The 144,179-nt window shown below is 44.2% G+C and overlaps 1 protein-coding gene across 1 annotated transcript; it reads right to left on the reverse strand.

The window, feature by feature from the left end:
* Positions 1–508: 508 nt before the first annotated feature.
* On the reverse strand, positions 509–98,024 carry Tmem131 (transmembrane protein 131). The gene is made up of 43 exons (XM_032899724.1): positions 97,961–98,024; positions 94,849–94,910; positions 93,618–93,699; positions 91,837–91,896; positions 85,009–85,129; positions 76,529–76,597; positions 62,063–62,186; positions 49,916–50,032; positions 48,694–48,816; positions 46,016–46,096; positions 42,982–43,132; positions 42,830–42,886; positions 41,804–41,865; positions 37,816–37,924; positions 36,521–36,629; positions 35,701–35,854; positions 35,448–35,618; positions 33,905–34,015; positions 33,688–33,822; positions 33,196–33,300; positions 31,520–31,606; positions 27,997–28,149; positions 27,830–27,905; positions 27,612–27,729; positions 24,381–24,519; positions 24,155–24,264; positions 23,719–23,785; positions 20,973–21,124; positions 20,581–20,723; positions 19,837–20,023; positions 18,714–18,899; positions 17,456–17,614; positions 16,523–17,109; positions 12,562–12,740; positions 10,337–10,464; positions 7,267–7,391; positions 6,967–7,116; positions 4,506–4,668; positions 3,641–3,762; positions 3,446–3,542; positions 3,157–3,254; positions 2,463–2,617; positions 509–1,514 (listed from the first exon to the last, which is right to left on the reverse strand). The coding sequence occupies exons 1-43, from the start codon at positions 98,022–98,024 to the stop codon at positions 1,233–1,235; spliced, it is 5,730 nt and encodes a 1,909-aa protein (XP_032755615.1). The 3' UTR covers positions 509–1,232.
* Between the last annotated feature and the right edge of the window lie 46,155 nt (positions 98,025–144,179).

Genomic DNA, 144,179 nt, shown 5'->3' on the forward strand with positions numbered 1-144,179 from the left:
CGAGCCACCCCAGGACTTCCTGTCAGCGGACCCCGGTGTCAGGAAACCTGGCCTCACAAACTCAGCAGTGCGTGAGCTGGCACAGGCCCATTTTTGAGAAGGATGACTGTGGGGTGGACGTGTGATCGGCATCCCTGTGGGTTCTATGTTGTCACAGGTCACTCGGCTGGAAACGCCCCAGCCGATCCAAGGCTGAGTACAGACACCTGGTTTCAGGTGCGTGCTGACACAGCAGCTGGCCAGATGTTAGCAGCTTCTCTCCAAGGCTGCTGTTTAGGTCAGAGGCAGAGGACAGCCACTCCTGGATGAATCCAAACAGGCTTCTGGGTTAGTTCCTATCAGGGGCCTCCATGGACACCAGGAGGACTTTATTAGTCCAGAGCTGGCTGTGGCCCTCACAGGTCAGACACCTCTTTACCTATCAACTCCAGAGGGACACTCAGTGACACCATTGTCCCACCGTGGTGGGAAACGCAGAACCGTGGTGTAAAAAAGCAAAACAAAACAATTAAGGCTTTTGAAAAAAGCATCATTTATTTCAAAGTACAACACAAAGTTGTATTTTAAGAAATACACAATCTTGTAATGCAAGACTTGGCTATGTGCATTTCAGTTCGCTTTAAAATAAGTCAGGTGTACAAATGGTGCACACCTCAACACACAGCACAGAAGCCGCGTGTGGTTCCTTCCCACCGGGCGCTCTACCGTCAGCCACTGCTCTTACGCTGGCTTACATTTCTGTAATCTGCTTTTAACCAAGATAGCCTTACTTTAAAAAAATACTCTGTATTTTCAGCACAAAGTCCTCATACATTTTTAAAATTAGATCTTGGCGCATAATATTGTGAAATTATTAAAAACCAAACTTGGTAAATTTAGTAAAATTGTCACATGCCAGGACTTGTCAATCAGTTCAAATTTCTCCCTTAACTGCAATGCCAAATTTGTGTTCTTATGATAAAGAAGGCAGGAAGAGACGGTGGGGAACTGGAAAGTCAAGATTTCAGATGGACAGGTTGTAGTTTGTGGCTGCGTCCAGACTTTTGTCTACAAGCACAACAGCAAATCTCAGAGTATCATAATTGCGAGAAAGACGTGAGAGAAGCGAGTGGACAAGGCTGCCCTGCCCGCGAGGAGGAGGGCGGCGAGCATAAGGGCCTCCAGAGGACAGACGGTTGGGAAGCTGGCAGATCATGATCTAGAGAGGCCCCCACTTCGATTTTTGCTTAATTTTAATTTTCATGAGGGAAGTGTGAATTAGACCATGGGTCAGAGCTTCTTCTCCCGATCGTAGGACTCCATATCCGCCAGGGGTTGTAGGTCTGTCCCAAATCATCCGCTGGGCCGGAGGCAGGAGCGTGGGCGGGGGTGGAGTTTTCCGTGCCCATGAGGCTGATGCCTGACAGCGTGTTTGTTGGAGTGGAGAACGGAAGGTTGCTGTTGATGTTGCTGGACCAGATTGAGCTGCTGAATGGAGTGGTGGACCACAGGCCACTGGTGTTGCCCAGGATGGACTATGACAAAACAGAAAGAACACAGCATTGAGTGTGGGGTGAGCTGGGCAGGCAGGGGAATGGAGTGGCCCACAGACCTCTCTCGTTTTTATTTATTTTAAAGAATATTCCATATATTTAGCCGTAGCAGGGTGGAGCAGGTGTTCTGCTATTTTTCTGAAGGCCGATGAAGCCTGGCTGGTGGGCCCAGTGCAGTCACCTGCTTCTTGTGCCCGGGTCTCACATCTCACAGATGGCACACGGGTCTCACCTGTGTGGGTCCTGGCTATGGTAACCTGTATCAAGATGCAAAGCTAACCAAGTGGAGTGGAAAATGATTTGCAAAGCCCAGGGTCCGACTGACTACCTGATGTGTATAGAGAATTTGCTGGCCTGCTTTAAGATTGGTCATGGTGCCATGGGATGGAGGCAAAATTGTTACTAAGGGGGACAGGCTCGCCTATGACGCCATCCTCACAGCAGTACCCACTGACCGTGCACGTGTGATTTGGGGTTTTCTGAGGCAAAGCTTCTGCTATTGTCTTAGGAAGAATGAATCCATTATTTTCTTGGGCAGAGGCCCTTCAGGATGCATAATCTTTGCAGAGAACTTAGAGTAGAAGCTAATGTACACGTGAGCTAGGAAAAAGCGACTCAGAAGCAAAGCCATGCAGCTCCCGGCATGCCGTGGGAGGAGTGGGGCGTCCCCTTGAGATGGGATGGCCAGGGCCAAGCCATGTAAGAGACCAAGCATGGACCTGCCAGGAGGAAGCCAGGGCCTGAACCACAGCCCCTCATTTTCCTCAGTGTCCTGACTCTAAGGCTCTGAAGGGCACTTTGGGCAGCGGACAGAACAGGAGACAAAGCAGCGTCCCCAACAACACAGCCCTCTGACGGTGTCTCTGCTGTGTGACGGGACAGCAGAACCGGTAAAGATGGGGAAGGATGGGGCTTGGCTTGGGCACTCACGGTGGCTGTGTGGGTTGGTGAGCTGGAACTGGCTGGCCAGGAAGGGCTGGGGTCTGTTGCTGGAGAGTCCCAGAGGTAGGAGGGGCCGCTGCTGAACTCATTCCAACTCCTCTGGGATGACTGACTGCAGGATCGCGACAGTTTGCTGAAAACTGCTGAAATACAAGGCAGTGGGTCAAGCCTCCTCGGCCTCTGGGACGAGATGAGTCTCTCAGCGCCACACACCCCGGCGCCATGCACTTGGGCCGACACAGGCCTCCTCAGCTCCCACCACCAAGAACTCGGGCACACGGCCACAATGTGAGCATCTAACAGTCATCACTAGATGGCGCCAGGATGCAAGCACAGTGCCCAGCAGGTGCAGCAGTCCCTCTTGGAAGCGCTTCAGCATGCACTGTGGAGCACCAGCCGGCCAGCGTGCACCTCTCAGTGTCCTGCTGCGCCCAGGCAATGGAGTAGGGAGGACTCCCACATGGCTGCCTGGCTGTGTGCAGGGTTCCCAGAAGCCCTCCAGGACAGGAGAAATACAACCTTCCCTCCCTAGACCTCCACATAACCTGTCACCAGCTGTTGCACTGAAAAAGATACCCCCTGCTCAGATGGCAGCCATGTCCCCTGTACTGTGTCCCTAACCTGTCACATGCTTTTTCCTGTTATCGGCTTCCTACTCACAGACCCAGAGCTGAATACTTACCACCTGTTAGATTAAAGGAATTCCCAAAGGCTGAGAACGAATTGAGGGGGGTGAAGTCAGGGCTGCTGGGGTTGCTGACAGGACTCCACAAACCCGAGCTGAATGTTGCAAGGGAAAATACACAAAATGGTGGTTAGTGAACCAGCCCCATCTACAGCTTCACATGGAGAAGCTGCTTCAATTGGGGGCTTGGTTATGAAAGCACCGAGAGGGGAATCTACCACACGGTGCTAAAAGATGCCACCTGCCCTGGGAGTCTCAACCTCACGCTGGCCAAGGGTGAGCATACCTGTCAGAGCCATCACTGTCCACAGGAATGTGTGAAATGCCAAGGCTGCTGGAAAACTCTGATTTGTTTGACGAGATCTTAGCAAATCCATTCCCACCTGCAACAAGGATTGTCAGTCAGTGCTGAGGCCCAGTGGACAGAGCCCCGCGCCATGCCCACTTCCAAGGTGGCAGGCCTTGGGCACAGGCCACTCACCCGGGCTCTTGTCATAGCCTGCGGCGACAGCAGCGAAGGTGGGGTTGCCGTTCTTTCCCGGGAGAGAGGCCGCCTTTGTCAGCTTGCTCTTGCTACTGTTTGGCTGCTTTGCTTTTGTGTCACTGGAGTGAGAAGGGAAGAGTTCCCCTCACTGGTGTTGCCGACAAGTGTGCTCCACTGTGTCGGGCACCGGGGGTGACAGACAGCCCAGGATGGTTCAGAGCACAGAGAAGCCCTGTGAAAGTGCTCTGGGTCCTAGAGAGCTTAACCATATGGAAACTAGGGGTGTCTGGGAAATCGAGGACAGAGGCCAAGGTGGGTGTCACAATTCGGGGCCTGGGAAAGGTAGAGGTCAAATTTTGAGGCCCCTGGCAAAGAAACTTGTAGGGTATCAGCCAACTAGTGGGGCTGATAGGACTGGTCCACCCATAAGGGCCCCTTCCCATGGACACGGTACAGTGGAGGCCCCAGTAGTAAGCCCCGCTCACCCCCCAAGGTTATGCTTCTGCTGACTACTCTTCAAGGAGCCTGTCTGGAGGAGATGACGCCTGTGTGACACAGCCTGTTGGCACAGAGGGAGACCACCTGACATGGAGCCAAAGTGCCCTGATGGAGCCTGCTTGTGCACTCCACATCTATACTGCAGGTGAAGCGCTGTCATGGGATGCTTGCCTACAGCAGAACACAGTAACAGATGTGTTCATGGACAGGATAAGGTCACCGCTGGGGTCAGGTACCTGGACCACAGAAGAGCTAATCCCTGAGAAAGAACCTAGTAATGAAAAGTGGGTTCATGTGCAGCAGGACCAAGAGTGTGGTGTCTAAGTGTCACTGTGACAGCTGTGACACTGTGTGAGCAGCCTACCTGCCGGAGCTGTTGACAACGCTGCTGTAGCTGCCACGGGATGTGAAAGGGCAGGGAGCAGTGGGCAGAGGAGGAGAGGCCGGTGTTGGCGAGGTCTGACGTTGTTTTAAGAAAATGTCTGCATTGAGTGTTTGCAGAGACAGTTTATAAAGACTGTCAGTAGCTGGAAATTAACAAAAGGTCCCATTAATATGACAGTTTATCGGAACTCTTCAAAACCAGTTATTTTTGATGTGAAATTCAAGAGTTTCTACAAAGGAAACGAATGAAGATGTCTGCATTCCACTTAAAGGTCCAAGAAGAAAGGGGAAATGTGAATCTCTCAGTGCCCTTCAGGGAATACAAGTACTTGCTCCATAAATGCAGGGCAGGGTAGCTGACCTCTTCCCTGCTACCCAGGAGGAGCTGAAGCCACTGTCTGAGGACCAGAGGGAGGCTGTGTCTCCTTCCAGAGCTAAGCTTGCAGTAGATGAAGTGCACGGGCTGAATACCCTCAAGTCCAACAAGATTCCTTCCCTGCCTCAGCCTCAGGGCTGTGGCTCTCAGTATCACGCAAACACCTACACAGCTGCTTTAAAATCTCTAGAATATGTCTGCACCCAAACCGGAGCAGCAACAGAAGATGTGTCACTCACACAGCTGCTGTGTGTCCCTGGGTGCTGCTCATGACAGGGCTTTGCCCAGATGTGCAGGACACACTGCAGCCTGGGGCTCCCCCGCCCCCCGCCCCCGCCTGCCCTGGACGCCTGTGCTGATCTTATGCGTCTGCTCAAGCTGTCTAGCACCTGCTGCTGCTCTCTAAGCCCCCAGGGGGTGTCAGGACCCCAGTGACATCAGTGCTAAGCATAGCTCCTTTCTCCTGAAGCCCGCGGTCCCCATTCCCTATGGTGAGGGTCACCTTCTCTCTCTGACGCCCCCAGCGGCACCGTGCGATAAGCTTTATCACTGTTTGGCCTGCAGCCTGCCCACTCATGACCACAAAGGTGACCTCTATAGCTGCTCCACTGTTGCTCATCACAAGTGCTGTGCGTGTGAGATTTCTTGCCTGAGTTGCTCATAAGCTTCCTGGACGTCTCCAGAGTACAGTACGCTTATCCAGCATATTGATGTTGAAGGGTGACTTTCTGTACAAATGCCCAGATCCTTCCTTCCCTGCTCATTTCTTGTATGGTACCTTCTCTGACCTGCCCTGGTGAAAGATGAAATACTGGGGGCAGGCCACACTGTGGTTTGGATAGGAACTACACCTCAAGGCTGGTGTGCTGGTTTGCTCCAACTGCAGTGCTGAACAGACTATGAGGAAGCTGCCCTTCACGCTCACATCCTCCCTGTACCCTCTTCCCTGCCTCCAAGCGGCTGAGTTGAGCAGCTGTGCCCCCATCACACCCTTCTGTCATGTTTTCTGCTTTGCTATAGACCTAAAAGCAACAGAGCCAGCTAGCCGCGGGCTGAGAGGCCAAAACTCAACATTGCTTTGTGAAGTTAGAGAACCTTTGGCTTCAGGTACTATACCCTCGGCGTACTGACCTTTCCTTGGCCCTTTCTTGCCTTTTAAGCCATGAAGAACATTCTTGGCTTCCTTTACTGGTACCAGGCGTTTGCTGGCAAGTCTTGACACGAGTTAGGGTCATCTGAGAAAGGGGACCTCCCGCCTAGAGCAGCTTGTCGGTAAGCCTGTGATGCACTTTCTTGATGGACATGGGAGTGGCCAGCTCACTGTGGGCAATGCCACACCTGGTGGTCCTGGTGGCTATGAAATCAGGCTGAGGGAACAAGCCAGTGGGCAGTACTGCTGGCCTCTGCATCGTCCCTCCCTGCCTGAGTTCCTGCCCTGACGTCCATAACGTAGAAGCATCAGCTGACTGAACCCTTTCCTCCTCAGTGGTCACAGTGCCTCACCACAGCAACAGAAAAACCCAAGCAAGGCAAACCTCCAGCTAACCGTGCACACAGGATTCGACAGTCCTCTGGCTAATGCTCTGTCCGACTCAGTGTACAAAACTAAGGCTCTAAGGCCAGCAGTGTCCTGCTAATAAGCACCTGAAGGTGGGGTTTAAGGAAGATGGATGATCAAAGGAAGAGCAGAAAACTGGGCACTGAGGCAGTAGAGGCGTCCACACGGGACAGTGACAGTGTGAACGGGACACTCACTGGCTCCCTCTGCCCACACTGGAGATGGCAGAGCCCTGGCAGAGGTTTCCAGTGGTAAGAGCGGAGGTGAGAACTGACGGTGAGAACAAGGCTTGGGAGCAGGCCAAGGCTGTCTGAGGAGGAAGCACTGAAGGGCTTTCCCCCAGCTGGCTCTGCTGCCTTCTCTACTGTAGGCAGCCCAGTCTCTGACACCTTCCTTGTCCCCAGCCTGACAGAAGCACTTTGGCTGAGGCTGGCTGTAGCAGGCCGCCCACAATGGCCACCCACAATGGCCTGGAGCCGGAGCAGTGGCTTCTAAGCCCAGACTTACAGCTGCTGGGCTTGTGAACCGGCACAGCATCCCACTCTGGTGGAGGAGAGTCTTTCTCGCCCTCTGAGCTGCTGGTACTGCTTAGTTCTTGACCATTGGGGAGGAGCTTTGAGAGGACAGCGGGCCTGCTTCCCACTAACTTATCTGTACCTGCACAGATCAGAAAGGAAAGTGAATGTGGGCAGGTTTCTCTCATGAGCCTGCTCCACTGAACCCTCAACACAGCTACTGAACCACCCCCGGGCACTGGCAGCCATGAAAACAGTGACTCCAAAGTGTCTGTGGTCAACATGGCAATACCTTTTGTTTTCTGGGGATTTCGTGATTTGGATCCGCTTGTTAGTGTAGTTGGAAGAGGAATCTTGGTTGGGAGACTTCTACGCTGTTTATTTTCCAGGGAGGGCGTATATGGTAGTTCAAAGGAACTGGAAGACAAACACGAACAGAGACACCATTGGTCCTGAGGTTTGCAGCCAGGCTGTAAGTCATCAACGTCATGCCCCACAGGTCAGCTGCCTGCCTTGTTTACAGGGTTTCCCAAGACAGTACCTACTCAGTTCTAAACTTGGACTCTGTGCTCTAGACATTCTGGGAGTGTGTGTACACGTGTACCCTTGAGAGTGTGACCTCTGCTGCCCTGAGTGGAGTGCAGTGTCTGCTCCAGGAGATGTGTGCGTGAACTCGCTGCATGGAGCCAGCAAGGGCAGCTGTGCTGCAGGAGCCTTCCCAGGCCTGTGCCGCACTGGACGGCCTCCTGCACCTATTTTCCAACAGCAATTCTGACATGTACGGGAGCCGAGTTCAGGCCCAGCAGAACATCAGCTCAAGTAATGTAGACCCCTTCATGCAAGAGCACACACTGCAAACAGGCTGTGTAGACTGTGTAAGGCTGTCGGTTCGAAGGACACTTGTTTTTTCACAGTTCTCAAAAATTCCCATTCTTTTTTCTTTTTCTTTTTGGAAACGGTCTCACTATGAAGTTCTGGCTGGCCTAGAACTATGTAGACCAGGCTAACCTCCAACTCGCCCAAACTGCCTGCCTCTGCCTCTCAAGGGCTGGGGAATTAAAGGCCTGTGCCACCATGCCAGTCCCTAAGTATTTCTGAGATTAGTTAAAAGAGATAGCCAAATGGTCTCTGTGTTTCCAGATTAGTAAAGTTTTAAGTAGCGTAACAAGCTGGAACAATAACAAAAGAGTTCCTCCCACCCCCAAAAGCAAACTCCAAGAATGCCATTTCTGGACACTGTTACACAATCCTCTATTCTACTCCTGGCTGGTAGGGTTAGTTTAAATTCCATATTCTAAAAATGGCTCCCAAAACACAGACACCCAGCCAGTGGTGGAGGCTGTGTGAGCTATTTTTAGGTAAGTCATCAGTACCCCGGGGGGAGGGGGAGGAGAGGGGTGTCTATTTTACAAAGCTTAACTTTGCCACTGTAAAATTAACTGGTTTTGGGGTTGGGGATTTGGCTCAGTGGTAGAGTGCTTGCCTAGGAAGCGCAAGGCCCTGGGTTCGGTCCCCAGCTCCGAAAAAAAAAATTTAAAAAAAAAAAAAAAAAAAATTAACTGGTTTTAAAGAAAAACAGGTGCCAGACTATTTTATTTTTTGCTAATTCAACATTCCAAATTAAGCCAGATGGTTTCCAGAAAAAAAAGTTTAGGTTTTTAAAGAAAATGGACAACAGCCAACTGACTTGAAATGATTCCGTCATCAAAGGTGAGAGCGGTTCAGATGCCAGCTTGGTCTTTGTTCCTGTCTCACAGTGTGTGGCTCTTTCTGGGGTGCGGGGTAGTGATTGGGGCTTTCCCTGTGCTGGTGAATCCTGGTCTGAGCTGAGCATGACACGCAGATCATGTCTGCTTACTGCAGATTAAGTTGACATGCAGAGTGTTCCTCACAGAACCACAGAGCAGTGGCCGTGTTGGCTAAGCTGGGCCGATCCTCTCCTACTCCTGCAGAAGTCCCCAGTGTCTGAGACCTAAGTCCCATGTCTGCATGCTGACTGACTCACAGGTGTCTGGAGGCCACCATTGTAGCCCCATGCTTCTCCTCCTGGCAGCTATGCTACTGACATTTCTCTAGGGAGTACAGGAGGGTGAAGACAGAGGTGGCCTCTGAGCCATTCCTCTGTGCTATCTCACTTTTAACATGGGCACATTTCCTTCACGCACACAGCAGCACGACTGATGGGAATCTGAGGCAAAGCGACAGCTAGACCTGGTGAGAGTCTTCCTGACAACAGAGCATATGCTACTGCTGCACCTCCGTGGACACATGGGCTCCAGTCTGAGAAGAAACCTTTCGCTACCTGGGAAAAGGAGGCTTTGTTGATTGGCTGATGTACTATGAATTCTGAATGTGAATACTATGAAGCTCACACACAGTCAGTGAGCTTAAAGAGGCTGGAAGATGGCGGTTATATATGGCTTCCTCCAGGTAGAAAGACATCTTACAAAGACAATTCAGAGCACGCTGAATGAATCTTTCTGCACCCCAGGAGAACACAGCTGACGGCTGTAGGGGTCCTTGTTGGGCATGGAGAAGCCTCAAGTCTGTGTATGGAGAGTGGACTCAGTCTTTAATTGAGAGTTTTCAAGATTGAACCTGATAATGGTCTGCTTATTTCATTTGGAGAAATCAGTACACAATAGCAGGCAGTGGAAGAGAGGAGGTGGCAGTCACTAGCTCAAGACAGCAGTAGCCCTAGGACAGCATTTGGAAATGTAGGGCTCAGACTAACAATGACAAGAGAGGCCTCTGTCCTTCCGTCCTATACTTCTTCCTGCCTCACCTCCCGTCTGCCATCAACCATCACAATGTAACACTGACATCAGTTCATTAGGAAGATGCCAGCCCAGCGTTTATGAAAATACAAAGAAACCTTAGTCAACAATTCAGTAGCTTCACACACCCATTTTCTTGGACAGCAGTCCTCAGAAAGCCTCCCTATGGGTCTCCCTGAATTCTGCCTGTGGGTACTCGAGTGCTATGGTAGACTTGTTGGGGATGGCAACCCAGATCATGTTTCAGGCAAGAATAACTCTTCCAAGGTTTACAGCACAGAATTCTAGATCCCAACTGCAGACTCCAAGCTCTTGAGAAGTTAGCTCTGTACCAGCAGGGGACCCTTCAAGGTTACTGCTACGCACATGATGCCTTAGGTATGTATTAAACCAAGCCTCACAACAGACTGCCAACCCCGCCCTCTCCAGTCTGGCATCAGAAGCAGGCGCAAGCCCTAAGCATCCACCCGACCAGTAGTCAGATGCGAGAGGCTGAGAGGAACAGTGCATGGCTTCTGCTGCCCAAGCCCTTAGAGAAGTGACTGAAGCACTGCCCAGCCCCAGCAGCAACCCCACGACACTCACCCGCCTTTCACATCTGTTGGGATTTCTTTCTTGGCATTTAAGAGCTTTTTGCTCTTGGGCTTCCCTTGAGACAGTTCACTTTCCTGTTTTTCAGGCATGGCTGGTCTCCCTTTGTGCTTCTCTGTATCCTGTAAAGACGCAGATGCAAGGTGCTCAGAAGGACTGGTAGGACAACGGGAATGAAAACAAACCCAAGGTACAGCTCTGCATGGCGGACTGCAGAAATGGCGATCCCCTTTCAGTCACAGCTCCTTGCTGGCCTGAATTTCCTATGTAGATCAGGCTTGGCCTTGAAATCAAGGTTCACAGTCTGGGCTTCCTGAATGCTGGGTTTACAGGTGCACAGTACGATGCCTGTCCCTAAACATTCCTTTTTGAAATCTCTTTTATCTCTGTCAATGTTTTAGCCGATTTTAACTTAGTGTAATCATCTTCTGATGAGTCTGAAGTGTAAGTCATTTATGTGTCAACAGGAGGGTGGGCAGTGGTAGCATGAATTAGCTTCTTACTAAAGCACTGGGAGTAAAACCTGGTCTACTTACAAGACAGATCCAGCAGAGAGTACGATACAAAGCTAATGCTGCAGCACCACTTGCCCTTAGGACAAAGCTCAGACTAAGAGAGCAGCAGGAGACACTCGGCATGCTCACTTCAACTGCCTGCTGCCGTGGGCATGTATGTATCAGTAACCCTCCTCACGGTGCTGTGGGACTGTATGGCTCAGTACTCTCCTCACGGTGCTGTGGGTATGTATAGCTCAGTACTTCTTCAAGGTGCTGTGTGTGTATATGGCTCAGTACCTTCTCCACCAGCAGGTGCCCTGTTTCTCTGGTCATTTACTAAAATGGGAACCAAGCCCAGTGCTCTAGCACAAGTTACAACTGAAATGGAAATAGATGGGGCAGTGGCCTACTGCAAGGCAATGCAAAGGGACAGGCAGACAGGGGACAGGCGGATTTGTGCATCCTATGTGAACCATGAAATCACCCAGTGAACAGAGCTGGGACTGCTTCTGAACTGATTCCTTAGGCCAGATTCTGATCCAGTTACGGGCTGCAGGGACCATCTGAGACCTGAACACACCTAAGATGAAAAATGCCGAAGGCGAGGCAGAGCCTGTCTTTGCGCACAGCACAAGTCACACAGTGGGACACGAGCACAGGGGTGGCGTGGTGTGCTAGCTGTTCTGCAGCCTCATTCTGAATGATAGCCACCTGTTGGCTGCTGACTCCATATGCTGATGTGTCCTAGGCTGGGCTCTGGTTCCAGTGACCACTAATGGCCTCTTCAACCTACTTTGTAGTGACATTTTTGAGAATTCTTGAATTTTGGTTTATTTAAAAACCACATAAATAAGACTGTGCTTTCATTTTAATCCCAGGTGTAGGACTGTCCACAGCAGCTGACCATGATTTGCCTCATGCCCTAGCAGAAGCGTGGTTTTGCCAGCTGCAGATAATGTCTGTGATTGGGCGATGTTTGGAACTCCAGGAACTTTTCAGAGGGAACATAAACTCCAAGGCCCCAAGAGGCGGGGTGGGTGGTTGTTGGTTGTTTTAGTGAGGTTTGGTTGAGGTTTGTTAGTGGCCATGTTCAAAGAAGAAACAAAAGGAAAGAAATTAGGTTCAGAGATCTCTTTCTCCTAGGTTCAGAGATCTCTTTCTCCTCAGCCTTGTTTTTCTCCTATCTAGTGTTAGGGGGTGAAGTGGGGTGTGTGTGCAGGGAGGGTGGATAAAGGGTGGAAAAAGAAGAACCCACAAAGTAGCAAGGACCAGCTACAATATTCCCTCTGGGAGAGCCACTGTTGCCCCTAGCTTTGGGGGTGAGCTGTTGCTGAACCATGTTTTTAGCATTATTAGACAACTGAGGGGGAGGTGAGCTGTTACTGAGCCCTGTTCCCTACCTTACAAGACACTGTTACTGAGCCCTGCTCCCAACATTACTAGACATGGTTACTGAGCCCAATGCCCAGCATCACTAGACATGGTTACTGAGCCCTGCTCCCAGCATTACTAGACATTGTTACTGGGCCCTGCTCACAGCCTTACTAGACATGGTTACTGAGCCCTGCTCCCAGCATTACTAGACATGGTTACCGAGCCCAATTCCCAGCATCACTAGACATGGTTACTGAGCCCAACTCCCAGCATTACTAGACATTGTTAGTGAGGCATTCGTTTGTACTGAGCCAGGCGGTCTGAAGTCCCACTGCGACACCCACATACCTCCCTGAGGAGAGGCTCTGTGTCGGGGTTGGAGGTCTCTGTGGTGGTGGAGGAGCTGTCATCGTCAGCCAGCGTGTCCTTCAGCTCCTCCTCCTGAGGCTTCCCCTTTCCCCTCTTCTCCTTCTCCTCCTGCTTCTTGGGAGGCTTGGCCTTGCGTTGCTGGAGAGACTTTCCTTTCCCTGGGGATGACAAACTGGAGTAAAGACATTGCCTGATCAAACAGCTTCAGACACAGAGCTGTTCCCAGTTTTGTTAGGAGCGGCTGGACTCTAGTTTTTCCTTCTTGATTTACAGCTGCCTGTCAGGTTTTTCTTTGAGGGGAGGTTGTTTAAAATACTCTCCTCTTACAAGTACAGTTTGGCAAATTTGTCAGCAGGTCTGGTAAACTGGCTTGAAAATGTTTGCCAGAAGGTGAAGGAGGTTTTAAAGAGTCGCAACAGAGGAAGGCAGAGCTTCTAGTGTGCTGGGGGACAGAATGGTGGTGGTGTGTCACCTGGGGTGCTAACGCCCTGCTGGGTCCAATCCTGGTTTGTCATTTGCAGGGCTAAGTGAGGAATTACAAAAAGCCCTTAGAACAGCAGTGGCCATACAGTGTCACTAAGGACAGAGTAAAACAGAAAGTTTAGTGATTTAAGAGATCGGATGCTCCCAGAACCAACCTCAGCATAGTCTTCATCCTGTTCTAAGAGCAGGGAATACAATACTGAACATGTCAATCCTCGCCTCATGGACCTGACACTCTACAGAGGCGAGAGAAGCAGCACCCAGACCTGCAGAGGCCACACTTGGAAGTGTCTTTGTGGCATCATTTCTAAACACACGAGTGAAAACAGTGACTTCATACTTGACTTAGATCCAGACTTCTGCCGCTCATCTCAAACAGTGCCCTGCTAACCCCTCACCGGGGATGAAAATCTTAGCATCTGTAACGGGCTGGCAAAGTAGAGCTGGGGCTAAATCTGACCTATGCTTGTTTTGTACAGTTTGAAGGTAGAGTAACAACATTTTTAAATAGTTAGAAAGACAAGTCTTGTGTGTGCTTGGTGAGCACTTCCCCACTGAGCGGCACCCCAGTGTCATGGCCTCTGCAGTGCTGTCTGCTGCACTCAAGGTTTCGTAATGGTTTACAGCACTCTCCTCACTGCACAGCCAATGCTCTCCGGCTCCTCCTTCAAACATGGTGCCAGGACATTGCAGGAGTACTCTTCCTCCTCAACCATGCTGCAGCCTACCCGTTACCTTGACAGTCCTCTGGTTTCAAGGGGAGGCTCAGAGCTGTGACAGGCCTGTCCATGCTGTTTTGGGGAAGACTGTGGAGAACTCTGGGGCTCTGGACTAAGAACGTGGTTGAATGCTGTAGGTGGGGCTCAATGAGCCACCCTAGGAGGAGGCAGCAGTGCTGAGAACAGTGTAGACTACGAAGGCCTAGCCTGAGATCAGAGACCACTCTTGGGATGTTTTGGCATAGACTGGCTGCTTTTTGCCCTTGCCTGAAGAATCTGCCTGGGGCTAAACTGAAGAGTTTGGGGCTAGTTGTGTTGACAGAGGAGATTTCCAGACAGCTTAATATTGACTCTTTCTCACGGTTGTTAGTGACCACTTTTATGCAGATCTACAAGAAAGAGCAAGCAGAACAAAAAACAAAGCCATCTGAGGAAAAAGAGAGCAGTAGCAGATTTAATGTCAGAGCCTAGTCCTGTGCTCAAACATAAAAGTCCTGGTGCAAAATAAGTAAGAATAAAGGAAGTGGTGTCCTTGGGCAAGACCTCACTGGGCTGATCTTAGAATTTGTTAAAGGAAAAGACCTAAGGGATTTTTCTGGTCCCTAAGTCCGAAACAAACCCAAGCTCATGCAGATGTGATTGAAGGAGGGGGAGGACCAGGCTCCAACCCCAACAGGCCCAGGCACCACTGAACAGAGGATAGGAGTAAAAGGGAGGCATCTCCTTTGTGGGTAAGGAGAGCCCTTCAGGCAGGGGGCGTGTCAGGGGAATCTTTGCACAGAGGCTGCTGTGTGAAGTGGTGAGGTAAGGCCTGGGGTACATTAGAGACCCCAAGATGCTGAGATGATGGAGCTGTGGGACATTAGCCAAAAAGAGCTGCAACCCAAGTGGAAGCAGCCCCAGGGGAGGACGTGGCCCTTAGCAGAGCTAGAAGGGCAGGAGCACTGTGAGCCCAGACACATAGCACAGGCCTTGTTCAGCTTCAGTCTTGCTTTGGCCTGGTATTTCTCACCATGCCCTCGCCTCCCTTTTGGAATGGCAATGTATATTCTGTGCCATGCATTAGACACACATGCTTTGTGCTTTGATTTCACGGAGACTTGGACTTCTCAACTGTGTTGAAACTGAAGGCTGCAGGGACCTTGGACGATGAACTAAATGCACTCTGCTCCAACCTAAGGGGACAGGGAGTGGGATGTGGTGGTTTGAATAAGAATGCCCCCTAAGGCTTGGTTCCTAGTTGGTGGAACTGTTTGGAAAAGATTGGTGTGTCCTGGGAGTGGGCTTGGAGGTTCGGGCAATCTCCGTTAGCAATGCCCTTCTGCCTCAGGATGTGAGCACTCAGCTCCTGCTGAGAGGTCCATGTGTGCCCCGCCTGCTGCCATGCTCCCTACCTTGATGGTCAGGGAACTCCTGCTGTAAGCACTGCCTTGGCCATGCTGTTTTGTCATAGCAATAGGAAAGCAGCCAAGACACCTGGCCTGGCACTGCTGCAGCCCACACTCTCCTGGTCTCCACAGGAGCACACACCACACTCACAGGGCGCTTTCTCCCTTGGTCTCCTGTGCCCAATCTGTAACTCTGAAATCCAAAACCCCCTCAAAGCTGCTGTCCCCTAACTTGCTTGAAATGAAACGTATGACGGCTGATAACATTGGTTGCACCACCTCAGAGGAACTGATGGAAAGCCTGCTTGTAGTCTTAGGAATCACGTGATCTATGTGCTACGTTTCTTTCCAAGGTTCCGAGTCCGCAGACTCTTGTGATTCTGGATTGCTCTCGTCTTGCCACAGCGTCTGCCATACGCTGTGTTCCCCTTTACTCCAGTACCTTGCGCACAAGGCTGCACACACCCAAGAGCCTGTTCTCACCCCCACTGCTACTCTGAAACATCGCTCATGCTCACTGTTAGACCTCGCTGTCACTTCTTGTCTGGGACTTCCCGTCCTTGACTTGTTCACACTCTTCCTGTTTGTGAGGTTCCTTCTGGCAAAGTTCCTCCCCTAAGCCACTGATCCCACAGATCTGGTACATCCCTCACTCCTCTGTGATGTGTGCACGACCATCACTTTCTGCCCTCTCTGTCCTGCTGGGCCAGCCTCTCTTTGGGCACCTGGTTTCACCAATTATTTTCTCATTAGCTTCTTTTGCACTCCTTTTCCTATTTAGAAAAGAGGTGTCAGTGTGTGGCCTCGCTGACCTCAAGCCTGTGACAAACATCCTGTCTCTACCTCACCGGAACTAGAATTACAGACGTGCGTCACCATGTACCGCTAGAAATCCTACTAGTTTTTAGTTTTAGCCCTGTTTTCAAAATCTTTTTGTTTGTTTTTTGAGACAAGGTTTTTCTGTGCATCCCTGGCTGTCTTAGAACGTGCTCTGTAGACCAGGCAGGTCTTGAACTTAGAGATCCTCCTGCCTCTGCCTTCCAGGTGCTGGGATTAAAGGTGTGCACCAAGTACTGCCTGACCTTAAAACCATTTGAACGTGGAACAGTTATTACCAGCAGCTGAGAGAGTAGCAGGAGGTGCCACCCAACGGATTTCTAATCTGTCGAAGCAAGTGAAGAACACAGCCGTGTCATGACAAGCAGTGCTGTTTGCACCGTGACAGGGAGGCCACTGCTTTACTCAGGAGATGGGTCTGAGCTACTGAACAATGCCAAGCGCTGCTGACACTGCCTCGATCCTGACTGCTCCTCGGTCAGGCCTTGTTCTTCTGAGGGGAGGACAGGTTACCTTTGTTTTTTGACAGTGGTGACGGAGGCTGCTCTGTAAACACGTCTAGGGATGGGGAGTCATGGTGCTCGAAGTCTTTGTCCATGGCTTCTATAAGACTGGTGATGTCGGAGTCCTCTGAGCTGTGCCGTGTGGTGCTGGCTCGCTCGGGGTGGGAAGGGTGTGTGAGGGGGGCAGGAGACAGCCTTTCAGGTGGTGGCTCCTGGTGCTGAGGCACTGGTGGTGGAGGCTGGGAGTGCTGCTCCAGTGGGCTGTGGCTGTGGTGCTGGCTGTTGTGCTGGCCCTGTTTTGCCCCTTTGGACTTCCTGCTTGCTGTGTGACCCTGGGTTGCTGCAGCTGCCTCTGAGACTAGGGGGCTTGTTTTGCTTGTAGACTGTGAGGTGGCTGCTTGTGGAGAAGTCCTGCTCGACATACTGGAGCTGTTTCTGGTTCTGACGTTGTCTACGTCAGCTGAGTTTTTGCTGCCGTGGCTGCTGTGTGGGTGGACTGATGTGCCACACTGCCTGTGGCTGCCTGTACCAGGCCGGGATGATGAGTTACTATAGAAACCCCTACCATGACTGTGTTCGCAGCCGAGTGTGTTCAAGCTGAAAAATGGATCAATTGAAAATCAGTAAGCAGCAACTTCCAACCTAATACTAAGAAAAAAAATGTCATTAGTAAACCCATCACAAAGAGAACAGGAACCAAGCAGGAAGGGGCGAGAGCCGCCAACTTCCACAGGGTATCTCCTCTGACAGTTACGAGTCAGGTTAGTGCTCGGACAATAACCAAGCAGATCTTGTCCCTGATAAGAAATCTCAGGAGTTCTCAGTAACTGAGCACCAGAATAGCCTTTTTGAAAAATCTCGAGTAAAGATACATTTCATTTCTTGTAATTACATCAGCCAAGTCTATGTGTACTAAAAAGTGGATTTCAGTATGTGAACATACTTTCCTTCGGATGAAATACCAACGATTCTCCTGAGATCAAACGGCCTTCCCACATCAAAGGGTGGGTTTGCTGCTTCAAAGGAGAGTCGTCTTCGAAACGGCTCCCAAATTCCTTGAGCTTCCAAATAGGCCGTTCCAATGACCAGAAGAAACAGCGCACTGTGGAGCAGAGGGACAAGTCAGCATTCTTCGCCAAAACAAGAATATCATTTGGTTCTTGCAGGTTTCTTGATAACTGCAGTATGATGTAAAACCCCACACTGACTGTGACACATTTTAAAGGACAGACAAAACTGAAGCATCATAGCTCAGAGTTTATGGACAGATTTTCTATGTACGGTGTTTAGGCTGCACATATGCTGTGTACTACATGCATGCAGTACCAATGGGGCCATAAAGGGGGATCAGCTCTCCTGGACTGGAGTTACAGATGGCTGCTAACTGCCATGCGGATGCTGTGAATTGAGCCCAGGTCCTCTGGGAGATCGCCAGTACCCTTTCTTTTTTTTTTCTTTTTTTTAAAGATTTATTTACTTCACATATGTGAGTACACTGTAGCTGTCTTCAGACACACCAGAAGAGGGCATCAGATCCCATTACAGATGGTTGTGAGCCACCATGTGGTTGGCTGGGAATTGAACTCAGGACCTCTGGAAGAGCAGTTAAGTGCTCTTAACCGCTGAGCCATCTCTCCAGCCCACCAGTACCCTTTCTTAACCACTCACTGAGCCATCCATCTCTCCAGCCTCTGCACACCAACTTTAAAAGTTCACAACCCTATACAGAAGCTGTGTATGAGGACAAAGTGTGTCAGAGGGGACACCTGCAGGCTAATTTCTCCTTGGCGAGAGGAAATGGATGGAGGTTCAATTCTCTTTTTCTTGGGATGTGTAAGCAGCTATAAATAATTCATTATAAATATATTTGAGTCTCTAAAATACATAAAGAAGTAAACTGATATAAGGATGCGAGGACCTTCAGAAATATTTCTGTTGTTTTATGTTGCTTAGGCATATAATGTTAATTACATACACCCAGAGAAGGTGACTATACTTGTACTTTGTGTTTACTTTCTTATGAAATAGCACAGACCTTATTTGTTAAACAACTTTCAAAGGTAGTAAGACTTTACTATCTATGCCACCCAAGAAGGGTTCAGCTGTTTAACTGTTTCCACTAATACAGAGTTGGGGTGTCTGCTGGGACGCCCCCCCCACCCATGGCTCTCGGTGATTGGGTGAGAAGGAGCACCCTGTACCTCATGACCCCTGAGATGATGATGTACAGCGCCAGTTCCCAGTTTGGTCTGGGGAGGGCTTCTGCACAGGCTGCCAACATGTGGTATGGAAGAGAGGCATTCAACACAAACACAAACTCGGAGCCGCTGCTTGTCACAAACTTCAGTTCCCGAATAACTCTGGAGGCTGTGAAATCTGGAGTAAACCTAAGACCCAAGAACAGCAGTGAGATTCACTTTCCAACAGACGCAGAAACTTCTCTGTTCTCTCTATCATTTTTCTTTGTTAAATCTAGGATTTATTCGTACTAATGTTGTTAAAACACAACAAAACACTGTAAGTAGCATCCCTAGTGTGTTCTGTCACCTCCTGTATACTTGTAGTCATTTGTGATTCCTTTGTTCTTAGCTGCACACAGCGTGAGGAACAGAACAGTGCCTCCTTTCTCCCTGGACATTCAGGTGGCTTGAGTTATGCTGGGCATAGAGCAGTACACACAACCGTTCTGACTAACGGCCACAGAAGGCTGTTGTTTAGTCCAGGGGCAGAGGTCATATCAATCACTCCAATAGCTGTGCCTAACCCTGAGGGCACAGAGGTTCTCTGGGAATCCCTCTTGGACACATGGCAGATGGGAGGCACCTCCAGGTCACACTAATACCTTATGCTTTACAACCTTAGAAGTAACACTGAAATCGGTTCCTAAAAAAGTGGTTTCTAACATGATCTGATCCAATATAAGGGCAGAGGAAGTTTTGCAATGCTGGAAACAAAAACATGGAACAAATATTTTCGCCAAAATTAGGTAGGAAAAATTAAAATACATTTGTGATAGACTTTTTAAAAATATTAACTTATTTTCACGCGTGTCTGGGTATTTTGCCTGCATATATGTTTGTATACCCTGCAGTGACCAGAAGAGGACAGATTCCTTCAGGAACTGGAGTTACAAAAGGCCACCATGTGGGTACTGAAAATCAAACCCAGCCCCTCTGGAAGAGCGGCCAGTGTTCCTAAAGAACGCGCCATCTCTGAAGCCCCCGACAGAGGCTTGAGTCTGGAAACGCATCTCTGCACAGCAGTGAAGTGACTCTAGCAGCCGTGGAAAGCTCGACTCTGAGAGCCAGACAAGACGGTACTTACAATATGACTATGTCTCTGGAGGCGTTGGCACTCAGCGCAAACTCTTGACAGTTAACCACTTTAAAGCCATATCCCTCACACGCATATCCACTGATTTCAATGGTTTCTACACGGATCTCGAGGTGTCCTGCATTCTCTACTTTGAATGTTCTTTTCAATGTGAAATTTGGTTCTCGTAGTTTCAAACCTAAAGGGGGAAATCACAAATATGAATAAATCATGCTGTCGTGTGTTCCAGTGTGAACAAGGCACACGGTGTGAGCTTCTGTGTGCCGGACATTATGAATCAACCCCACATGCCAAAAAGGAAAGGACCAGCCACCCTCAGGTTTCATCTGGAAACAGCCCACTGAGATCTGTCATTTTATTTGTAATTAATTGGTTTCATATATTTCTTTTTGGGCTGTAAGGTGTCTGTATGTACTCCTGCCTGAGTCTGAACTCATTACATAGTTGAGGTTGGCCTGGAACTAACGACCCAGAGCTTCAGCCTCCACGCCCTAGGCTTGCAGAGTCTCTTTCCTTGAGAGGCTTTGATCTGCCATGGTAAAAGGGCAGGTTCTCCTCTTCACTCAGAGAGTAAACCTGTGAAAGAGCCAAGCCCCACAACTCTGATGTAAGACACGGGACTCTCTGAGCGCCATGAACACTGATGACCAGAGGCAGGGCACATACATGGAGACACTGCTCTTACTTTTCTGAAAGCACGTGTGAGAGCCGGGCCTTCCTAAGCCGGATACTCACGGTCTATGCAATCCTTTAACAGTGCTTCTGTGATTTTGAAGCGCAAGGAGCTTCCTGGACCTGGAAGCTTGCCTGCCACCCTCAGGTTCTCCGTTGTCCCCTGACCCTGGACCATGACAGCATCCATCACAGTCAGGTTGTTTCTATGACAAATGACAATCATAGATTTTCTCCAATTAATTTTGCATCTTTTGACACACAAGTTCTAACAATGTGTAAACAACCACAAAGAAATTATTAGTATGCTGATTATAATAAGGGTGAAAATTCAAAATACAAAAATGTACAAAGAGCACATTTTTCATTTTAAGTCTCATATTCAAGGTTTTGAGTGACACGAGGACTGTGAGGTAAGCACTGAAAACCAACCCACACTCACATCTAGAACCTACCTGACTATGATCAGGGAAGAAACAGTTCTGTTGTGGAGTGGAGTGAACTTTACTTTGACAGATTTCTTTTCTCCAGGTTTTAAAATGAGGTTTAAAATGAAATGCCGAGAGAGACCCTCTGTAAATCCTGTTGGACTTTGCAGTGGATGAGCCTTGAATTATTATATAAACAAACAGGAGTCATTAATATGGTTTCTGGGAAAACCATTTGTCCCTGAGCCCCGCTAGGCCTAATATATATATAGTGCTTCTCAAATTGATCATAGCAGAGTTTATCCTTCATGCTTTAGACACTGGCACTGAGCTGGGGAGCCAGTAAGGAGCATTCATGGTCTGTGGTAAGTTAAAAAACCAGACTTACAGATATTTTAAACGTGATTGTGTGTGCATGTGTGTAAATTTGGAATACAATTCACATACAGGAAAGGACACAGACCCAAGACAAAGAGCCTGGAACACCACTGTAAAGCCACGCTCATGACTGGAAGGTGGGCAGACCGATGATCAGCAGCCTGAGGCCCACTGACACTGCGGTCTGGGTGGGGGCCCTGTGTGGGAAGGAGAGAACCCCTCCAAAGTGAAGTCAATGTGTGCTGTTGACTTATGCATGACCTGACCAATCTTTAACCCTATTTTGAAAACTAAGCACCTAATTATTGCTTTGTAGACACTTGATTTAAAATAGAACTTAATCTGGAATTTAAAATAAGACTTTATGGCCAGTTTTAAAATGGTTCAGGGTTGTTTTATTTTTGTTAAAAACACTGTTTCAACACAAAGACATACTATTCTGTGTTTTAAAGAGGACTGAGTTTAAACATTCTGGGGGAGGGGTTGTCATGGTCCTAACGCCATGTGGCAAGTGTGAGCTGCGCCCTCTCTACTTCCCTTGGCATGACTGGGTTGCTCCACACAGATCCGTCTGCTTTTGTTTGCATGAGTTGAAAATATATTGTACCACATGGACTCCATGAAGTACACTACTTAACTCCTGCTTATGAAGTAAAATGTTTTCTTTTACAGATCACACTGTTCTTCATCAACAGTGTACTAGGATAACAGAATTGTTCTGATTGTTCCGAAGTGTCTGGTGATCGAGTTCCTTTTTAATAAGCTATTCTTCACCATCCCCTCCACCCACTTTCTAAGACAGGGTCTCACTATGTTGCTTTGGCTGGCCTCACACTCATAGAAATCCATCTGCCTCTGCCTCCCAAGTGCTGGGATTAAGTGTGTGTGCCGTCATGCTGGCCCCATTTATGAGCACAATGTAAAACTGTATGTATTCCAAAACCCTAGCTTATTTAACCTCTGATGGTCTAAGAAGCATGTCGGGATAGTCTGATGTCCTGAAACAGCACCAACAGACTCCATACTTGGGCAGTGGTAGGCTCAAGGGCAGGTAGACTGACCGAGAGAGCCCTGGGTAATCTCAGAAATCCTTTCTGTAGTAATACAGACACATGCATTTGCTTTTCTTAGGATGCCGTTTGCACTATGACCAGTGGGGACGACAGACAGCGGTTAGGTGTGAATTGACACCATGGTGCTAAACCTTCCTGGTAGCCACTGATTTCTCCCGTCTGCATTTACAATGAAAAGAAAATGTCTTTGAACAATAGCAAACATAATTTATTAAATTTCAACACGAACTCATGCCTCTCTAGAACTGGATATGATGGAAAAGGAAGCATGTTTAAAGGACTCCCAACAATTAGTTTCACACTGAGAATTTCTTCTTTGGAAACTTCCTGAGGTGCAGAGGTTTTCCTCATCCATCAGTCCTCTAGAGTCTAGCTCAGTGTCCTCTCTTTCGAATGCTATTGCATGAGATCATCAGCTCACTCACTTCTGTATTTTCCCTATCAAGGCAGAAGAAACCAAGTTCTAGGAACTTCCAGTGCTTGCCACATTGGCACTTTATGGATGGGAGGGGCAAGGCAAGATCCCAAGAGAAGACTGGCAGTCAGGAGTCTAAACTACTGTCTGTGGCCTTCTGACTGCAGCTGTGGCAGACAGGACAAACCTCAAAGCAGCTGCTGGATAAGGCTGGGGAGACTTCCTACTTAGCACTATGTGGTCCAAACTGGACGGACAAACATTCTGATCTGAACAAGGCTTGAGTCTGGTCCTGGCAAAAAGGCAACAAGACCCCAGGCAGCCTGCAGGGTTTGGCTCCTGTAAACCTTCCTAGCAGACCCGCACCCTCCACATCAAGGCCTGATACAATACTGAGCAGTCACTTGCCTGAATAATAGAGACACTTTCATTCCCAGAACAAGTCAACTTACTATGTTTTTAAAGTTAACCTTATCTACTGAGGTAAACGCATGTACGTGTGCACACATGCACATGCATAGCTGTGCCAGGTATGAATAGTGCCAGGTATTGGTGTCAGATTCACAGTCTTTACAATTTTATTAGGAAGCATATAGAAAGAACGTTTAAGTGATTCAGCTGAATCTTTTAACACTTAAAAATAAAATGTCACATTAGCATACTTCACATACAGTCTCAGGCTTTCCAGGTTGCACTATGCTGAGCTGTCACAGGCTGACTGCTGACTATAAGGTTAATGCCCACAAAGAGGAACTGTCTGGCATGCCCTGTGTATCCGTACCCCCCCGCCCCAAGTCAATCCCTGGACTGCAATAGCTGCTTTCAGCTGGGCTTAAGGGCAGCCCATAGGTGTCCTTCCCATCAGCCCTGGTTCTAGCAGAGTAAATGATGTGGAGGCTGTACTTACACTGTTCCTGTAGACTTGGAATTCAAGTGTTCTCAAATCTAGCTTGGCCACCTTACTCAAGTTAAACCTAAAATGAAAAATGCATGTTTATCTTCATAAACATCACAGCTAGGACTGTGGAGGATAACCAAGCTTGGGCTTTTTTTATTTGCAAATTATCTTGTGGCAGGTCTTGGGAACCACATTAATACTATTTAAAAGGCTAAAGGATACTAGTTATAATTAACACCTTGTTTACTTTTAAAAAGGAAATAGTGGAATTGCTTTGTCTATTATCTCTTTACAAATCTGTTAAATGAAAGCTCCCCATTTACATTCTATTGAAAACTTTTCTTGATGATCAGTTCAATACCAACCCAATCCCAGGAAACCTCTGGCAACTTCAGCCACCAAGCCAGACTTAAGTTTACCCTTCAACCATCTAAGGAACGCTTACCTGGACACTAACTTATCTGCAAAGACGGAGGGATTGGAATACAAAGCCAGGGGTATGAACTGCACGTAGACAGGGACATCTGCAGGGTTTTCTACGCTAATCTCTTCTTCCTTAAAGGAAAGCCAGGACGCATTAGTGGAGATCCCTACGGAGGAATTGCAGCATCTTCTTTCTAACCAAGTAGGACGCATCTCTGAGCACGCGCTCACACCCCTTGAATACTTACTGAGGAGCAATTTGTGTTGGTGAGTGGAAACCTCACCAGCCGGGGAGAGCTAAGGACAGACGGCCAGGAGAGCTCTGCACTGACTTTTGATATTATATTTTTTTGAAGATCTGTATTTACTTCGAACATAGCATTCAACCTAGAAAAACAATTTCTATGTCAGTGTAAAAAACAAAACAAGAAATGATACTTAAGATTTTTTTTTTCTGGTTCAGAAAAAAAAATGCTTATTTATTCTATTTTACCAAGATTTTTTTAATCTTTAAAATGTTACTATTGTACAATGATGAGATTAGTTTTACATTCATTCATACACACACACACACACACACACACACACACACACACACACACACACACACTTGATAAATTTCTTCCAATATTCACTCTTTGTTACCCTGTCTTTTCCTGGCCCCTATTTTCTTTCTTTTCTTTTTGTAAGCCAATGAGTCTCATTAGGGTAGTTTACAGGAGTGCAGGAGTGGGCATTTGTCTGTCTACTTTCCTAGGGGCTACCTCACTGGCAGACATGTCTCTCCCCCAACATCACCCATTATTTGTACATAAATCCTCATGGAGCCCCACCCCACTGCACAATAGGGTGCTGATGGGCCTGGTCCTATGGAGATCTTGTACAGGTGATCACAGCCGTGAGCTAAGAGTACACAATTTTGTCAGGTCCACAAGTAGCTCACACTACACCTCTATCTTCCCTGGCATCTATGTTCTTTGCATGTCTTTGGTGATGTCCCTTGAGTCTTAGACGAGGTGACAGAGATGCCATACTTATGACTGGGCATATAGCTTTATTAATCTCTCAATGATATAGCATGTGTCTATTGGCACAGAGAGCTGCCAACATTAGAATGGCCTGTGCTATGGAGTCTGTAAAGGACAACAAGCTTTAGTTCCAGTAGCACAGGAAATGCATGTACATCTTCAAAATGCTTTTCTTGGTGGAAATGCTTCCTAGGGATTGAACCAAACGCCTGTGTGCTAACCAAACTCTCTACCACTGAACTACATTGACAGTTTAGTCCTCAAAGATATTTAAAAGTATTAATTCAATAATGGACACTTAACATTTGGGACAGTTATTCAAGGGTTTTAAGATTCTTCCATGGCTTATATGGGAAGAATGTGGACACCTCAGAGGGCAGTCGGATGAGGGGTGCTGCTTGATATATCCACTGTTTCCCTCTGGATATAAAGCCGAGGTGACATCCTCACACAACGAAGATGTCAGTTCAAGAGGAAATAAACCGAGTAGAGACTGTATCATCACAGTCATGCTCAGGACCTTGTGAACACATCCCTACTGGTGAGTATTCGAGAGGCAGGAGTTCAGGACCTGGAATGTATCTGTAAATGCCAAGCTATCTGGGACCAACCAGCGAAACACACGCAAACCCAGTACTACTAAACTACGGTTCTGGGGCACTGACAAGCATGCATACAAACAAGGTAACACAAGTGAGGCACACAGAGAATGTTACACTCATTATCAACTAGAGAGGGAGGCAGAGGGCAGATGGGAGCCGGTGGCATTGGTGAGGAGCATGTTGGAAGGAAGACACCGGTGGAGACGCTCCCTTGCTGCACTGGGGCAGCACTAATGAGTTAGTTATTCATTAGTACTTGGAGACTGCCCACACTGTCCAAGGTCCACTATGGAGACACAGGCAACAAAGAAGAGTTGTAATCACTGGGCTCTTCTTGAGGTTACTACAATCTCTGTGAACTCAGAGGAACCATTTTTAACGGGAAAACTTTCTTTCCTTTAAGGAAAAATTTCACAATATAGAAACTCGCATTCTCAGTGGTTTGAACCATGTAGTGGACAGACGGACTCATGAGCAGAGCTGAACAGACAGTTCTCAAGGGAAGAAATACCAATGTCCAGAAACATTTTGAAGAAGTCTTCAACATCCTTAGCTGTTATGGGAATGCAAATTAAAACTGCTTTGAGATTCAGAGGGGTGGCTATTGTTGAAGCACACCCCCACACACACACTCATACACACACACACACACCCAGACACACACACACACACCCCTAACTAACCAACCCGACAACAAGCGTTAGTGAAGATGAGCGGGGTGAACCTGTGCTTGCTGCAGGTGGGCACGTAAACTTGTTTTAAGGAAACCAGCGTGGAGGTCCTTGAAAACCAACAGTAGAACTATTATATCCCAGGGACACGGGCTAAGGTGGCTAAGTCAACATACTGTAGAGATACTTGCTCGATCTAAAACAGCCAAGAGAGGGAACCAGGATAGGTCACGAGGAAGGGAAGAGGGATTATGGAAAATACATTATGGGGAAAAGGCAGGGGATTCCTTTAAGGGAAGAAAGGGACCATCGAAGAGGCAGAGGAACAGTAAGAATAAAGTGCACATGAAGATGTCAGTGACACCCATCCTTCCTATGCTAACCAAAGTCAATGCTTAAAACGTCTTAATACACTTATAGTAGGATGTTTTAACTTTGACAAATATGTATTGAGTCAGCCAAGAGACAAGTACTTATTAATTGTCAGTGTCCTGTTTCTGGAACGTTCTTTTCTCAATATGTGTCTTTTTTTTTTTTTTTTTGTTTTTTTTTTCGGAGCTGGGGACCGAACCCAGGACCTTGCTCTTCCTAGGCAAGCGCTCTACCACTGAGCTAAATCCCCAACCCCTGGAACGTTCTTTTCTAATGGGCGTGAAAGGGCCAGGCTACTGGGACACCAACACCACACCTGAGTGTGTGAGTCCAGACACAGCACTGGCTTTCCCGTAACACACTTCCACCGGCCAGAGATGCAGTGGGGAGGCCACTGAAGGGGCCCTGTTTGCCCCTGGCAACAGACCAGCACTTGAAGAAGAAGGGAGTGGTTTTTTCATAAGGAACAAATACATTCGGTCTCCTGTTGGGAGTATGCCTAACTTGCCTTGTGGAGAGGCCAGTGGCAGACAGATCTCTCTTCTCATGCATAACACTGTGTCTAAGGTGGACATGGCAGTCACTATATACAAGGACGATTTCAAGTAGACCTCATGCACTGGAGAAAAGAGGACATGGGAGTGTGTATTTCTTAGCGACGCACACTAACAATGACAATGCGACATTATCGTAACTGTAAAGTAACACAAGCCAATATAAAACGACAGTGAAGCTCATAAGGTAGTAACGGCAGAGATGCCCGGTGGGCTGCACTGCTAATGCTGCAGTAAAGCAGAAGCTCGTACCTATGTCCTGCGTTCTCCTTTATCCCCATCCAAGCTTTGAACAAACTCTGATGGGCCTCCCAGTCGGCATCCCACAAGTCTTCCTGCATGGCCACCCCGGGTTGCACTTTGGGTTCAGCTAAAAGAGGAAGCACATATCAGCCTAAGCCACTTGCCGGTACCCTTCCAGTGAGTTCTACAGTACTGAGGCAGGAGAGTGAAGGTTAGGAGAGACTTACATTTGGATAGGAAAGGCAAGCCAATATAGCAGTGATCCCCACACTGTAGCCCAGGATCAAAATAAATGTTTGCAATCTATAAAGAATCACAGAACAACCATGAGTCCCGAAGGCACAGATGGCCAGTCACGAAGTACCGTCATCAGGGAACTCCCAGTTTAACAAACCTTCGACTTTTTCCCTGGCTCCAAGTCTTCCCTATTACCCCGTAATCGTCTGTAGTAGAATCGAACGTCTTCTGTCAAAGACCTTATTTGCTGGATCTTCACCTTCTGTGAGAAGGAATTCATAACATTTAAGCTCTGATGGACTATTTTCCCCTGAAAGAAGAAAACACAAGGTCAGAATTTTCATCAATTGACACCTTTTAAATTTGTAATTGACCCAAAAATCCATCCCCTCATTCAAATGAAAACACCAAATCTGAAGAACTGAGATCACTGGCCGGCTTCTTCGTTGTTGCTGTTGTATGTGTTACAGAAGCACTGTAATGAATTAACAGGAACTTAATTTGTGTTGACACATTAAGTACCCAAGAAGGCACAGAGGGCGCTTTAAATAACAAGGGGCGTCTTGGTTTGTAATGTAAAGTCTGTTAAAACAACAAGGTAAAGCTGCCCCAAAATAAATGAATTCTAAAATCTAACCAAGTAAGACTGAAACATATTCTTTAAAAGAAAATGTTTTCTTTATAAATACAACAGTAATTTTTGCCACCATAGAGAAAATTAGCTCTCTTTAAATGTAGGCTCTCTGCTGGCGTGGAGGTCCATGCTTGTACTGTCAGCACATCGATGATCAAGGCCAGAGGACAGAGCTGCACAGTCTCTTGTCCCTTGTCTCAGAAAGTAGTAATTAGAAGTAAAAACACACACCATATAAGTTACTGAAGAATCTTACAAAACAGCATACAAATTAGATTCTTCCTAAAAAGATGTGCTTGTCTTTACATATGTGTACGAATGTTCTGGCTGCACGTATGTAACGTGCACTACTGCATGCCTGGCGCCCGAGTGAGCAGAGTTAGGAAGTGGAGTTGTAGACGGCAGCAAGTCTGTTAACACCAAGGTAAGGCTGCCCCAAAATAAATGAATTCTAAAACATGCTGGGAATGGAACTATCCTCCCCACAAAGGCCGTAACTCCTCTCAACTGCTGAGCCATCTCTCCAGCCCCACAGATGAAAGTCTTTCTCAGTGTTCTAACCAGGTACCAGTTTCGTTTTTCTAGAAGGTATTAAATAAGTAAATCTTGAATTTAAAAAAGGCTCAAATTACCCTTAAGAAGCACATTACAAGCTTTCTTTCATAAACTTTATGATGGAATACAGAATATTTTTTTTTGTACATGTGATTCCTATGTACTTAGAAGAATTTTATCACATGAGAAATACGTTTTTCTAATATTTGGTCCCAGAAAACAGATAAATGATGTCCTTCTCCCTGGTAAGATCCCGAGGGTGGCCATGAGGCTGGAGGGAGGAGAGTTACAGCGGTGGCTGCGGCACCATCATGGCAGCTGTGTAGCTTCTACAGCTATCCTAACGCCTGGCCTGACGAAGATCAAAAGATAATAAAATTCCTTTTGCAACTCTTAAGTTTTTGAAATGTTTTCTGACATACTGCTCCCTAGGAGGAAGTGAGGAGATGGGTGTACTAATGGTGAGTGAGAAAGAATGAGGTCTTATGTATGAATGACAAAGCAGGGTGTAATATATAGTCAGGACACAGTGCAGTACAGGAAGGCAAAGGTTTGATTATAGCCCAAACTTAAATACGCTGAACTTACTAAAATCTTATATTGAAAAGGGCACAATCTTGACTTAGGCTTTGTTAAATCTGATGTCCACATCTCAGACCCACTAGACCCCCACCTCAAGAAGATTCCATTTCTACATTCCTACATTTGCCCAATGCATTCTGACTCATCCTCAAAAAGCCAGGGCCTTTCCTATTTCTTCTCTCAAGGCTCAAACTCTGAGGTACAGCTGAGGCCTTTCTCACAGTTGCCTCAATGTGCTGACCTTATTAGGACATTCGAGGAGTTGATCCCTGTGTAATATCTTTTGCCTATGCCCTCTCTCCACCATCTCCCTCACATATATCACCTACTAATATCCTGTTACTAGGGATAAAAGGTGCCTCATTCTTTTCCTAGAGAACCTCAGAAACACCCCAGGGAGATCAACTGTAAGAAACCACCTGCAAACTACAAGAGAATCATTGTTGCGAATGTTCTAGAATCACACATGAAACTACTACTGTCTACAGCAGTCAAGAAATATTTGGATTTTTGTATTTCCTTTACTTAGTAACTTATATACAGACTTTATTCTTTAAAATTAAAAAAAGTTACATTATTTACTTGTGTGTGTGTGGTGGTGGGCTCAGGCACCAGTGTGAGCATACACCATGCAGTGTGTGTAGAGGTCAGGGAATAACTCACACAAGTTGGTTCTCTCCTTCCCTCATGTGAGTCCTGGTAAACTCAGGTTGTCAGCCTTGGTGGCAAGCACCTTTATCTGCAGAGCCACCTACCCAGATCAACTGAAAACATCGCAATCATATTTAGATTTAAAAAATAACTAAAAAGATACTGATTCCATCTAGAAAGATTTATACTTATACTGCATATATCCAGTTTTATATGTAAAATCCCACGATTTGTATATTGTATGCATTTACTAATGTGAATACATATTTATTTATATTTCTATGCAGGAAAACATCCAATTCAGTTGGGCTTTGCTTGAAATCAAGAGAACTCTTCCTTTGAATAAAATCTGTGTGGATTTTTTTCCTAGCATAAAGACTTTTTTAAGCAGCTATAAAGTTTTTGGAGATGATTTTTAAACTGTCTGTTCATGCCTGCCTTGACAATTTCTTACCAAGCAGGAAAAAAAAATTTGATTCTAGCACTTTTTCAGATGGCATAGAGAATCGTTTTGATATTAACTTTTCCTGCGGTGAGAGTGCCTGCTTTTTATTTTATATGAATGTTTGTCTGCTTATGTACACCGTATGTGTGCCTAGATCTCAGAGGCCAGAAGAGGGCGCTGCATCCCCCGGAATAGGAGCTACGGACAGCTGTGAGCCATCGGGTCCTGCAGGAGGGCTCTGCAGTAAGCGCCCTCTCTCCACAGTCATCTCTCTATCTACAGAAGGACTCTAAAAATGGCCCTCTGTCAAAGCCCTCACCCTCCTGGTGCCTGGTGCAGCTGCTTCTCTCTCTGACAGTGGGATGCATCCTCACAAACCTGTTTTCTTAATTGCTAACCTTATTAAACAGTTTCATATGTTTTTTTAAAAAAAGGTCACTGTGCCTGTGCGAGTGCATGTCTGTAACTACAGAGAACATGGCGTTTCCTGAGGCCATTTTCCCCCTTTCAAACAGTGGAGGCTTTGCTGGAAGCAGGAAGGGCTTTGTGGAGTTAGGGGCTGTGAGATGCTTTCTCTCTCAGCCCCATTCACTTTGCAGGGCAATGGCATCCTCTGCTTTACACATCAAGGGCCTGTTTCCACTCTGCATAGGAAATCTCCCTGAGGGAGGGTCTTTCTTACCCCACTTTACATTCCCTTAAGAACCCAGCGGGCGCAGGGCTTCCTGTTACAGTAAATGACAAAGCAGGAAATGTCTTTCCCACTTGCGCTATAAGCAGCAGAAAGCAATGAGCAAGAAGTGTGAGTCTTACTGGGAAGGAAGGGGGAAGAACCATGTGCTTGGGGAAGCACGTCAGCGAGCCCACGGCGATCACAGCTTTCACAGGGATGGTCAGGATCTGTGGAGGGAAGAGGCAGACCACCAGTGCATCAGGAGAAGTCTGGGATGTTTGCTACTGACAATTACTTCATTGTTTTATGAGTTAAAAAAAACAAAACAAAACAAAGCTTATCGTGTGTCATACACTGGCAATAACTCAAAACCAGTATTAAAACCACCCTGGGAGCTTTTTAGTCTGCTCAAGGTTTCTATACAATGAAAACAATGCATTTCCAGTGACTACTCATTTACCTGCTAAAACTAGTTAAGAGCAAACCACAGGGGAGGAATAAAGACAACTTTTCAAAATACAAGTCCTCTAGAGATTAAAAAGGAAAGCCGTACTTATAAAACGACATCTATAAAAATTCAGGGTTTCTACAGCCATATAATTCAGTATTGTTTTGGTAGACAAAAATAGATTTCAACCCAAGTTTTAAAGAAAAGTTGAACATTCTGGAGTTAGAATTCCTAATTAGCATCACAAGTGAGCCATGAATGCAGTGTATGAGGGAATATTTGTGTTTAGTTTTAAAATATCTTATGTTTTATAATTGTCTATGCGTGGACACTTTGCCTGACCACCTACCACGCTCATGCTTGATGCTTGCAGCGACCAGAAGGGGGCACCAGATCCTCTGCAACTGGAACCAGACAGTTATGGGCCACCTTGTAGGTGCTAGGAATTAAACCTGGGTCTTCTAAAAGCACAGCCAGTGCTCCTAACTGCTGAACCATGTCTCCAGCCCCTTGTGTGTAATTTTTATTTTCATCCATTAAAAAAAACAAAAAACAAAAAACAAAAAACAAACTGTCTCAATTCTGAAAGGCACTTACTTCTATACGAATGTTAAGTATGAATTCCTCACTTTTGGAGGTAACTGGATATACTCTAATCATTTATTATTTGAATAGCCAGTTCTGTTTATTTTGCCACTGGACTTGTGTATGCTGAAACCACTCAGGAGGACAAAGATAACTTGTTGAATTTAGAAGTACTCAACCGCCCAAAGATCTGTAAGTGTTAAATTAAAAGTATTTAGGTCTGAGACAGGAAAGCAATCTACACCTGTAATTCTAGCACTTGGGTAGCTCAAGTAGGAGGTCTGCTAGTTCAAGGTTGGTTCAGGCTATACAGTGAGTTCCAGTCCCTTTATCAAAAGAATTGAAAGTATAAAATAAGAAAAAAGATCAGATCTGCCAAATGCAATCAGGATCTTAGTGAATATAATATAAACTCCACAGAATCCTGCAAAACATGAGTGCAGAGTCAGACCTGCAGCTCAAGAAATCCAGTCAGGACCTGTTGTGCGGTAATCTTCTGTAGGCGGGCTTAACAGCGTGATTCCCAGTGTGCTAAGGGCACTTTCCTGAAACTGTTACTTAGGAAATATGAGGAGTTTTAGCAGAAAACTGGGAGACAATGAATACTTGTAATTCTGAAATGGCTCTGAAAAGGTCAGTATTAAAGGCACGAAAGGGGTATACTTTAAATAAATGTAGTTCTCTGCTCCTACAAAAACTGAGAAGCCCTATCAATGTGCACAGCCATTAATAACAGAAAGTCTTAGAAAACCCCACGGGCATGAGCCCCGCTGATGCACTTACTTCATAGTCGGTTGTGATCTGGATGGCCCCATCGTGGACCCCTTCCAGCTTCTTGGCAGTGAGTTTGACTCTGAACACTGCAAAGTGTCCTGAAGCTAATGTTACCTGAAACAGTAAAAATGGTGTCATTTAGTAGCCATGCAGGCAAGGGTCCTACTGAAGTGGGAAGGAGCACTCTGGTAGTGAGCTGTGCCCACACAGATCTATGTGTAGACCCTGTGTATAGCATCAGGTCTACACACCTGATGCACAGAGCCTCACTACAGACACTCTCTCAAGACAGTGTGGTGCAGATCCTTCCAATTCCTCTGTGCCCTCATCATAAACGGAGAGCATGGGAGTTGGACGGTGTCCACGAGGCCCTGCAGTGTCTAGCAGTCACGCTACTGGGAAGCACATCAAGGTGTCTGCCGAGTGGGGCACACAGCACTGCTTTTTCACTCGGGTCTCAAACACTCGTCCCAACCCAAAGCAGCAAGAGGGCTCACTCACCGGGGACTGGTCCGGCAGAGAGGACTTCTCCAGTTCAGGAAGGCTCGCGATCACTGTGCTTCTGTTGCCTCTCTCTGTAGCTACAAGTTCTATTGATAAGCCATCTCCTATGATATGCCAACTTTTTATTGCCAGCTTCAAAGAGAAAACACAAAGTGATCTTGCAACACGAACATGAACTCTTTAGTGTAACTGAGAATAAAAACAGTTTCTTTACCTCAATTGGATTGCTGTTTATAATTGCAAATAAAATACTACTTGCTTCTGTAGCACTCAGTACTCCAAAATCTATGAAGCGTTCTTCTATTTTGGGGGGCAATACAAAGTACTAGAGAGAAAGAAAAAGACTGTATTAAACACCAGATCACGTGTTTAACAATGTTACTCAATAAAATGACCACTAGGAGACGCTAAACTTTCTCTATCTTACATCTCTATATACAGCTGCAGGACATACTGAGACAAGGACAAGGAATCAGAGGAATCGGGGATGGAGAGAGGCCATTTCCTCGCATCTACTTCCCAGAAGTGCTAGGAGAGGCTGAGGAGCGTGGCAATCAGGCAGAAGTCTGTGCCTTGCCTGGTCTGAGCCCTTAGGTCCACAAACCTAGCTGGTATAAGTTCTGGTCCTGTCCAACCTTCCATTCTCCCCGGCAGGTCGGTCACTCAACCAATGTCTTTCAGGGGCCACAGTCACCAAAGCTTTGCGATTTCCCCACTGGTTTGTTTTCTCTGCCATGAACACCTCTACACCTTACTTCTGTGCTGTGTCTATTTTCCTTGCCCCAGTGTGTATCTTTACCATCCAGCCTTCTTCTTCTTCTCTGGTTCTCTGGTTTGTGCTGGTGTTTCCCAACTTTAACCGATCATTGTCACCACTATTCTTCCTAATAGTGTCCCTGCCCCATTATTCTCCATTTATCTTTGTTCTAGACTCTCTGTTATTACAATTTAAAAGTGAACCAAGAGAAAGCAATATAGAAAGAGTTCTGAACAGAGACTAGAATTAAAGGGCTTAAATACATCATGGGGGGACAAGACTGAAGGGAAAGTCCGGAAGTAAATAATTCCTAACTTTGCAGTGGTTTGCTCCTCTGAGCAGTCAGCAAAGCCTGTGCTGGCACCAGGGGTGTAAATTGGTCCTTCCTCCTGTGTATCCTGTCCTGTCTGTGCGACCCACTCATCAATCCTATAGGTCTGTCTCAGAAGGAAACTGGTAGTCACACAGTGCCTGTATTTAAGCAACCCTTACTATGCTTTATAATGTCCCAAGGAGCAAGGGCGGTAAATCCAGGGAGTTCCACATGCCAAAGAAAAGCCTAAGTACTTTCCTTATCGCAAAAGGTGAAAGGAATGGTTTAATTATAGATTAACCTGTGTTCCATTTACTACTACTTATCCTAATTTCTAAATTAGAACAAAACACAGTATGGACAGTCGGCCTTCCCAATCTGTAGGTTCCACATTCATGGACATCACTGTCTGTCGATGGATACTATAGCATCCTCCATAAAGGCTAGGAATAATCATAGATCTGGGCATCTGTAGTAGATTCCAAAATCAATTCCCATTGGACACTGAAGGATAGCAACCCTTAGTTTTAGAATTGTGTGTGTGTATGTGTGTGTGTGTGTGTGTGTTTCTATATCCTGAAAGCACTGACTGGGAAGGAATCAGATCAATGTATAAAGCACAAGGGTGTAGCCAATTGCCTGACAATATCCAGAAGCAGAGAGGTAGGGCTTTGATGACATACTCACATCTAAAAAGCCTGTGTATACCCGCACAGGTAAATGAAACTTAGAGGCATTGGTAACAAGTAAAATGTTGTTGTCTATGTGCATGGATGATGTGGATGGCATAAAAAACAGGGTGAAAATGTATCCCGACTCATTCGGAAGAATCAGAACTGGCTTGCTGAAGTTGTGCACCTGGGAACAAAGCAGAGAAAAGCTAGGTTAGTGTCACTTGGCTGCCACAGCAGCAGAGTATCCAGGGGCGGGTTCAACACACCTGAAACATCGTTCTGGCTTCTTCTGGTAACAACACATCATGAATGAGGATCGCAAAACTGAAAGTGTTAGTCAGGTAAATTGGCCTCTCCACTGGGTCGGCAGGACTGTCCTGGATGTGAAACAGCGTGGCGGCATGATCAAACCCCAAATAACTATTGGAAGAAAACAAAGCAGGATGAACCCTCCTTATTTCCATGTGCTTATTTTATTTAGTTCAGTATACATTTAGCATTTAGGACCACAGCACAGAGTTAGACGATAGCATTTAATGGTTAAGGTTTAGAACTTCGTTCACCACATGACAGCATTTAGCTCGTGAAATACTGAAATGAAACAGAGAGCATGATGGAGTCAAGGGCGCAGTAGCAGGAGGCTAGTGCTGCTGAGGTCACCACACCCTGCACCTACAGACTGTGAGTCAGTACATGGCTCGCTGCTTCCGGTACACAGACAAGAGCTACATCTCAGAGGTCATTAAACATCAGGAGTCTACAAGTACTTAGGAGTTTAGGAAGAACAGAAGAGTTTGCCTCAAGTCTGACATACCTCAAACAGAATGACACTGAGAAAAGGTTCAAATGATTTAAATATTTAAAAAAACACAAGCTGATTACTAAATTATTAAATCTAACACAAACCATAATATTCCATTTTCTTTTTCCACCTTAGAAAGTCAGAAATAAACAGGACACGGAAAGATTTCCTTTACAGCTGTGGTTGTTCTTTTCACAATAACCCATTAGGTTAGGTGAGCTTTTATCAGTTAGCAAAAAATTACAAACAAAAAGTTACAAAGTTTCTTTTAAGACAAAACTCACCCATCTAAAACTTCTGCTTGGTAGGGGATTTCGAGTTTAGAATAACTCTTTTCCTTTGCTTTAACAGTTATTTTCCCAGAAAACTGAGATGGCTTTTTTGCTCTTGAAGCTGCAAGGAAGCATTAAAAAGATCATGTATTTGTGTGTGTGTGTGTGTGTGTGTGTGTGTGTGTGTGTGTGTGTGTGTGTGTGTGTGTGTGTGTGTATGTTTTAAACTTAAAAACTACGTTTACTTCTTGTGTGTCAGTGCGGTTCACATGAGTGTGGTGAGCGGTCCTGGCACACACAGGGACAACTTGTGGGAGTGTCACCTCCTTCCTCCATGTGCTTTCCAGGGGCTGAACACAAGCTGGCAGCCTTGGGGCAGCGAGGCCTGCCCTCTGAGCCCTGTAGGCAGCCGATTACTTTACGGCTTGTAAATCTGACTGACTTTATGCAAACTGAGAGTTTTGCTTTTAAAAAGGAAAGCTTTTACAGTGCCAAAGAGTACATTCCTTCACCTCAGTACAGTGAACCTGTGAGGACTGTGCAGACTGCCCTCGTCTGGTGAGCTGGGCTGTAAGCTGTGGACTTGGCACATGTGGTTGTCGGCACACGAGGTTCAGCTTAATCTCTCAGTGCTTAGATGAGACAGGCGTATCCAGGGCATCAAGACCACAGAAACGACAGGCCCTCTTCAGAGTTTCAGTTCTTATTTAGTTACATATCTAATTAAGCAGCTGTTATGTCATAATTTAAAATTTGCGATAACAAGTTCAATAAAGCACATGGGGGTGGTGTGTGTGCATGCGTGCATGTGTAGATATGAAATAGCTCAAATGATACACATCACTCATCTAACAGTAGCTAATCTGACCATACATGAAGGCTCTTATTTTACCTTAGACAGGACTGTCTGCTCTGCTTAAAAAGTCATATAAAAAAGTCAAAAAGAATATTTTTGCCTGTGAACCAAAATGTGCTTCTGAAAGTTAAATATATTATCACTTAATTAAAACCACCAATGACTTCATAATTAAGGTAAATTATGATAGCTGTGACTAGTTTTCCAACATTAAAGAAATTTCCAGCCCTAATATATCTGCTAATGTTTCTTGATTGTAGATTCTGATTTAGGTTTATGAAGTTGTAATACTTTATGAATTAATAAAGTAAGTTAATGATTTTTTATAGGGGAAAATCAATTGAAGCAGTAGTGTTAAAATAGTCTGGATTTCTATATTAATGTATCAACATAAATGCTTTCTAGTTTATCAAAATAATAACCACTTTAGGAGGAAAAAATGAATATTTACCATCAAAACTAATGCTTGCAACCTTGGTATATTTACTTTCAGAAGCTTTTAATGTAACCGGTTTAAAATGCACCGTTATAGCATCATTTTGTGGTGTTGGTCGAACACTCTGCAAAGAAAAAAAAACTTATCTTAGTCTAGTAGTTTAGCTGGAGAATAAAACATACTCAAAATCAATGCATAATGTCTACAGTATCTGTAAAACGAAATAAGACAAAACCGGACTTTTGCGAAAATACCTTATGAAACAAAGTGATGGTGTGTGAGATTGTGAAGTATGAGACCTCAGGACGAACATGCACATGGAAAACCTAAAGGTCTTACTCTCTACGTGAATGCCTTCTTTGAGACCTTAAGACCCAGGCTTGAAGAAATTTACACACAAAGGTGCCCTGGAACTGTCCCCTAGTAGGAAGGATGAGGACACCTCAGGGCACTGTGACCTCCACTTGGCCTCTGCAGCTGTTTCCCCACGGCCTGGCAGTGTGAGCAAGGTCTGCTGTCAAAGGGCAGGAAAGGGCAGGGTGGCACCGAGGCCAACTACGGAGGAACTTAACCCGGAAGTGAGGCTCGGACACTTACAACTTAGGAAATCAGGTCTACCCATACAAACTTAAAGTTAAAACAAAGCAAAACAAAACACCTCAGTAAATGGTGTCCTTTCAGTGTATATTTAAAAAATGAACACATTATAAGGTCTAGTTTTTTTTTTTTATTATCCTCAATGATAAAAATCATTTGAATTTCAAAGATACCAATTGCACCCACACTGTTCTGATAAAGAGGGCCTCAGAGTATAATGTGATGTTGGACTGAAGCCGGGACCACCTGACCTGGGACAGAGCCCTGTCTGAAACCCTGGTACACAAAAGTGTCTTCATGGAATCACATATTGCACAGTAACCCTAATTCTAAATTAATTATCAAATTATTTGGACTGTATGAACTTGACGTCAAAACCCGTCATTTCCCACAGAAGACAACCTTCCATGTGTGAAGCCCATGCTTGTTCACAGGGCTGGCAAGGCACCAGATTCTTCCCCATTCTAGGCTGACTCTTAGAAGGAGAACCCTATCCAGTCTGAGCATCAAGCGGGAATCCCTGAGGACACAATAAATGTGAGAAGAATATGAAAAGAGACTCTAGCCCTGCAGCGTGGTATCTGCTGTGGCAGGGGACTAAGGAGATTTTAGTGATTTCAGGGCCTGCCAGGGAAGCTCCCTGTCCCATGCACTGCCGTTGCCCTGGGCGGCGAGCAAGTCCTCACAGGCTCGGGGTTGGTCCTGAGGACGGCTCTCGCAGATGCATGTGTCGCAATTCTCAAGCCGTGGCTCTGGCTCTCTCTCCCAGCATTAGATATTCTCATCTGCCTTACTGTGCCCTGAAGACTGGGGCTGGGAACTAGATGATCTGCTTGTAGCAGTATCTTACTTATCAATAAGCTTACTGTTACTGGCAACCATTTGAAATACAGATCTCTTCATTCCCTCAAGGATATGTATTTTTTTTTTTTTTTTGAACACATGGATCTTTTTATTTTTGAAATCAAAGGCAATTCAAAGGGACAGTCACTGAAGCTTCTGTTGAAGATCTACAGAGCTGGCCCGATTCTGAGATTAAATAATATTGCACTTTAAGAGGACCTAATTTCTAGGCTTTTCATCCAAGAAGGAAAGTATTGCTTTGTTTATGCTTTCCTTAGACTAAAAGCTCATTGCAGAAAACTACTTTAAAAATCAATAGTGCAGAGTACAACATAGTAAATAAAGTACCTGCTTGCTTTATAATCTGAGGACATTTTATTGTAAAACTCTTTAGCCCATAATTAGTAGAAAGTGTAGCTGACAGTGCTCATTTCAGTGGTCCAGGATCCGAAGGTTCCCAGATACAATCTTGTTCTCTAACACTGCTCCTGGGGGGATGTCAATTCTGTCGCCATGATTTGCAATGATGATAACTGTTCCCTTTAATGAAACATTTTTTCCAAAGGATATGTATTTTTGAGAGTAAATAAAGAACTGCTAGCTAAGCTACAAATGAAGGAAGTTTCCTTTGCTTTTATTATATATACTATATTACCACTAGCAAGGGAACATAGCAGAGGATACATGGCAGTCTAGCAGGGGTGCAGTGGGAGCCTGGGTATGCTGCCCACATACTCAGGTTCTCTTTCCCCACCCGTAAGAACATCCCAAGACTAGATATTTTCTAGGGTATTATCTGTCTACAGACTCCAGAGATTGTATGAGCTTGTGGCTTGCTAGAGAGTTGGCCTTGTAGGCTGAGGCCTCAGAGGGTTTTCACAGACAGCAACTGCCTTCCCTGGCTACTGTGTGTGGGACAGCAACAATGGAAGCACAGCCAGGTGTGAACAAGCTCATCCGCCGAAACAGTTCATGAGGAACCACTGTGGCATGCTCTGTGCGGTAGCAGCCTATGCAAAGCTGTACCGGAAAGAACAAGTCCTGGTTTTTGCTGAGATACAGTCGTAGTAAGCAGGAAACACTTAAAATACATGTTGAAAAAAATGATTCTTACTTCAAATGCAATACTTTAAGCATTTCCAAACCAGAGGAAAAATTTACAATCATAGCTATCAGCTCAAAACATACTACACTAATAGTAAACAAGTTTACAGTTGGTGAGTCACATTACACTAATAGTCTGAACTGTACACTCATTAAAAATAAACCTGAATCATCAGGTAAAACTCACTTGTCTAAGGAAATAAAAACAACGAAGCAAACCAATAAAGCAGAATAAAATAAAGTTCACTGGTAACCTAAGATAAAAAAGAATACAAATGATCGCCTATCCTAATCATTTTAGTCTTAGTTTCCAACTACTGCTCACTCAAAGACTATGAAGAAGTGGGATATGGCGAGACTGCCAGGAAAGAGAGCTGTGTCTATTCTTAATGTATGTTTAGTCTTTTCTCGTGACACTCAGGTCAGACTACCACTCAGCAATTAAGTCAGCTGTGGTGGTGCAGGCCTTTAATCCCAGCACATGGGAGGCTAAGGGGAGCGCTGTGAGTTCAAAGCCACCTGGTCTACACAGTTACAGGCCAGCCAGAGCTATACAGTGAGACCCTGGTTAAAAAAAACATTCCAAGACACATTGAGCAGTCATAGATGCATGTCAGCAAGCAAAAAACGAAAAACAAGCAAACAAACAAAAAAACCCTGTTTTACATAGCAACTGGATTTCTGCATAAATTCATCTCAGGGGTTGGGGATTTAGCTCAGTGGTAGAGCGCTTGCCTAGGAAGCGCAAGGCCCTGGGTTCGGTCCCCAGCTCCGAAAAAAAGAACCGAAAAAAAAAAAAAAATTCATCTCAGTAGAGCAAATATCAAGCTGACATAAACGGTTCCTACTCATCAACTACCACGGAGAGGCTCATGTAAACCTGCCTCTGAAGACATCTGAGGCACGTGGTGTTCACGATGTCAGGAGGGCTGCTTTCTCAGAGCTCCCTGACAGACAGTGGCCCGCATGTGGGCCTTCTGTCTACATCTGGGTGAGGGACACATTTGGAGCTCCCTGCATGTCACCATGCACCGGGAAGGACTACGGTTTACAAAGAGAATGAGCTCTTGGAAAAAAATGAACAGAACACACGTCAACACTCAGCACTGCCTAACTAGAGGAAAAGGACTTCTCCTAAGACACGCCAGGCTCTATCCCGCTGTAACATGGGAAGGAAATGCTGAAATAAACAGAAAGCAAAACACAGCGCAAAGCTTGGTTCTCAGAAAACTCAGTTTCAGTGAATGTGAGAAGTCATGCCACTGCCACCTCTCCAACTGAGCACCAAGACAGCATATCCCACAAAGAACCAGGAGTCTACAAGCCACCTCAAAACAGCAAGAACGTAACCTCCTGTTAAGTCTCACACACACGCGCACGCGTACACACACACACACACACACACACACACACACACACACACACACACGGCAGCACTCAAAAACTCAAAAAAACTTACTGTTATTGGTACATCCTTTGTTCCTGAATTTAGTAAATGAAGATTTAAAACCTTTGGTAGATCTGTTGAAATGGAAGAAGTGTTTCTTTAAAAGGTTTGCTTCACAGCAAATTAGAATCTTTACCTTATCAGATACGATGCAAATTATCATATTAAAGGCAAATCTAATTTCAAAAATATGGTCTTTAATCCTGGACAAGTCTTAATTACAAATTGTTCAAATCAATCTCAAATTTTGTACTTTTTTCTTTTCTTTTTTTTCCGGAGCTGAGGACCGAACCCAGGGCCTCAAGCACTCTACCACTGAGCTAAATCTCCAACCCCTTGTACTTTTTTCTTAATAATAATCTTAGCTTGGTTGTTTAATTATGCCATTATAATGCAACTGAATAATTACTGTCTTTAAAAAAAATTCTGAGATGTCTTTAACTTCCTTTTTTTACTACTGAAAAAGATATTCATCACAATTGATTATGTGAGGAACTGGATTAAGAAACTTTTTTGCCTCAGTTTTCTACCTGAAGATTCAAGTTATCTCAACCTATTTTCTCACCTAGGAGGCAGGTTTCTCAGAAATACTTTCTACAAGACCACACAACCCACTGAGAAATAACTTTCAAAGCTAAGTTACAAGTAGAGCCATCAGAATGGCATCCCGATTGGATTATTTTAGGCCTTGTGGTGTCTGAATGAGAATGGCCCCCACAGGCTTGGTCCCTAGAGGCAGAACTATTTTGAGAAGGATTAGGAGTTGTGGCTTTGTTGTCGGTTGTCTTTGTGGCCCAGTCCTCCCCACCCCCCACCCCCCCCCCCCCCCCCCCACCCCGCCTCCAACTTGCAGACACCATGTGTGGTCCCAGCTACTGAGCCAGCACCATGTCTGTCTGCCTGCTGCCATGCTCCCTGTGACCACGTTCATGGATTCACCTTTAGAATTCTAAGCAACCCACCCTGCCCCAAACTAAGTATGTCTCCTCACAGCAACCAAAAAGTAAGTCAGACCCATAAAGGCTTCTGTGACTTTACCTTGTGTTCGAAGTGTTCCAAAATCTAACATTTCAGTAGAGGAATAGATTCCAGGAGCTGGGAAAAAAGAACCATGCACAATGATCATTCTCTCGCCAGGACAGCGTGTGCTGAAACAGAACAAACCTGCATTCACTCAGCCCTCCACTGACCTGTTGTAACTTCAACCTCGACTGGGAGAATGATGAACTCGGTGCTGTCCGACGCATTCGTCTTTATCCTTATGAAGGCTGTGTGATTGTCTGCGTCTCTGGAGGAAAAGCTGGCTCTCATCACTCCCTTGGTTTCATATGGAGGGATCTCCTGTGATAAACAGACTATCATGTGGCAAGCTGCAGGGATGCTGTACAGCTACCTCACTTACTCAATTAGGAGACACAGACTCAAGGTGTAGGTTATTTTATACACCCACCAGGAAAGGATAGTACACTACCAATTAAACATATGCTCTGCTGACTGCAGCACATAAAACTTCCAGTCTCGGAATGTTACAATACAAAAACATGAGTGATGTATGCTGTGTCAAGACAAGTAAATCAAGCCAATGCCAATGGTCTGAAAGTATCTATAAGGTGAAAAAACCTCTTAAAAGCCTAACTAGTCTAGGAAATCGGTTGTTTTGTTTTGTTTTTATAACATGTTAGTTGTGTATTCAGTCCTGAAATTATCCAATGGAAATGTCCTATCAGAAGGGAGTATTTTCTAGAAGCGCATAGTGTTCTCCAGATGATAACCAGGTTGGCTTTGGACTCTGATGTCTTCCACTTAAAACCTAACACTTCACCTAGTAAATCTCTTGGTGCTCCCGCATGCACACACACACAGGCACACATGCACGGACCCATAAACTTTCAATCTTCTAAATGAAAACACCTATACACATGCTAAACTAGAAACAACTCATTGGAACATAGCAGGGTGAGTATATAAATTCTTTTCCAGGTTTTAGAATTTATTTGGCTGCCTGAAAAAAAAAAATCACTGGAATTTTCTTGCAAACCACTTCTAGTTTATTTTAGGAAAACCTCATATTCTAGAACTTACTGGTCTTCACCTACCCCTACTTTCTTAACTCTGTAGTCTCAAAGTAGAAAACAGGAAACTGGAAACCTCCTGGGGAAAGCACAGATGTGTTTTCCAACTCTAGGAAGCGGTCTCAGTCCCTGGGACATTCTGATGCATAGTGAAGTGGGCAGGGTGGCATCAGGCAGAAGACAGACAGGACCGGTTTGGAGGCTTTTACAGTTCACCTCTTGTAAAGCCCTGGCTCCAGCGCTCATGATAAAACCTATATATCAACCATGAGACCAGAGCAGCAGGTTATGGGGTAACCACAGGAGTTGCAGCTGTGTCTCCTGCTGTATCTCCTGATGGTTCGAGAGACTCTTCATAGTTAAACTTCCTTGTGGCTGAAGATAGTGTTCTCACTACATCAAAAACCTAAGGTGCAGGGCACGTTTCCCACACACTAGTGAAGGTCTGCATCCTCAGAAGACCCTGCTTCTGTTAGAAAGTCATCTTTATTGTAGTTGGCCACCATCCCCCAGAACTAGGATGAGGATGCAGACTGTTCCTCACCTGAGGAATCATTACTGGTTATTATTAAAAGGTCATGCTGATCTCTGCCAGGTTGGTTATAGCTCTCAGCTATTTACAGGTCCTTTTCTATTCCTTTAGACACTTACTAGGCATTGCCTATCAATTTCACAAGGAAAACAATCTATGACAGGAAGCCAGATCAAAGGCATAAATTCACAGCCCCTATCTGTAAAATCACAGTGGGTCAACAGCCTGCGAAAGAGAAAAATGAGCAAAGAATTGTAGTTGTATCAAAGTTTCAAAGTTGGATGTAAATGTCTCATGCAGTGGATTTCTATAAATGTATGTAACAGGAAGCATGTGATATAAAGTGACTTCTTTAGAGCCCAGCAGGAGCTGTGGAGGCTGGAGTCCATAATCTGAAACGAGCTGTGCTTCTCAGTGCCTCACTGTGTATGTGATCATGTCTGTGTGAATGCACATGAGTGCGCATACCCACTGAGGCCAGAGGTATCAGCTCGCAGGAGCTGACGCTGCAGGCGGAGGTGAGCCACCTCTTGGGGGTACTGAGGACTGGGCCCTCTGGAAGAGCAGAATATGCTAACTGCTGAGTGATCTCTCCAGCCCAGCGGTTCATTCTCAGAGCAGATTTCTAGGCTACACATTTCTACTTCCATTTTTGAAAATAAATACTAGATGAAAAGATTCTCAAAGGGTTCTTTTAGCAATGGCATACAGAATGAGTTTTATTTCTTTTAAAATCAAATCACACAATACACCTTTTCTCCTTCTATTTTAAGCCCTGTTGAATCTAAGGGTGAACTGAAGTGTTCTAATACACTACCAAGTTTAAGTAATTATGGGTAGCAAGCCATTTCAAAATGACTTGTTTACTGTTGGGATGATATGATAGAGGTTTATACTTTGTGTATACACACGCACGTGTGTGTGTGTGTGTTAGGTTGATTTAAAAAGACTTATTTACTTTCACTTTATGTGTATGGGCGTCTTGCCTGCTTGCACGTCTGTGCACCTCACATGCTTCTCTGGTGTATACAAAGGCAGAAGAGGACACTGGATTCCTGGGAGTTAGAGTTAGGGATGGTTGAGAGCCACTGTGTGGGTGCTGGGAACTGAATTCCAGTTAGAGAACTGGTGTTCCTAACTACTTAGCCATCTCTCTAGTTGCTCCTCCCTCACTAAAATAGTTTTTAATGTGTATTTTCTTTAAAATTGTGGGCACATTTTCTGAACGTTTTTTATTTCAAACAGTACATGGATGAACCAGATTAGCTTTAATGTAAAAGTGCCATCTTCTTTGCATACTAAAAGGAATCTGAAAAGGAAGCTAGATCAATTTTCCCTTTATGTTGAATTATTATTACCATACACTTACAGTTAATCTGTTTCTTTCCATTCTGTAAACTATTTCATGTTTATATTGTTTTAATTTATTATGTTCATAATCCATGCATGTTGTATATCAAAACATCGTGTTGGTTTGAAAGACCTCTTTCATAGATTCCCAGAACGTTGTCATAATGTATGTAAGGAATGGTAGGAATGCATTTTCGTGACCCATTTAAATGAAGAAGGAAGCGCCGGACTTCACACGAGCACACAAGAGCAAGCTCTGCTTCCACTCACCCACAGTTTCCTGGTGCCTCCTTGCTGACCTGTTGGGAGCTCTAGGTGAAGGTCACCTCCACTCGAGTACATTTCTACGACCTGGAACAAAGCACACAGCATGGTTATGAGCAAACTACTCTTAAGCACGAGCAGTTTGCTGAGCTGAGGACGCCCGCACCCTCACTTCTCATTGGACAGACACAAAAGTAGATGAGTGTAGGCAGGGCAAGCACCAGCATAAGTGACAGGATCTTTAAATTGAATCAAGGTAACCTTGAAAAGTAAACTTAGAAGCAGTTTAGTTTCAGAAATTAGGTTTTAGGACGCAACAGAACATTAAAAAAAAAATACATGTAAATAATGATGTTTTGGAAATATAAGTTTAAGGCTGGGTGTAGTGCCACACGTCTGTCTTCTCAGCTCTTGGGAGGCTGAGGCAATCTTGGACTAAAGGACATCGCTGCTGCATAATCTGAGGCCATCTTAGGCTACATGAGACCATTTCAGAAAAACAAAACATAAAAACTTTATATGTATATATAAATTATATATACTAGATCCAGTGGTGGATGCAATTACCATCAGAACTGTGACATGAGAAGGTCAACACTCTGAAATACATGTACATTCTAATGAAGACCAAACGCTTGGTTTCTCAGCTGAGAGTGCATATGCCTAGCATGTGCAAAGCCCTGGGTTTGAACCCCAATACCGTAACACATACCACAAAAGTTTCTATGGAAGAGAGAGGCTGGCTAATGTGCAATCAACTCTGCAAGGCTGGACAGGAGCAAAATGTCATGGTCTATGGGGGACTACAGTTGACACAGTTGGCCATTTCAAAGACCTAGAGGATTTCAAGTGTTTTTAATACACAAGAGTAGGAAGTGATGGATAAGCCAACTGCACAGAATGCATTTTCTCTTGCAGAATGTACCGAAATGTCAGCGTGTTCCATAAATATGTGCAGTTACTATGTTTCAGTGCAAACAGAAATACAAAGATATTTAGTTTCAAGGCTTGTGCCTACCATGTTTTTTGAAATGAATATCCCTGGTATGCAATAAACGACAGGTATCTGTCTATACTGTATAATGTGGGAACTGCTGACCTTTGCACACAGGCATGAGGCTATCACGGCAATTTAGATATTAAAGAGAGCCAGGGCTCCAAAAGCTTCCTTATACCCTTTGGAGCTTGTCTGTCTCTCTGTGGCCTCCTTTTCCTAGGCAAATATTCTGTCAGTGCGGATTCCTGTGTGTTTTATAGACGCCTCCTCCTCCTGTGTGGTGCCGGCATGAGGAGGCTGGAGCAGAGTGCTGGACACTGTCCTGTGTTGGCACACTGCTGTGAGACAGTCTCTCACTGAGTTGGAAGCTTGCGGCTTTCAGACTTGGCTGGCTCGTGAGTTGCTGGGACTGGCTTGACGCCATGTCCCCAGTGCTGGGGTTACAGGTAAGTCCCACCATGCCACAGTCTTTAAGAGGGAGCAGGGGATTAGAACTCAGAACTTCATTAGACCTCATGTTGGAAGAACAAGCATTCTTATCCACAGAGACACTTCCCAGCCCCTTTCCTAGAGTTTTCGACAGAGTAAACGGTATGTTCTTTTATGTCTGGCCTGTTTTGTTTTGCCTTTTCCTTTCTATGTAATTACCCTGAGATTTACCATGTTGTATTAACAGTTCATTTCTATCTTTATGGTTGCATTACCTTGCTTTGTTTTGTTTTTTTCATTTACAACATGGCCTTGCTTTAGGTGGTCTGCACTCACAGTCCTTTAGCCTTTCCTTTCCGAGTACTGAGATTACAAGTGCATGCCAACCTGCCTGCTCTTACATCAGTTTCTTATCCATTCACGCACTTGATGGATGGCTAGGCCTTCACCAGCATTTCACCAGCATTGGGTGACAGGAAGCTGTAGTAGGTTCTGACTACAGACACCTGCCTTCCTTTCTTTTAGGTAAAGATTAAGGAAGAGTGGGTAAGATGGTGGGAAACTTTTCTTTAATAGCAGAGAACTTTAGTGCTTACAAAGACCAGATACATTGTACTAGCTTTAGTAAGTTTGGGGCAAAGTGGGGGAACTTAGTTACTTGTTTTATCACAAAGTCATCCAGGAAGAGAGAAGAAGGTAGAAAGGCCCACAAAACTCCAGGATAAGCTGAAAAGGTTCCCTTGCTTGCTTTTTTTTTTTTTTTTTTTTTTTTTTTTTTTTGCTGGGGATGAACCCAGGGCCTTGCGCTTCCTAGGCAAGCGCCTACCACTGAGCTAAATCCCCCAACCCCTGCTTGCTTTTCTTTATGTCTGCTGTGAAGGCCGCACACTGCACGCTCCCCCAGCTATGGTCGTGCTGAATTCTGTAAAGTGCTACTTGGCACATCTGGGCACAGATGAGTAGCAGAATGCTTGTCTAGCAAGTGCGAGACCTGCATGACTCCCCACTTTTAGCCAACAAACTAGGAGTAAGTGGGAAAAGAGTAGAGAAATTAAATCCAAAGATAACTAGGTTACAACAAAGACTGAGAAAAATGGGTAACACTAAACAGCTGTGGACTGACCAACATCTCTTGAGCCTACCTATAAAATCCTACTACTTTATTTTACATAGTCTTGGCAACTCTTACAGCCTTGAGATTTCATGCTAGCATCAAAATGAGGATTAAAGTTGCTCTGTGGAAGAGACAGGGACTCACCTGTAAAGGCTCACTGTGAGGATTGTGGATGTTTATTACAGGTGAAAAGCTGCTGTTTACGGGGACTCTGGCCCCAAGAAATGGCCTTAACCGGTATGGATTTGGAACCCCAACACCAAATACCTGTTTCAAAGGGAAATAAAAAAAGTTTTTAAGTTGCTTTTTAAACTAGCATTTTCATAGTTACAGCTCTATTTTATCTCTGGAAAACAGTTGGTTTAATTTTGACGTGAGAAATGCTAACTCCTGCTTGAGATGACATGGCACAGATCTACTTTATACATGCATACAGAATGATTTCTTTAGTACAGTGGGAACTAAAATGTGAACATCCCTTCAGTAGACCATGGACTACACACAGAGAAGCAAATAGGGAGTTGAAAATTTCCCCACTCCAACTACTAAGAAATGGAGTTGTGGCTCAGACCACGCTCAGTTATGAAGCCCAGACTCCGGTTAACCCCACACTGGGACATCTCACCTTGGCTGACTGATAGGGAAAGGCAGCTAATCAAATGACAAATATCTATTGTCTATGTTGTGCCAGGCACAGCACATACACAGTAGTGAACACGCTAGATAATGAGCTGTGCTCTCGGCACTTACTCTAATGTGCTGTGGTTATAAAGTAAGTCATAGAAGGAGGAGGAATTGGGAACAGTGAGAGGTAGCAGGGAGATACCCTGTAGTGCAAAGGTGGCACTTGAGAAAGAGCAGGGGCAGAGCCAAGAGTAGCAGACAGATGAGGTATATTTAGGACAAATGCTTGGAGGAGCACCAGTTGTGGGAAAGGACAGATGTACCCTGGAGTGCAGCAGGTCACTGACACTCATCAAGAAGAACCTATTTATAACCGGCAGAAACTATAGACTGACTATGACCACCTGTGTTAGTGCCCCAGGAGAGCCAAGTCCTTCATTCTGTAATAGCCTATTCACTGAGTGGACATGGTAGCTAGGAGTGCAGCCAGCTGGTAGAGTGTACATCTAGAATATGTGGGCCTCAGTGCATTTCCTGGTACTACAAACCAGCAAACAACAAAAGCGATACATAAAATGCAGCCCCAGGTCCAGTAAGTTTAAGTGTCCCCCAAGTCTCTCCTAAGTCTCCTGCCCTGGATTTATTTCCTCTTCTCTCTGGGGTTCACACCTTGGGCTCCTAAAGGTCATCAGAGCTGCTGGTTATGTCTCTACTGAAATGGAAGCATAAGCTCTGGTCTTACCTGGTAAGTGAACACCCCATGGTTAGATGTGTTAATAAATAAAGTATTTTCTACATTTCCTACTACTCTTGCAAGAAAAACTACATCAAATGATGTGTTTCCTCCTGGAAGAATTTTCTGAAAAAGAAAAGCAAGAAAATTAAATTGGTTATCAAAAAATAGTCAAAGCATCCTGGTCAACATTAGACAGCTAAAGCTCTACAAAGGAAACAGCTTAGAATCATTGCCATAAATAGCCATTTTTTTTTTTTTTAAAAACATCCAACCTTCAAGTTAGCCACACTGCCATACACTGGAAAATAAGAAAAGATGTCTTCATTACCTATCTTTGTCCTTTACCAGCCTAAAGCTCTGCTCAGAGAGCTCCCGTGAACTCTGTTCATTCAAAAGTCAGCAGACTGGAATAAAGTTCCTGACTATACACTGTTAGCTCCAAGAACAGACAAACAGGCCCGGGGCTGAAGCTAAGCTTTCTCTACACATGCAATGTCAAACTACAAATGAAAGCTTGGGCCTCGATCCTCTGCCCCCTGCCATTTGTCCACACTGAGTATCAATGTCCCAGCAACTGAAGTTAGGACAGAAGGGGGTCACTCCTACTGTCTCCATAGACTGAGAATGTCATCATAATCACCAAAAGGAAACTTTATTACAGCAAAGTAATGGAGTGTATTTGGTGACATTCAAGAGCAAGGCTTTGCCTCAGTACAGCCTTGAGGACTGTGAATATGTAAAGCTGTCAATACCTCCCATTCTGCTTCTATTGTGAGAACTCTAAAACGCTACCCAAATTATAGCTCAAAACATCCGGCCCTGAGACTTTGGCTGAAGAAAGTTAGAAGGAACATTTCTCCTGCATTATCAGCAACAAAACCCAGGGGGGAATCCTAACTCTTTTTAAATCCATCACACAAAATGTATGGATGACGACCAGGTCCAAATAGAGATGGGAGGTAAATGCTGCCTCAGCACAGTGAGAAGGGAAGACAACAGGGCTATCACACAAGGGCACACAGAGAGCTGGTCCACAGCTGTTAGAGGTGGTGTGGTGTCAAGTGGAATACAGCACCCCTCAAAGTATAAACTCTAGAAGGAATTCACACCTGATCCTGAATTTAAGAATGAACTTAAGTCTGGGAACCTTCCCACAATATAATTCTAAATAACCTGAGCATTTGAGTAGTCACATGGTAACATAGATACTCAGAGTTGATTTGAACTGAGACTACAACATATTAAAAAGTACAGGGAGCAGTTAAAACAAGTTAGAAGAAAAGTTATAACAGTATACATTTTGAACATATAGGCCTTAAATTAACAATTTATATTTATGCTTTGAGAAGCTAGAAAAAAAGAGTAAATGAAATCCAAAGTAAGTAAAAAAGGCAAGGCAAAATTTGATGAACTAGAAAGCAGGAAAGTCAGCAAAATAAATAAAACGGAAGCTGGTACTTCAGATCTCTAAAGCTGACGGTCAACTGTATAGAACGTGTGAAGAGAGAAAAGGCATATGGCGCTAAAGCAGTCATGTTTTCTACATGTTTATACTATACACTGTACATCTGTACACTGTGGGAGGGTTAAGGAAATAGAGCGTTCCTCTGAGAAAGAAGGTCAAGTAGTGTCTGCCTCTGTGCAGCCTGGTGAAGGAGAAATATATGGTCAACAAAAAGGAAGAGTCTTCAATACCAAAAGAAGTTAGAAAATCAGTAAAGGGCCATGGGAAGAGAGGCTCTATCACAGGATGGGGATAGAATGCATCAGGGGGACAACAGGAGAAGAGGGTAATGGAGCAGCAAGATTAAATGGAGTGGGGTAGGAGGGAAGATTAGAGGACAGAAAACAGGGAGGGACATCTAACACTAAAAGCCTTTTGAAAAGCCATATGGAAACTTGCTATCATAGAAGTTTCTTAAAACATACACACAGACACACAGACACAGACACACACACAGACACACAGACACACACACACACACACACACACACACACACACACACAGTTTAAATGGTTACCCTATAATGGGGGAACAGCACCCTAAACAGATGCCATCATGCTAGCAAATAAAAACCCTAGTGCCAGGAGTAGGTTACCTCTTTTTGAGACACTGGCCAACAGGATTCCAGAAGTCCCCAAACATTACAAGCTATTACCAATGCTCTTGCTAAGGACACCCCATCCTTGAGTCATAGAATATAGACAAGTATAGCTTGACCTGAAAGCCGCATCCCTATCGGCTAGCCTTTACAATGTTGGAAGGAGCTGTGGATGCTACTCTAAGGCCTGCTCCGACCCATTCCTGGCACTGTACAAGGGGCCAACAACCTGTGACTAGAAAGGTCACTGGCTCTGGTGAGTACCTACTAAGTACCAACTACCATTCTGCTAAATGGAGCCAGTACTGACATAAGTTGCAATGACTCATTAATACACGACCAGACCAGTGCATCTCTCAACCCTCCTCAGATAAGAGTCTCCTTGCAGCAGATGGCAGTTAACAAAGAGACCCTCACCTGGTCAACCTGCAGACAGTTAAGATTAGGATTGCTCAGCTCTAGAGGGGTCATCCAAATACCAAGGCTCATGGTTTTCCAGGAAAGAGAGCAGGGAAAGATTTTAGACAGCAGGGACAGATAACTTCAAGGAAAACAGTTTTCTAGATACAAGAGGACAGTTGTAAATTGAACTCAGCGATTTTAACAGCAAATACAAGACCTATGTAAGCCTGAGACAGACAAATGAAGAGAGAGGAGAGGAGAGAGGGAAGGGGAGGGGAGGGGAGTAGAAGAGAGGGGATGAGCACAAAATCCTATTCTGGGCTGAGGAACTATTTGCGATGTATAGCTACTGGGAAAGGAAGAGTCCATTTTCCCTAATGGTGTGACCCCTGGCAGGTCAACCATTCTTTAAGGAACTCCTCACTCCTAAGAATAGTTGAACAATATAACCAGGATTTGAGGGGTTAAAAACAAAACAAACAAGCCAAGTTAGATGGGTAGGGAGGTGAGGGGAACCTGGGTGGAGTTGGGCTTGTGTTATGAACATACTAGATTGCTAAAAAAGAGAGACCAGAGGACAGTCAGACAAGACAGCTCAAAGTGCAGAGAAAGCGCAGGGTTGCCAGGGAAAGGAAGCAACCAGCTAACAGAGCTGTAGCTGCCCTGTTCGGGGAGGGGACAGAAGAGCATCTGAAAGATAAACAAGGAGCTTTGGGGAAAAGGGGCTGCCAGCCCCACCCACAGGACAAGACCACAGCTTTCACAAGCTCCAATCTATGTATGGGTCCCTGAGACAGTGCCTCCTCCTCTAACAGGATGGGTCAGCAGTGGAGCTCTGCAGTGCCTAGCAGCTATCTGAAGAAGCAAATACCATTTAAAACCTAAGTTTCCATGGAGACAGGAACAGCCAGACTTCATCATGAGAGAACGAGAGAGCGTGCACCCGCTCAGCACCAGCCCTGGAGACTGACAAGTGTGTGTGGACAGACCTCTAGAGCCACCTGCCAGAGTCCAAGACTCTGAGCTCCAGGACACTCCCCAGTGCTCACAGCTGCATTCCTCCAGCAGGGCAATGAATGCAGCGAGAAGACAGTGCTGCTGTCGCTTCCCCTAATGTGGATGCACTCAGGAGACACGTCCCCCTCCCCACCATCCCAGATAGACTATTAGTCTGAGTAAGAACTAGGCATGGGGGTGGGGCTCAGGAGAATGGGAAACTGAGAAGCCAAGTGTGGCTAGTAGGGGCCCCTGGTAATGCAAAGAGAAGGTACTAGACTGAAGACAGCTGGAGACGGTGGACACTTGTGCAATTCAGACTAAGGGCCAGTGTAAGGCACAGGAGGAGGAGGAAGACAGGAGTTCTCAAGTTCACCTGACCTGCACATGCCTGCGGCCTCCAAGTTTCAAAGACCCAGCGGGAAAACACTCTGATGACTTAAAAGCGCCCCAACTGGCTATCCAGTTTCCCTTTCTATACCATTAGGAGTATTTTTTTTTCTCATACAAAAAAACTTTTAGGCTTTAGTTTTTGTTCCCCTTCATACATTTAGCTAATTTTGTTTCATATTCTTTCTTTTCTTTTCTGTACTTGCTCTGGTTTCCCGGTTTTTCGCTCATCTATATTTTTTACTTAATTTGTTCTTTAAAAAGCTTTTACATTTTAATTTTTGTTATTTTCCTTTTATTTATGAGTTTAGCTATGTTTATATGTGTGTGCACATGCATGTATTTGTGTGTATAAATGTGCAGCATGTGTGCCACGGTGTGTATGGCTGTCAGGAGAACACACAGGCACAAGGAAATGTGACTCCTTGGTCTCTGCTGACTACCCAAAGCCTACAGCAGGCTAGCTGGCCTAGGAGCTTGCAGGACCCTCCTGTGGCCACCCCATGTCCCCATAGGAGTGCTAGCATTAGGCCACACCATGTGACCAGCTTTTATTTGGGTGCTGAGGACTTGAACTTGGGTCTTCATCTGCAGTCCACTGTTTCCTTTATTTAGTCTAACTTCTTGCTCTTTTCTTCTCATGTTTCTCTTTTGTTTCCTAACTTTACTTCTGTTTCTCTCTTCCCTGCCTCTTCTTTTACCTCATCCATTTGTTATTTTCATCCTTATCCTAAGTAATTAAAAAAAAAAAAAAAGACTTATTTTTGTGTCCGAGTGCTTTGCCAGCATGTCTGTCTACGCAGCACCCGTGTGTCTGGTGCTGGATGAGGTCAGAAGATGGTGATTTTGGAACTGAAGTTAGAGATGTTCGTTTGCGGTCATGTGGGTGTGAGGAAGAGAACCCAGGTCCTCTGCAAAAGCAACAAGCACTCTAGACCACTGGTCTATCTAGCCACACTCAAAATAATTTTTAACTTCAAAACCAACTCTCCATTAGTTTTGTCAAGTTTTATTAAACAGTGGTATACAGGTGGGTTTACCTTATTTTTGGTCTATTTTTTGTCTTTCAAGATTCAGTGTTACAGGGCTGTAGCTTTTTGCCTTCTCCTTTCTAAGTGGAAAGGAAATTGAGCTCTTGGGCAGGTTGCTCACTAAAATGATAACCAAATAAAACAGGAAGATATAGAAACAAACATGCATAAACTTCAACATGGAAAGAGAGACACACGGCTCCTCCTGCGATCACAATTTCTCAACATAAGAATCAGAAACTGAAGTAGCTAAAACAGGTGATGGATATCTTAAAAGCAGAACTCCCAAGAAGAGCAACCACACAGCTGAATGAGGTAAGGAGAGAACTGAGAGAGAAAACAACAAAGACTCTGAAAACAAAATGCAGTTACTGGGAAAGAAAAGCTCAGTGACTCAGATAAAAATCGGAGTGCCAAGTGTCCCTGACAGACCTGCCCAAGCAGGAGGAGGATGTCAAGGAGGATGTCAGCGGTGAACACAAGGCTGAGGAAATACCTACCACATTTAAACATCCCTAAAGGAACAAGCAAACTCAATGGCAGTGACCAGGACCTCCAGCATTTGACTAAGAGACGGGACCTAAGAATCTCTGAGGTAAAGAACTGGAGATAAAGCAGGGAGGACTTAATAGAATTATGGTCTAAAATAAAATAAAATAAAAAAATAAAACCCCAAACCAAAACCTTCCCAATTATAAAGAACTGGACCGCCGGAGACAAGAGACCTGAAAGTCCAAGTGGACACAAGCAGAGAAGCAGCACGCAGTCAGAGGCAAAGATCCAGTGCATGCTGAAGGGAAGAACCCCATGTTTGCAAAGTGAGACTCACCAGAGCAAGCTCCGGCTCTGGCTTCCGCGACCCTGACTGAGAAAAGCCTGGGCTAGACACCTCAACCTGTAATGTACACAGATGCCAGCCAAGGCCATCGTGTTCTGCACAGCTTTAAAAGCATGGAGATCAGGACAGACGAGGCCATCACCACAGGAGTGCCTCAGAAAGGATGCGCTGCACAGAGAGGGAAAGTAAGTCTGACGCACTGTAATCTAAAGAGAATAAATCCCATGGGGGGAACCAATGAGCAGGGGCGAATGAGGAAGAACTCCTGTGCTATGTCCAGCTAAGTCACTCAGAAAACCCTTAATCCTAACAGGAAGCAAAGAAAACCACGTAACAATCCCTGTGGTACCTCCCAGCGGCAACCTTAGATGTTAGTGGTCTCAATGCATTAATAAAAGGACTCAGATGGGCTGAGTTGAAAAAAATTTGACTATATGTTGTCTCCAAGAAACAAACCTAACTGGAAGAAACTCACAGAAGTAAATTTATCACCCAAACAGAAGCTGATGTAGTTATTTTGATACGTGATAGAGTTCCAAATAAAATCTGAAGAGATAAAGAAGGTCACGACATACTATTAAAAGGTAAAATTCATCAAGAAGATACAACGACTATAAGTAACAATGTACCATATTTTGGGGCTCTTGGTTTCATAAAACAAACACTAGTGGGCAGAAAAGGTCAGTCAGGTCCTGATACAAAGAGTGGGTAACTTTCAAACCCCACTTTCTTACTTATGTATTTATTTGATGTGAACAGGTATTTTGCCTGCATGTATGTCTGTGCACTAACCTGTATGCGGTGCCCACAGAGGCCAGAAGAGGGCATTAGATGGCCTTTGGGACTGGAGTTACAGATAGTTCTGAGTTGACATGCCACTAGGAAAGCCAGTGCTCTTAACCAGAGTCATCTCTTTAGCATTACTCCACTCCCTGCCTCCCATTTTTAGACAGGTCATTCAAACAAGAACCAACAAAGAACCCGGAGTTACATTACACAACAGACCAAATGGACTCAACACATATCTATTTATAGAATATTACACCTAATAGAACAGAAATACACATTCTTCTCAACAGCCTATGGCACTTTCCCCAAGATAGATTAGTCTCAAAGCAAGTATTAAATAGAAAGTAATCAAAAGAATTTCTTTTAAAACCTTTAAATGTATTTGTTTATTTATATTAGTATGTGGTGTGTGCACATCATGGCACATGTGTGGAACTCAGAGGTCACTTGTAAGAGCTGGATCTTTCCTTCCATCATGTTGAGTCCAGGAGATCGTACTGTGCTGGGCTTCAAAATAATTCTCCACCATCTTATATGATAGTGGAATAAAAGTAGAAATCAGCTACTAGGGAAACCATGGGAGTATACAAATGACTGGATATTGAGAAACTTTCTCTTAAATGACCAATAGGTTACTGAATTAATTTTAGAGGGGATTATGCCTGGAAATTTCTTAGAATCAAAAGTGTAACTGTAACTCACCATATCCTTTGGGATACAGTCAAGGCAGTTTTATGAGGAAAGTTTACTCTGAGGACATAAATTAAGTAAGAAATGGAAAGGAGGCTGAGCTGTGGCCCCAGAGGAGAAGGCATTTGCTGCCCTTGAAGCGGAGCAGGCTGCATTTCCAGCACCTATGTGATGGCCCACAACTGTCTGCAGCTCTAGTCAGTCCCAGGAGAGGCCCTCTTCTGTCCTCATGCACTAGGCATGCACACGGTGTAGACATACATGTGTGGAAACATTCACACACAAAATATAAAAATAAACCTTTAAAACAATTAAAGTTCTCAAATAAACAAATTAATGCTGTACCTCAAAGTCTTGGAGAAAGATGAACAAACTAAGGCCAATGGCAGTGGATGGCAAGAAAGATGGCCGATCAGGACAGAAATGATGAGACAGAGACTAACAGAACTACAGTTGGCCAAGAGCTGGCACTTCTTGAAAAGTAACAAGATTGATAAGCCCCTATCCAGTCTAATCAAAAGAGAGACAAGATCCTAATTAACAAAATTAGAGATGAAAAGGTGGGCTGTTGCAACAGATTTGGATAAAATCCAGAGAACTATTGTATTTCATACTTTGAAACCTTTATCATTAAGACTGGAGAAACATAAATTCCTAGACGTGTACGGCCTGCTAACACATAGTAAGAGGATACAGACAATCCAGATCGGTCATAAGCAATAAGACTGAGGCTTTAATAAAGATTCACCGAACACAGGGACACAGGGACAGACAAGGACTTTGTAAAAGGCTGCCAATGGCACAGGTGATAAGTCCAAGAACTGTCAAGTGACACAGAGAATGAAAGGCATACCCTACAGAAAGGGTAAAAATCTTTGCCAGTTTAAATGTCTAGCAGAGAATTAATATTTATAAAGTACTAAAAGCAAGCAAGCAAACAAACCCAAAAGGACAAATCATCTAACCAATAAATGGTTAATGAACCAGATAGTCTTCTAAAAAGAAATGCAGCCAACAAATACTTGGCGGTGCGCTCAATACCTGTAGCCATTAGGAAACTGTAGATTACAACTGCTGTGAGACTGCATTCACCCAAGTCCGAATAGTTGTTATCAGGAAAACAACAAGAAACGCTGGTGTGGACGGATGGGAAGAGACGAAGACATATATACCGTGGGAATGGAAGCGGTCACAGCTATTTGACAATCAGACTGAACTAGCGTATGTGCTACTGGCAGGTATACACCTAAGGGGTACGGAACATCCTGGCTGTCCACCCCATGGGGACGGGATGACAAAACTGTAGCACATGCACAATGACGTCTTGTTCAGCTGTAAAGGAAAATGGATTTGTGACATACACAGGAAAAGGGGCGACTGGAAAACACTCCAGCAAACAAAGTAACTCAGATGCAGAGCAACAAATACCACACTTTTGCTCAGATGTGAAGTCTAATTATATATGTATAAAACTGTTATAAGGAAATGATCATGGATACCCTTCTCTATAAAAACAAAAGGCATTATACAAGCCCATGCCTGTATGGTCAGTATCTAGAAGAAACAGGAAGGCTCACTCAGTCTGGAAAATCCAACCAAGCCCACTCACACAGCAGAGTCTGAGCAGTCCTACATCTGACTTCCCCTTACCTTGTTTTTGATCAACAGTGACTGTTTTAAAATAAAAATCAACAATTCTATTCTGCTGCTTAAGCTCTTCTGATGCCTGCCTCTTTCTGTAACATGCAGTGGCCCTCACAGCCCTCAGCTCCGTTCCTCCTGGTCACCTTTCCCAGCAGAGCCTCTGCCTGGCCTGCTGCTTGCTTCAGGACTGCCCTGTAGGCTCAGGGCTAGCTTGCTATTTAACCAGAATCACCCCAGCACTAACCCTTACCCTGCTGCTTTTCTTTTTCTCAGGTCATGTTGTCTTCTAAAGTCTCATTAAGTGTATTTACTAAGCTTGCTGAAGTTACCAACCCCCATTAGGGGTAAATATCACGAGCAGAGATCTCTTGTTCAGTGATCAAGTTCGTGGCAATATATGTTAAATGAAAACATCTGTTACTTCTATATAGGTGGCAAAGCTGGTTTTTAAATTTGTATTTCCTCCATGCTGTAAACTGTAACAGTAGTATGGGTCTGCAGTGCTACAGACCGTGCAGGTGTGTGGAGAGAAAGCCCGTGCTCTGAGCGCCTCTGTTCCCCCTCCCCAGGTCATTGTCACCATGCAGCGCCTACAGTTCACCCTGGCTTTGTTAACAGACCAACCCCAGAGAGACACTGCTCTTCATCAAATGGCGCACTCTCTGCTCTGATCTGCTTCTTACAGAGGAAAACACTGTGTATATTATTCTGTAGCAACAGACACAGGTTTCACTCTTTACCTGTCCAATACCCCACACTAGGGCTACAGCATCTGTGCCCTTATTCCTGTGGTTATCAGTGTTTAACCTAAAATGGCATAAACAATGTTTAGGCTTCACCTAATTAAAAGTAATCACCAATGCTCACAGAGCCTTCAACCTACAAGATTATTTTAAGATTTATTTATTTATTATCTGTCTATGAGTACACTGTAGCTGTCTTCAGACACACCAGAAGAGCTCATCAGATCCCATTACACATGGCTGTGAGCCATTGTGTGGTTCCTAAGAATTGCACTCAGGACCTTGGGAAAAGCAGTCAGTGCTTTTAACCACTGAGCCATCTCTCCAGACATTATTTTAAAGCATAATAAAGTAAGTGGCTTAAAATTTTTAAATTTTATCTATAGACTGAAAGTGTAACTGAAATGTAGCTATATAAAACTTGGTCTTTTAAATGATTCTGTTTTCTATTGGTTGGTTAATATAGACATCATATTAGATAATAAAAGCCATCATGAGTTGTAAGACACACCTTTTCCCCCAAAGACATAAGAAGTGATGGGGATTCTGAGGGTGTTGAGGGGAGTTTAGTCAGAGGGGATATATAGGAAGGCTGTGCTCTCCGGGACATGAGAGACTTTCTTCCCTCAGCGGCTCACTGCCTCTCCACAGGCTCTGAGAAGGGAAGACGAAAATACAGGAAAGAAGAAGGGAAAGGCCAGCGCTGACTGTGGCCACTGTCTTAAGGCTGACTTGACGTGTCCACAGATGCACTGTGACCGTCACAGTGCTCACTGTCTAGCTCCACTTCCTGGAACTGACTGACAGCAGTCACAATTTATCTTTTCAAGAATTTTCACAGAATATCTTTATATGAAGTTGGTCAGCAGAAATATCTGTGGGAGGGGTATAATTTAGAGGGGTCAAGCTGGCTATGCCGAGCTTATTAAGCTGGTGCTCTACTCTGCCACTGATAATTAAACTGTTTCCACTGTAGGAAAGCTGAGAAGTACATAGGTACATACTTCTGACTTGTTTTGAAAACTCAAGAGCCACACATGGCCTTCCACCTCCCACAATGTGGCTACCCAGTAATGGCAAGCTGGAGCTCCTTACAGGGACTGACTTCCAGCACCTCAGCTGTGCCCCACCTCCCCCACCCCACCCCACCCCCCTGATCCAGCAACATCTGTAACTCCTGCTCCAGGCTTGGAGACAGCAAAAAGAACAGAGGGGAGCTGGAACACCCAGAGCAAAGCATCATGGGAATTAGCGGAGTGAGTCAACACATTATTAACAATTCATTTTTGTAAGTGTAGCATAATCAAACACTATTTTTGGGCTTTTCCCATTTTTCCTTGCCTTCTAACCTAGCACACATTTGCACACTAACAGTGCCTGAAAGCTCAGAAAGTTGTTTACACACACACACACACACACACACACACACACACACACAGAGGGGTGGTGGTGGTTTATAATGTGTGTACCACTTGCTATGGCCACATATGAGGCAAATGGCTGATCTCTGACCATGACTCTTTTGAGACCTACTCCTCCTTTATAATACTTGAGTCTCCCTCAGTATTACAAGTTTGTTATTTAAGACCACTGACAGTAATAAAAACTGTGAAAATATCTTTTAGGTTAAAAAAAAGCTCAAGGGAAATTTAAGAAATACTTTAAGGAATATTTCCCATGAGTACCACAAAGAAATTAAGCTTTAATTACCAAAAGCAGTATGTTGCCTTTCAAGCCTTTTATTTAGAAAATATTTTCAAAGAGAGGGATAAAAACCCCTAACCATAGCCATTTTAACTCTAGAAGGTCAAGCTGAGTGAGGGCCTGGTCAGTGGGGATGGCATTTTGGTTCCGAAGTCAAGGACAGTGTAATTCCACGAGGACCTAATGAGTCTGGAGGCACAGTTCCTCTCAGAGCCTCCGGGAAGACAGGAAGGACTGAGCCTAGGCCATCTTAACTCCACTTTCTGATGTGCTGAGCAGTCAGCTCACTGAACTAACCCGTGCCGTGTCTCTGAGTGAGCACTTGCTGAAGCCACCAAGCTTCGTTGGCTCACTGCCCAGCAGCAGAAAGCTCGCTCACAGCTGAGGACCCACAGGCTGCAGTTAGCAGAGTGAGGGCGGTGGGGCAGGGTGGGCCGTGGGCGGCAGAGGCAGGCCCATCTCTGAATTCAAGGCCAGCCTGGTCTACAGAAAAAGCTACAGGATAGCCAGGGCTACACAGAGAAACCATGTCTTGGAAAACAAACAAAAACAAAAACAGGGCCCCCCCCCCCCCCCCCCCGCACCCCAGCTATGAGAAGGCTGGATGTTCAGAATGCTTAGGGATCCTAGCAGTTACTGTTACTTGAAAGGAAAACGTTGTGCATTTAAGGATAGATATTATAATTCTTATGAAATGGGACAAACTGACATCTAAGTTTGAAAACACTAGAAGCAGATTTTAATCATAGCAAAAATAAAGCTATTAATAAAAAATGCAGAACTTCACTGTCAAACAAAAGCAATTTTTAGTAGAGAAGCTTACCCTATTTTGAAAAAATGATGCATGGAAGTGTGATGTGGTAGCAGATATTGATACTAAAGTAATAGTTTCTTCAGAACTAGGATTATGTAAGTAGACTTTTTCCATTTTTGGCATTCCAACTGGCCTGCAAAAATAAAAAGAAAACTGTCAGAAATAATTCAAAGATACTTCTAGCTTTTAGAATAATCAGTAATTGTTTAAAAGTTGAACATAAAGACAATTAAGCAAATTCATACGCAAATATGGTAAAATAGTGAACTACATGTGATCGCTAGTGTCAGTTCTGTGTTACACTGGGTTGGGAGCTGTAACTCAGGGCAGACACACAGACCAACTTAGCAGCAAGGCTGGATATAAATGCACATGTATCTTGTTGGGGACTTCTGCTACTCTTTTTTTTTTTGGTTCTCTTTTTCGGAGCTGGGGACCGAACCCAGGGCCTTGCGCTTCCTAGGCAAGCGCTCTACCACTGAGCTAAATCCCCAACCCCTCTGCTACTCTTGAGTAATAGAGGACATGGAGACAGAAGAAGGCTTCATTAGCTTCCCTACAGCTGCGATCTGAACCTGAATCCATGACCTAATCCTATAGCTAACTGCCTCCTCTCTAGGGAACGCTATGGAATGCATCTTCGGTGGCTTGCAGGTCCACTGTAATGCCCCCTTGGTGTCCCTTAAAGGCAATCTTAGTATGTAGTTGGACTGGTCCTGTAGCGCATCTCACTTCGTATCCTCCTAGCTTCTTCGGCATTGTGTGAGTCTCTCTTCGGAGCTGATGGTCTGTCTCACTGTCATGTTGGTCCTATGTCCCTGTCAGGATTATCAGCACTTCAAAGATGAAGGACACAGCACGTACTTACTGCACACTGCACTATCATTCAGTGAGTGCAGTCAGGCATGTGTGGGAGCACATGTGATGCACATGCTGGCTGGCTTTGTTTCCTCTCTCTTTCAGCATTAAAATGCCCTCCAGAATCTTATGTTTTCAACTCAAATGAGTACCTAGTGAGCTTGTCACATGTAGACTTCCATTCGAGTGAAACCTTCAGATTGCGGGCAGCCCCAGCTCTTTGCAGAGTATCTGTTGTCCTTGTCCTCGAGACCAAACTCATCTTATAATTCAGACCCAACTTTCCCCTGCAAGGGGCTTTCCCCATGTAACCCTTCCAGGGCACACTTCCTGAAGCTTGTTTTACAAGGTAATCCAGTGTCTGTGCACAGACCCCAGAGCCTAAGCAGCTGAGCACAGCCAGAGCTGAGCTTTCCTCCATTTGTGTCAGGTGTACATCATGACGCTTCATCCTACCTTCTCTTCAGTTCAGCTGTCTGCCTAATTTATTATTTGGGAAATTTATGAACCACAGAACAGTGTGATAATTTCACCAGTTTAAGAAAATGAATTAAGGCTTTAAGTTCCTTTAAAGATGGTAACTTTTATTAGGACACACAGGCTAGTTAGTCTTGCTCCTCCCAACTAATGTCTGTGTCCAAAATGATGATACAATTTAAAAACTAAAGAGAGGTAAGTCACAAGGGTCGAATTGTGGAGAACAACTGACCATTGGGTGCCCAGCTCCAACAGACACATCCAGACAACACAACCAACCCCTACAATGAAGGCTCAGTGAATATCTCGGAAGAGGGGTTGGACCGGGACACCTGCTGGATAGACCATCTTCTATGTATGTACAAAGCAGATGAACTCTCAACAGTATGGTTGCCTAAACACAGCAACATAATGGGGAAGCCCCACCCCTAGGAAGGGTTACAGCAACTAATGGGTACCAGGAGGACAGTAACTTTTCTCTATGGATGGAACCTTTGAGACACTACCAATCCCAAATGGTCAGTCCTAACCACATACACACGAGCAGAACTAAACAAACTCTTCAGGTTATACTTGTACATACATGTGATTTATATATGTATATATATATAGTATTATATATAATCAATTGGATGCTATAAACTAGAGAATTGATAAAGGAACAACAGTTGGAAGGGAGAGACAAGTGGAAATGGTCTAAATACTCATACTCATGTATGAAATATAAAAATAATTCCAAGAAACACTGAAAAACAAATGAATAAACTCAACTAAGAACTCTCTGGAGGAACAGAGGGAATGAGGCTGTCTGAACAGGCAGACAGGAGAGAGTGAGGAGCCAGGGTTAAAAAGGGCAGCTGGACTGAAAATCAGACTGTGGATGGGAAGGCAGCCTAAAGCAGAGAGCAACTCCTTAAACCAGTGCAGAAAGGTTATGGTTTCCAACTCTCCTCTCAGGTCTTCAGAGATCTGGGTCTGTGAGGTACAATCTAGGAAGGCAGTCCTGCAGTCCACAGTCTGACCAACTCAGGTGCCAACAATGTGGGTCAGCCAAATGCTGGGTCACCTTAAACTAACAAGCGATCCCGGGCAGGCCCGACCTGTCCTTACTGTGCAGCACCCATAATATACACGCAAAGGGGACGACACGCTCAGTGTGCTGACGACGGCAGCTGGTGCTCTTCAGAGCATCAGACTTCCCTTCACTAACATTTTACTTGTATGTCAGCCACGGAGCTCTCATGAAACATGCTTTGCAAATATTTTCTCATTGTGTGGGTCATGTTCTTTACTTGATGGTTATCAATTAGAGCATAAACTATTTTTAACTTTTATGCAACTCAAGCTATAAATTTTGCCTCCTGTTAATTGTGCACCTGGATTTCTACCTCTTAAACACATACAAAAATGCTTTCTTCCAACCACTTACAGCTCAGCTCCATTACATTCATATTTAGCGGCCCGGTATCCTTAGCTCTATCATGCTTATAGCCCTCCATTAGGTTCATATTCAGTCACATGATAACTCTGGCTCTACGTTGCATTCTTTGGCATGGGATAAGGCAGGGATTGAAATTCATTTTTTTACACATGGATATAAAGTGGTCCCAGCACCATTACTACACCAAGACTATTCTTTTCCTATTAAATTGTCTTGGCATCACTGTGAAAATCAACTGTCAATAAATCTATTTCTACAATCTAAGTTCTTTTGCACGTATCTATCTGTCCTATGGGTGTATGTTTGAATCATCACTGCTTTGTAGAAAGCCTTTGAAAATGAAGGGCTTTCTACTAAAATGGCTCAGCACATGAAGGCACCAGGGGCCAAGTCTGACAACTTGAATTCAATCCCCAAAACACACATGGTAGAAGCAAGACCCTCACGTTGTCCCCTGACATCCACATGTGACCCCATATGAGTAAATAGAATTAAAAAAATAAAAATTTAAAGTTTTTGATATTGGAAAGTGGGCTTCCTTCAACTTTAGTTTAAAGGTGTTTTGGATCAGACTGTTTGGGATCCTTTATATGTCTGGGAATTTTAAGATAAGGTTATCAGTTTTACACAAAAGGACAGGTGAAATTCTGATGAAGGACATATTCAATCTGCCATCTTAATTCTTGCATCCAACACGCTAAGGAATGAGATGTCTGTTTACTTAGTGTTTAATTTCTCTTGTCATGGTTCTTAGGTTTTTGTTCCTGTCAAAAGTTTGCGTTTAGGAGTTCTGTTCCCTTTGATGCTATTGTTAATGGACTTTGCCCATCCCCCACCCAGCTTTTGGCCAGGGTCTTTACTTGGTGCAGACCTCAGCCTCGAACTCATGCTCCCACCTCAGTGTTGAGCAACAGACACCTGTTACCACTTCTGGCTGAAACTGTTTCTCTCTTTAAAAAAAAGATTATTCACTGCTTCTGAACAAAAATATAGTTATTTTTGTATGTTTATCTTTATTGAGCTTGCTACTTCTAGTAGCCTTAATATATTATATTTAGAGTGGGTATCTAGTCTATGGAGTAGGGAACACTTCCAAGTGGAGATGCTGGCTTCTTTTTCCATCTGCGTGCCAACAGCTTATTTTTCCCCTTCCTTATTGCCTGAATCAGAAGAATAAGATGCAGAATGATAACTATGGAAGTATACTGCATACCTCTCCTACATTCATGCATGATCTTATGGACCCCCCTTACCACTGCTGAGGTCTGTGGGCACGTAGTAGAGGACTTCTGAGCCTATATTCAGAAGGATGCTTCGGTGAAGTGTGTATTTGTTTCCCAACAGAATCTTTGGTTTGGAGTCAGGGTGACACACCACACAGACCACACGAGAAGGGCCCTGTTTCTGTTGTTTGTGTCCCAGCCTGCTTTCAGGAAGCTGTCTTGACTGATTCATGCTGTTTGGCTTTTTCATACATGTATTCAAAATTCTTGTGTTTTGATTTTTGGCTCTATTCAGATTTTCTACTTATTTACTTATTTTGTAAGTAGAACAAGAGAGAAATAAACACATTCCTTGTATCTTGAAAGATACGCAGCACCACATATACTTTCTCTTAAAAATCCCGTTGTCCCTGTACAACTCAGAAGGACTGCAGGCTAAGTGGCTCTTGTCAGTTCCCCTGTGCTTCTGCTCTTGTCTGGCTGTGGCACAAGTAGTCTCGTCTAAGAGAAAGAGACAGGGTGAAGATGGACAGGCACTTCACAGTCTCCTTCAAACAGGGCTGTGGATGGCCTGCTACACCAGGGATCAGCAGACAAGTGTGGAGGCCCGAGTCTGGGAGTGACCAGGAGTGACTCACAATCGGCTGGGCCTGGCTCTGTCCTCTTCTTGAGGCACTGAGGAGGAAATGTCCTGGACGGCCCTGAGTAGAGATAGTCCTTGGGGAGAGAAGGGTTCTGGGAGCAGGAGTGATGAGGATAGACAAGATGGTGGGAGGCACCAGCAGGCTGCTGCAGCTGTGCATATTCACACAATGCAGAGGCTTCCATTGTAGGAAGGGCCTTCCCCGTCCAGCCTGCCCTTTCCTCTCTTGGTCCAGAGTTCCCTGCATCACCTCTCCTTCTCTATGCTGCATTACTACCACAAGCTCACTAGTTAAAGGCAACACCCACTCATTACCATAGGACTTTCTAAGACTGGCTGGTTTATCTGCTCAAAGTTTTACAAGGCTTTCTGCAAATTCTTCCGCAGGCTGGGTTCTTGTGCTGAACTCAAAGTCCTCGGCTAAATGCTTTTAGTTGGTTGGTCAGACTCATGCTACTCTAAGCCTCTTGCCATACAGACCCTCTACTTCCAAAACCAGCAAAAAGAAACCTTGCTCCAACTTCCTCTCCTACTTCAAATGTCCAACATTTCTGCTCCTCATTCTAAAGTCAGCCTTCGAAGGCTTTGGGACTAGGTCCAGTCCACACAGATAGCTCTCCATTTTAGGGGTCATAGGATTTAGAACCTTGGTTACTGTCTCATCTGGATTAGTCCTTGTAAAGCCAGGAGGTGTGTATATGTGTATTAGAACCCGGGAATTCTCCCAATCATCTGACAGTTCTGTCTACCACAAGCAGCATGTGTGATCTGCCTGGCTAGACAAGTTGAATTTAAAAATAAAGTTAAACAACTATCCAGTCCCTTGCCAGTGCTGGTCCTGTTTGTTTCCATTACTGGCTGCTCCAAACAGAGGAGTCAGAGAACAGTGGGAGAGTTATGGATGAATAGCCAGAGCAGTCGACATCTCTGTTCTCTGTGATGCAAGACCATACTGCCCAGATTCTAGACTGTCAGGACTCTAGAGGAGTCCAAGGTTCCAAAGAATGGGAGGAGCTGGGAAAGTACGCTGCAATCCTGTGGCTGTGCCAGGGGTGCATTTCCTCTATCATAGTGAGAAGATACTGCAACTGCAGGAAACAGCTGCAGAAATGGTTTCCCAAATGCCCCTGGACAAAACTTCTGAATGAAAAAACAGCATTCTGTTGAGCGGCCTCGGGCAGGAAGCTGGGCCAAATCAACATCAGCTCAGTCACCGCAAAGTCCCAGGGCTCTCACGAACTGGTGTCATGAAAGCCAGCATGGAAGGATTAGAAGTGGAGGCCACAAGACACTAAACAACTCTTGGGAAAGGAGCCCCTTAATTTCCTTAGAATGCCAGAAAGTGACTAGGGACAAAGATACACACTTCACACGCTGACTTCAAACTGAACATTTGAAGCCAATTTTTCTGGACCTAATAATTATACAAACCAAAGAATTCAGTGAACCAAATTTCTAACCCAAACGTCCTTTACTGTTTGCAAAAAATGTCTCAAAGATGTTGTTATAGAAACAGAAAATACTTAGTAACACTGGCATAAATAATTTGGGGGAGGGAACAAAGGGAGGTCAGAAGTAACCAAATCATGGCAGAGTGTTATCTGGAAACTGGGCAGGAGAAGGAGAGAGGAGGAAGTAGAAATTAAACATTAAAGATAAGGCTAATTTTAAAAAAAGCCAAGAAAACCCTATTTGGGCCTAGAGACGTGGTTAAGAGCCTGTGTTGCTTTCGCAGAGGACTTGGGTCCAGTTCCTAGCACCTAAACCCTTCAACAGGGCTCACAATCGGCATGGCCTGGAGGCCCAATGCCTTCTTCTGACCTCTCCAGGGACCAGTCACACATGTGGTATAAATACATAGACAGGCAGAGAGGCACAAAAATAAGTTTTAAACGTCCCATTTCTTTAGAATGGTATTTTTTATATTCATTCATTCATTCATTCATTCATTCATTCATTCATTCATCTATTTTTTACACCTGAGCTATGAAATGAGCATTATTAACCAAGGTGACCACAGAGGTGAGGACAGTTAGTGCCTGGTTCCCTGGAGAGCAGCCAGGAAGGCCTCCTTACAGCCCTAAGGGGCCTGAGACTGGGTAGCGAATAAATTCCACTTCTGGTGTTATACTGCTAGCAGTTCTCAAGCCCCACCCCCAACACACATTTTGGTGTCATTACATCTGAGCAGGGGGTAGAAAGACCCTATGTTCCCTTGTGGCTATGGCTACCATTGCAGCCTCTACCACCCTCATTGGAAACCCAATAAAATTCAAGCTGCAGTCACTAAAAGTTGTACTCTGGCCCTAGAACTCTTAGCTATGCAGGCCTAGCCTCTCTATAAGTCTGGGTAGCAGAGGTAGGCACAGCCCTGGCCAGCCAGAAGTTAGAGGACAGCTATGAACATTAATGGATTAATTCTAAGCACATTTAAGGGATCCCAGGCTGTTAAAAAGGGAGGCTGTGCTTCAAATTCAATTCCAGAAAGCAAATTAAAAAGCACACAAAATAAAGAAAAAGGGAGGCTGTGTCACTTAGGCGCATGTCTTAGTTTAGGTTTCTACCGTTGTGATGAAACACGAGAGCAGCCTGGGGAGGAACGGGTTTACTTGGCTTCTCCTTCCACCTCATAGTTCATCATCAAAGGAAGTCAGGACACAATTAGGAGCCCCATCTGTATGGCAGACATTTCACACCCTCTGAGGGTATGTCTGTGTGTGACAGCATCAGCCCTGATAGTTAACCTGATTTTAAGTATTGATCCATCCCACCTCTGTGTAGCTGGTAAGATACCATGGACACTGGGGAGGCAGTTTTTACCTGTGCAGGGAAAGCTGTGAAGGTTGTTTTGCACAATAGGGCTGAACCCTACTGACTGGTTGTCAGGAATGAGAAGCCAAGGGTCTAAGATGGTCTTCAATAGGAACCGCTGCCCACTATGTGATTTCTCTCTTGATGAAACCCTGACAAACTAGGAATAGCATTACATCCACTGATACGTACTTCTTACACAGCTGCTTCAGGGACTGGACAATGACTCCACCTGGGGTGACCACCACTCTATGCTAAGATGTTTTAGACTAGAGAGAAAGAAAGCTACAGAAGGCAGGGTGGAAGCAGTCAGCAGGGAAACAGTGTTGGTAACGAGAGGAGTGGGCGAGGAGAGGACACAGGAGTCCTGGCAGCCTCAGATAACGTGGACCTGCCTGTCTGTCATGGCAGCTGAATCAGTCTGTTTTTGCCTTACGGAGTCTCAGTCAGTGTTCTCTCATTTACAGTCAATTACAACACTGATTGAAGCAAGAAGCACTGTAGGCAATCTATACTAAATGCCAATTTTCTTATTCTGTAAATATATGGAAAAGATAGCTAAAAATACGACTGAATCATGGTGCCTGCTACTTGCAGACGACTTACAAAACTACAAGGGCCTGGGAAGAGGGCTGGCTGGCTCAGTGGGTTGGGCATTTGCTGTTCAAGCATGAGGACCTGAGTATGAATCCCAGCATCCACATAAAACCTGGGTGTACATAGTGCCAGCATTAAAGAGGCAGAGACAGAAAGGACCCTGAGGTCATTTGGCCAGCCGTCTGGCCAGAATCCTTAGTCTAAGAAATATAGGGTGGGAGAACTCTCAAAACTTACATGGAAGGAGAGAATCAAACCCCCACAAGTTGTTCTTTAACCTCTACACACACACACACACACACACACACACACACACACACACACACACACACACGAACAGCTGCTATCCCTGTTTAGTATACGATTATCATTCCTTTTCTTTTCTTTCTATGTGTAAGAAATACTGCTTTGGGGGTGCCTGGAGAAATGGCTCAATGGTTAAGAGCATTTACTGCTTCCAGAAGACTAGAATTTGGTTTCTAGCAACTATGCCAGATGGCTTACAAGTACCTTAACTCTAGCTCCAGGGATCTTGTCTCTGAATTCCATGGGCACCTGCACTCATTTACATGTGCATGTACATGTACACACACACACACACACTTTAAAAAACAAAAAGAGAGATTATTTTCAAGGTATGTAGAACATGCCCAGAGTTAGAAAGATTGCACTGACTTCAGGAAACAGTCTGCAGCTTTCTACATATGTGGAATGAGAAATGAAATTAGTATTTATCATAAGATAACAGGAACCATTAAAGGACTTTTTTTGAGTGAGAATAATAAAGTGATCAAATTTATAAACATTTTAACTACATGTATTACCCCCTCTCCCATGTGTGTGCATATATGTGTGTGTATGTGTGCATGCTGTACGTAAGCATGAGTGCAGAGGTCAGAGGACAACTTTTGGGGGTCTGTTCTCTCCTCCCCCCATGTGGAAACAGAAATTGAACTTAGGCTATCAGACATGGCAGTAGATGCTTTTACCCATCTCCCTGGCCTCATGATCAAATTTAACATCGGAATTTGTTGACAACATGGATCATACATAAGCAGTAAATGGCATGTATGTAGCAAGTCTTAGTTTCCAAATAACCAGGGCCTGAGTCAACAGAAGGAACAGAGCAATGAGGATCATAGGAAAACACACATAAATTCGGTACAAACCTTTCTCTTGATGGACAGCAGAGGTGTGAGGGCTCTAAGGGAGAGGAAGTGAGTGAGGAGTGGGGATATCAGACTGGAAATCACAGGCTTGTGCCAGAGGTCTGGAGAGACAAGCCGGCTCCAGATAGGGTGAATATGTAGGTGTGCTCACAAGGCTACCCGCAGACAGCAGAAGGGGCACGAGGAAAAGGGCCTTGTGCTCCACAAAGTACCAAGGACACAAAACTGGTGTCCTAACTAAAGGCCCCAGCCAGTACAGCCACTGGGGCTTGTCAGCTGAGCATGGCAGCTCTTCCATTTTTCTGCTGTGAGACACAACATTCTGCCTCTCTCCTGCCAAGCACTGCTCACTGGTAACAGGATGGTTGCCACAACCCCTGCCACCAATTCTACACCTAGCCTGGAAGAGGGGTACTTCTATACACTGAACAGCATGGAGGGAAAAAACCCTCCCCAGAACTCCCTTACACCCAACCTCACACTCCTAGCCAACCTAGGTCAGATCTACCGGTCAACTGACCCTAAATGACCCTAACGGAAATGCTATCAGCAACTTAAACAGAATCTGCTCCCCGGCCAGGGACGTGCTCACTTTGCCTAAGGGTTGAACAACTGAAAAGAAAGCGGAACTTGTGTTAACAAAAGCAAACAAAAGTGGGGCAGGGCGGGGTGGGGTGGGGCTGCTGGGTTAGGGTAGGGAGGTGTCCTCAGGTAGCAGGCAGGAAGCTCATAGCGGCTTTCCACAGGGGCACTCTGATCTCAGGCTTCCTACTTAGCATCCACTTAGGAAAAGCAGGAATGTTTGGAAGCAGAAAGAAAACAGATCAGTGCAAGAAGAATTCTGATTAACCAACAATGTCTATGTTTCTAAGAGTGGAGAAAAAAACCAACTCAGAGAGAATGTGGACTGGTGACTAGCTACTTCCAAAAGCCACTAAGGAATGACTTTCTACAGTGAAAACGCCTCTGCTCTTGTCATGAAGCTACTTTTGTCTCGTGAGAACCTGGGCTCTACACTGCCTAACAAAGTGTTTTATGCAAAAGAGTGTCCATTTTTAGAGAGAGGAATACTAAATTTAGGAATCTTGATGTCTATATCCATACAGTGGATGGATGCTAACACCCAGGCGGGTCTAAATTACAGTCCCCAGGATTCCTTTCTAGTGTATTTCTCATTCGTGAGAGCTCAAGACTACAGACACTTCAGAGAGTCTCTCCTGTGGCTGGGGGAAAGGAAGGAAGCCAGCAGCTAAGCTGTAGCAAACATACTTTCCTAAGCTATTGAAATACTAATGTGGGCGCTGCTGGGAGAGACCCTGCAGATGTAATTAAATTCCCTGTCAGCTGCCTCAGTCACAGGGAAGCTCACTCTAAGGAAGCCCTTTCCTAAATGGATAGTTTAGGCTCTTTTCTCAAACCAACTGGACTTTCAACAGCACTCCCCTGCTCAGGTCTCCTGCTGCCTACCTGGAAAGATGCTCTACATGCCTCACAGTTCCAGCTAGTCAGCATCCTCCTCAATGTGTGCTTAACCAGTTCCCACAACCACGTAAGTCAAACCTCATATGTCCCCGCCCCACAGAGCTAAACATATAGGCACACTTGTTTAAGATCCCCAGCAAGTTCTGGTTTTCCTAATAAACTCCACTATGTATGTATGTTTCCCCATCTGCCCACAAAGACCTATCTTCTGTAACCCCGGTTCTATCTTTATGAGATAAAACACACTCTGTTTAATGTGTTTACAGTGGGTGCAGATATGTTTTAAAGGAAAAACAATGTGTTAGGTAATTTAAGAAAATGTAACAAAATGATATACACTCAGGGAATTACAACCACTAGTCATGTCTTTCTCACTGTTCCAGTGCCAAAAACTCTGAACATAGAAGCCAGCTCATTCTGGTTCTAGGGGACTCCTCTATGTGGTTGGAAGACGGTGACTTCTTGCTGTACACTCACCTGATAGGTGCATGTCCCTATCAGGGGAAAGTAGGTGCAGAGACCCTACTTTCCCACACCATCACACTCTAGATGAGGAGGCTTCCGCTTGTGGAGGGCTGGAGGGCACAGACATCCGACTACAGAGAACTCCTCTGCCTTTGGAGCATGCAGACAGGTCTCTGCTCTCAGGGGATCAGTGCCTTTCCTGTGCTTCTGAGAATAGTTCTCCTCACTGTGTCACCTGCCTTGCCTGTGCTCAGTTGGCGCTCCTCTGGCCTCCCACCATGTTCAGGAAGCTTATGAGGTTTCTCTTAGCTCATGGATTTTCAGCTTCTCTATGACCTGGGCCAGCCTCAGTAAGCACACCCATAGCTTCCTTTCCAGTCAGGATGACTTTACTATCTCGTCAGCCGCCTCTAGTTCTCCACATCAAGTCCTTCTCTAGACATAAGGACATTGAAGGTTAAAGTTGATGTTCTTTAGGTCCTTTAACTGAAACACTTGGGGGGGGGTGTCACACTGTATGTGATACACCTGTTTTAGTACTGACTGTAAACAAAATATGAGGCCATTAAAATCAGGAAATGAATTCAACAAATATATCCTTATAATTTGATGCTAATACCACATAAAATATTAAGAAACAGAAAAGGTCCGCAATATATTAAGTTTAAAAGTAAGTTAAAGGAGAGTATGTTTATAAAATGTGGTTGTGTTTTTGTGATCCAATAGTATAAATGCACAGAAGGCCATGAAAGACACGGTTCAAATGCAGAGGTTCTGAGAGGTCAGATTGTGGTAGCTCTTCACGCTCGCCCTCACAGGTGTTTTGTTTGTGAGTTTATTACAGTGACTACATACCACTCTGCACAGTAAACAAACTCCCAGCTTTATGAAGGCGATTACCAACCTTCTCAAGCTCCCAGAGATCAACAGATGAACTTTAAAGGAGGAATCTATAAAGTGTCACAACCTACTACATGCAGACTACTCTGGTTTTTGTGACAGGCCTCAGTTTGGTTTTGAACTTTTGATCCTGCTTCAGCCTCCTAAGGACTCTCATGTGCATCTGTGTGTTTTAGGGAAAATGAAGCAGGAGAGGCCATTCTTCCTGAAGAAATACCTCAGTCAAAAAGCAGAGACACTAACAACCCCCAACATACTAAAGTCGCCCTTTCGGAATCTTGCTGAACTTCATGCCAATTTCTACTGTTTTGGATGGGACATTAATCAGACCTGAGCGGCAAATAATTAGGACATGAATTTTTAGTTTCAGTTCAGGTATTTTTCTATAACTAAAGGATTTTTGTTGTTTTGTTTAAATCTTGAAATGAAATTCACAAAACACCCTCAATAGAGAGAGAAATGAAAGGCCAGGGAGAAGGGCCTGGTCAGTGTAGCTTGCTGTCCTCGAGTGAGGAACCGAGGTCAGAACCTGGTACCAATGCAAAAGGCCAGGGTAATGGCTCACCTCTGTGATGTCACTGCTGGGCAGGACCCCAGGAGCTCGCTGGCCAGCCAGTCTAGTCAATTGCTCCTGTCTAGAAGTAATGTTGGAAGACACCAGTGCTGACCTCTGACAGTCATCTCTAGCCACACACAGGAACGAACACACACACACACACACACACCCCTAAACCCAATGGAGAAAACACAACTAGATGAAACTTTTGAAGAGTGTCTCAAGAGCGGTCACTGATGATGACTGCAGCCTTGGTGCTGTGCATTCCTCTTCATTCTCACGTCCCCACCTCAGAACAACACTGAGATTATCTACAGCTGAGGGGTAGGCATGGAGTTCAGCAATCTAGCTTAAGAACACAGTCAAAGGTAATTTTACTAGGGAAAGAACAGCCCTTATTCTAAAAAATTAACCATACTGATAAACACTAAATGCATGCCCCTTTATGCTAAATATTTTTCGTTTAAAAGAAGGTCGTGATGTATTTTGTAATTGAGTTAAGAACTTGGTGCTTCTTGCAATCTTAGCACTCACCTGTCTTAGTGCATTTTGTGCTGTAATAACAGACCGCTTAATTCATAAACAGTAGAAATTCTGGGCCTGTGACAGACACACACACACACACACACACACACACACACACACACACACACACACTATACAGTGGTAACATTCTGGATTAGCACATGCACAAGGCCCTGGGTGTGAATAAGGGCTGGAGAGATAGCTGATTAAGAGCATTTCCTCTTTCTGAGGTCCTGAGTTCAGTTCCCTGCACCCACATCGGGTGGCTCACAGTCAACTCTAACTCCCTCCAGGGGATCTGACGCTCTCTTTGTGACTGCATGAGCATATGGCATAGACACACACAGATGTGCACACAAATTTAAAAATATGTATGTATTTATGTGTGTATACATAGAAATACACTTACTTCCTTTTAGTTGAGAGGCTGGGGGTTGGTTCATAATGAAGGTGTTGGTCAAGGTCTTCCTGACATGTCCTAATACTGCGTGCAGCAGGTATCGCGTGGGAGTGGTGGGTAGCCCAAGCCAGCAGAATAACTCACGAAGGCTGATCCCTCACTGCTTCACTACCTCTGGAAGAGCCTACCTCCTCCTGAGGTTTACCGTCCTAACAGTACTTCCTATCTGAATGTTATGGTCTTTAAAACTAAATACCACAGAAGTATTTTAGTTATGCCATGGCTGATTCTAAAGATAAATTTGTACAGTCTGCCCACACCTGAGTAAGCCACATTACCAAATACATGCACTCACAGACCAAACCCTAGACCATGAGCTCCCTCACTTAAGCCACAGCTTGCTCTTGATCCTTTGAAAATTCTTCTGTGCCAGGTGACGATATAGGATGCCCTCACACACTGCAACTGAATCCAATAGGGCGAACACTTGTATTTCCCTGAGTACCTGAGATGCATGAAACCAGAGTCCCTAAGCAGGAGTCAACTGGCTCAGACAGATCTGTGGCATTGGCTGTGACCTTTCACAGGGTCGGTAGCCATATTACTGGTGACGAGCTGACACATGTACTTTAAGAGCATCATATCATGCAAAGTGTCAAGAAGAGTGACTTTAAATGCTGGAGACAAGTGCTTATGAGATGAGGCTTCAAGGTGAATGCCACATCTCATGCTAGAGTCCTCTGAACCAGAGTGTAGCGTGTAGGCAACATTCAGACTTTCTTAGTTTATCAGTATACAGTTTTCTAGCTTCCAAATCATTTGCTTCGTTAAAACTTGAGCACAACTTGCGTAGCTTCCCCACACAGCAAACACCGCAAAGGGCAGGAGAAAGGTAAGCAAAACCGTGCTGTATCTCCAAGTTACTTACTGCTCATGGAAATCCAGCATGGGTGGTTCGAATCGTATGGGCCTGCAATTACCCCGGTACAGAGAAATGCTGGAAAGAAAAAGGGAAAGTGTGAGAAGCAGCTCTTTAATTCTGTAAATCACAGTCCGATGCTTGACTTCTGTCACAAGAAAGCACTTTAAGAGAACAGGAATCTGGGATGAGGTGACATTTCAGTTGGTAAAGTATGAGGGTATGAGATAGATGTAAAACCCACATTAAAAACAAAACAAACAAAAATCTCTGGGTATAGTCGAAAGCCTCAAGGCAGCAGTGCCAACAGATCCTCAAGGCTCTCTAGCTAGTTAGTTATCCTAACTACTTTCAGACCAATGAGAGCCAGTCTGAAAAACAAGATGGATAGTTCCCAGGTACATACAACAGCTAAGGCTGCCCTCTGGCCTCTAAGGCACAACAGCAACCTGCGCACACACACACACACACACACAAACACACACACACACACACACACACACACACACACACACACACACATTATAGAACCTAATGCTCTACTGGGAATGTGCAGTACACTCCTTTACATTAGGAGAAAACAATGAGTGAGTCTTAATAAACAAACTAATGTACAGACACCTACAATCCTAAGAACCTATGACTTCAGCACTCAGAATGTAGAGGTAGGAGGCTTATGCCTTTAAATCCAGCCTCTGTTATCCAGCAAAATCCTATTTCAAACAAAACAAACGAGGAAAAACAAACCACCGAGGAAGGAAGAAAAGAAAAACTGGGCATATCTTTATACAGAAAGGTCTGTGAAAGCAGAAATTTCTCAATAGATTCATGAAATTTACTTGATTGATGATATCATTGGTAACAATATAGTTTAACATGTTTTCTTAATTTTTTGACATAATATGATAAGTTGTGAATACAATTACACAAATTTGATACAAGATGGAGATAAAAATTACAATCACATTCCAACTGAGTGGCAAAGGTCTAAACATAAAGAATGTGGGTCTAGACCTTTCAAAGAACTGAAGCACTGAATCAAGACTTTATTGCACGGATGCTCTAGCCTAAATATTCAAGTACCATCTCTACTTGACTTGCTATTAGGACTTGCTAACAGACTAGGACTTTGCACGGCAAGCCTCGGACATGCTGAGCCGACATGTAAAGTATCAAAGGTCTCTGGGAGTAGACGGTGCTTACAAGTCTACATCTTATGCTCAGGTACCATGAAGTTAGAAATGCAGGCAGCCAGTAAAGTAACTTTCAAAATGAGTTCTGGTATTTTTGTTTGAAGAAATGAGACATAATCTGAGACTACTGTAGCCCCATCACTTGCACAGTTCATATGAGCACAGTTTCCAAATGGTGTAATTTCATTCAGCAGGTCCAGGAATACACTAGAGTGGAATGGGCTACTGAGCCGACGGCTACCCAGTTCACAAATGCTCTGAGCTCTGCTGACCTATCCTCTGTCTCTTGAGCATCCCTCTCCTCAAACGCATGCTGACCACAGACACAAAAACAGGAAAGAAAGAAAGCAAACAGCAAAGCTCATACTGTGCTAAGACAAAGCTACAGACACCAGGAGGAGAAGGAACGGTTTGAGTCGCAGACTCAGCTGCAGACGGGTCACGTGCCTACCTCATCCCTCCTTAGCCGTGACAGAGTCAGCATTCTTGGCTACTTTAAGCATACTTTGGATGTATGCTCAGCATACCTGTTTGGTTTTTTTTTTTATAAGATTTATTTTATTATTTTGTGCTTATGAATGTTTTGCCTTCCTGTATGTCTGTGCACCACATGTGTGCCTGGTGCCCGAGGAGGTGTGAGCCTCCACGTGGGTGGTGAAAACTGATCCCAGTTCCTTTGCAAGAAGTACAGGTGCTCTCAACCAAATCCCTAGCCCTAGCTGGTGTGTGCTTTAAGCATCAAACTTAAGCTAGGCTAAAACCATACCAGGTTAAGAAAAGGAAAAGGCAATGCTGACACAATCATGAGTCACTAATTACACACACACACACACACACACACACACACACACACACACACACACTCACACACACACATCTGTGCTCAGTGTTAGAGGGACAGAGGAGATCATGATATAGTTCTTCCTCTCACAGAAGCAAAAATCCATCCTGAAAGTTGCACATGAATCCTTCTGAAGTGGTAGGCATGACTGAAAATGGAAAGTACAAAGCCCATGCATTCAATACAAATGTGATAGTAGCGGGTAAAGCCAGAGTGAGGAGGGCGCCCCAAGGCTTGGGTGGTGGAGATTAGGGGTGGAAAGTGGAAATGCGCTTGGAGAGCTGGAGAGCCAGGACACAGAATAACTGAGTGAAGGGAAGGAGAGAAGGAGGAAGGTGAGAGGTCAAATGAGGAGTGTGGCTACTGTTCCAAATCTAAAAATGGTGCTGTCCAGCTACGGAGGTGTGGATGTGACATGTTCCCTACAGGCGTGTGTGTGTGTGTGTGTGTGTGTGTGTGTGTGTGTGTGTGTGTGTGTGTGTGTGTGTGTGTCTGAACACCTGATCGATACCCAGCTAGTGGTATGGTTGAGGAACTTTCAGAAAGTCGAGCCGTGCTGGAGGCCACTGGAGCTGGGCCTTGTGGTTTTATAACCTGGCCCAGCTTCCTGTTCACTCTGCTGTCTGATGATGCAATGGCAGCTGTCTCTTAGTTCTGCCAGGACAGGCTGTGTCCCCTCGACTATACACCTTAAGTTGTTTCGTCAGGGACTCTGTGACAACAATGAGGAGCACAGCAGAGCTATAACAAAGAGGTCATTGGATTGGGCATTGTGTAGCAGGCTACTTGTGGGCTGCAGGGTGAAGAACAAATGTGGAAACTCAGGCAGGAAGCAGGGTGGTGCTACAGCAGCCCAGGCAGAAGAGAGGACAGCTGCTTCCTGAGCCTGGGACTTAAACGACAGTTAGATGGATCCCAGGCTGTAAGAGAAAGGGGAGGAACAAGGATGACCTGAAAGTTGAGGACTGAAAGAAGAAAGGGCTGGGTGGAGAGATGTTCAAGAACATCGTGTGGAGCATTTTAATAAGGTGTCTTACTAGAGGGAGCTAAGTAAGCAGGCCCGGGACCCCTGGACAATCACTGTAGACAGATCTGCCAGCAACACTTCCACTTCCTTTCCTGGCACCTCCTTAGGGGTAGGTTTTAGTGCCCTGTGCTAAAGCCTCCTGTAAAGTCAGCAGGAGAAGCACCCAGCAACTGTTAATGGGATTGACAGAACAGTCACAGTGAGAAAGGAGGAAGCAGAGCAAAGGATGAGTCCTTCATGAATGAGTATTTTCAAGACAACAGCAGAGCCACGGCTAAGGAATAATTTCAAGTAGGTCGACACAAACAGGACACATTGCATTGTTTTAAAAAACTAAAAATGCAGTAACATGGCTGTCGGGTATCTGCAACTGAGTAGATGATTCTCCCATGTTGATTTACCTATGACAAGACACCACTTAGAACTCTATTAACAGAGCACAAATGTTTGGGAATGATGCTGAAAAAGTAAATTGGAGGGATAAACAATTTGAAAAGTGGTTTATATCCCTTTGTTAATTTCGATGCAAGCCAATCTGGGATGTTGACATAGCTTTTATGCTTTCTTTAGCAATTATTTGCTCTGAATTGTCAATATAAATTTTCTTCTAAATTTTTATGAAAAATTATTTGCAGGACTGGGGAGCTATCTTAGTAAAATGCTTGCCTTGCAAGCACAAGGACTTCAGTTTGAACCACAGAACCCACGTGAAAAGAGTCTGGCATGGTGGAGCACACTTGTAACACCAGTATTAGGGGGACAGAGGAAAGACAGACAGATCCCAGGGGCTTGCTGGTCCGTCAGTCTAGACTACTTGGCAGTGGGTGATGCCTGAGAAACAACATCTGAGGCTGTCTTCTGGCCTTCACATGTACACACATGCACATAAACACGGCAGGCAGGCAGGCAGACTCTCTCCCTCCACACCCTCTTGTGCGTGTATACACAGGACCATACCTCCCTCCAGATGTGGAGACATAGAAGGCTAGGCAAGAATGCGATCCTGGAGAAATGAGCCCTGCTGTTTGGTTACTGTCGGGTCAAAGCTAAGCAGGTGACTTCCACATGAACTCTACAGGACGTTCTTGGTGCTGAGGTGTTAGGAATTCTACAGATGTCTGCTTAGAACCAGCTACTGACTGAACAAAAGGCGCTGTGACTCAGTGTGGGGAAGGGTCGGCAACAGGGTCTTGGTCTGTAGTTAGGCGTCAGATCTGTTCTTCATGCCTCAGCCTCAGGAATGCTGCGATTACGGCAGGGCGGGGGTTGGGGGTGCTACCTGGACACAGCATTAAAAAAGAAGTGTGGTCCATTGCACCTGAACTCATAGACGTCCTATGGGAACGCAAATTAAGAGCTCCCGTCTTCGGAATCTAATTCCTGGCGTAGTACAAAGCTGAGACATCTGAACTTGTGAGCGGTGTCTCTCACATCTCCAGCACTACTGTGTGTGCTGACTCACAGAGATCATTACAGAGACAGAGTGGGTAGGGCGGGTGAAAACTTTACAACCATCAACAGTTAAGTAGTTCCCAGTGCGACTTTTACAATAGACAGTAGCTACTTCAGATAAATGAACAGGACTTCCCTTGAATAATACAGGATACATATCAGACACATTTTAGTTTTGATACCAATTCCACTAACTAATGATATAAGTAATTTCAAGTATCTTCCCATTTATTCAACAAACTACTTGTCTTTTTTAAAGGGCCTGTTCTAACCTTTCTTAGACAGAGATGCTGTCTGAGATATGAGGCTGCTTGTATACTATGGACATTCTAGGACTCTGGCACAGCCAACACATGGCCCTTGCCTTTTTAGTTGAATCTTGAACAGCAAACATTTTTAATTTTGATAAATCTAATTTATCATTTTTCTTTTATGGTACACGTTCTTGGAATCTTAAGTAAAATTTGCCCAGGTTGCAAATAATTCTAATGAAAGACTGACACTTTATTCCAAGTATTTTACACTTTCAGCTTCTCTTGATAGGCTCACTACTGCCCATTATAAATGAGTTGGAGGGGTTGGGGATTTAGCTCAACAGTAAAGCACGTGCCTGGCGAGCGCAAGGCCCTGGGTTCGGTCCCCAGCTCCGGAAAAAAAAAAAAAAAAACCAAAAAAAAAAAACAAAAAAACAAAGGAAACAGCGTTCTCCCCACAGTAGGGCAGATGCACACACACTCAGTTATTGTGACAGCATGCACAGCCTTGAGCCAGTTCCAGCCTGATAGATCCCAGCACAGAGGTGGACAGAGGGTGGGCACAGAATCCCACCGCTAGTGAGCTAGGGGCATCTGACAGTTGCTGGGGGAAGGAGTCAGTTCTCTTTATGATGGGATCCCTATTAGGATCATGTACCAGGGCAACAGCCACTCCCAAGACCAGCTAAGCGACATAAACTGGATTCTATGGGGAGAGGGGGAGAGGGGGAGAGGAAAGAAATAATAATCCCAAGTGGGGTGGGAAGGAATGGGAGGGCAGACAAGAGGTGAACATGTTCAAAACACATTGTGTGAAATTCTCCAAAAATAAAATATTGTTTAAAAGGTAAAGTATCAAGCACAGAAACAAAGGTGTTGTTGTTGTTGTTGTTGTTGTGCAGAGCATGTGCACAGTGAATGTGACACCTGGTGCTCAGACAGTTCATGTACGGCATCACTCAGCCGGCTCTACTCTACCACGTCACTGCTTGCTTTCTATGGTTTTTTGTTTTTTGACTGCTTTTTGGTCCCTTTGTTTTGTTCTATCTTTTAAAACCAGAACAACTAAATACTCTCAGTTACTGTTTTATCTCTGTGAGTCTCTTATTAGCTGTATGACTTTTTTCGTTTTTAAAGTGGTTTTAACAGTTCCACGGTTCATCTTATCACTGTCTATAAATAATGCCCCACTCTATACAGGTCAGATTAGAGTGCAACTCCTTATGCTCTGCTACGTGTCTTTTGTGCTATGGTTATACATGGGATGCATGCCATGCAGTAAGTCTCCCAAAATCTAATTATTTGTTTGTATAAATCTGCTAATTAAAATGTAATCAGAAAACATTCCTCTATGTATCAACATATTTTATTTTTCTGATGCCCTTTATGCTTTGGTTAAATATTTCCACCTGGAATGGTTCAATCACCTTCCAAGTTAACACTTCCTAAATTTGCTAGACGAGTGTTTCTGTCTTGCCTACATTTGCCTAACCTCTGTCTGGAAAGGTCTTCATTTTTAAAGTATATTTTTGAAGAGTGTAGCATTCTACAATGGCAGTTTTTTCATGTGACACTTTAAAAATGTCACCTTATGGGGAGTTTTGGGCGCGCGCGCGCGCGCGTGTGTGTGTGTGTGTGTGTGTGTGTAGTGTTTGGGGGGAGGGGAACGGCAGAGTCTCTTACTGGAACCTGGAGTTGCCAACACGACTCTCTGGCTAGCCAGCTTGCCTCAGCTATCCCATCACCCCGTCAGAAGCACTGTTACAGATGGGCCACCAAGCTCACCCAAACCAGTCTGCAGCTTTGGATGATAACTGTTCTGACTTTGACGTCAAAGAATCCTGTTTTTAAGACTGTTGGAGTATTGATAACATTATACAGTAATGGAGAGTGAATGTCAGTGGTGAGAACAGTGTCCGCGATACAGAAGAACCCTAATAAATATTTGCTGAATGAACCATAAACCCCACAACCTTCAGTCATCTACTTGAGTCTGTAAGCTTTAGTACCCACATAAGTGTTTGTATTTCATCTCAAAACAGCCTTATATAATCACACACTGCCTTTCACTATACACAATATATGCCACATAGTGAATTCATTATCCCAGTTTGTAAAAAAAATTGTTTTCTCAGGATTTTTTTTATAATGCTACACAGTTGGTGAACTGATCACTTAGGTGCCCAGATTCCTACTCTCCTATCAAAGGTTCCATACCCTAACAGCAGACCATACGTAGCAGGTGCCCTCATGTCGGCCAACAGAAAGTCAGTACGAGGATACAGGTTCTGAAGTCAGAGGTTACCCTCACCGATGGCAGACACCATTCAGAGCTCTGTGTTTTAGGTGTTAAGGGTGTTGTTAAGGGTGCAGCACTGATTTCCATACTTTCTCCTGGTGCGCTAGAGTCTATCAGACCTGCATCTCTGCTATCCTCCAAGATCTCAAAGAGGTGCATCCACAACCCAGCATGCAGAAGACGCTAAGATGTAGCAAGCAGGCTGATCCCCTCACCTCTCTAACACACCTTACCAGTTCCTTTCAGTCATGACAGCTTTCCTTCCCAACGCCTCACTGTTGCTTTGTTTTGTTTTTTTAAGACAGGGTTTCTCTATGTAGCACTGGCTGTCCTGGAACTTGCTCTGTAGACCTGGCCTCAAACTTATAGGTCCACCTGCCTCTGCCTTCTAAGTGCTGGGAAAGCTGGCCAACAGAGAAAATACAGTGAATATGCAAAACTCCATATTCATTGTGAGAGAAATCAAAGAGAATAAAATGCTAGACTGTCAAGTCAGAAGACCACGCCATGTAGGTGATGGGAGCTGAACCCAGTCCCTTTGCAAGAGCAGAGGTGCTCTTGACCTCTAAGAATATCATCTCCATAACTATAAGCCAGTATAATCCCACAGCAAATTTCCGATCTGCTGGAATAGAGGTATGCCTTTTTATGCTGGTTCTGGATGTGTCTGTTCTAGAGCTCACTAAGAACTTACAAAACTGATGATACTCTTGCAAGACAGGGGTACCTCTGTTCTAAGTAAAGACCCTTTATATACAGGGACAGACTTACAGTTTAAATCTTACATGTGCCTGAAAGGCCCATGTTTGGGAGCTTGGTTCCCAGAGAGACTCTGTAGTAGGTTGGACTTGGTGAGCAGGCTTTCGGTCATTAGGAGCATGCCCTCGAACGAGCCTGTGGGACCCCAGGCCTCTCTCGATCTCTAAGTCTCTGGTGAGAGAGCTAGTGTTGCCATGCTGGGCTGGGAGTGCAATTTCCAAAGCTGTGAGTCAAACAGACCTTTTCTCTTTGCCAGGCAATTACTCCAGGTCTTCGTCACAGTCTTGGACACTATTCCAGAGTAATGTGCTCTATGACTGCACCACATGAGACAGCATTTAAACCTGTTTTTCCAAACACAGCATTTAGAAAGACATGGCATCCAGCCAGGTGTGCTGCTGTATGCCTTTAATCCCAGTATCTGGAGGCAAAGGCAGGCAGATTCTCTAAGTCTGAGGCTAACCTGGTCTACATAGTGAGTTCCAGGTCAGAGTCACATAGTGAGATCCTGGCCCAAATCAAGCAAAACAAACAACAACAGAATGAAAGAAAACAACCCTGTGTGTTTATAGGAAAGTAACCCGGGAGAGTGAGCGAGAGGGTCAGGACCCTGAGGAAGGGAAGCATGTTTACATGCATGTTTCCACATGCAAGTCCTACTTACCTTTTCTGCTGGTATGAACTGAGGCCAAGTGTTGTCTCAGTCTGTAAAAGGAAGAAAACAAGAATGAAAATGCTAAAGCCAACGTTTCCTATTACACACAGAAGAAACAGCAACACAGTTTTTCAGCCCATTCCCACTCTCGGTTTTTAGGTTAGACCCGGTCCCAAATCACACAAAATACTAGGTCACACTATGCAATTAGAATAAGCGAACAACTTGGTTCTATTTGAAGCACATATAGAACACCACACACTCCTGTTATTGGCTTCCGTATGTTTGGCAAACAGTCCATATCCTGAAGGAAGTCTCCTTTACAATCTCTCGTGTGAGGTCATGAGCCCCAGAGTGGTCCCTTCCTCCCAATTGCCAGCGAGGTGCTGGGATCTACGGCTGCTGTCATTATGGAGCTGAAGACAGATACAGTGGGAATCTCAGGGCAAATGACTGAAATAACATAAATATGTACACACTGAGAACTGGTTACAGAAACACTGAAAAGCATTACAATGTGATGTACATGAGGACAGTGCATCTGAAGAGCTGATGCTTACACCAAACTCTGATAGCAACCATGACATGGAAGTCACACAGACCATAAGTAAGGAAAGAACACAATATATCCAAAACACAGACTGCAGAAAATAAGGGTGCAAGGCAAGATGGGAGCCACAAGATGTCTGCCTTGTTAAGACCACAACTTCCCCCAGCAGCTGATGGGAGCAGATGCAGAGACCCACACTCAGGCATTAGGTGGAGCTGAGCTGTGGTACCACTCAGAAGGGGGAAGGAGATATAGGAGCCAGAGGGGTTGAGGATGCCAAGAGAACATGCCCACAGAATTAACTAAGCAGGGCTCACAGTGGCTCGTGGGAAGCGAAGCTGCTGTGACCATGGCACCCACATGGGTCTGCCCTAGGTTTTCTGCATATATGCTGTGGCTATCAGACAAGGTTCTTGTGAGACCCTAACAGTAAGAGTGGGGTGTCTCTGACTCTTCCGCCTGCTCTTGGGACCATTTCCAGCCTTGATCAAAGGCTTGTGCCTAGTCTTACTGCATCTTGCTGTTCAGCTGATATCACTGCAAGGCTTGCTCTTTTTTGAGGGGAAACTGAGGAGCAATAGATCCAGGGAAGAGGGGAGGTAGTGGTTGGGATGCACTGTACAAGACAAGAATCAATCAATCAATCATTCAATTATAAAAAAAGCCACAGCAACATTTAGCTCATGTGTTCCACATGTAGTGCAAGGGACATGCCTATGATGCAGTAAGCAATCAGCAGACATGGTCTTGGTCTGACTTAAGGATTAGCATGTTATTCTGACAGTCAAATGGAGGATGAATTAGAGACCTAGAGAGAAGAAAGAAGTTGGGAGAAGGGGCAAGTACTACACAGTTCAGTGATGAAGGACATAAAGACCTCAGTGATTGAGAAAGAACGCAGCTGGGTGGTGGTGGCTTATGCCTTTAGTCCTACCACTCAGGAGGCAGAGGCAGGCAGATTTCTGTGAATTCAAGGATAGCCCGGTCTACCCGTGTGTTTGAACGCTTGGCCATGGGGAATGGCACTATTAGAAGGTGTGGCATGTCTGGAGTGGGCGTGGCCTTACTGGAGGAAGTGTGTCACTGTTAGGGTAGGCTTTGAGGTCTCCTATGGTCAAGTTAGAGTCAGTGTGGCACAGTCGCCTTCTGCTGCTTGGGAATCAAGAAGTAGAGTTCTCAGCTCCTTCTCTAGCATCATGTCCGTGCTGCCACGTCCCAGCATGGGGATAATGAAGGACTGAATCTCTGACACTGTAAGCCAGCCCCACTTAAATGTCCCCTTTATAAGAGCTGCCTTGGTCATGGTGTCTCTTTATAGCAACAGAAACCCTAAGACAATATCTTATGAAAAATTAGCGGATATTCAATAAGAAATAAGATTAGATGAGAAATAAATGCTTTTTATCGAAGTATATGTCAGACACAACAGAACAATCATTTAGTTATAATAATTAAAGTTTCATAGCAGGCAGACACTTTGTCCCAAATGCAGAAAGGAGAAGATTATAGTAAATGCTATTTTGATTCTGAGGTAATTTGAGAAATAAAAGCTTAAATGTGTCTTTAAGGTGTATCTTAACATTGGGCCTAAACATGGGGCAGCACAACAGAAAGCATAAAAATTAGACAGAAGACACCAAACACACCTTAGGTACACTGAGCGACACAATCTACTCTAAAAGTGTCAGAAGCTAGAGCCTAACCACAAACAAGTCATGTCGGATGAACACACACACACACACACACACACACACACACACGACATGCGACAAAGCTACTTAACAGAGCAAGCCCTGCAAGGAGTAACTGCACCAGGAAGGGTTTCCAAATGGGAAAGTTTCTCTCACGCAGTGAAGAGAAAACTGGGTGGGGACTGAAATGTAAACAAAGAACAAGAATAGGAAGCAGAGGCTGGAGAGAATAGCTCAGAGGTCAAGAACACTTGTTCCTGCTAAGGACCTCAGTTCAAGTTCCAGAAGCCACGTGGTGGTTCACCACCATCCGTAACTCTAGTTTGGGGGGGATCTGATGCCCGCTTTTGACCTCCATGGCACAAAGCATGCAAGTGGTATGTCTACACACACACATGGGGGGATGTAAATGGTCCACGACCATCTAAAAAGAGGCCACTTCGTTAAAGAGTACAGCTCTACAGAGAATAATCTGGTTTTACCAGCTGAGGGAAGGGACATTTGGCCTATCACATTCCACCACAGAGTAAAGCAGGAGAATTCTGGGTCCTAGAGATTATCTGTAGCATGTAAGCTGTCTATCACAAACGACCACCACTAGTGTTTCAAAGAAAGTTCCCAGAGTCAGAGAAAGTCAACATGGTATCCCCCAAGTGAACCCAGATTATCCTTCTACCCTGCCTGTCCACAAGAGGCCATCAGACTCCTTCCCACCTGCAATCCACATTGCATGCATGCAGTGCTCACCACTGGGCTGCCCATTCCAGACCAATTTGAACACAACTTTTTAGACAGCTCCCATCTCTCAACAGGACCCACAAAAGGAAAACAGACTATTTCAATCAAACACATTGGCCTCTGCACGAGCATTTGAGTTATGTGTTCTCGGGTACTGTCAGTCCCAGGGGCTTTCGCATGCACTACACATGCTGGGCCATCCCCACCACTAAACTACTTCCCCAGACCTTGAGAGACCTTTTAATGTCACAGAGCATGTGCTATTGCCATCAGGAGACAAGGACACTAGTGACCAGGCTGAGGGGCACAGGGCAGTCTTCCTTGATTCCCAACAATGAGTTACATGGCTCAGATATAAATCCCCTGGACTTTATGACAGGTCACTGATTACAGTTTTCATTTGTATCTGTATGTGCACACATGCACACAACACTCATATGTGTGGCAGAGGTCAACGTTGGGTGTTTTTCTCTATTACTCTGCACCTTGCTTCTTCAGACAAGGGTCTCACTGAATCTGGGGCTTACAAATTTGACAAGAGTAACTGGCTAAGGAGCTCTAAGGATTCATCCCCTACCCCAGGATTCAGTTACACATACACCAGGCCTGGGTGTCTTAGAATCCCAGTTCCGGTCTGCAGGCAGAGCAGGCACTGTGATGACTAAGGTACCTTCCAACCCCCTTAATCTTTATTTGTAGTAATATCTTCTTGCATTACAATTTAAAGCATCCAGCTGTTATACCAATTAGGAATATTTCCTGCCTCCTCTGACTTGATAAAGAATGGCTATTTATGACATAAAATTAGTTGCTATGTTGTAAAACTGCCTATAGTATGAGAAAACAAAATGACACTTAGCAAGAACAAGCACCAACAGAGATGAATCCAGGCATCAGTCTGTATCACATCTGGTTAGTGGGATATGGAGCATGTCTCTCTGGTCTACACTCACAGCACAGTGGCTAAGCCTTCAGAGGAAGGCTTATCACTCACTAGTCCACTACTTGGCTAATTCACTGATCTCTGTACGTTAAGCTGCTTACCTAAGCCTATTACATTCATTTAAGAATTTGGGGCCACCATAGCTCAGCTACAAAGTGCTTGTCCAGCACACACGAGACACTTGGTCTGATTTCCACAGCAAAAACAACAAAAAGTAAAGCACGCCTGGACAATAGCCAATAGTATTGTTACTTTCCCATGCTTTCCAAATTTCTGTAAACTTTGGCACATCTCTTAATAGAGGTGAATATTCTCAGCCTTCATTAAAGTGGGTCCTAGCTCCTTTTTCTCCCTTCCCTTTCCCTAACAGAACAGAGGGCCAGCTCCAGGACTGTTGAGAGGAGATGATCATTTAAAACCCACAGGCCAAGCCACTCCGCCACTGGTTTTATGCTTGCTTCCTGGGTACCTGGGGTGGATGGCTGCTTCTGAACCACAGAACAGTAGCTGATAGTTAAACGGAGACTGCTACCCCAGTCCTCAGACAGCTACTGTCTGATCCTTACAGAATGATCACCAATCTCTTGCTTAGATGGTAAAGAGAGGCAGTATCATAGTGCCTTACTTCCAAAGCCACTAAATCCCTCCATATGAAAGTCTCATGTAGCGTGTCTTCATAGGAGACATGATGGAAATACTACTCCTGGGGGTTTGAATACTATCCATCTAAGCAGCCAGTCAGATGAGAATCCAGAGAATGACTGCCCTCACCCCATACACAGTTGTGCACTTTGGGGGCCCCAGGCCACCTGTACTTCTGACAAACCAGCTATAAATGAAAGGCTGTCCACGATCTCCTGGCTTGTTTAGTCACCAGGATAGCTCACGGAGCTCAGAACAACACTCCACAGAACAATTTCCGTTTGATTCAAAGGAATAGTGTCCTGAACACAGACCTGCACTTTTTATCATCAGGACACCTCACGTTCCTGCTACATGGGTTCATCTACCAAGAAAGACGCTCTCTGCCAAGCACTGGTGAACAGAGCTTTGTCTGGGCTCCCATCACACATATACAAAAGGCGACTTCTGAAACAATGGGGAAACCCGAGTGCAAAGCAGGCAGGTTCAGATGGAGGCAGAGCTCTGGTTATCTACTGCTGCAAAGATGGACTCTGAAGCATAGCGGCTTAGGGTAATTTACTGTTAGTGGCCATTCTGGGGCTGAGGAGCCCCTGTTGCTAGTTCTTACTCGTGTCTTTGTGCTGCAGTCAAGTGTGATTTCAAGCTGCATCTGTAGGAAGTTTCAGATGAGCTAGTTGGTTGTCCATGAAGCTCATTCACAGGCGGGAGAGTGGTACTGGCTGTGAGCTGTGAGCTCAGCTCTGACTACTGACAGGAGGCCTAGAGATGGCCTTTCTGGGCACATAATCCATCACCATAGTAACTGAGTGCCCTACAGGAATGACTCACACCAAGACTCAGGAGTAAGGAAGAAGGTGCTGGTAGCTTCCTGTCATCTGCCCCTTAGCACTAGTACAATGTTCTGCACACTATATTAGTCACGGTGCTATTACTATTCTGCACAGTACATACTGATTTAATTTCCCACAAAGAGTTCTGATTCTCTCCAAACTGATCTTCAGATCCAGTGTAATCCTAAGAAACAACCCAACAGTGTACACAGAGTTTAAAAGTGCACATGGAAGGCACAGGACTTTAGGGCAACAAAGATGTGGTTACCAAGAACCACATCTAAGTGGAAGGAAATGAGAATCAAAACTTTAAAAAAATGTAGTTGCAAAGACAAATAGGTTTCAGGAGCCCAGAAAACCAGCTCCCGCACGGAGCAGCAGCCGACCAGGAGACACGCACGCTGCTGAAGAGTGAGTGGGTAACAAAGTACTGCAGGACAGTCGGCAAAGGACACGAAAACAACTGAACGGCAACAAGGAAGCTCTGCCCCTGCCTCCGCTAAAGTTATTTTAGGAGCTGCAGCTGTACTTAAGGAGAGCAGCCAATGAAATTCTAAATTTAAGATCATTCATAGTGTGCAAATGGTGGATGAGCACAGATGTGTGTGGAAGTGCATATGTGTGTGGGCTCACAGATGCACGCTGGGGCTGGGGGCCAGCCCTGGGTGTTACTTCTAGGAAGTCATTCACTTGGGTTTTTGAGATAGTCTCTTACCTGGACTTGGAGATCACTGATGGGCTAGGCTGGCCGGCCAGTGAGCCCCAGGGCCCTTCTGTCTCTACTTCTCCAGCCACCATGGTTAACTTCCTCAGGTGGGTGCTGGGGATCTAACCTGGGTTCTGATGTCTGCCATGCAGGCACTTTACCAACTCAGCTATCTTCCTAGTCACGTAATCTGGTCCTTCAGTCAGACATAAGACAAAGTAAATGTAACAAAGCTAAACGTCATGAATAAAGGATTTCTGTTTATTTGAAGTCACAATTACCTAAGTCAAAAGAACAACCCATCAAGTAAAAATAGTGACAGGACAGAGCAGAGAAGGGAGGAGTGCTTCTAGTGGGCTGTGCCAAGATGTTTAAATGTAAATCAAGGAATTCCTGATGATGGGATTGTAAACTGGAAAACTACTGTCACCAAAGACACGCAGGTAAAGGCATCTACAGGGAGGACCGCCTGAACTATATACAGAGCAGAGACGGCACAAACTCCCACGAGTGTCCTGACTTTCACACACACCCACACAAACACACATGCAGAACAAAATGTGAGGGAAAAGAATCTCAGCTGAAGACACATAACCTACTAGCTGTGGCTTACTCTATGAGAAACATGCATATTTACTAAGAGAAAGCTTTACTTGTAATTAATAGCTGAAAACTAGAAGCAACTAAAGTATCTACAACCACAAAAAGGATCCTTGAATTGGGCCCAGCCATACCTGTGGAAGCGGCAACTGAAACAAGTTTTTCATTCACACAGAAAACTTTATTAACACAATCTGAGAAAGAGAAGCCAAAAACAGCACAAATCACGTGGACGTGAAACCACAAGTGAAGCTATAGCATCTACAGCATAGAGCTCGGATTGCTAACGCTAGAGGAAAGGAAATCGCCATGAATGGCAGCGTAAGAGTCAGTTTTGAGGCTGCTGACTGAGAGAACTTGAGGGGTGCTTACCTCTGCCGGTGTTGGCTGGTACCTGCTCTTAGCATTTAAGCTGGGTGGTATAGACATTGATTCACTGTACAAACCTCTTATCACATTTTATGCATCTATACAGGAATTACAGCCCACAACTGACTCTTCAAAAATAATAAATGAGTACAATTCTAGACTCTTAAAGTCCCCAATTTAAATGTCTAATTTATCCCGCCCCAAACACATATACAAAAGTGCATGTTCCACCGTGACAGTACTAGAGCCACATTCCAATATCCTTTTTGGGGGTGGGTGTGTGTGTAAGACAGAATTTCTCTGTTAAACCTTGGCTGTCCTGGACCTCACTCTGTAGAGCAGGCTAACCTTGAACTTTTAAACTCACATAGATCCACCTGCCTCTGCCTCCTAAGTACTGGGATTAACAGTGTGCACCGCCAATACCTGTCTTAATTTTGTTTATTATTTGGTAGGATTATGACAAACATATAGAGTTGGGTCATCTTCCCTTATATTTTTCCATGATTAGCTTCATTTGCTTATATAAGTTAGGTTAGGAGGGGATTAATGCTCATAAATGGGAAAATGTTTCATAACTTCTCCTGTGTTCAAAGGAACAAGATGGGAGGAAGCACTCTATCAGTCAGGATGGAGCAATACATAAAATGGGCAGCCCATACCTCCTGTCACAACAGTCTTAATAACAACTCCCTGTTGCCGTACACATTTCCCTGGGTCCCTGCCCATCTTGGGAATCCTTTGGTCTCCCTTGCCTGTTCTTTATAGTAAATCCTGATAGCCTGGCCAAACAGAAGGGATAAGGGCTAACCACAAGCTAAGGGCTTACGATTTATACTCCTAATGTGGCAAATGGTAATCCGAGGGAGTATCTGAGGAACTGAACACGTCTTGTGCTACAAAGAACACCCTGACAACAGCATGGTGGGAAGATAGGCTGGTTAGAGTGATGTTCCAGCCACTGACTACTAAAGAAGCTACCTTCTGTGCACGTTATTTTCCTTAGTTCTATCGAGTACGGAAAGCAAGATTTTGACAGCTTTTGAATTTGGCAGGTTTTACTATCACATTAACAATTTCTATTAGCCGAGCAGAGGTGGCATGAGGTGTAACTAACTGCATTCAGCATCAGGCACTGCAGGAATCTCAGTAAGGCTGGACTGTGGCTGAGAGTGACAGGGGCCGCCTTAGTGAGACTGTTTTCTGTACTGCCTGATCGGAGTTAAACTTTTACTTTTCTTGCCTTTACTATAAGCTACAGGAACGTCTTTTCAAAGTTTAGTCAGGTGTGGTAGTTCATACTTACAATCCCAGCATTTGGGAGGCTGGAATAAGAAATCATCAGGCCTAGTCTATAATCGAGTTCCAGGCCAGCCATGGGTAACAGGTGTGAGGTTCTCTCAGAAGAGCTGAGTCATTTAGTTAGACACGAGTGAGAAATGTACCATGTGCCGCTGGTAATGGTACAGTGCAGGCTGAGCTACACAGTGAGACCTGTCAGAAAACAGAGAACTAACCCAAACCCACAGTGCTATGAGATGCTCACACTGGGAGTAGCACAGGAATTCTAGGTCACTCTCAGGCCACAAAGACATGGCATCTTGGGCATGTCCGCTAACCTTGGTTTCCTTGAACACAAAATGAGTCAACTATGGTCAGGCATGCTACCTGACAGCACGAGGCCTGCCATCACTATGATAGGAAAGTGGTGATGTCAGGCACGCCACGTGACAAGATTGTTGCGGCCTGTCTTCATTACAGCAGCTAAGGGAAGTGATGATGCATTGTAGGAAAAAGGGGAGGCAGCCACATGAAGCAGAGTGCCAGTGTGTGAACCCACCCCGCTCCAGTGAAGGCTTCCAAATACATGCTCACGGATGGCCCTGGCTAAACGCAAAAATTCAAGGCCCTGGGAGGACAAAGACAGGACTGGAGGAGCACACAGTGGACAGTCTCAGGTGAGAGTAACCAGAATGCACTGCTTACCTAAAACAATCAGAAAGCTGACGTGGACATAGAGGACAGGAGGCTGAGGAAGGAAGATCCCAATCTTGGGGGCATCCTGGACTATAGGAAGGTAGGGAGGGAAGGGAGGGAGGGAGGGGAGGGGGGGGGGAGGGGGGGAGGGGGGAGGGGGGGAGGGGGGAGGGGAGGAGGACAGGACAGGACAAGGCAAGACCAGAGCAGACCCTCCTCAGCACAACCAGCCAAGGCAGACGGCAGGCAGGTGCCATGCCTTTCAGCTCTCCAGCTCTTGCTCTCCAGCTGAGGGCTGAATGAGTCTTCAGAGGATCTGAACTAGGTCTAAAAGGAAAGGCAGAGTATTGCCAGACTCCACATTCTAATTTCATGCTTACTACAGTTACAGATACCGCTTAGCATGGAGAGTGACAGACAGCCAGATAAGTCATAAACCTCGCACTGTCCACAGACGTTCCTTTCCAGGTAAATGCTATACTCTTTCCACACACTGAGCCAATGCTTCCCTCACTCAGGGCTAACAACCAGCGAGCTGACAGGCCCCATCTCATGACCTGACTTGTACACACCCTCACGTGAAGCCACAGGACACAAACTCTCATTTACTTACCTATAGCTTCCATACTATACAGGAGTTCACTTTTCAGAAAATGTTTACTCTAAAAAGTAATTCTAGTAGGAGGTTCATGCAATAACTCCACTAACAGACAGTCTACAGTTCATAAAACGTACCTCAGGAAAACAGGTTACACTGGTTTCCAAGGGAAAAAAAGCCATATATTACTGGAGAGAATTACCTGCAGCAGCCCTCCATCGTCAAAACGCAGGACTTCTATTATGCTCTCCGACTGGATGAACGCTGTGAAGAAAACAAATCAAATATCACTGACGGGAACAGAAAACCAATTTCAGTGTTTGCCTTCAAGTAAATACAATTTTACATTTTAATATATTGCTTACTGGGGAATGTAGACCATTTGCTTAGCATGTGTGAGGGCCCGGGCAGGGACAATGCTGGCATCCAAAACAGACCAATGAAAATACAGCGACCACCTCAGAACTCTGAAATGCTTTGCTATGTAATCATGATCAATACTAAGACAGCGTCAGTTACACAGCTGTGGAAATACCTGTCTAGCCTTGCTATTGTGAGACAGGAAGAGTCAGACAAGCTGGCTACATACCACCCTGGTATGCAGGCATTTGTTCTTTACCTAAGCGACCAGCTTGACTCTGCACCGTCAGATCCTCTGCAATGCCAATATGCCTTGGGATGGGTACATAGATGGGACACTAGCAAACAAATCTTACTCTATTGCATACCAAACAAGAAACAATGCTATACACTAAATGAGGCAAAGCTACATATGCAAAGGCCAGCAGCTGTGCTGTACAGTGCACCAGTGATGAGCTAACAAGTACCAAATCATCTGAAAGCTATCCAGAGGGAAATCTGTATGACATCCCTCAGCAGTTTTATTCATACCCATTCATCTATCCTGTATTACAAACGTATGAAGGCTGTTTCCACAGGAGTTAGCAAGTCTGATGAATGACTAAGTACAGACATGTGCAAAGTATGTCAGGTTCCTCCCAGCTGGACTAAGAGTTTACACAGAAGCAAAGGGTGGGGAGGCTCAGCATGAACTCAGATAGACTAATTGCTGCAAATAGAAATGCGGGTATGGGGCTGAAGAGACGGCTCAGCATTTAGAGAACTGGCTGTTCTTCCAGAGAACCCAGGCTGGTTTTCCAGCACTCATACAGCAGCCAACAACCATCTGGATCTTCAGTCCTAGGGGGTCTGACACCTTCTGCCTCTGTATGCACTGCATATATATAATGCACAGACAAACATGCAGGCAAATACCCACATGTAAAGATAAAACTAAATAAATCGAAAGAAAGAAAAGGAAGGAAGGAAGAAAGAAAGAAAGAAAGAAAGAAAGAAAGAAAGAAAGAAAGAAAGAAAGAAAGGGAGAAAGGAAGAAAGGAAGAAAGAAAGACAGACCGACCCCAAGGGAGAAAGCCAGATGTGTATATACCTGTTAGAATAAAGAGATATACTTCCTTACTCGACCAGTGATACCCAACAGTGATGACCACATTTATACCCAGAACCTAAGGTCTGGGTGGAATGGAATGAATTGGGGCTTCCAGAGAAATGCCTATTTCTAGGATTGGGATAAGACACACACAATGGGAGCAGTACTAAAACAAGAACAATCCAACTATTTAAAACATGCTGATGAGAACCTGTACAGAGAAGCAAGAGAGAGAATTCCCAAATGACCAAGGCTAGAGCAGTCTGAGCAGTGGACCAAGTATCACTGGGCTGAAACCCAGCAAAGAACAAGCACCCGAGCCCATACTGAAACAAGCAAATTATACTAAATAAATATCTGGGAAGACAGAAAAGGCAGAGGGGTATCACCCTGTACCTTTTTTACACACAATATGGCTTCCTTCTAAAGAATACCATATGGGAAGGGAGAGTGACTTTACAGTGGAGAGACCTCAGTGAGATCAAGAAACATCGACACCATTGTGAAAAGTCATCAGTAATGCACCCTTGATGTGACATAGGAAAACCCTCCCTAAACACATTCCAGTCTAATAATGAGAAAAATCCTAACCAAATCCCAACTAAGGGGTGTGACCTACAAAATACCTGATTAGTTACCTATTCTCAAAACTGTCATGGTCAAACACAGACAAGGAAAACCTAAGGAGCCAAGACTGCAAGTGCGATAGCTGAGGTGCTATTCTAGAACATAAAGGGAGCAGGACACTGAAACTAAAACATCTCAGTAAACGTAATAAACCTAACAGTTAATAAACCTAACTGTTTAAAAAAGTAAAGCACTAGTGTGAAGTGTTAGTAGTAGGGAGACTGGGGGTAGGACGGATGAGTGCTATGCCATCTTCACAACTGTTTTACCTAGAATTGCCCTAAAATATAAAGCTTATATTTTAAAGAATGTGAATCAATGATGTATCATTTGTCTGAATATGGAGTTCACTGACTCCACCTGCAGGAGTTGTGGAATTCAGGGATGAATTCCACTCTGCAATCTCACATACCTAGTTTGGTAGAAATGTTTAATCCCAAAGAAGGGGTTTCTACCCCACCTTAGACCATTTAGTTCCTGATAAGACACACGAACAACCTTTACATTTACAAAAAACCTTAACCAGCACTAGAGCTGGGCAGATGCCTACCTCTAAGTTATTAGAATCTACTTTCCTATTGATAACCCCGAATTATTACTATGTTTCATCTGGGTTGCTCTTAACTCCAATGGGCCAGCCCTCAGGGCTATGGTGGCTTCTCTTTCCTCCTCCACCTTCTCTCCCCTTCCTGGATCTCCTTCCACCCCAAGTCCAGGTCTTGGGGGTCCCCCACTCAGCATTACAATAGATAGCAAGATCAAACCTCAACAACCTAGCTTCTGTAAGAGGGCAAAGAGGAAACCAGGCAGTGTAAGAAATTAGATGACCATCTTGCTAACAGGATGGTGTTTCCTGCTCTAAGCATTCCAGACCCTTCACGCAGCCATCTCAATGATGTTGGTTTGGGGAAAACTCATCAATTGTCTGCATTTCTTTTCAATCATAGAGCCAAATTGTTCCATTTCTGCTCACCTCTTCCAGTCCTCAGCACATACACACATCCAATATAAACACTGATCATCTTTTTGCTTGGGTGGCAGGCCGTGCTGCAGTCAGTCTGTGCTAGCACATTGGCCCTTCCTGGTTATGTTCCCTCTAGCTTGGTTTATAATCTCATCTCAGAACTGATATCCATGCATTCTGTGCAGAAGAAAGCACCATGAACCCAATGGTGCTACCAGCTACCTCTCCAACGCCATGGAAGTGCCCAGCTTACCCACTCTTCATGCCTCTTACTGGTTAACACAAACTTAAGTTCTAGACCATCCAGGAGATATTTCTGTTGTATCCCTGACGACATACTTACTGACATAAGAACACTGGACTAGTTAAGAATGGCTTAACTGGGGAGTGGCTCAACACGTGAAATGCAACAGGAGCTTCCTTAACAGCACCTGGTAGCAGAGGAGAGCTGCAAGAGGTGGAACGTGTTGTTAACCGTTCAACAGGGCCAATCGTCTACCTCACTGATGAACAGCATCCACAATCTGAATATGCTATGCTCTTAATTAGGAGATTAAAAGAATACTGTAAGTTTTATCAACTGGGAAATTAATAGCAGTAGCTAGGATAGTCATAAAAGAAAAACATTGTATTATACATTATCAACTCTCTTTAACTATGAAGAAACAGAATTTATTATTTAATGAAACAAAATTAGGATATTTGGCACTAGGTGACCATTTATGAGAACTTTAGATTCCTAAAACAGGAAGACATTAACCACATATTTAATCCTTTTGAGTATTTGTGGTCTGAATAAAAATGGACCCATAAGCTAAAGTGCAGGGAATGGCACTTTAGCAGGCATGGCCTTGTTGGAGTAGGTGTGGCTCTGCTGGTGTGTCACTAGGGGTGAACTTTGAGGTCTCTGATGCTCAAGTCACAACCAGTGCTGCTATCTATTCCTTGTGGTTTAGGATCTGGATGTAGACCTCTCAGCTACCACTCCTGCACCAGGCCTGCCTACCTGCCATGCTTCCTACCATGGTGACAATGGACTAATCTTATGAATTAAATATTTGCCTTTACAAGAGTTGCCATGGTCTAAATCCACAATTTTGAACCAAATATGAAGCAAACTGTATTGACTATAATAAATAATAACCAAGAGATGGGCTTTGGTCAAGACTACTCCCTGGATGTAATATCCAAAGTTAACCTGTAAGCCCCACCTACCCAAGGAGCAGGTGACTTCCTGGGATGCTTGGGAGTTAATAGTTCTTGGAATACAACAAAAGCCTCATGGAAAAGTATGGTGGCTTATGGGTTTGTCTTTATAACCCACGCAGCATGCATCTCAGGGCCACTCAGCTGGCAGTTTCAGGGAATGGAACTTTCCTGAACAAAGTCCATCTCTTGGTCAGTATTTAACACTTAAGAAAGCTAACTTCAAATTTGGCCCCAAAAGGTAGAATTCGGTTCTCTCCAGCAAATCTCATCTGGAGGTCCCAGTGAGATAACCAAAATCTGCTCTTCACTCAAGGGTCCTTGTGAGATGACCTACCCAGGAGTGCACGCACCTTGGGATGGCTAGCCCAGCTGACCCAAGGCCTCAGGGAAGTGCTTTCCACTTTGTGGACACTTTTTTAATGGAGGCTTCTCTTTTTTGGAAGTCATAGAAGCCTTTGTTGTTTTAGCCTTCTACAACATCTGTCCACCTGGCTTCTGGTTCTGGTGGCTCCCGATCTGGCAAGGGGGAGGCCTGATGGGGTCTATGGCCTCACGGCCCCTGGTTACTTCTGGTTAATTAGGGAGTTCAGTCAGAGCCACCAGATTCCCTCCCTGGTGACCCCCTAGGAGACTGGGAGCCAAAATATGGCAAAGAACGAAGTTTTGAAAGTTTAGTGCTCAGAGGAGCCTGGCACCTTAGCAGTCAACGAGGACCAGTGAGCTCTGAAGCAGAGGGCTCCAAATGTTAACTGCCGGGTCTGGTCATGTCTTGTCTGGTCTGTCTGTAAGTGTTCTGACTCTGGGCACTAGAGAGCCTGCACTCATGGCTCTATCTCCAGTCCGGGTCTCACTGTCTGCTCTTAGAAAAGTCACTCCTAAGTTGGTGGAGCCTTTGGGAACGTGGGACTCAGATGCAATGCTTGGGACCAGTGGGCAGCTTTAGAAAACCCAGAGAGCCTGTAGGGAAGCCAGCAGCCAGTCCCGCTACTGTGTCTGTGAAAATGGGATTCAGCAACCAGTGAAGTGCTCCTCCACTGCAATTCCAACAGTGGAGCAGATAGGAAAAGTGCTGTCTGCTCGTTTTCTGTGTGTGGAGGATCTGTGACTTCTGATGTGCCTGTAAGTTTTCTTGCAAACATGGAGCTCAGTCAGAAGTGCATCAGGCTCAGGATAAGGCTGCCGCATGCTCGTCTCCAACTGCTCTCCCTTAAATGCTGGAGCTCACTGTATTCCATGGGTCTTGGTTATGCTAGGCTGCTGCTGTCACAGTCAGCCCGTCGCTGCATTTGCTTGACTGTGTGACCTTAAAGATTGCTTTGTCTGTTCCATTTACTGAGAAGCTGGCTCTGGAACTAGGTTGTGGCTCACCCCTTTTCAGACCAAGGCCTGCTTTTAAAGTCTATGTTAGAGCTTGGCTTTGAATTCTAAAAATTCTGATTGTGTTCTGTGTCTTTACTGTTTAAAAAGGAACTTTATTTTTATAAGAACATGTAGTTGAAAGATTTTAAGCTTTAAAAGAAAGCTTTGGAGTTTCACAAAAAAATTATTTTAAAAACGATATTTTAAAGAAAGAATTTTAAAAAATGTTTAAATTTGTAAGGCTATGGGACATTTTAAAATATATAAGATATTATTATAATGTTTTGTTAATATATGATCTTAATAGACTTATTAAAAATGCTACAGCTAGACACCAGAAACTTAAGTATTTCTATCTTATGTTACGGTAAGACAATGATGACCTTAAGCAGAATGACAAAGAACTAGGAACAACCTATGATCAGGACCCCTTGAAGTCAAAGACCACAGGAGTAGCCTAGGGTTGTCTGCATGTTGGATGTTTACATTGAGATTCATAAGAACAGCAAAATTACAGTTTTGAAATACCAAGGAGAGGATTTGGTGGTCAGAGGGTTCCACGCCATGCAAAGCTGTCTTAAACACTCAACACTAAAATGTTGAGAACCTCTGGCTTAAGAGGATGTCCTCCTTACGTAAGGTCTATTCAGGCTAACAGAGACTGATTTAGGGATATATGTCTAACCCCCTTGCTTTTGCAGCACTGTTAATAAGCCCTAGCTATTTTGGTAAACAGAGTCATAAAGTAACCTGTTGTGTTTTATAATGGTTTAGCATGCAAGGATCAGGAAAGTTCCCAGTCTCTATGAACTGTGTTATGAGTTAAAAGTCTTATCTTGATACTGGAAGAGCTTCAATTCAAAAATCATTATTCTTATTATAAACTGTTAAAGATGATTAAGCTTTGATATGCTCAGAATTATACTTCCAGTTATGCTAAGTATTATGTAATTGATTACAGAAAAGGGCTTTATTTGTCTTTCTATGCATGTTTTCAAGGTCTGGAAACAGACAAGGATTATTTAGCTCATCTACATAGGTATAGGCCTATATCTGTCCTCAAACCTGAGTATGGCATTTAAGATGTTAAACTTTCTATGGCAGCGACTCCCAGATCCTAACAGTGACCCCCAGGGTTCTTCTCCAAGAAGACAATGGGCCATTGGACCAGATTGCCTCAACACGATGGAGACCACAAGAGCCTTGGGATGACTGTCTAGGTAGTGACTATGAACTAGTTTATTATTTTAACTGATACATAGGTCATGATTGTAATTTATCCTTCTCAGATCCCTGATCATATTGACAGCTAAGACAACTATAGCTTTGTCAGCACCTTCCCCCAAGGCTGTAGCCATCTTGTTAGTTCATTAGTTAAAGCTACTAGGTCTCTTATTAAGAAAAGGACACAGATTTGCCTTGCTCACAGGCTTCATCTTAAAGGATCAACAGGTTTCAGGTGTAACTTTCCACGAAAGGAACATGCTTTACAATGACTGTTTTCAATAATAACTTCATGTCTCTCATAAATGGTTAGATTTTAAAAAAATTGTTCTAAGGTATATGAAGGTTTTAGGATAATAAAAGCTTAAATAAATCCTAGGGTCTCAACGACAATCTAAGATATATAAAGTAATTTATAAAAGCGTCTGCTTCCTTGTCCTCCTATGCACTCTTCCTCTGAGATGCAAAGGTTCAGAATGTTAACACTCATCAGTAGATTCTGCAAACTGGCAGAGCACTGACTGCTTGCTAGTCATCACAAGCTCGCAACTTGAGTTTTCTCTGGTTGTCCTTTAAATATAAACTTAAAGACATTTTTCACCGGGCTAAAACACCTCTGTCCAACCCACATACCTGGCTCTCTGGACAGAGGAAAGAATGTAAGGTTTTCATGCTTTTTAGCATAAAGCTTTTGCCAGGCCTCAAAGGCATAGGTCCCTACTCCTGCTGCCTTACAGACACCTATTAACTGCTTTTTCTATGATGTAGTTTTCAGTACAATAACACTAATATTGTAAACTAAAAGGTCATGTAAGCTTCAGAGGGTCAAAGAAGTCATAAGACTTGGCTCCACCTGCCACCAGTTAAGTACAGCCTAAGTTTCTGCACCTGTCTATTCCTGAGACTGGATTCCTCCCCTTCCCCAGTTATTAGGAGATTTTAATGTCGTCCCTAGTCTATGTTTGTCTCAGCAGATTTTCACTTCCTGTCAGGCTCCATCCAGGGAACCCCTGTGGACTGCAAAGTGCTGAGCTCTGGACTTTGCAGAAAGCTGATGTGAACCAGTCCAGCCTATGTGACTGCTCCGTCTCTCCAGCTGGCTCAGCTAATCAGATGCTTCTGATAAATGCCCCATTGCCCAGCCTTCCTGGACCCTGGCAGCAATGAGCCCTAAGGTCAGCTGGGAGTTATAGAGTAGAGTACTCATCCCACCGCCACAGGTTGAAATGCTAAGTCAAAGGGAAACTCCCCAGAAGACAGGACAAAATGGCTACTGTCAGCTAACTGACATACCAGAAAAGTGAGCCCAGATTTGTCAACTGGTAGATTTGTTAACTAAAATAGTTCTACAATATTGTAGGGCACTTGGTCTGCGTTTGTAGAACAAACAGGTATTATATGGCTTTTTAAACTGTTGTTTCTGTACAAACCATTCAGGGTTATAATCTGGTTGAACTCAAATCAAGTAACACTACAAAAAGGAGACCTGGCTGGTGCCCCGCCCATTTCCAGACTCTTTCTGGATCCTAACTCTGATGTCTGCCATCACAGGGACTTTAGCCCTCTTGCCTCTGCTAATTACAGCTGGTTCTTACATCACTGATACAATAATTAAATGCTAACCCATATTGGTACCATTAAGCTGATATTATTAAATCTAAAATAACCAAGTATCTATCACAAGAATTTGACCCAAGACACAAAGGGGGCGGGATGTAATACCCAAAATTAACTTGCAAGCCCCACTTACCCAAGGACCAGTTAACCTCCTGAGATGCTGGGAATTGAAGTTCTGGGAAAATAACAAAGCCTCCTAGGAAAGTACGGTGGCCCATGGGTTTGTCTTTACAGCCCCTGTAACACGAGTCTTGAGGCCACTCAGCATGAAGTTCCAGAGTCTTGTCCTGACCAAAGTCCATCTGTTGGACAGTATTTAATATGTAACAAAGCCGACTTCAAGTTTGGTCCAAAGATGTGGAATGCTTTTTCTCCAGCAAATTTCAGGTTCAATATTAGCAACCTGAGTTTGAACCCCAGAACCCACATAAAGATGAGATAAGAACTAATTGCAGAGTTGTCCTCTGACCTTCACATGTGTGCATTCCCCATGTACATACGCACGTGCACACAACAATAAAAAACATTTTAAAGTGCAAAGTCAACTTGTTTAAGGGGTGTGTGTGTGTGTGTGTGTGTGTGTGTGTGTGTGTGTGTGCTGGTGTGGAAGAAAATCTCCTATGTCATTCTTCAGTATGTTCCTCATTTTTTGGACAGCGTCTCTTAGATCTGGAACTGGCTGAGGAGCTGGCTAGCCAGTGCCTCAGACCCCAGTCTCCTTCCCAGCAGCATCACTACAAGTGTGTGCTGGCTAGTTTTACGTCAGCTTGACACAAGCTAGAGTTACCTGAAAGAAGGGAAACTCGAGTGAGAAATGCCTTTATAAGATCCAGCTGTAAGGCATTTTCTTAGTTAGAGATTGATGGAGGAGGGCCCAGGCCACTGTGGGTCCCGCCATCATGGGCTAGCAGTCCTGGGTTCTCTAAGAAAGCATTTCACCGACTGAGCTATCTTTCTAACCTTCTCTTGGGACAAGGTTTGACTATCATTCTCTATATAGCCCATGCTGGCCTGAACTTTGCTATTCTCCTGATTCTGCCTCCTGACTGTCTGGATTACAGGCATGGTTCACCATGTTTGCCCTTACACTGGCTTCAAGTATACCACTGCAATAAGAAAACAGACGAAAACCAGAGTTGGGTTTTCAGCTTGGTAGAAATTGAACAGGGAGTATCTGTGAGTGTGTGTTATTGAACTCTTTAAACCTGTGCTATACTTAAAGCTCATCAATAACTGCTGGGATCAATTTTCCCAGTGTGACTACTGATTGTCCATTTCCCTGTAGGGCTATCAATTGTTGCTATGAGACTGAACTATTACATATGCGCATAAATTCACATCAAAACCCTCAGCGTTGCCATCCTCTTAAAAAAAGGCTATTCTCTGTATTGTTTGCTAAAATGCAAAATGTAATCCTACACAATGCATATGTACAGGATTTAACAATCTAAAACTTAAATAAACAAAAGTTTTCCAGCGAACCCCTGCAGTCACATCACTGAGGAGGATGAGACAGAGAGATCATGGATGTAAGACCTGCTTGGGTACACAGCAAGAACATGTCCAAACCAAAACCCAAACCAAAAAGCTTTACAGAGTAATTTTATAGCTATGTTAAATGGCATAATTTAATTTTCACTTTCCTTTAGAGTGTTTAATTCACATTTAAAAATCAATGAAGTTGGCTGGAGAGATGGCTCAGTGGTTAAGAGTACTGACTGCTCTTCCAGAGGACCTGAGTTCAATTCCCAGCAACCACATGGTGGCTCACAACCATCTGTAATGGGATCCGATGCCCTCTTCTGGTGTGTCTGAAGACAGCAACAGTGTACTCATATACATAAAATAAAAATCAATAAAGTTAATTTATAACATTTAAAATGGATTCCTGAAATCGCCAACTACTTTTAGCAACCTAAGCATGAGAAATTCACCAGAACACAGAAACGTACACTGTCACACCTCCCTGACCCTGCTATGAGCTGAGATCAGTAGGGCGGGAGCAGCGCCCTATAGAACAGGTAGAGCAAATGATACTGGAGTGGCTCTGAAACTACACTGTTACAGATGCCACCACCCACAACAGCAGCTTCAGATCTGTGAGGTAAGTAGATGGCTCCCTTGCCTGCTAAGGAAGAGACTAGCAGAAGACCCAAGCAGGAACAGTCAAAGTGTCCACCGCAAATGAATGGACCAACAAAAGCACAACATAAAACCAAGAAGCATCAGTCAGAAAGCATTATGTAGGGGACATAATCCAGACACACAAGTTCAACTATTCTAATTCTACTTATATCAAGTATCTAAAGTAGTCAAATTAATGGATATAAAAGCACTAGAAACTGGGTGGTGGTGGTGGTAAGTTAACTGTTAACAGATATTTAGTCTCCTTTAGTCTCAGGGGTGATGAAACTTTTAGAAGTAGATACTAATGATGGTTGCCTAGCAACTGTCTATGTAACTACTGTTACCAGGTCATGTATTTAAAAATACTTACAAGTGTAAAATTAAATGTTACTTTAAATCTATAGAACAAATTAATTTAATGTAAACAACATATTATTTAACAAAATGATTCTAGCAATGTAGAGAGAATCAATGCTATAACCAAAGCCTTTGTTCAAGGTATAGAAGCTGACTCAAAACTTAAAACTCAACCATCCTCATATGTAACTAGCAACAGTCAGAAGAACTGAAATGATCCACACAACCATCCTCATATGTAACTAAGATAGTGAGAAGCACAGCCCTGTGCTCATTTACAGCAGTGGTCTGCCAGGCAGGGGGCTGGGGCTGCCCCAAGCTCAGCCCGCAGGTGGCCTCTGAGCAAGGCTTAAGTGCATCATCCGAAGCTCTTGATGACACGTCTGTTCAACATGCTACCAGAAACCCTGCACACAAGAAGACTAAAACAACTTTTTTTCCAAAGAAATAAAACTATCTCATCTCCATTTGCAGATTAGATAAATATATTTGGAATACTAAAGGAAGAGAGAGCATGACTTAGAATAAGTAAATTTAGCAAAGTTGCAAATACAAACTCAATCCCCAAATAGAATCACATTTCAATATATTAATATAAATATGTGAGAAATTATTCGAATAAAATAAACCACTTAGCTACCATATAGTACACAGATACTGAAATCTACAAAAAGATGACAAAAGAAGCCAAAGCCTCCATAATTAGTGATACAGCCACTGGTAAGCGGCCCTGCTCCAGCGCTAACTCCCCATCCATCCTGAAAGTGCCCGGACTACTCAGTGGGTCACAAAGCAACAAGACATGGTGGGGTGGGGGCGGGGGTCAGGGGAGGAAATGGCCTTTATGGGAAGAAAGGGTTTGGTGGGAATTGCAAGGTGGGGAAGAGAGCGATGACAGGGGCTGAAAAACTGAAGCACATTACCTACATGCAAGAAATCAAAAATTCTAAAAATATTTTCAGATGGAAAAATACTTTTAAAAAAAGTCTAAATGGGCAAACATGTCAGATTCAATGGCTGAGAAAGTAAATATGTCCAATCTTTTCAACAGATCCATGAGTTTAAAACAAATCTTATGAAAATCTCAGGACAGCTTTCTATCAACACAGACTACCTGTGACAGTATCTTGACTTTCAAATGCTTGTTTGGTGCCCTTTATGAAAATGGTGCCACTGAAGAGCTCTGAAAAACCTTTCTTTCACAAAAAGGGACAAACAATTGAAAGAGTGCTGGCTGGCATTCTAAAAGACACCAAAACACCCAGTGGAACTGGTGGCATTTACCTGGCTCTGCTCCCATTGTCTTCTCTCTGGCACTGTGACAACTCTATCGCCACAGTCACCTCCGTGGTGGGAACGAGCTGGCAGTCACCGGGGAGGCAGGAAGGCCTGGCAAACCTTCAAAGGTTCATTTCCAAAGAACTGTCTACGTGACCTGTACGCCGAGTCCCTGTGAGGCTCCACCTGGACAGCTTTGATGTACACAGAGCTGTCTCTCTGTAGAAAGTTTGGACCCTAGGAACATGGGTCAGAGATTCAAGGTGTTTCAGGTTTGCTTTTAATCTAAAACTATTTCATCCTGTAGGGCATCTAACTATTAGAGGAAACTATTTCTGACATGTTTACTAAAGCACTGGCCCTTGTTTTGCGGCAACAAAGCAACAAAGCCTAAAGAGGTGGCAGAGAGAGCCGGGCTGCTGCTCCTCCCACATGCGTCCTTGTCACCTGCAGAGGGCTCCTCACAACCCTGGGAATAGTCTCAAAGCACACAGCTCCCTGAGCGCCAGCTTCTCTTCTGGAATGCCGAGGACAGACTGTGAGCCTATTCCTATGTCCCTGGTGATGAACCAGACCCTGCAGAGCATTGTGAGGTGAGGCCTGAGAACAGAGATGGTGGCAGGAGCCCCCAGGCCGTACACAGCCGTTGCTGATGCCCATCACCCGCTGTAACTCCAAAATGACATCATAGGCCTTCCAGAACTTTAAAATCTTCTCACCATTTTTTTTTTTTTAAGAAACACAAATAACCATTGTCTTTAAAGGGAATAAAAAGTTAGGTGTTCCAGTTTGCACCATTTGGCTGTCCACAGCAGAGGTCTGAAAACCACAATGACAAGAGGACCAGAAGCTGAAGCTGAGAGCAACACAGTGCTAAAGGAGACAGAAGGTGGAGGGAGAACCAGAGGAGACACGACGTGACCTGGGGCTGGAAGGATCCTCCCACTGGTACTAACAAGGGCCTTAACAAACTCAGTCATGGGACACAGTAGCAGACACTGTAATAGTGGCAGAGAACAGCTCAGAAAGATTGCTGCAAGTTTGAGGCCAGTCTGCTCTACATGGTGAGTTCTAGTCCACCCAGGCTTACAGACCCTGTCTCAAAAACAAAACACACACACACACACTCTCTCTCTCTCTCTCTCTCTCTCTCTCTCTCTCTCTCTCTCACTCTACCCCCACCACCCCACCACCACCAACAGCAACAATAACACCAACAACCACAACAACAATCTGTACTCCATTTAGAACAAGACCATGAGTAAAATGAGGGCAGTAAGAATCCTATAAAGGGCCAGGATTAGAAAGCAAACCCCTGTAAGTACAGCCTTCGCCCAGGCTCAGACATGGTGGCAAGGAAGTGACTCTGGGAACAGGTGACCAGAACCGAAGCAGTAGAGCCAGTCCGGCTCAGCTTTGCCTTTGAACTACATAACCAGCCCTTGGGTTTTTGCTGTTTTGTTTTTTAAGAGAGAACTCACCTTTTAGATCAAGCTGGCCTGAAATTATGCTCTTCTGGCCCAACCTCTGAAGTGCAGGATTACAAGTGTGTGCACGGAGGCTCTGATCAACATTTTTTCTTTGTTTTGTTTTGCTTTGTTTCAAGAGGGGGTGGGTGGAATGAGGCTGTTTGTGGTGGGTTTTAAACCAAAGACCATGCCCTATTAGGCAGGCAAGCTCTTTACCACTGAGTGGCAACCCAAGCCTCTCAAGATTGTAAGTCAACAACCAAAAACTGTTTTGAGCTGTTTCCTAAATCTTTCTACAAAATTTACCTTAATTACATTTTAAATACTATATAAGCACGGGGGTAAGATAATGTATACCCTATAACTTCACACTTAATAGTTCTTTCATGAGCTTGTCTGCATGTGCATGCAAGGCAAGGACGGCCTTAGATGTTGTGCCTTAGGAGCCGTGCACCTTGGGTGTTTGCTGTCAAGACAGGTTCTCTCATTGGCCTGGAGCCCACCAAACAGGCCAGGCTGGGAGGACGGTGAGCCTCCCTGGTGCTGGGATTACAAGCATGGGCCACTGTGCCTAGCTTTCTCACAGGAGTGCTGGGGGTGAGTGGCTTAGACTCCCATGCTTGCAGGGCAAGCCATTTACCAAGCCTGCAGCCCTTAACACCTGCATGTGGTGAGGGAAAGTGAGCAGCAAACAATAAAGCAGTTGTGGAAACTCTCAACAGCGCCTGCCCATCTACTTGTGCAGTGTGCTCCTCCCATACTTTTATATGCCTGAAATTACTCCAAACAAGTTTAGACCAGCTGTGATAGTCTAACACACCAGAGAGTAAAGGAGAGGATTACAAATTCTTGTTACAGAAGGGGGAGGGAGTACATTTACAAAGAGAAAAGGCACTAAAAAAAAAAAAAAAAAAAAAAAAAAAGACATTAAAAACTCTAACATTAGATAGCTGCACATATTTTTATAAGACATATCAAGGTGCAGTAGATTCATTTAAGTATGCCAAGTAGGAAATGCTGGTTACAACGATGACTGGTGTCCTTACTGCTACCACAAATTAACTGTGACAAGAATAATAAGGTTTTTGTGCCATCCCTCAATGGCTGCAACCCTTGGGAGAGAAGACCCTGAACCTTGCTGGGCAGCCCAGCAGAGCTGACCCTGGTGGTAAGGGAAGTGGGTGAGCTGGTCCGGAGCAGGATAGCAGGCCACACCCCTTGTTAGCTGTGCTATCCAGCAAGCTCATGGGGCACTGGAACAGTGCTGGAGAGCAGGCCCTGGAGGTATAGGTGAAGGAGAACCAGCAGCTGACCAGCTCAGCCACCACCCAGGCCAAGATCCAGGACTCTGAGTTGGCCTGCCCAACATTTACAACATCTGTGAACTGCTGGAGCATGTGAAGGGGCTGGTCCTGCAGACCCAAAGCTGCAGGACCTCCATGACAGAGGGCAACAACAGGAAATCTGGGAGGAGTCCCGGTGAGAATCCAGTATTGACAGTGTAGCAGAAGCCAGAGGCCTCAAACCATAAAAAAAAAAAAATGTGGACAAAGGGTATACAGTGTGACACACTACAATTTCCACAACAAAATATTTTGTTTTAATTTTAATTTTTTTTCTTTTTTTCGGAGCTGGGGACCGAACCCAGGGCCTTGCGGTTGCTAGACAAGCACTCTACCACTGAGCTAAATCCCCAACCCTAATTTTAATTTTTTAAAAGATTTATTTATTTCATGTATGTGAATCCACTGTCACTGTCTTTAGACACACCAGTAGAGGGCATCGGATTCCATTACAGATGGTTGTGAGCCACCACATGGTTGCTGGGAATTGAACTCAGAACCTCTGGAAGAGCAGCCAGTGCTCTTAAACCACTGAGCCATCTCTCCAGCACTTTTGGGTTTTTTTTGTTTTTTTGTTTTTTTTTAATTAATTAATTAATTTATTTATTTTTTGTGGGAGGAGGTTGCAAAGGCAGAAGGTGGATAGGAAGGGACAGGGAGATGAGTGGGTTTGGGGTGTGTGAGCTGAAATTCACTAAGAATAAAAGTTAAAAAACAATAAGCTTTTGACATATTTGTAAGAACAGTGGTGTTACAGTCAGTTAAAGCCAGACACGGTGGCACATGCCTCTAACCACAGCACTTGGGGAGGAAGAGTCAGGAGGATCTCTTTGAGTTTGAGGCCAGCTTGATCTACAATGAGTTCATAAGAGACTCTGTCTCAAAAACAACAACAAAAACTCCAGAAAGTGTCAGCTAAATGGTCCACTTGTGTCAGTTTTAGCTACTAAAGGGGGATTTTTATTGTGTGTTATACAATATCTAATAATAAATAGTAGACATGTGTTCTACAGCTATAATATCTATGTCACATAAACAGAATATAACATATAATATTACATTCAAAACATGAGATAATCCATATCTTATATGTTTTCCTCACACCCTCTGCCCCAAATGACTGAGGAACTAGAAATGAAGAGTAGCTTACAGTCTAAGTGGAAGAAATAATAAAAATAACGATTGGGCTGAGGTTGCAGCCCAGCATACGCCTACCGTAACTCTGAGATATTCAATGTTCAGCACCACACACACACACACACACACACACACACACACACACACACACACACACACACACACAAAGGTTATTTTTGAATAGTTCCATATATACCAAAAAGCCTTTTCACAAAAAAACAAAACAAAAAAGTACCTACAGGCCTACTCTGACTCATGACGAATTTTCCAAATATTTTTTTAACTTAAATTTTGCATTTTATGTGTCTAAGTGTTTCGTATGTGTACAATGTGCATTCCCAGTTCCCTTCAAGATCAGAAGAAAGCATCCATTTCCTGGACCTGGGATCACAGATGCTCATCACCACCATCGGGTGCTGGGAACCAAGCCCAGGTCCTCTGCAAGATCAACAGCACTTGGAACTAACGGAAAAAAAATCATGTAAGTGAACTGTACTAGAAACCAGAAGAAAATAAAATCCTCAACCCATTTTCTGACTCAGTGGTTCATCCAAAGAGATAAAGGCGGGGATCACTGCCCCATCTGTGCAATCACACATGCAGATACAGCTGCTGGTATGTAAGCGCCAGGAACATGTGTTACCTAGGAAGCCAGTACCGACTTCAGGGCTCTAGGAGCCAGGGAGACAGACGCTCAGTGGTTAGGGGTTTGGTGAGGCTTAATGGGCGATCCACAAGGTGCCCTCTGACCCCCATGTGTGAGTCGCATGCACTCCTCCACCATATACACATACATAATAGATAACATAAAATTTATTTTCAAAATCTTAACAGGCTTTTTTTTTTGGGGGGGTAGAAATCTAAAAGATGATTTTATCAGATGGGAAAAATAAAGAACCTAAAAGAATTTTGAAAAAAGGCAAAAGAGGGTAGGTGTCTTAACTCTTCTAATGGTTTCTTAACACCACAGTCATTAAGTCACAGTGACATAAACACAACAGATAACACAGACTTCAGAAAACAAACCCACCTCACAGGCCAAGTGAGTTTTTTATGACGATGTTGTGGCAACTCAGTATGTTCAATAAGCCGTAGGAATATGGACAGCCATACAGTCAAGGAAATGTCCAGAACTCAGTACTTACAAACATCAACTGGGACACTAAAGCTTAATGTGAGATCTAAAGTTCTAAGACTAGAAATCAACCTAGGAAGAAATGTTAGTGAGCCTGAGGTTTGAAGTTTTAATGCATGAACATATGCATGCACAACCATGAACTGAAAGGAAAAAAGTCAAATATGATTAAAATAAAAAAGTTTACTCTTCTAAAACCTATAGTAAAAATACAAGCCACAGACCAGAAAATGGTGTTTGCAAAACAAAATTTATATACATCTGGATTAGATACAAATGTATTTAGAATATATAAATATAGCTTTGAACAAGAAAACTCGAAATTAAAATGCAGAAAGGATTTGAACAGCACTAGGTAAAGGCAGAGTGAATGCCCAAAGTAAGCACATGAAAAGACGCTCATCTGTTGCTACTCAGGCTGGGAGGAGTCACTTTTGTCTGTCAGCCCAGCACTTGGGAGGCCCCGGCAGGACTGCACAAGAGTTGGTGAACTACATGACACTGTCTCGAAACTAACAACAAAGATCCCCAGTCACCAGAGAAAACTCCGCACTAGTTTAGTGAGCTTACCAATGAGCTTACCCATCTGCCAAGCTGGGTGTCGTCACTGTACACACACCTGACTGAGGGTAAATGTGTAAATGAGAGTACCCTAGTGCAGTACCCTAGTGCAGCCACTCTGGAAAGCAAGTCGAGCTTCTGAGAAGGGTAAGTGTGCATCTATCCCTATACATGCCATTCCTAGGCATCTCTACAAGACAGACATTAGTGACTTCTACATGGATGTTTACAGGTGACAACCACACTTCCGCCCACGGGCAAATGGTTGACAACTGTGTGATAACTTTATCCCACAACAGAATACTGTGCAACAGTAAGAGAAGTGGTTTGACAGAAGAATCACATAATTACTCTGTTAATTTAAAAATTAGAATATACTAAGTAAGCACAGGAGAGAAAGCCAAGACTTGTAGCCAAAAGATCACAAAGAAACTTTAAATGTCCTTCATTAATTTTATTTTGATATATCTACTTTTATAAAGTCAATATTCCTTCCCACATTATATACAGGATTTCTTTAGTTGTTTTTATGCAAATATTTTAAGAAGATTCCAAGTAATTGCCTTATATCAACTACAGGAAGCGTTTTCTCCCAGTACACAATGTCCATGTTTTCGATTGGTTACTATTTGGAAGTTCTCATCCCTCCGGAAAGCCAGAAGTAGGCCATATGATAATGATGGCATCCACCCTTAGTCATTCAGGGAAGTGGCATTTATTTACTTGTGGAAGGTTCAACCTTTCGGCACGAGAACACAATAACCACTGATAAAGGTGATGAATGGATTAAAGTATTTTTCAATGAGAAATTATGGCAAAGTTGGATAGTCTATTAATTTTTACTTAGAAACCTGGAGGTGGTTCAGTGGTCAGGAGCACTGGCTGCTTTCCCAGTAGACCCAGGTTGAGTTTCCAGCACCCACATGGTGATACACAACTATACCGTCAGTTCCTTCTGGCCTCCACAGGCTCTGAATGCAAGTATAATACAAACATCCATACATAAAAACACCCATGCACATAAAGTAAGAATAAATCTCTTTTTAAAAAGATTTATTTATTTATTATATATAAGTACGCTGTATCTGTCTTCAGACACACCAGAAGAGGGTATCAGATCTTATTACAGATGGTTGTGAGCCGCCATGTGGTTGCTGGGATTTGAACTCAGGACCTCTGGAAGAACAGTCAATGCTCTTAACCACTGAGCCACCTCTCCAGCCCCAAATAAATCTTAAAAAATAAAATTTTACTTAAGAGCACTTACCAATATTTTCACATAAAATTCAAAAGACATAAACCTAAAATGTGTTCCAAATGTATATCAGACTTCCATTAAAATATTAGTCAAACTTTAGAATAGCAATGCTGCATTTCACAAACTTGCCTACCTTTCCTCTCCCTTCTGGAATGGCGAGCATTCTGTAGCCCCAACCATCTGTGCAGTAGCTATCATCCTCATGACCCTTCATTTCCCACTGCTGCACCTACTAGAGTCCGGTCTATTTGGAGGCTATTTCCCTTGGGGGAAAGAGAATGCAAAAGTAGTTACTGTCACTACTTAGGAGGAATTTTGTTTGTTGTTGTTTGTTTAAGGTCAAGGCACCTTGCAGATCAACTACAAGTTGAGTTTAGAGACAGAATGGGACATGGCGTGCTGACAGCTACAGCTGAGTATTTATAGCATGTAAACTCCTCTTTGCCTACCCAAGAGTCAAGTAAGTTTCTTACCAGTGTAGAATAAAAAACTGCTCAGCCATCAAAAACTAAAACTGTGCTAGGGCAATTGCTGGCATACGCCTTTTATCCCAACACTCATGGGTAGAGGCAGGCAGATCTCTGAGCTCTGAGTTTGGGGCCAGCCTGGTCTACAGAACAAGTCCCAGGACAACCAAGGCTACAAAGAGAACCCTGTCTTGCAAAACAAAACAAAACACCAAAACAACAAACTAACCCAAAATACCTAAAAATAAAGTTTTAATAAAGAGCCAATGAGGTAAAGCTTCATTTTAACATGCCCATAACCCAAATCTTCCAGACGGGGACAAAGTGAGCACCCAGTAAGCACTCATTTCCTTTAGAATCCACCAATCATGTTTATGAGTAGTAAGAACTGGGCTGGAGAGATGGCTCAGCGGTTAAGAGCAATGACTGTTCTTCCAGAGGTCCTGAGTTCAAATCCCAGCAGCCACACGGTGGCTGACAACCTCTGTAATGAGAGCTGATGCCCTCTTCTGGTGTGTCTGAAGACAGCTACAGTGTACTTATATGTAATAAATAAATCTTAAGAAAGAAAGAAAGAAAGAAAGAAAGAAAGAAAGAAAGAAAGAAAGAAAGAAAGAAAGAAAGAAAGAGATAGAGAAAGAAAGAAAGAAAGAGAAAGAAAGGAAGAGTAGTAAGAACTGTACTGTTTAAAGTTCAAAAGACAGCCCCAGAACAGAAGCAGAAAACAGAATAGGCAACGGAATGCTACTGACAGCAAAGACTTACATTAAACACAAACAGACATTTAAACAGTTAAAATGGCTTTTGGTAAAATTAATGACTTGAAGCAGTTAGAAAAACATGGGCCTCATTTAGGTTTATCATGAAGGCTTAATATTAAATTGAGAGTGTCCTATAATTAAAAAAAAGATTTAAAGATTATATTTCTTTAGCATGTAATATAAACTAACCTTTTAATACTATTAAACATACTTTTTAAACACATGATTCAATAGTTTTACTCCTTATCATTCTTTAATAGCTTATCTCTGATAAATTTTAAGTTAGAAGAATTGTTCAACAGAATCCTAAAATCAGGTAGTCAAAGTGAGAGACTTTATAAAGAGAAAAAAAAGAAACTACTGGGTTTGGACAGGTTCTAAATCCAGTAGCTTCAAATAAAATCTAAGACCCCAAACCAAAAGTGGGGCTATATCTAAGTACTTCCTGCCTCTCTGAACAGCAGGTTTGCTGTTTATATAAACTTCATTGTCTCTAGCTTTTGCTTTGTGAGCACACAACCATCACTGTATCCTCCTCCTCCCCTCTAGTCTGCCCTGGCTGCTGTACAAGCTTGGGTACCATTTTTGGTGCTGACTCCTAGCTATCAACAGAAAGCACCAGCTAGATCAGACGACAGGGAGCGAGAGACTACTTTATGATCTCATTGATGTGTGAGCCAATTGTAAACTTTAATTTCACAGGCTTAAAATTCAGGGACATTCAGAGAAATAAGAAAAGCAGCCAGAGGGGGGGTTTGGGATTTAGCTGAGGGTAGAGCGCTTTGCTCAGCGAAGGCCCTGGGTTCGTCCCCAGCTCCGAAAAAAAAAAAAAAAAAAAAAAAAAAAAAAAAAGCCAGGTAGGGTGGTTCACACCTGCAATCCTAGTCAGCTCTCAGGAATCGAGGCAGAAGGAACAAGAGTTCAAGGCCATAAAACACCCTCCTGTCTCAATAAACAAAACAAAAGAGCTACAACCACCAAAGGACAAATGTGGCAGAGGGCTGAGGATGTGGTCGGTGGGAGAATACTTGGCCACATATATATGTTTACCCTCCACCCGAAAAAGAATAGAGACAATCTAAAGCACTGGGTACCACAACCATTTGATGGGAGAAAGTCTCCATTAATTGTGCTAAAACAGCTGAATAGGCATATGCAAATAAATAATGACTACTGATGTCCACTGAACGCTGGACTAGCTCGGAGTGCATTTGAGACCTCAGTAACAACAGCCTACCCTGAACTACGGATTCTACACACACACGCAAACCTTTGTAAATCTTTGTAACTTTGGGTCAGGGGAAAAATTCTTACAGGATACAAAAGTACAGGATCAAAAAGGGAAAAAAATGAATTTGGACTTCATTAAAATTTAAAACATTTATTCTCAAAAGTAATTTTTTATGGCTAGGTGTGTGGTGTGGCCTGTGGTCACAAGAACAAGATTTAGAGTGTGAGGGGTTGGGGATTTGGCTCAGTGGTAGAGCGCTTGTCTAGGAAGCGCAAGGTCCTGGGTTCGGTCCCCAGCCCCGGAAAAAAAAAAAAAGATTTAGAGTGTGAAACCTAAAGTGATACTTTATCTCAAAAACCAACAACCAAAAACTGTCTATTAATTGTCTATTAATTTTTTTATGTGCATGGTGTTTTGCTCACAGGTATGTCTGTGAACCATGTGAGTGTATGGTACCTGCAAAAGCCAGATGGGGGCATCAGACTCTGAAACAGGAGTTAGAAATAAACAGTTGTATCCGCCATGTGGGTACTAAGATTTGATGAACCCAGGTCCTCTGGAAGAAGAGACAGTGCTTTTAGCCCGAGCCATGTCTCTAGCCCCACCTCCATTTTTTTTAAAACAAAGACAAAAATGAAAGTAGAAAGGTGTAAGCCATGTATCTAATGAAACATTCACATCTGCAAGAGAAGAACTTTGAAAAACCAGTGACAGCTCAATAAAAGCTGGGAAGATCTGACTGGAAACAAATGGAGTTCTATAAATGGGCAAAGAGAACAGGAGAAGATGCCCCTTGCCTACCATTAGCCGCTTCACAAATGCAAATGACAGTTACAGGACACAGCACTACCCACTTACAAAGTGTCTAGATGTCCTACACAAGGACCTGGAGCTCTCACAATGCTGAGGACAGTTTGACAGTTTATTAAAATTAAACATCACCACCTATCAAACACATCAATCTATTCTAGGTGCTTTCAAGAAAGAAAAAATACCTTTTATAAAAAAGGCTTTTTGGACATTCATAAAACAATTTAAACATAATGGCTTCAAAGTGGAGGAGAAAAGTATATCTAAGTTCACCAGCAGGTAATGAACACGCCAGTGTGTCAAACAGAGGTGTCTCTCACGCAGCGATAAACGTAATCACCAGCCGCAGCGCAACACGCGCCACACACACACACACACACACACACAGAGACAGACAGAGAGAGAGAGAGAGAGAGAGAGAGAGAGAGAGAGAGAGAGAGAGAGCTGCCCTTACTTTTGTCTGTTCACATTCTCTTATGTGCAGTATTTCAATGGCGTTTCTTCCCTACCATCCCAGTGACTAGTGAGCTTTACATTTCTGAAGGGCTGGAGGCAAAGCGTGGTGGGTGAACATGAGTAGAATGTACAAAAGCGGGAGTCTAGTCTCCAACACAGCGTGTGGTTGGTGACATACGCCAATGCCCTAGCTGGGCTATCCGTCACAGCATCAGATGAATAAATAACGGGTATGTTGATACTATGTACGTACATATAGGACATTACTCTTGAAGTTCAAAATATCTGCATAGATTAAATTAACATCTGAAAGAATAAAACATTTTTTAAAATTAGAATGTTTTCCCCAAATACATTTCTCTCCCGACAGGCTCAGGTAAAGCAGCCTTGGTATAAGAATAGTTTCACAGTCCAATCTACTTCCAAGAAACTTGCAACCCCAGTGTTCACTCCTGGAAGCTTCTCTGTGGACAGCAGCCTCCCTGAACCTCTGCCACACAACCCCATCTCCCCAGCTGCCAGTCAAAGGCCTCTTTTCCTTTTTCAAGCAAAATAACATCAGTGCCCAAAACCCTGCTAAGGAATGTGGGAAACTGCCACAGCATTCTACTCTTAAGCTGGCTTTACTCGATGCTGACCTCTGACCTCTACTTCCTTGCAATTGTTGCTCAAGTCATTTCCCATTTCTGAAGCTAGGTCCAGAGTCACATACCACTGTGTGGAGCAAACTCTGTGGCAGTGCAGGAAAGCCTCAGGGGAATACCATTAGGAAGGAAGTCAATATTTTCCATGATTTCCTTAAAATAGTCAAATAAATGTTACTGAGGAAAACAAAAATCCCACGCAGCTAAAAATAGGTCCACTTTTATCCACTAAACATTTTAATATTCATCAGGCACATGCCCTTCTAAGTCAATTTCACCACGAATTCTTTTCCTTATTGTCACCTTCACATCAAAACGGGAGAAATTAACACAAAAACAAGTGCCTGGCAGCACCTACTATGTGCTTTCTGTGCTGCTGGGTAATGAGTGCACACCAACCTGATTCACTGGGAAGAAGGGAGGAATCCCCAAGGCGAGAGTAAACTACCAAGCACAGGCTGAATGTCACACACTAGAAACATCACAAACGGGTGTTTTACATTTCACATTTTTGTTTTCAGATTCTGGAATGCTTTTAGGGATGAGAACCAAGTCTAAATAAAAAAATTTATATATTACATATATGAATACACATGGCCTGAAGGAAATTTCAGACAGTAACTGAGTGTGCATGCATTTGGTGAGTGTGGTTTACAGTGCTGAGCCCCAGCTCTCATAAGTGAGTCAAATGTTCCATCTCTGAGCCACACCCCAGCCATGGACCTGTATTTTGCCTGTGACCTCTCAGATAAAGTCAGGTATAAAGTTTTCCACTTGTGGCAGCATATAAGTCCTTAAAAGAACAAAAATTAGAAGCATTCTGAATTTTCAGTTTTGGGTTTGGAGTGGTTAACTGATGGTAAATTTACATTTTACTATTAGCTACTATCAAAGAAAACTGGGGAAAATACAGACCTGGGACCTCATCCATAAACTATGCATGAGGGAGCTGGGACACGAGTGAGCCACAACCAATACTTCCTGTCAGGGACGTTCACGGAGCCCTCTGCTGAGGACGCAGTGGATGACAGGAATGCCCAGGACAAGACTGGCACAACTTAAGGCGTGCCTGGTGGCATGTACCCAGGAGGCCCAGGCAGGCAGATCTCTGAGTTTGAGGGCAGCCTGGTCTACAGAGTGAGTGTCAAGACAGTGAGAGTGTGTCTTTAAAAACTAAACCAAACCAAAAAAGACTGACACAACTCCACTAGCCTCCCAACCAGAGAAGATTATTTAAAAATGGCTTCTAAACAGTATGAAGAAATTCTCCAGTATATAAACTAGCTTATGCCTAGGCTAGTCTAAAAAGCTGCCATGTTTTCTTTTCTCTGTCTGCCCATGAATAAATGATCTAAGTATAATTCTGAGTTGAGATGAGTTAGGAGTGGATGGCAGTATCCCAGGACTTCTACCGTGTGGTTCTTTTAGTCAGATCTTAAAACTTTAATGAGTACAGAAAGAAGGACCACGCAAAACAACTTAAGAGAAGAGCAGGCCTTAAGAAGAAAACCCAGTCGGAAGGAAGATTCTGACCAAGAACAGCAGGGGCTGGAGAGACAGCTTGGCAGTTAAGAGCAGAAGTTAAGTGCTCTTGTTCTGTTCTCAACACCCATGTCAGCCTTAACTCCAGTTCCAGAGGATCTGGACATCCTCATCTGGCTTCCATGAGTACCCACATTCAGATAGGCACAAGCCCACATGCATGCATACAGACACAAATTCTTCTTAATTAAAAACAAACAAACTGCTCCTGTAGGTGCACACCTGTCATTCCAACCCCTAGAGGGGAGAGCATAACAGTCAAGGTCAGTCACTACCATGGTATAAGATCCTGTATAGAATGAAATAAATCTTACTGGTAGTCTAATGTGCGGAGGAATGTACAATCTTGCTTTAGTCTCTGAAACACTGGGAACATAGACAACACTACCACACCCTGCTCCAAAAATTAAAAAGTTTAAGTGTAAGGTTACCAAATTTATTTCTTTGCTAACACTATCTGATACAGATAAATATATTTTTCACCACGTGAAGCAGACAACACATCCACAAAACATGTTAATCTTACAAAGGAAGTTGGCTGTTTTTCCTGCAGCATAATTGAGCAGTAATAAACCAGCAAGGGTTGCCACATCCAACTCAGACGGAATCCTCCTAGAGTGATAATAGCAACATCTGAGAAGGACAGTGTACTTTACTCTATATATCCTATATATCATCACAATTTTCTGTGATTTCAGTTCCAGGATAACACCCTTACAGACTATATGCAGGCAAATCACCAATATACATGAAATGCAGGTAGGTGGGTAGGTAGGTGAGTGCGTGGGTAGGTAGGTCGGTAGATTGATGATGGATGAATAGATGGTTGGATGGCTCCCGATTTTTGGAATTTCTCCTGCTTTTCAAATAGAAGTCTGTGCCCTGTTCTTGAAGGCACTTTGGGAAGACAAAGAACACCACAAAGAAAACACAAACTCTTGGAGGTGAGGGATCCCTTCATTGCTGTGGTTCTGATGACCAACCCAATGTCTAGCACACTGGTCCTCAATAAATGTTTGCTCAACTGAATACATGGAATATCTTCAGACCAACGAACTGGTCTAGTCTAGTTGAAAATAACTGCAATGTGACTTGCCTGGTATTACATAAGTACCTCCCTCTGAAACACACTATGAATATGTAACAACAACAAGAGCTAGTCCTGACCTAGTACTTCTTGCTGCATGCCACACCTATTCATAATCATTCAGTGCTCACACTTCAGAAGGTGAGTACTACAAGCTACCCACCAAGCAGATCGGGAGGTGCAACATGAGGGCTAAACCACTTGCTCAAGGTCAGAGGCAAGCCCATCTCCCAAGTGTGCTTAGTCTCTATAAGAGATAGGAGTCTGTCTCCTACACAAGAGTAAGGCGATCATTTATCAGGAAGACACATGCTTGCTCTGACCAAGCTTTTCTCAGACTATTTAAAACAAAACAAGGCACACTTACAGTTGGAAATGGTGGGATACTCCTGCAATCCCAGCATTAGGAAAACTGAGGCAGGAAGATGGTGAGTTCCAGATCATTCTGACTTATATAGGGAGAGCTAGAGTCCAAGGGCAATGAACACAGCAAACTTAGGAGACAAGGGCAAGGCCACTGAGTCAGATGCGCATTTCCGAGCTGGGTTTGGGATTCAGTAAAACTGAGTTAGCTTGAATCTGCTCTAAGTCCCTCACCAGGGCTATTTTCTCCATTAGTAACTGATCACTATATAGCTTACATACATATTAGAAACTAATGACTATGTCTTCCTTACATTCTACCTCAGACCAACAGCATGTTCCAAAAGCACTGATTATAAACGATGCTCACTGACGAGGTGAGGTAAATCATCACCCAGTGTGGGGGCTGAACCTACTCATGTGTGCCATGATATCAGCTAGCTGAGAAGGTTCCATTTATTTCATTTCCAGACCAGGTCAAAAAGAGCGAACATAAAAATAAAGGTATTGGGGTTGGGGATTTAGCTCAGTGGTAGAGCGCTTGCCTAGGAAGCGCAAGGCCCTGGGTTCGGTTCCCAGCTCCGAAAAAAAGAACCAAAAAAATAAATAAATAAATAAATAAAATAAAAAAATAAAGGTATTGGGGCTGGAGAGATGGCTCAGTGGTTAAGAGCACTGACTGCTCTTCCAGAGGTCCTGAGTTCAATTCCCCATGTGGTTACATGGGGGCTCACAACCATCTGTAATGAGATCCAATGCCCTCTTCTGGTGTGTCTGAAGACAGCAATGGTGTACTCATAAACATAAAATAAATAAATAAATCTTTAAACATAAAGGTATTGAGATGGTTCTGCTGCACTTCCAGAGGAGCCAAGTTTGGGTCCCAGCATTCACATGGGGTAGCTCACAGCTACCTCTAAGTCCTGTTCCAGGGATCCAGTGCTCTCTTCTGCTCTGTGAACATGGACACAAGTCTGCACACAGATATGTGTGCACATGCACACAGACACACATTTTAAAAAAATAGTAAGATTAAAGGGAAGATAAGCACTTACTTATAGTAAAAATCCACTAAATATTTTATTTATATCCACTAAATAAAATATTGTCTTGGGAGCCTTTTCAAGAGGGTTGCCGGTAGGGAGAGAAAAGGTAAAGGTGGGTAGCAGAGGAATCTTTAAAGTTATCCCCTCTTAGTCTGAGGGAAGCAAACTGAGGATCCTTGCCTGGTGCACAGGCAGAGTCTGTCCTGGTGTCTCAGTGCTGCTCTCTAATCCTAAAGCCTCTCTCCCACCTGCGGCAGTCAATGCCTTCCACCGTCCTTTCCTGCACTTATCTTTTCTTGTTTGTTCTGGTTTTGTCTTTTTAGGTAGGAGGCAGAAAGCAAAAAAAGAAACCCAAGACTCTGCAGACAAAGATGCATTATAACAAAGATACAGTGTCTTACTTCCTAAGCTCCCAAATGGGTCACTCATCCTGAGCAATGACAGCTTACAAGTCACTTGTTTATTTGGGGATCCCAGTATCTTTTCTAAAAGCTGAACATTTGGCTCATAAGAAAGTAATCTTGATAGGAGGTACACAGACTGACTCACACTGGATGTGTCTTCAGATGTCCCTCCTAAGGTGTGTCTTTCTGAACGTCCCCAATGCATTTAGACAGTCCTGCCCCCAATTCCAGGCCCATCACAGCAACCACCAGCTAAGCCAAGTGTCTGACTAGAGGCCTGTTCAGCCATCATAGAGAAGACTGAGTCCAGGTCTCTCTTTGGGCCTGGAACTACTGAATAAAACTTAATGAATAAACTTACCAGTGTTCAGTCTAACCTGGTGGGAGCCTGAATGGAGAGGTGTGAAAGGGATGGAGACAATTCTGCTGGTATAATGTTGTCTACTTAGCATTCATGAGGCCCTCCATTTCGTCCCAGCACCAAATAAACAGGGTATGGTGTTACACATCTGTAATCCCAGCACTTAGGAGATAGAGGCAAAGAGGGTCACAGTTCAGGATCATCTGACTACACAGACCATGCTGAGCTCCCTCAGACCATGTCTTTAAAAAAAATCAAGACAAAAATGAGATGTAACTACTAGATAGGGGCTCACAAAATGAGTATTTAGTCAAACAATATATTTCAAGGTCCAGTGGGATGAACTATCTGGGAAAGGCACTTGCTGCCAAGCCCAGTTCCAGCCTCAGAACTCCCATGGTGGAAAGAACCAAGCTGTCCTCTGACCTTCACATATGTGCATAGCTGTGTGCATGTGTTCATATGGACACAAAATAAATGTAAAACAAGTTAATTAAAAATTCAGGTGGTAAGCTGGAGAGATGGCTTAGTGGTTAAGAGCACTGACTGCTCTTCCAGAGGTCCCGAGTTCAAATCCCAGCAACCACATGGTGGCTCACAACCACCTGATGCCCTCCCTCTTCTGGTGTGTCTGAAGACAGCTACAGTGTCTTAAATAAATCTTTTAAAAAATCCAGGTGGCATTTCAGTATTAAGTATATTGAATATATTAAGTATTAAGACTTTAAGATACCAGCAAACACTTCTGAGATGAGCATGAGAGGGACATGAGCAAGTCCCTAAGTATAGTCCTGCTTTTGGTTAATCCACAATTACCTTGCCATGGGCCATGTGTACCACAGATAAAGTAGCAGGCCTCCTCTTCCCCTGCACAGGGCCTCTCCACCCTCAAAGTGAGCTACTTAGATACAAACAGAAATCTTCACAACTGTCAAGCAGTGCTGGCTCACAGGGAAGTGTAGGAGGCAAGGGGGCCTCTCAACAGCCTCCACCAGTCCCATACGGTGCAGACAGATACTGGCTGCTGTTATCAGGGACTACAGCCATCTCTAGCTCAAGCCAGTTCCCAGGGAACCTCCCTTTACAATAAGGAGGCTATGGCAGCATTATGTTAATTAGCTGATACATCCAGTCACTGAGGAACAATTTGTAACTACTGGGTCTAAGTTAACGCTTCTATCTCCCACTCTCCAGGCATGAAGTCACCCAGAACTTGGACCGTGTTTTACAGCCAGCCCCTGAAGAGAGGAGCAGCAGTGTGTGCCGAGATGCACACTGCTGTTTAATCATGGGTCCTTCCAGGCTCTAGGCCAGGCTGCCTTTGCTGGGGCCCCGCCCCAGCTACCTCCTTCCTTGTAGCCTGCTACCTCCCCCTTCTCCTAAGGCAGACACTTCAATGCCTATCTAATGCCTTCAAAAGCATTTCCTTCACAGTCCTCATTACTGACCCTTTCAAGCCTTCTCTGCTATCTCCCAATGAGTATCTCTGGGCTGACACAGCTCTTGACAGGCTGCCATTGAGTCTGAGTGCAGTCCTGCAGTGAGTCAGAATCTACTCCACCCCACCTGGTGAAGGCTGTTCCCTCCTTCCCTTCGGACAGCCAGTCTACTCACAGGAAACAACCTAATGTGCATATCTTCAAGGTACTGCAGGACCAGAAGCAGGAAAGAGAAAGCCCCAAGTTCACACTCTCCCCAATGTCGCTGCACCCATCACATGATTTCCCTGGAGCTACCTGATGCTATCATATAATGCAAATTAGTCTCTGCTCTAAATTCTGCTCAGCACCTTTGGAAACACCCTGTCTGGGTAGCTCTACAGGGATCTGGGCATCTGCCTCCAGGCTAGTCACCTCTGCAATCCAAGATCCTGGTATGGTCCACCTCTCCTCCTATGACAGAATTACTATCCAAGGGCAGCTATCTCCAGAACTGAAATGTTTCCAGGAAAGTGCTGCTGTGAGCTAGAAGTGCAAAGCAAGAGACTCTCCTCCAGGATACACTAGGAAACTCGCTTTTCTACTGGAACATTGTGTAAGGGAATGGAATAAAAAATTGGCATACACTGTTTAAGTAAAGCACATCATAGAGCAATGTCTACTGACTCGCTGGGGTCATCCTTAGGCTCCACTCTGCCTGTGAGCTGCTCAGTAAGAAGAATAAAGGTATTGATGAATTACGCGAAGACTTTATGCAGCTTTACTGAGTAAAAAGACGTAAGCAGAGACACAGGCCAACGTTAAGAGAATAGAGAAGACAGAGCAAAGAGCAGAACGTCTCCACATAAAAAGCTACCAGAAACTAACACTACCCATCCTGTGTGTACAAAGTGCCTGAGCACGCAGGAAGCACAGGCACCCACTGCGGTCTAGGAAAGCCCACATCTGCAGATTCCCACTCGGGGAACCACATGGCTAGTAAATGACAAACTATGTAAGAGCTATTCATCTGAGAAGCTTTCCCTCACCTATGCAGCAATGACCTTTAGGCAGAAACCAGCCAGGTAATATAGAAGGACAGGTGCTCAGCTGACTGGGTCCCAGGGCTAAGGCCAGCAGAGAGAGGGTGACGACTCAGACTGAGTTCTGCCACAAAGACAAAAGCATCATCAAGCATTTTGACCAGCTTCCAACAGTCTGCCCTTCTGGGCCTGTCTAGCTCATTTTCACCCTGGATGTGCAGTAGCAGCAGAGCAGAAGAAAGTGAAGCCACAGCAGTGCCACCAATACCTGTGCACTTCCAAACCAGCCTAATCCACCAACCCGCAAACCCTCTCTGCTTGTCAAGTTTGAATGCAGCTGACGGGGAGAGACAAGAGGACCGAGAATGACTGACATCACTGACTCCCCATGCACAGTGATGTCTGCCTTAGAGTTTTATCAGCCGTGATTTAAACATATGAAGACAAAAGTCAAACACTGCACTCAGAGATAGCTGTAGCAGCAACTATGGGGAGTGACACTGACAGCAGTAAAAGCAGTTGTGAGACTCTAATTGTTCAGAACCGCACAGAAATCATCCCGTCCATAGTGAGTGTACAGAGCCTTCGCAGAGGAGCCTGTGTGCAGGGCAGGATGGAAATCCCAACCTACAGTACCAGCGTCTGCTCGAGAGTTCTGTAACTGCTGCCACGGGGCCCACGCTAAAGGCCTGCGAGGAGACGAGCACAGGCATGTAGGCTCTTGCTGTCTGATAAACAAACAAGTTAGAGTAATAAATGGAAGCAAGAGGAAGGAATACCTGTATATACTTTCTAAGAGGAAAAAGCCAACTGACATATTTCCTGAAATTGTATTTGTGGTAGTCTTTTTTCGTAAGCTTGAAAAATTTGTAGAAATTAACAAACACCGAAGCCTGAGAAAATCTCAACATAAAAATGAGAGCTACGCCTGGTTAAATAAACACCTACTGCGGGGCTGGTGGTGAATGCTTTTCATCATTGCGCTTGGGAGGCAGCAGCAGGCGCATCTCTGAAGTCACGCCAGCCTAGTCTACAGAGTGAGTTCCCGGACCCTGAGAGCTACACAAAGAAACCCTAACTTCTATTTACAAAGGAAAAGCTATGCAAAGTCAACATTGCTGTTTCAAATATGGTTTCATGCATGCACATTAAGAAAATTCTATATAAAATCATACATACTTCTTAATTATATAAAGGAAAGTGTCTGAGGCAGAGGACAATGGTGCTCTGTCTGTGGAGACCACAATAACTCCCACAAGCCTTCCCTGGCAGGGCCACGCCATCGTCTCAATATCCCATGAGAGTGCAAGGTCATGTGAGGAGCAGCAAACACGGGTGCAGCGGGAATTAAGGTTCTACTTAGATGCCTTTAAGACAGGGGAGACTCTGACCTGCCTGGGTGGCCTGATACCCTGAAAACTGGAGGCAAGAAGCAGCGTTAGGGGGAGCGGGCTCAACGTTGCATTCTGGCCAGTGTGGCAGGAGAAACGAGTAGAGCCCAGTGAATCCTCCAACTCAGAGCTGAGACAAAGCTGAGACTGTGCGGCGGCAGACAGTGAGGATTCCTGAGAAAGAGTACTAGGGAAGGGAGCTGCTATGGCAGAGGAGCCTCAAGAATGGGGAAAGAGACGGCTTAATGGTAGAGAGCATTGGCTGCTCCTGCTGAAGACCACAGTTGGATTCCCAGCATTCACATGGTGGCTCACAGCAACCTGTGACTCCAGCTCCAAGGAAACTGGCACCCACGTGTACACACACACACACACACACACACACACACACACACACACACACACACAAATTAAAAATAATAAGTGTGAAAAGTTAACAAATTTTCTTTAAAAGAAAGGAAGAAAGGAAAGAATGAATGAATAAATAAATAAATAAATGAATAAATAAGGGTTCTCCATTGAGCACTGGGGCAAATTGCTGACCACACATGTACCTGAGGTAACTAAGGTTGGGGAAAGAATTGATCAAAAGGACTAGTGACACCTTGTCTGGCATTCATGAGGACCAGGAACACCACCTATTCCAGTTCATGAAACTGAAAACAAAGACTAAATCCTATGACTCTGAAAACTGGAGGGTATACCAAGAAGTCGTGCCTCAGTTCTGGAGAACAATTCAGACCTGAGCCACCTTGCTGCAGACTTCAGGGGATTGGAGAAGCAGCTCGAAGGGACAGAGCCTGCTTATCCAAAGCCAGCATCACCAGAAGTGAACAAGCAAGACCTCAGTGGAGTGCAAACTTTCCCAAGTCACTTTCCTGCAACTTCTGCCAAAGCTCAAAACATTTACCAGGAATAAAGATACCAGCATCTTGTTGCAAGGTATCTGATTACACTGTGAACCCCGAGATTTATTATTTACAAAAAACAAAAACAAAAACAAAAAAACCTTCTTTCCAGTTGTGGTGTGGCTCAGCCTTAGCACACATCTTTAATCCCAGACAATGAAGGTAAAGTTAGTTTGTAGAAGGAAGCACCCATGTTTGAAAATGATGTTTAATTGAGTGGCAGACAAAGTGATGAGTCAGAGAAAGACTTGGCAGAATAGGATATGTCCAACTCTCATGAGTAGAGAGAGGAAAAGGAAGCTTCTAAAGCGAGTAGTGCAGAGGAGAGAAGGGAAGGAGGAGGCAGTTTTACTGGGACAGTTGTACAGAGACAGGCTGCAAAGAAAGAACAAGCTAGACACAGGTAAAGGGAGAAGGAGTCAGAGACTGAGGGGCCAGAAGATTAGAACAGATTGCCGAAGTTGGTTCGAGGCCAAGCAGAGCCATTCAGGAGAGGCAGAGGGAAAAGCCAGTCAGCTGGGAGAGGAGTCTGAGGTTGAACCAACCAGCTAGAGCTCAGAAAGAACAAGAAAGGGTGATCTTATTCAGCAGTAAGTCTCAGAGGTTGAAGCCATTCCAGGCCTAGATTAGATTGTACGGAGACTAGAAGCATCCAGAACTAGGCCTAGGTGAGCAGACAGAGGCAGTGAGCCTCGGAGAGGACAATAAATACAGGAGAATAAAAGATACCACAACCACCTACCAATGCAGGACTCCCCACTCTCAGCCCTCAGCACACAGGAAAACATGTGAGAGCAGTGAGCCATAGCTCATTCAGAGCTGACCGAGGTGTGCAGCACAGCATGGCAAACGTGCATGTGTTCTATATACTCAGAAAGAAGCTGGCAGCCTCTGCTGTGGTTCAAGCCTGCAGCGGCAGCTTCTCTAGAGGCTGAGGCAGGAAGACAGCAAGCTCAAGTCCTGCCATAGCTGAGTAAGTTCAAGGTCAGTTGGGAACTCACTGAAACACCATCTCAAGTCGGAAAGTTAAAAAAGCACATGCAAGACCCTGGACTCAGTCTTCTGTACCAAAAACCTAATTTTTTAAGTAGAAAAAATGAGGCCAGGATTGTAGCTCTGTGGTGCAGTGCTTGCTAATGTGTTCCAGGTCCTGGGTTGAGCCCTGGCACTGCAAAAAAGAAGTAGAGAAAAGAGAAATAAAATACAAAAAAGGAAGATAAAACAGTATTTCTACAGATGAAGGCTGCAGTGAGGTGGACAGTGTAGCGGATGCAATGGTAGATTAGACCCGGGGAAAGAAAGGCTGGTGGGCCAGCAGGCAGGCAGGCAGGCGGGCCAGCGAGCAGGCGGGCAAGCGAGCAGGTGAGCCAGCACGGTCAGTGCGAAGCTCACCACAAAGCCTGATCCACAGGTAAGCTGGAGGTCAGCTTTATCCTGTGTACCACATGGCTATTCAGAGCTTCTACAATGGAGTAGAGAGGGGCAAGACAGGAAGCGCATCCAAAGGAATAAAATTTGTGTTAAAGGGGTTGGGGATTTGGCTCAGTGGTAGAGCGCTTGCCTAGGAAGCGCAAGGCCCTGGGTTCGGTCCCCAGCTCCGGAAAAAAAAAAAAAAAATTGTGTTAAAGTTAATAAAAACTATTAACCTACAGATCCAAGAAAATCTTCAATGAGTACCTAAAGGTTGAAAATCAGTTTTCACCTTAAAAAAAAAAAAAAAAAAAACAAAAACCATACAACACAAACAGCAAATTATACCCTAAAGAAGCAGAATAAACAATGAAAGTGCATCAGAAAAAAGCCTAGCACTGAGAAGGTCCATTGGGGTCTCAAGGGCAGCTATGGCCACGAAACCCATCAAGAGAATAAATCATAAACACCAAGAGCGAGAGAGGCCTTGTAAATAGTAAAAAGACAAGGTATTACTAGGAATAATTTTGTTGATAAATTTGACAACTTAAATGAAATACCCAAATTCTTTTAAAGGTTCAGTCACCAAAGCTCATCCAAGGCAGGAAAAAACAAAACAGTCCTATACTCTAAAACTTTACATTGTACCTTAAAACCTCCACAGAAGAAAATCCCAGGCCTAGAACACTTCACTGGTACCAATTCTGCACAAACTGTTCCAAAGCAAATGATAAAGAAAAACAACTGTCAACATGGACTATGAGGCCAGTCTGACTCTGTGTCAAAACTGTTACAAGAGAATAGAACAGTAGTGACCCTGGGAACAGAAGATGCAAAACTCCTAAACAAATGTTAGTCAAACAATGCCAACAATATATTTAAAGGATAATATTGATGACCAAGCAAGGCTGGCAATTCATATTAACCACCCCTCACTGGGAAAAAAAAAAAATCGAGACTGGAGAGATGGCTCAGTGGTTAAGAGCACTGACTGCTCTTCCAGAGGTCCTGAGTTCAAATCCCAGAAACCACATGGTGGCTCACACCCATCTGAAATGGGATCTGATGGCCTTTTCTGGTGTGTCTGAAGACAGATGCAGTGTACTCGTGCATAAAATAAATAAGTAGAAAGAAAAGAAAAAAAAATCTCCAAATACACAACAAAAGTTAAAAACTGTCATCAAGTCAAACGTCCTCTGTCTGAAAAGGGGTAAGGATTCCATAGATAACTCAAGAGAAAAGAACAGAAACAAGACACCAGGCAGGATGAAGAGGGACTCATGTTTAAAAGGAGTCATGAAGGCCAGGCAGTGATAGCAGTGGTGGCAGTGATGGCAGTGGTGGCGCACATCTTTAGTCCCAGCATTTGGCAGGCAGAGACAGGCTGCTCTAGGAGTTTGAGGACAGCTTGGTCTACAGAGGTGAGTTCCAGGACAGCCAGGACTACACAGAGAAACCCTGTCTTGAAAAAACAAAACAAAACAATAAAACTTAAAAAAACACACAAAAATTCTGTGTGTATGTGTATGTGTGGGTGTGCATATGCTTGCATGTATGTGCGTGTGCGTGTGCGAGATGAGCCAAGGAGTATGAGAAGCCTCTACAAGTCAGAAGACTCTAAGGCACAGACTAAACCACGGAAGTCAGACAGCCAACTAACACCTTGCAGTAAGATTTCCACCCTTAAAAAGTGTAAGAAAGGGGTTGGGGAGTTAGCTCAGTGGTAGAGCGCTTGCCTAGCAAGCACAAGGCCCCGGGTTCAGTCCCCAGCTCCGGAAAAAAAAAAAAAAAAAAAGGAAAAAAAAGTGTAAGAGAATAATTTGTGTTGTTTTAAGCTACGATAGCTGTGACAGCAGCCTACTAAAGCTTCTATTGGAAGGCAATAATGGGTTCAAAGGTATTTATTTAGAGGTGATCACATGGGTGCCCTCTGTCCGACTGCCAGTCATCTTACACGTCCCACCCAGACTTTGGCCTATTACTCTACTCGACTGTACCCACTAATGGATCCCTTAGGCCCTCACTCATGAGAGTTTTAACAGCTTGTCCCAATGGCTGCTTGTGCCCAGCACCCACCCAGCGTTTCCACATTCGTTTTCTATGTAAACTTCATCAACCTTCCCAATGCTGAAAAAGTTCTGTTTATATTTTTAAGTTTTATCAGGTTAAATAAGAGAGAACTGATCTTAAGCTGTGTTTCCCACTGTGCACAAGTGTCTTTCACTGAGTCTGTTATGTCCTTCAAGAAAACCATTGTTTCAGCCTTCCTGGTTCTTAGAGTTTGTTCTTCAGGCATCTGTTGTTGCTGCTAATGCTAAAGACAGCTCCCTGCAGTGTCTGAACTATTTTAAAACACTTTTTTAAAAAGTTGCACTTTTTAAAAAGCCACACTATCCAGAGATTTGCATCAAGCAGGTGAAGGTGGAGAGGAGGCAGCTGCTCACACAAGCAGCCCAGCCAGGGTGCACACCTGACAAAGTATGGGGCACACCTCTGGGCACATACACTCGTCTCAAAGCCGAAAGAAAAATAGACAGGTTTTCTGGAGGAGACAGTCTTAGGGGGAGGCTCAGCTGGGAGAATGCTGCTTGCTGTCTGCACACAGCCTGAGCCACTATTAAAATGCCCTAACAATTTTACCAGACAAAATATAACCTCTACTCCCGATAATGCTTAAGACTAAAGTATTTCAGAACAGTGTATCAAGAACATCTCATTTTAATCTGATACGTCAATCAGACTTGAAAGTGAGACATCTAAGGTGTCGCCTCAGTGACTGGAGTAAGGAAAGGTGCTTTGTTTTACCACTTACATCTAACACTGTTCTCAAATTCTAAACAATGCAGTAATTCACACAAAAACCACAGATCGATGATACTAGGGAGAGAATTGCTATGCTATTTAATCACTCTGCACCTATAAAAACGCCCGTTTCCTATAGCACAAGTTAATATATGTATATGTGCACTTTATGGTCTGCATCACAAACAGAAGCATGAAGATGAAATGTTAGTGCGCAGACAATTGTTACACATAGGGCTTTGTGTGGCTTTTGAGGAATAACAACAAAGCTAGAAAAACAAGAGTTGCAGATGTGACAGAATAAAAGTTATAGAAAAATAAAAAATAATTCCAAAACAAATAGAAACTGGGAAAAACACTGTCTTTAATTAAACATTCATTTAAGCTAAAAAATTTCAAATGTCAATGGGGGAAACAACAACAACAACAACAACAACAACAAAAAATCAAATAAAAATAGAAATAGCCAGCAAAAGTTTTAAAGTGCTCAGCTTTACTACAGTAACTGTTTCGTCACAATGTGACTTAATGATTTTTTTTAAAAAATGGTAACAGTATGTGGAAGTGGCTGCCCTCACACAGTATGTTGAAACAATGGTTTTCTTCATAGGCAATCTGGCAATATACACTTTTGAAGTGGGAAACAGGGACTGGAGAGATGGCTGGAGACTAAGACTAATTCTAGAACCTATGGCTTGCGACCATCTGTAACTTCAGTTCCAGGGCATCTGATGCTCTCGTCTAGCTGCTGTGAGAACCAGGCACACAAGTAGCTCATAGACATATATTCATGTACATCACTCAGATACATAAAAACAAATCTTTTTTAAAAAGAAAGAGGTAGGTACAATAGGGTGGGGTTCTCATGAAAAGGAAACAAACCAATTTTTCACCATTTATTAAATTTTGATGATCTGTTTTGTTTTTTTCCTTTTCTTTTTTACAGAGCTGGGGACCGAACCCAGGGCCTTGTGCTTGCTAGGCAAGCGCTCTACCACTGAGCTAAATCCCCAACCCCTGATCTGTTTTTCAGTTGTACAATCAATACGTTTAATATAGAAGAAAGAAAGAAAGAAAGAAAGAAAGAAAGAAAGAAAGAAAGAAAGAAAGAAAGGAAGGAAGAAAGGAAGGAAGAAAAAGGGAAAGGAAAGGAAAGGGAAGGAAAGGGAAGGAAAGGAAAGGAAAGGAAAGGAAAGGAAAGGAAAGGAAAGGAAAGGAAAGGAAAGGAAAGAAAGGAAGCCTCCTCCCTCTGCCAGGCTATGGTGGCGCATGCCTTTGATCCCAGTACTAGGGAGGCAGAGGCAGGCAGATCTCTGGGTTCAAGGCCAGCCTGGTGTACAGAAGGAGTTCCAGGACAGCCAGGATACACAGAGACCCTGTGTGGGAGGTGGGGGTGCGGGAGATTAACTCCCTTAATCAATCTGCACACTGTAAGCATGGGAGAGCTCACACACATCACACCACCTCTCCTGTGAAAGCTAGAATCTTGAGTAAATTGTCACGAGTCCCTCTAGCAGCACTTGGGCCTTACACCACAGGTACACTCTAACCAAGGGTAAACAAATATGAAGTCAAGAGAGAGGCTGTCATTGTGTGAGGACTGAATATGCTGAGGTCTGCAGTGCAAACAGTGCCACGCCTGAGAGCAAGAGAGGACTCAGGAAGCCTGAGCAGGAAGCAGCAGTCCTCACTTACAGGCAAGTTCAACTGACACACGACCCTAAAATGCTGAAAAGGAATTTAGCTCAGTGGTAGAGCGCTTGCCTAGCAAGCGCAAGGCCCTGGGTTCGGTCCTCAGCTCTGAAAACAAAAAACAAAAAACAAAAAAACAAAACAAAACAAAAAAATGCTGAAAACCAAGTGTGTAAAGAGGGCACCAGTTCATAAGCACTCTCTCTACATTCTGGGTTATTTCGAAGCGGTCACTGTTTTGTTGTTTCTCCCGCAGTTACCTTAGATTCAGGTGGGCTGCAAAGGTCCGGGTCCCAGAGGCAGCGTCTCCAAAGTGGTGCTACCAGGAGTGGAGAGAACTACAAGAGCTGGGACCTACGCTCTTGGTATATCCTGGACGTGTGCTGAACACCTCTGCTCTGCCACAGCCTCCCACCATGCTTTGCCACAAACCTAAAAGCAACGAGTCTAAATGGTCATGGACCAAATCCCCATAGTGTAAGCCAAGATAAACCTTTCCTGTCTAAAATCTCGCTATCACAAGTATTAGTGTAACAAAAATCTACACCTGCCAATCAATGCAGAACTCAAAACATGCACACATGTCTGCACACACACAGAGGCCAACCATCCCTATGCCACCTCGGGCTGGCTTCCAACATGAACTTTCTTCCTCAGCCGTCTTAGTGCTAGGACTACAGACATGCACCACCATGCCTGGGTGTGGTGAACCCCTTTAAATGGCTAGGACTAGTGATAACATGCTCTAACCTCAAGAAGCCCATGATACTCTGTAACCATAAATTCATCCAGATGCAGTCAGGAAGGAATTGACAATATTCAGATGTTCTATTTATGAGAATCTGTAAGAGTCCAATAAAACCGAACTGAATTCCCAGCCTGAATCTTCTTTCTTACATCTCCCTCTTTGGCACGATTCTCAATAACCTTCTCATAGGCCCAGACAACAGCCCAGGTAAAGCCCCTGAGCAGTAACCAAAGCCACTAAATAAAAAGTAACTCCCTGCATCTAGAACATGCCACTGCTCCCTGCTGGCAGTGCCAACCATGACTACTTAGATAAAGCAGCTCCCTGTGTCTAGAACATAACCATAACCACTATTCTACCCCCAGAAGGCAACTCTGCATCAAGAGCATGCCCTGGCCTGCTGGGCGCTGACCGCTACTCCACTTGCTGACCAGAAAGCAGCACTTCAGAGGAGCCTGGGTCCCCAGCGGCGGTTTAACAAGTGGCCCAGTTTTACCTGAGTGCTGCTTGAAAGCACCCCACTCTACCAATTTTGGAATGACCACCTGCATCTCTAAGCTCTCTAGAAATGCAGGTGCCATAGGCAAAGCCACTAACTCCCTCCCTCTAGAAACCTATCGCTTCCTTTATTATCACCATTCAACAAGAAAACCCTGTCAGCCTCTCCCAAACGTTACTGCAGATGCAGTTTTTAGCTAGTACATTCTCTGATACAAATGTAGCATTATAGCTATGTAGAAAGTTTAGTTTTTAGAAACATATCTGCCAGGGCTGTGGAGATAATTCAGCAGTTAAGAGGACTTTCTGCTCTCGGAAAGGACCCAGGTTTGTTCTTTGCTCCCACACCAGGTGGCTCCCAACTGGAACTGTGGCTCCAGGGGATCAGATGCCCTCTGACCCTCAAGCATCTGCATGCACAGGGCACACATAGCCAGCAGACCCCTCCCCTCCCCAGCCCCAGCACATTTCCTTCTCTTCTCTTTCTCACTTTCACTCTCCCCATTTTTGTTTTTGTTCTTGTTGTTGGGGGTGGGGAGGTTGTGGTGGTTTGTTTTTTGGAGACAGCTAGACAATGTTTCACTGTGTAGCCCTGGTTGGCCCAGAACTTAAACTTACTATGTAGATGAGGCTGGCCTTGACTTGTGGTAATCTTCCTGCCTAGCTGGTGTACAACACTATGTCCAGCTCAAAAAGTTTACTCATCAAAGGGAACATAGCATATGAAAAGGTGATATGTAGAATGAGAGACCATATTTGCAAATCATTTGTCAGAGAGAAAGTTAATACCTATAATATGTACAAAACTATAACACAACAACAAAAACTCCTGATCAAGGCCTAGGCAAATGCCTTAACTAGATGTCTCTCTAGAGAATATGTATAAATGGATAACAGACACATAAAAAGATGACCAACAGCTCTAATACCCAGAGATGTGAAAATAAAAGACACAATAGCCTATTATCACACACTCTCTAGGATGGTCACTATTCAAAATTGAATAAGTGAATGAATGAATGAATGAATGGATAGGTAGATGGATGGATGAATGAATGAATGAATGAGTTACCACCGGTGTGCTAAAATTAGTACCTTGGTATCTTTGTAAAATAGTGTGGCTACTACCTGTTTTGGGTAGACACTCAAAGAACCGACAGGAAGCTCTTGAAGAGCTATCTGCACCTACCCTCATGCATGATTCACAGAACCAAAAGGCAGAGGCAGTCCAAGTGCCCATGGATGAACAGGCAGATGAAACAGGAGTCTATCCATATAATGGAGTGCAACTCTGCCTTTGAAGTTAAGAAACCACAGGCAGCTTGGTGTCTGGAAAGAGGAGCACAAGGGCCTGGATGTGACTGCTAACTAACCCTGAGTACACAGCTGGGCAGTGCATGCTTGCAATCCCCATTCCAAACAATGAGGATAGGTCGTGTCTACTCAGCAAGACCCAGGACCATGGGACTTGTGAGAAGTCTCAAAACACAAGGTGGGGAAGAGGGCAGACTAGTGCACACTCCCAGCACTCAGCAGCCAAAAGCAGGCAGAACTCTGTGAGTTTGAGACCAGCCTGGTCGACATAGCGAGTTCCAGGACAGTCAGAGCTATATAGTGAGATCCTGTCTCAAACAAACAAACAAAAAAACAAAAACCAAGGTGAGGGACTTAAGGATAACAGCTGAAGTTATCATCTAACTTCTACATGCACACATACACATTTCTACACACACACACATGAACATACCTGTACATATATAAAAAACCAGACTGGAGGGTAATAGTGAGGGTAGAAAAGGCAAATACTGTGTACTCTCTACATCTACTGTGTACTCTCTACATCTACTGTATGTTCTCTACATCTACTATATGTCCTCTACATCTACTGTGTACTCTGTACATCTACTGTGTATCCTCTACATCTACTGTGTACTCTCTACATCTACTGCGTGTCCTCTACATCTACTGTGTATCCTCTACATCTACTGTGTATTCTCTACATCTACTGCGTATCCTCTACATCTACTGTGTATCCTCTACATCTACTGTGTACTCTCTACATCTACTGTATGTTCTCTACATCTACTATGTGTCCTCTACATCTACTGTGTATCCTCTACATCTATTGTGTACTCTCTACATCTACTGTATGTTCTCTACATCTACTATGTGTCCTCTACATCTACTGTGTATCCTCTACATCTACTGTGTACTCTCTACATCTACTGTGTGTCCTCTACATCTACTGTGTATCTACTCTCTACATCTACTGTATCCTCTACATCTACTGTGTATTCTCTACATCTACTGCGTGTCCTCTACATCTACTGTGTATCCTCTACATCTACTGTGTACTCTCTACATCTACTGTATGTTCTCTACATCTACTATGTGTCCTCTACATCTACTGTGTATCCTCTACATCTACTGTGTACTCTCTACATCTACTGTATGTTCTCTACATCTACTATGTGTCCTCTACATCTACTGTGTATCCTCTACATCTACTGTGTACTCTCTACATCTACTGTATGTTCTCTACATCTACTATGTGTCCTCTACATCTACTGTGTATCCTCTACATCTACTGTGTACTCTCTACATCTACTGTGTGTCCTCTACATCTACTGTGTACTCTCTACATCTACTGTGTATTCCCTCCATCTACTGTGTGTTCTCTACCATATTGGCATCAACAATACATGGTACTGAAATTCCCCCATATGACATAAGCAGAGGGGAAGGAAGGAAACAGAGGGCTGTGCAGGAACAAATAGTAACAAGGTATTATGACATCTGTAAATGAAAATGTCATAAATGAACCCCATTATTTTGTACACTAAAAAGTGAGTAATAAAGAAACCAGGCTGAACATGACTGAAGACAAATATAATCCCTGAACTCAGGAAGTTGAGGCAAGAAGACTGCTGAGTTCAACTCTGGCCTGGGCTATAAAGATCCTGTCTCTTTAAAAAAAAAAAAAAAAAAAGCCACACGTGATAGCATATGCCTAATCTTACCTACTCCATCTGGGATGCTGAGACAGTAAGGTTCCAAGTTCAAGGCTTAGCTAAGCTACCTAGTACACTCAAGATCGACCTAGGTAACCTAGGGAGACCCCGACACAGTCAAAATAAAAGTTAAAAAGAACCAAGGGTACAGCTGAGAGACAGGGCACTTTCCTAGCATCACCATGGCTCTGGGCTCAATCCCTAGTACTGAGGAAAAAATGGAGAAATTATGACTGCCTACCTAGGGGCCACCTCAGAAGCCTCAGAAAGGAGGTGCCTAAGTCTGAGGCCAGCCTGGCCCACACAGGGAGAAAATGGAAATTCCAACACATGCTGCAGAAGCTTTACAGACACTATGCCAAATTAAATAAAACAAGTCAAAAAGACAATGCTGAGCAGGCCACTTATGTATTAGGCAACTCTCATCAAATTCAGACACCATGGCCGGCATGGGGGAGCAGTGGAGAGAAATGGGAGTTGTCCATAGGTAAAGGGGTTCCAATAATGCTTGATGAAAGAGTTCTGGGGAGCTAATGCCAGATGTGAATATACTCACTGTAGGTACTGCACACCTAAAACGATTAATATGGTACATGTTGTGGGATTTCATCACAGTTAAAAAGACATACAAACAATACAGGTTTTACACTCTTATTATGACAGAAAGTGTCAAGGGTCCTCTTAGACATTTTTCAGACCTTTGCCCCATGTATTATATCAAACTGAATAAAGCAAAGGGAAGCTTCTCAAATGTTTTTGTAAGAAAAACCAAAGCATTAAAAGCAAACTTCTTCTGAAACCCTGGGGTTCAAAGTGACATCTAAAGGAGACTCTGGGCATGGTGGTGGCTGCCAGCACTCCCAGCACTCAGGGGGCTGAAGCCAGAGAATAAGGAGTTGGAGGCCAGTCTGGGCAGCACAGTTAGGACTCTGCCTCAAACGCAAACAATGAACAACATAGCAAATTCTACACCCAGCTTCTGGATTCTCTTTAGTGCTTTTTAATCTAGGACTAACTTCCAAGAATAATGCCTAGGTCTAGACCAACCTGTCACAAAAAAAGAGCCAAGGAGAATTTGCAGAATACAATATTGCTTAACTCAAGCCACAAAAACAGGTTTCTAAATCATCAAATACAACAGTCAGTAGCTACCAATAGCAAATATTCAATGTCCTGGACTAGCCACTAATAAGAAAGTTTCTTTTTAAGAATCCTGATGATACGGAATGGGCTATGAGCATTTGAAGGTTTTCCAAGCTGACAGACTCTGACTACTGAGATTCAAGAAATTAGCTAGGTATGGTGGCACACAGCTTTAATCCCAGCCCTTAGCAGGCAGAAGCAATCCATCTACTCCAGTTCAAGGCCAGTCTACAGAGCTAGTTCCAGAGCAGTCAGGGAGACCCGGTCTTAGAAAGTACAATACCAAAGTCAAGTAGCTGATGCACTGATGTGCTTGCTCCTTCTCTGGTGAGAACTTAACATGGCACCCACACCCGTGAATGCTCACCGGAACTTTATAGTTTGGCTCAGGAAGCAGTGGTTTGCAGGGAATCCTGGCCTTGTCATTTACCAGCTATTACCTGAGTACTGTGCCAGTCCCACTAGTTTGAGGATCTGAAAATCTTAAAAGTACTAGAGTCAAGGCAACGATGGTCTATTATTCATTTAATTATGTGTTCGCTGTGCATATGTGTGGGGTGCTGTGCATGAATGCAGGGGAGCATCAGAGCTCCCAGGGGAGGAGTTACCGGCAGCCGTGAGCCTCCCATGTGGGTGTTGGAAACCTAATGTGGGTCCACAAGAGCATACACATTCAGCCCCAGGAGCAAAGGCTGAGATAGGTATAGCTACTCGTTCTAGTCATAAACGCAGCAACACGTGGGAAAAGAACACCACCTCAGTGTTACCCAATATCCTACTGCAACATTTCCTAAGGGCAATTCCACCTGAGGATTTTTACCTATTTAAACTCCAGGTCATCGGTTAAAAAACAAAAGTGGGGGTTGGGGATTTAGCTCAGCGGTAGAGCACTTGCCTAGCAAGCGCAAGGCCCTGGGTTCGGTCCCCAGCTCCAAAAAAAAAAAAAAAAAAAAAAAAAAAAAAACAAAAGTGGAAGGTGGGATCATTTCAAGCAAATCTTCATTCAGAACTATGTTCACGCTGCAGATGCCTCACAGAAAGTCTAGTCCAGGTGAAGGAGTGGAGTCACTTAACTGACCGCTGATATAAGAGGAATGATGAATGGACTCCATATGCTCGAAGGAAGCAGGACTGTACCTGAACAGCAAAAGTTGGGAGGCAGGAGGTGTGTACTGGGCACCCTGAACTGGACCATGGAAGTCGTAGGAAGAGCTGACCAAAGGAGGGGTCAAAGGCACTGGCACACCAAGTAGAGGTTCAAGACTGAGTTTAACATGGCCGAGGAATAACGTGGCACTAATACCAATGGAAATGGGAGGTGGTGTAAGCTAATCCTGCCCAGACCTCAGTGTATGCTGCTGGCCAGACACACAGATGCAGACAGACACCATCCAACTGGCACATGCAGAGCAGTGACAGCTGGCTAGGACACAGTGACAACCAAGAAGTACAAAGTCCACTCCTCACATAAGGCCTAAGCTGCTCTCAACAGACAAAATGGAGAATTCAGACCTCTTGGTTTGGCAAACCAAAAAGAAATAAGCCACAAGGGAGAGCACCTCTAAGGTACTGAGAACCCAGTAAAAGACATATTTACTGTGCCACTAAGAGGAACATGTTTTATCAAAAGTCTAACAAATGAGATGATTTTTACAACTGCTTTCAAAGATCATCTCTTCAGAGGTGCCTATCGCATTGATGGTAAGAATTCACAGAGAGAAATATTGGAAAGAGGAAGAAGATGCTTATAGAAAACAAGGGGCATATGTCTTCCAACTACAGGACTCCAATGTTTCTAACTACTAAACAGCTTTTAGAAAAAGCAAAACAAGCCCATTCATAGTGTTCATACAGTATCACCCTATTTAAAAGGCTCTAAATTAAAATGTAGACATTCTACCCAAAGGGCGAAACACCTCACTCTCCTTAAAACATAACTTTACATTAGAAAGTGCATCTCTCTAATCAATTCTATGAGCCTAAGACAGACAACTACTAACAGGTTTTTACCTCCCTTCCTCCAGCTGTAAGTCCTAAGCATTTGTTCTAATGCTTTATATAGAGAATACCATATTCTGTATGACACAAATGCAGTTGAAAATAAAATTTGTGCATGAAAGCATCACACATGAGCAGAAAATAAATAAATAAGTAAGTCTTAATAACACTACAGACTAGTCCTTGCCTTTAACTACCAATTAATGAAAACACACACAGCCTTCAGACTCAAACTATCACTGAATGAAACAGTCCAAAACTCAGCCCCAAGTTTTATTTACTAGGTATGTAAATAGTTAGTTTAGAGTGAGTCAAAAGACACCACGCCTTCCAAACTCCACTTCACAATGAAACGAATGCATATGATGTTTTAAAAACTTATCAGCTGGGCTCGGGATGGTGGGCGGGTGGCTTTGCAGTTAATACTTTCTGCTCTTGCAGAGGACCCAGGTTCAGGTCTAAAGACCCATATCAGACATCTCACAATCATCTGTAACTCCAGCTCTGAGGGATCTGACCCCTTCTTCTGTGGAGCACAGGGCATTCATACAGCACACATGCTTACAGGCAGGCAAAACATTCAAACACGAAAAATAAAACTTTAAAAAAAAAAAAAAAAAAAGTCTTGCTTGCCATAATGACTGACTTATAGCCAAGATTCCATCAAAAGTCATATAAGATATATGTATCTTCACTGTGCGTATTTTAATAACGTCTTTTATCACAGAGAGACAGACAGAAAGAGACTCTCTGCTTTCAGTATGTAAATGTTACTCTCGAGAACACTCTTACACTAGCCAGGTTATCTATAGTAATTATGGTGACTTTAAGTCTGGCAACTATCTCAGAGTTTCTACAGACATTAAAGCGTAGTCAAACGTTGTCAAAGCTCCCTTTCCTCTGGACCAGCGATAACATAACACACTTCACAGGTCAGGTAAGATGTGTGTAAAGATAGAGTCCGAAGACAGACAAGGATGTTAAGACAAGGAATGGCTCATGTTGTCAGGAAAATGATCATCTGGGTCAAACACTCGGAGCTGCATTAGGCAATCCAGCATTGCCTGCAGCTCTCCTTTGAGACAGTGACTTTAACTCTGTCTTGATATTCTAGGAAATTCTACTGCAGTGCAAGAAAAAAAAATATACAAATATACAAAATACACAGAGAACCACCACTAGATTTGCTGGCAGATCCCTTCTTGGAAACGTCAAACTATATCACTTGACACAGAAGATCCTCAGGGAGTAAAGAGATAAACTAAACGTAGGTTTCTTCATAAGTCTGACCAAACTTTCTGAAAATAAAAACAAAAACAAAAGAAAAGAAACAAAAACCAAAAACTCAACAGCTCTGGGGCGAATGTTCTATTTGCCACAGCAGAGGCCAAAGACATTGTGTCACAATCCTGGGCGAAAATCAATTCCATTTCCCCTACTTATTCAAAATAAAAACAGGACTGGAATTTGATCTAAAAGCATGTTTAGAGAGTAGAACATTTATTGAGAGATTTTTTTTTTTTTGGAACATTTGATTAGAACCAGACCTATTTATGAGAGCCCAAGGCATATGATCTATATTAATATAATTACTCCTAATATCTTAAATAACTATTCCATCCGTACAAATGGTTCCCCCAGATACAGCACTGCCACGAAGGATGTCTGATTCGGCCAGGCCCAGTGGCTGACTCAATCACTTCCTTTCATACTTAACACCTTGGCCGCTACTCTACAGGCTTGGCCCTTTCACATTATTTACGAATATTAGAGAGGTGCATGGGCACTTGTAAATTATGCAAATATATTTCAGACTAATATCCTCAAACAAATTTACTTAACTGTGCCCCCAAAGTTAGTGTATAAAATGATGATTGGAAAAGGCGAGGCACCTACTGTGCGCCTGCACCACACAAGGCAATCAACAGCAAAGCAAAGCCAAGTCCCCCTCTGGGTCACAGCGAAGCACAAGAAGACATGCCCACTCAATTATCAAACTATAGAAGGTTCACTCAACACACATGTCCAAATGTTGGCTACCACGGTCACCCATAGCAACACTAAACTAACAGGCGATCATAAATAATAATAAGAATTATGGCAATCTGAGGCCTGACCATCTTAAAGCAGCATTTTTCATGCTTAAAATAATCTTGCCTTTGCCAAATCCCTGCTTGCTGTTAACCAGACTGAGGCTGTTTATAGAGTTCAATGAGGGAATTTATCTTTCTAAGAAAGATAAATAATAAAGTGACAAATAGTTACACTTTAAGGCTAATCTGGTTTACCTCTGCAGCTGCCAGACAGTAACAGGGATCTTATAACCATACAGGAAAACAACTTCAAAATTATAAGGCAAGAAATTATATTTCCTTGTAGAATTCTCTGGTGTGTAATGAAAGATAATCTAACTAGTTTTCTCAATCTTAAAAAAAAAAAAAAAAAAAAAAAAAAAGCAGCATTCGCTGTGAATTAATTCATGAAGGCCCTGTGACTGCTCACACTCCTCCCTCCTCCCCTGGGCTCTGTACAGAAACAGGTAGTTCGGAGACACCCCCTCCCCATCCCCCAAATCAGTTTTGATCTTCAAGATTATAAAGTAATTTCTGACCTTGTCAAAGTACCAGTTTTACAGCTTTACAATATTAGGGGAGTTTTTAAAACAGGAGTGAGGCTTCAATTATGAATTTATAGGTGAAGGGTGTGCAAGCTGACATTTGTTTCTAAGGGCTCACATACCAAAGAGAAAAGGTACCGAATTACGTGAGGCTATTAATGCAGAAATGGAAATCGGCTTCCAGTAGCTTACTAGAGGCAAATGAAATTCTATTTAGGGCTAATAACAAGCAAACAATCCTCCACGCCGAAGGGATACTGAATAAGAATACTAAAGAAACAAGAGCCTCTTCAAAGAGATGTTCCAGCAAATATAAATTTTATAAGCTGTGTATTGAAGTCTTTCCCATCAGTCTCGCTATTTTTTTTTAACCACCGCATTTTAAAGTGAGCTCCGTCCGCATGCACAAATTAAAACCCGACAAAGGGGATAACAAGAAAAGCGTCCCGCGATCGACCGACCTAGCAGGAGCCACCAAGAAACGGGGTGCCTCCACACCACATAGCGGGCCAAGTAGCAAGAACCTACGAGAGCTCGGGAAGTTTTGAAATGGGCACTGACAGCAGA

This window comes from Rattus rattus, chromosome 4 (genome assembly GCF_011064425.1).
Source record: "Rattus rattus isolate New Zealand chromosome 4, Rrattus_CSIRO_v1, whole genome shotgun sequence".
Classification (NCBI taxonomy): domain Eukaryota; kingdom Metazoa; phylum Chordata; class Mammalia; order Rodentia; family Muridae; genus Rattus; species Rattus rattus.

Coding starts and splice junctions, on each gene's coding strand:
- Tmem131 (XM_032899724.1), bottom strand. CDS start 98,024: ATGTCGTCAGGGATACAACAGAAATATCTCCTGGATGGTCTAGAACTT. Junction 91,897..93,617: donor ATTCCTGTGCTACTCCCAGT/GTGAGCATCTCA, acceptor TCTCTTTCTCAG/ATTGTGTTAATAAAGTTTTC. Junction 3,543..3,640: donor AGGCTATGACAAGAGCCCGG/GTGAGTGGCCTG, acceptor TCCTTGTTGCAG/GTGGGAATGGATTTGCTAAG.